This window comes from Amborella trichopoda, chromosome 12, assembly GCF_054954075.1.
Source record: "Amborella trichopoda isolate Santa Cruz 75 chromosome 12, AtrichopodaSantaCruz75HAP2 v2.0, whole genome shotgun sequence".
In the NCBI taxonomy this organism is placed as follows: domain Eukaryota; kingdom Viridiplantae; phylum Streptophyta; class Magnoliopsida; order Amborellales; family Amborellaceae; genus Amborella; species Amborella trichopoda.
In genome coordinates this window covers 45,083,226-45,227,404 of record NC_142347.1, presented here as the reverse complement: position 1 = coordinate 45,227,404, position 144,179 = coordinate 45,083,226, and the positions used below count along the sequence as shown (strand labels likewise).

At 36.1% G+C, this 144,179-nt stretch overlaps 8 protein-coding genes across 77 annotated transcripts; 6 read left to right on the top strand and 2 right to left on the bottom strand.

Moving 5' to 3' along the window:
* Nucleotides 1-21,791: 21,791 nt before the first annotated feature.
* Nucleotides 21,792-42,956, bottom strand: UTR7 (UDP-N-acetylglucosamine (UAA) transporter family). Of its 14 annotated transcripts, XM_088853959.1 has the most exons (12): nt 42,475-42,699; nt 41,440-41,538; nt 40,897-40,983; nt 40,597-40,705; nt 40,389-40,463; nt 38,269-38,374; nt 37,903-38,148; nt 33,343-33,453; nt 33,043-33,201; nt 26,962-27,105; nt 26,413-26,573; nt 21,792-21,968 (listed from the first exon to the last, which is right to left on the bottom strand). In XM_088853959.1, exons 5-12 carry the CDS (start codon nt 40,451-40,453, stop codon nt 21,962-21,964), a joined length of 999 nt encoding a protein of 332 aa, XP_088710085.1. In that variant the 5' UTR covers nt 40,454-40,463; nt 40,597-40,705; nt 40,897-40,983; nt 41,440-41,538; nt 42,475-42,699; the 3' UTR covers nt 21,792-21,961. The 14 variants fall into 14 exon arrangements, 12 of the variants coding, with proteins under 12 accessions (XP_088710085.1, XP_088710083.1, XP_088710084.1 ...); XR_016046007.1 differs by lacking the exon at nt 41,440-41,538 and having other exon boundaries at nt 26,962-27,320; nt 42,475-42,956; XM_088853957.1 differs by lacking the exon at nt 41,440-41,538 and having other exon boundaries at nt 42,475-42,956.
* Nucleotides 42,957-49,037: 6,081 nt separating this feature from the next.
* On the top strand, nt 49,038-65,548 carry LOC18435417 (Pre-mRNA-splicing factor 3). 8 transcript variants are annotated; one of them, XR_016046002.1, is made up of 9 exons: nt 49,610-50,420; nt 59,869-59,952; nt 60,030-60,150; nt 60,263-60,691; nt 60,810-61,004; nt 61,087-61,250; nt 61,919-63,063; nt 63,272-63,395; nt 65,324-65,548. XR_016046002.1 is itself a non-coding variant. In XM_020667934.2 (7 exons), the coding sequence occupies exons 2-7, from the start codon at nt 59,877-59,879 to the stop codon at nt 62,784-62,786; spliced, it is 1,848 nt and encodes a 615-aa protein (XP_020523593.1). In that variant the 5' UTR covers nt 49,610-50,420; nt 59,869-59,876; the 3' UTR covers nt 62,787-63,214. The 8 variants fall into 8 exon arrangements, 3 of the variants coding, with proteins under 3 accessions (XP_011623805.1, XP_020523593.1, XP_011623806.1); XR_966701.3 differs by having other exon boundaries at nt 49,038-50,420; nt 59,869-60,150; XR_016046004.1 differs by lacking the exon at nt 65,324-65,548 and having other exon boundaries at nt 60,035-60,150; nt 63,272-63,548.
* Nucleotides 65,549-74,540: 8,992 nt separating this feature from the next.
* LOC18435416 (Transmembrane amino acid transporter family protein) lies at nt 74,541-81,782 on the top strand. 3 transcript variants are annotated; one of them, XR_016045999.1, is made up of 13 exons: nt 74,541-74,894; nt 75,544-75,830; nt 76,090-76,304; nt 76,789-76,812; nt 76,938-77,118; nt 77,228-77,447; nt 77,565-77,700; nt 77,856-77,879; nt 78,067-78,208; nt 80,274-80,309; nt 80,422-80,465; nt 80,767-80,829; nt 81,153-81,782. XR_016045999.1 is itself a non-coding variant. In XM_088853956.1 (12 exons), exons 1-12 carry the CDS (start codon nt 74,731-74,733, stop codon nt 81,243-81,245), a joined length of 1,593 nt encoding a protein of 530 aa, XP_088710082.1. In that variant the 5' UTR covers nt 74,541-74,730; the 3' UTR covers nt 81,246-81,782. The 3 variants fall into 3 exon arrangements, 1 of the variants encoding a protein (XP_088710082.1); XR_016045998.1 differs by having other exon boundaries at nt 80,274-80,314; XM_088853956.1 differs by lacking the exon at nt 80,274-80,309.
* Nucleotides 81,783-83,532: 1,750 nt separating this feature from the next.
* LOC18435414 (pentatricopeptide repeat-containing protein At5g66520) lies at nt 83,533-100,919 on the top strand. Of its 44 annotated transcripts, XM_088853950.1 has the most exons (10): nt 83,901-83,976; nt 84,118-84,300; nt 85,828-86,000; nt 88,771-88,875; nt 89,229-89,279; nt 95,599-95,695; nt 97,556-99,740; nt 100,065-100,145; nt 100,270-100,438; nt 100,589-100,919. In XM_088853950.1, exon 7 carries the CDS (start codon nt 97,585-97,587, stop codon nt 99,706-99,708), a length of 2,124 nt encoding a protein of 707 aa, XP_088710076.1. In that variant the 5' UTR covers nt 83,901-83,976; nt 84,118-84,300; nt 85,828-86,000; nt 88,771-88,875; nt 89,229-89,279; nt 95,599-95,695; nt 97,556-97,584; the 3' UTR covers nt 99,709-99,740; nt 100,065-100,145; nt 100,270-100,438; nt 100,589-100,919. The 44 variants fall into 44 exon arrangements, with proteins under 44 accessions (XP_088710072.1, XP_088710069.1, XP_020523560.1 ...); XM_088853922.1 differs by having other exon boundaries at nt 97,556-100,145; nt 100,270-100,457; XM_088853935.1 differs by lacking the exons at nt 88,771-88,875; nt 89,229-89,279; nt 95,599-95,695 and adding an exon at nt 89,969-90,068 and having other exon boundaries at nt 100,270-100,457.
* On the top strand, nt 92,921-93,601 carry LOC110007368 (uncharacterized). Its single transcript, XM_020667963.1, has one exon. The coding sequence runs from the start codon at nt 92,921-92,923 to the stop codon at nt 93,599-93,601; it is 681 nt and encodes a 226-aa protein (XP_020523622.1).
* Nucleotides 100,920-108,446: 7,527 nt separating the features above from the next.
* On the top strand, nt 108,447-118,849 carry LOC18435413 (large ribosomal subunit protein uL1). Of its 5 annotated transcripts, none has more exons than XM_006845458.4 (5): nt 108,447-108,500; nt 108,756-108,795; nt 116,409-116,628; nt 117,762-118,133; nt 118,550-118,849. In XM_006845458.4, exons 2-5 carry the CDS (start codon nt 108,791-108,793, stop codon nt 118,601-118,603), a joined length of 651 nt encoding a protein of 216 aa, XP_006845521.2. In that variant the 5' UTR covers nt 108,447-108,500; nt 108,756-108,790; the 3' UTR covers nt 118,604-118,849. The 5 variants fall into 5 exon arrangements, with proteins under 5 accessions (XP_006845521.2, XP_088710045.1, XP_088710044.1 ...); XM_088853919.1 differs by having other exon boundaries at nt 116,332-116,628; XM_088853918.1 differs by having other exon boundaries at nt 108,447-108,507.
* Nucleotides 118,693-121,008, top strand: LOC18435412 (FAD/NAD(P)-binding oxidoreductase family protein). The gene has a single exon (XM_006845457.4). It carries the CDS (start codon nt 119,232-119,234, stop codon nt 120,741-120,743), a length of 1,512 nt encoding a protein of 503 aa, XP_006845520.1. The 5' UTR covers nt 118,693-119,231; the 3' UTR covers nt 120,744-121,008.
* A 3,479-nt stretch (nt 121,009-124,487) lies between these two features.
* Nucleotides 124,488-130,976, bottom strand: LOC18435411 (protein SUPPRESSOR OF MAX2 1). The gene is made up of 3 exons (XM_088853917.1): nt 128,384-130,976; nt 127,232-127,526; nt 124,488-126,497 (listed from the first exon to the last, which is right to left on the bottom strand). The coding sequence occupies exons 1-3, from the start codon at nt 129,676-129,678 to the stop codon at nt 124,935-124,937; spliced, it is 3,153 nt and encodes a 1,050-aa protein (XP_088710043.1). The 5' UTR covers nt 129,679-130,976; the 3' UTR covers nt 124,488-124,934.
* Between the last annotated feature and the right edge of the window lie 13,203 nt (nt 130,977-144,179).

Below are 144,179 nucleotides of genomic sequence, written 5' to 3'. Positions count from 1 at the left end.
CCATGACTTGTTCTTGTGTGTCCGGCTACCGAATAGGGTGTCTGGTGTCATAGCCATAATCGTTTGAATTAGTTGAACTAATTTTTAGAAATACAAAGAAAAGAAAAACGATTATATGTTATAAGATTGGTTTAATAAGAGTGAGTACATTAAAATTTCCCTTAATCCGTCTTATGCCCGGATAATGGGCCTAGGTAGACAGCCAATGTAAAATTTTATCAAAACTTATCATGAATCTTAAACCTACAGTTCAAGCCGACCCGAACTAATTGGGAAAAGGTTTTGACCAAAATGATGATGCTACAAGATCATTTACTTTTGGCACATAAATGAATCCGTTGAACTAAATTTTAGAAATATAAAAAAAAAAGATTATATAGTGATAGATCATTTACTTTTGGTATATAAAGGTCACAATTACCTATAGCCCTTAGATGTTAAATCTAGAAACTTGGGTTGTGTCGCAATGCTTAAAAAAAATTATTTGGCTTTGAGCCTACTCAATAGAACATCCCTAACAACCTAATTTAACATCCAATGACCATAGTTCATTGTGACCTCCTTGCATTAACGATAAATGGTCATATAGTTTATAAGTATGAAATATATTACAAAAAGAAGGTTCATCTCTATTTGAACAGTCTAACCAAAACTGGCTGGTCGGACTATCTTAAATCAATCACTTATTTTAACCGATTTTCCACCAAACATAGTTTTTCTGTTTGACCAAACCAGCCAAGTCATTGATCAACTGTCCATTGGATTAAGTGCACGGTCTGATCTAATCTTGATAAATATACACATATGTACGGATATGATTGGATTAAGTGCACGGTCTGATCTAGTCTTGATAAATATACACATATGTACGGATATGATGCTTGTGCCCAAAATTTTAGAAAAACAAAACCTTAAGCATATCTTATGCAAATCTTTTTTTCAAGAATCCTTACTAAAATATCGTTATATAAATATATGATGGCACCTAAAATCCAATTAGAGGAAATCTTTCGATTTAGAAAACTATTTCATAGCAAGGAAATTTATTCAAAATACTCATAAAAGATGAACTATTTAACATTTCATATGTATCTTTTGATTTAATTTCAAAGTGCCCATAGAAAGAGTCACATGATTATGAGTTGGATTAGTAGCTTATGATAGAAATAATGAATAGTTTATCTCTTATCAGTATTTTAGTAAATTTCCCTTCATAGGATTTCACCAAAGATTTTAATATCTACATTTCTACACTGCATCCTTTTTGTCGCTTCTCACCAGTCTAGTATCTTGCACCTCCAAACTTTGCTGGAAGATGCAGTTATGGTGCCAAAAACACTTATTAGCTTGAAAATTTATTTCTGCCCTTAATTATAAAATTTAAAGGTCCAAACATGTTGCAAATCTATGAACACTTGAAAATCTTGAAAAATGAGAAACCTAGATAACGTCTTACAAGATGTACTACTTTTAGGACTTCAAAACTTTTCTTTTCATGTCTATACATCTCGAGGTCGAAATAATCAATTGAAAGGCTTTTAAGCATCATAACAATCTTTTTTGGTGGGTTTCATAGGTTCATCTTAATTTTATAATAAAACATTGACGCCTGATATAAACTTTTCCCTTAATTGACTATGGGCACAGCGTGCCTAATGTGGAGATTGATCACTTAGAAAAGAAAAACGGTTATTGTAATGCTGCAACTTTTTAAAGCCATTGTTCAAAAATCCCTAAAATTGTAGTTCCAGTGTTAGAAAATCACTTATTGGTCATCTCAACCTCGAAGATGAATAGAAAAGAATTTCAAACCCTAAAAATAGTGCATTTTGTCTCATATTGGTCATCTCAACCTTGATGATGTTCATATAGAAAAAAAGTGAATTTCAAAACTCAAAAATAGTATATCATGTAAAAAAGCATTTTAAACACATACTTTAGATGCAACTTAAATCTATTTATCATGATACCGCAGCCTCACATTAACCTCACCCTAAAGAAAATTTATCCATTTTTTTTAGTGCGAAAAGACCTAATCATTGGATCCAATTCGAAGTGCATGATACCTCCATAATTTATATGGTTTTATTGGTTGGTGACCTTTCCCTATTTTTGGATAACTGTCGGCAATTTTTCTACAAGAAAATTTCCCAAATTTACAGTGCTACAAGAAATGAAACTAGCAAAAATTTTCAGAAAAGGACTTTGTCAAACAAAAAAAGACAAAAGATTTTTGGAAATGGTATATAGCCTTCTTTCCAAAAATTTTGTTTCATATATTAGGTCGACAAAAGATATGGAGCTCTTCAAAATTTGAAAAGAAAAAGACAAATGTCCCCTATATCGTCTTTTCTGTTCTAAACATTCCTATTTATTTTTTATTTAATCCCGCTATTCCAAAACCTAAAAGTGAGTGGGATTGAGACCATTTATCTTTGGATCCGGTTTCTATACGGCCAAGCCCGCATATGTAGAAATGTAGGGCTATTAATAAATTTATTTTTGAGATGGATTTTTTTATTTAATTTTTAAGGACATGTAATCTCTAACATGGAGATCATGAATATGAAAAAATAAATAAATTTTAAAAACAAGAAGAAAATAATTCTAGTAAGAAAACATTTAGACCGTTGGTTCCATTTGTTTTTAGATAGAACACCTACTTGCTTCCATCTTTAAGATGGATGTTTTACGCTTTTTGGACCGCATATGTAGTCATGCAGTCCAGCCCGCATGAAACAATTTTCGTTTATCTTTTGTATATGGTGGTCACAATATTTCTAACTATTTAGATGTCGAATTGGATGGCTTGGGGTAAGTCACAAAGTTCAAGATTTTTTTTTATTTTTTGAAGTGTAAATCTATTCAATGACACTCTTACAACCACTCATTTTAAAATTAAAGGACAAAAACGATTGTAATTTCATTATACAAAAAGTAAATAGTCTCTTTGTAGACATATGAGTTTTAGGACTCATAAAAACTATGACTAGAAAAAAAATTGCTTAGAGGGGGCATACCATGTCTTCTTTTAATATTTTTAGAAAAACATCAATAGAAGGGCGAGACCCTAAACAATCAAGTTAAGGTGCATCTCAAAATTCATTAGAAGAGATTGTTTCGATGCTCAAAAATCCTCAAATCAATCATCTGGACCCCAAAAATTGATTTGTAAGTCTTTAGAAATAATCCATCTTATAATGCATTTTCTAGACCATCAATTTTCAATATCTTAAGTGTTCATAGATTTGCAGGATCTACACTATTTTTGAAGTTTTAAATGTTATAATTAGATATAAAAATAAATTTTCATCCATCACAAAGATTTTCAGGAATCAAACATCTTTAAATACTATTTGAAGGTGCGCCTTAGTTTGATTGTTTAAGGCCTAAGCCTTAACAAAACCACACCCTTTTTCTTATCAAATCCCATAAATGCAGAACAGGAAACATAAATTGAAGCTTTAGCTTCATGCGAAGTCCATAGATTTTTTAAACTAACGAAATGTCAAATCAACCATGAAGAAAGTTGAAGATACTGCCACGTCAATAGATCTTTTAAACGAACGGTTCGGATCAAAAGCCCAGCACTTTCTCTTTGCAACACGCGTCGCACGAGGCCACTTACCTGCCGTGTTTTAACCGAGTCAACGAGTCACCGACAGCGCGATTCTCGACTTCTTCCACGATGAATCGTACATGGTATGCATCGCCATCTATGACTGCCATGCTGACATGGCGGCGGCTCACATCAAAACCATTAAACCATGCTGGTTAGATAAAACCGTTTTTCACTCGAACAACCAAATATTTTTTAGCCAGTATACTGTGCTACCGAGGGAGCATAGCGTATATCTACTACCTCGGTTGGAAGATATATTGAAGATGATTTTTAAATCTACAATCTTGGGAATCACTAGATGACTATTTAAAAAGAAAATATTGAATCTAAAATCTTGCAATCACTAGATGATTATTTTAAAAAATATATATTTAAAAACAAAATTTTTGAAATTTTTTCAAGTAAATAGAGGGTGCGAGTGCAAAAAATTAATTATTTAGGTTGATATGTGGGTCGTAGAGGTAGGGCTAGCACTGGCCAAGCCAGCCTTTGCCCTAGCTCCAATAAAGCAGGCCCAAGCATGGCTCAACCCTGACGGGCCAAAGAGGCCCTAGCCCTAACAGAGTAGAGCCAAATAGAAAATTGTGTAAAAAGAAAAAACAACTAAAAAGAGAGCCAAGCCTAGCTCAAACCCATCCCAATCCCTCAAGCCTTGGTTGCCTGCCTTTGGCCACCTTTTCTGGGCCAAGCCCTTGTCTTTTAGGGCTGGGAAGACCGGATTGCTGCTCGTAGGTAGAAGTTATACACCTAAAATTTGGGGTCATGAAACTAATCTCAAATAGAGTTTTATAATGAAGTAAATAAAAGAGGAAAACATGTTTAGGTTAACTTACTAGCTCATATCTATATATAAGTCCAAAGGATCAGATGGGCTGATCTGACGGTCACGATTTCTATAAATTTTAATTTTTTTCAAGTACTTAAAATTTTAGGCTTCCATTCTTCTCATCAAGGCACACCTAATAAAAGTATTTTAAAAATAATTTATAAAAGTTAAATTAACTAAAATACACCTCAAAAGTTTCGAAGATTGTAAATTATGTTTTTGATATTTTTATTAGATTTTTCTATTTTTAAAGAATGCACACCTAAAATTTCAAATGATTTACATTTCTAAAAATAAAAATAAAATTCAAATATGAAAGATGTCGCGACTATTAGATCAGCCCAAATTGAACCTAAACTGCTGGGCTCATATATAGATATAAACTAGTAGACTAACCTCAACATTTTTCAATAAAAAATAAATTCCTCCATGAACGTAATATCTTTTTTCTTTAAGGGTCACAGTAAAAGTGTGTGCCGTAGAGACACTAGGTTAACACCAAATTACTAGAGATTGAGAGCACGTGCGATAAGAAAGAAAGTATACACTAGCTTAAGGCCACGTTGCTAGAGATTGAGGGCACGTGCGATAAGAAAGAAAGGGAGGAGGGTTAGAAAAAGTGTAAAAGCGATCGCCTAAGAAATCTTAAGCAGGTTTATCTCCATTTTTTCAAATAAACAAACACGAAGTTATGTCTTTTGCGCGTAGGTAGGTAAGTAGAGAACAACTGGATATATTTTTTGGCGGAATTTATTTAGGAAAAAGCTTACTTAAGGTTGCCACGCACTTAAAAAGTCCTACAGAAGAGAGTGTTTCAGGCATAGGAACTCTCAAATTGATCATCTCGATCTCGAGATAAAATGACATGAAGAAAAAAAAAAAATCCAAATCCAAAAAATGATACATCTTGTAACAAGTTATTTGGACCATTCATTTTTTTACAATTTTTTAAATGCTTATTAATATATTTAATTTGTGCCATTATCAAATTTTATATTTTATAAATAAGGATGAAAACAAACTTCACGCCATCATAATGTTTCTAATGTCGGAATGACATCTCTAAGCAAAAGTTTTAAAGATGTGCCTTACATTTATAGTATAAGGGGACAACCTTATACAAACGTCACCCATTTATCAATTGTAAGTACCACAAATTATTTAACAATTTGTTAATATCTTTTAATTTAACTTTAAAAAGACCATCAAAATCACCATGAGTTTGAATAGTTGAAAATGATTGTTAAATAGTTGACAAATCAGATGTATTTTGATAATTTCTCCATTTTTATTGTTAAGCTTAGTCTGAGAACCACCATTTGAGAAATTACAGGACAGGAAGACGGGAAATAAAAAGGGAGGCGGTGGCAAAGCAAGTACCAAATGGGGAGAGAGAAGAAGATGCATCACAAAAATATTATATTAGTTGGAGAGAGAGGAAGAAGCAGCACAAAATTATTATATGAAAAATTGTTTCATGCAGGTTGGTCCGCATTTCTACATATGCGGTCTAGAAAGCATCTATCTTAATATGGATGCAAATAGGTGATCCATCTAAAAACAATAAAAACTAACGGTCCAAATGTTTTCTTACTAGAATCATCATTTCTAGTTTTTAAAATTTATTTAATTTTTCATTTTCATGATCTCCATGTTAGAGATTATATGTCTTTAAAAAGTAAGTCTTAAAATCCATCTCAAAAATAAATTTATTAAGAGGCCTGCATTTCTACATAAGCAAGCTTGGCTTGGCCGCATACAAGCCGGGTCCTTTTTATATTAGCAAGAAAGAGAGAAGAGGATGCATCACAAAACTACTAAATTAGCTAGAGAGAGAGGAGGAGGATGCATCACAAAAATATTAGTTTAGCTAGAGTATGGCCAATACCATTTTTTCAAGCATCCAATTTCACATCTAACGGTTTAAAGTAATTATATCCTTTTGGTGTGAAACGAAGACGTTCTTACTGCATGTTTTCACCTGTTGAAAGGACTGGAGGAAACAATGAGTTAAAGAAGCAAGGCAAGAAAGAAAATAGTCCTCTGGTTTCATGGATAAGACAAAACCTAAATTCAATATGACAATGAACAATTAGAATTCGGCTCTTTACAAATTAAAATACATCGATTAACGATGAATTGATTGTTCACAATATGTTTCATAACAGGTGCGGTTTGAATAGAGCCGAGGCCCTAAACAATCAAAGTAAAGCCTACATTCAAATAATGTCGAGAAATATGGTTTTAATACTGGAAATCTTTGTGATAGCTTTAAAATATATTTTCATCTTTAGTTATAAAATTAAAGCTTCAAAATTAGTGTAGATCCAGCAGATCTATGAAAACTTGAAAATCTTGAAAATTGAAGGTCCAAAAATATATTACAAGATGCACTATTTCCAAAACTTGAAATCGATTATTTTTCTCATGTCTATGCATCTTGATGTCGAGATGATCAATTTGAGAATATTTGAGCATCAAAACAACCTCTTCTAATGAACTTTTTTAGGTAGGCTCTAATTTGATTGTTTACACCCTCGGCTTTATATAAACGCTTTCCTTCATAAAATACAAAGAATAAAGATTTTTTATATTTTTGTTGGACCTCTTTGCATTGCGAAGGTTCTGGGATGCCTAGTTTTTCAAAACCTGGATCTTGCCTAGTATTTCAAAACCTAGATTAGTAGGTGGATCATTCAACTACAAATCCGTGTCGGATCAATGGACCAATGATATGGATTAGTCTGACGTCCGAACCAATGATCCAAAAAATATTAAAAAATAAATTAAAAGAAAAAAAATTAAAATAAGGGTGGGGCAGGGATTTAGAGGGAATCTAAAAAAACATTAGATAAGTTTAAAACCGAACAAAATATATATATAAGAGGGGTTTTAGAAGGAAATAGGCCCACCGGAACTCATACCATCTAGATTTGGTTCAGTCTCGACAGATTCCCATCTAAATCAACAATCCAATTTAGAAATCACCGGATTTTATAACTTTGGGTCCGCCTCAATGGAAAAAATATTTGAAAGAACGATAGAGTTCTTGAGATCGCAAACCCAAAACTCTTAAGTAGAATTTGATGGCTATCTTAGGCAAAATTGAGGCAAGAGCTAGAGGTTTCTTTGGTCCAACTTCCACCTGAATTTTACAACAATCTCTTGACCTAAATAAAGAAATAAAATACCGAGTACATGGTGTCTCTTAGGGATGCCAATGGGTCGGGTCGTCCTGGACAGGGTTCGAAAATATAATGTGAGACTCAGACCAAGACCCGACCAAAAAATTAAAATATATATTATTTAAATATATTTAACTATTTTTTATAAATTAGAATTTTAAAATATATGTGGGACCCAGACCCCACCAGACCCAAAATAATATTTAGATTCAAGATTTAGACAAGGACCCAACTCACCGGGTCCATTGCCAGGCCCAGTCTCATCCCCTCTTCAATGGCGGTGCAAGAGGCCATGCTGGACATGGAGTAGTAGCGCTGCTACTTCGGACCAATTACAGTATGTAGCTCAAGATGCCGATGCTCTACCTTTGCTCCAGATTACTGCAATACAATTAGCAAGTGGTAATCCTTAAAGGGCATAAGCTATTATAATCCAATGGCCAAGTGGCTAAGTACCATTCAATAGCCAAACTGGAAAAGTGCCTTAAGAAATTTCAGACAAACTTAAAGAGGGTGATAGCAGTGTTAAAGAACTAGACCGTCGGACTCGGACCGGGCCGATTGATGTTAGGTTTGGTGATAGCCAATTCAATGCACCTATATTTTTCTCAAAATATTAAGGTTATTGTAGTAAATGGAAAAAGCGGTTTATTAAGATAAAAAAAAAAAAAAAAAAAGCCCTAGTATTCTCCAGATAAGAGAGTAAAGACATAAGACTTACCTCTTTTTTTTTTTGGGTTTATAGAAAAGGATCTCCAAAAAGGAGATGGTTCCAGTAAAGAGAGAAACAAAGTCTCCTAAATAGGCAATATTCTCATGGCACTTTGGGTTGCTTAAAATCTCAATTCTAGAAAGAGAAAAATCTCTTGGTAGCTTTCAAGGTTCTTTTTCTGGTTGTAGTATATTAGTGGGGAAGATGAGATTGATTAATGATATTGCTCGATCAAGAGAGTGGATTTAGAAGGGAAAATCGGTGAGATTGCTGTCGAAGTTTAGAGAGAGGTATATCTCTTATAAACTAAAACTGTAATATTTGTTGTGATGGTAGATTTATACTTACCAAAGCCATAAACGTAACCTTACTGGGTAAACTATGTAAATCATATATCGTTGTGGGGTGTCTTTTCTGTTTGCTTTATTTCCCACACTTCTTATTATTGTTTTCACTTATTTCACATCTAACCAACTATGTACACAATTTTGAGTGGGACCTCGATGTTTAGAATTCCTAGATCCAAAAGCAAAGCTCTCAAGTACCATACAATTATCAGAGCACGAGGTGTGTATAGGGCTAAAGCTTGTATTTTCAGTGAAGAGAAAGATGAATAACAAAGTTAGCTACAAGGTCGAAATTGGTACGGTTGGTGATTGCCAAATCACCACATCTATGTTTTTTTCAAAAGATTAAGGATATTATGGTTAACAAGAAAAAGTGATTTCTTGGGGAGCAAAAACCAATTCTAGTGATATCTCTACAAGGGAGTCAAGAAAAACATAGTACACCCCTCTTTTGGGTCACTCCTTTGGGGTTCATGGAAAAAGTTTTCCAAGAAAGAGATAGGTTTCCAAGAGAGAGAAATGGCCTCTTAGATAGGCGGTATTCTCATGGGGTTTTTGGTTGGTTTAAACTTCTACTTCTAGAGAAAATTCTCTCGATCGCTCTCAAAGTTTTCTTTTTGGTAGCGGTGTAACAATGGGAAAGATGAGGTTGATTGACGAGCTTCATGGGAAGATCATTAAAAATTTTGTTGATGTTTAGAGAGATATATATCTCTTGTAACATAAAAATGTAACATTCATTGTAATTGTGGAGTTCTACTTGCCAAGGCATGGATGTAGTCATATAAGGTAAAACATGCAAATCATGTATTGTTGCGGCATGTCTTTTTTGTTTGCTTTATTTCCCACACTTTTTTATCACTATATTCATTAATTGTGCATCTAACCAACTATCTGCGCAATCTTGGGTAAGATCCTAGTATTTAGAATTCCTAATTCTTGAAGCGACATATTCCCGATAATCCTACAAGCAACTTTGTTAGCACCTTGCTGAGGCAAGTTCTATTGGTGAACTTGTAAAGAAGGAGCATCAAAGGAGTAACTTCAACATTTTTAGAAGTCTTCAGGGTCGTAAAGAAACTCATTTTTGTATAAACACACTCAATTTTGTACATCATCTTGACAAAATCAATCAAATAAATGTTAACAACATAAGAAATATGCATTTTAATCCATTATGGAAAATGGTTTGATAGGGCTGCAGCCCTATCAAAATCAATAAATCCTCACTTTATAACTTATCAAAAATTGCAAGTCAAGCATGGAAAAAGCTTTACATTGATCATCTCGACTTGAACATTATGGTTGTGGCAAAAAATAAGATTTCAAACTCTAAAAATAGTGTATATTATAAAAAACTATCTACACTATGTATTTTGCCTAAAAACCAAGTGTTCACATATCCACAATATCTGTATCTTTTTTGGGTATCAATTTTTATTGGCGGTATTGAAAATTGATTTTATCGCCATCATAAAGATTCATGTTGCTGAAAGTATTTTATCGCCATCATAAAGCCTAGGCCTAGTAGAAACGTCATCCATCAATTATTTGTTCGAAGATGTACAAATTTTAGGTCAATAATGGACTGTATCAACCACTTATCCCATTTGAAATTCAACTAAGTTGCGGTTTCAAAACGTTTTAGGTGCGTTTGAGTGAGATATCTTGGCTTCATGGAAACCCAATCGTACGGACAAATGCTTCCCAATTTAAAACTTCAAAATTAAAATTTTATTTTTACTTTCCATACCAATAAATAGAGATTTTCTACAATTAAACATATTTCCTCTAATTACTAGTTAGGGAAAATTATAGATACCCTCCTAAAACCACATCAAAACCGATGTTGTTTCGTATAGCACCCACCCCAACTAAAAAAATTATTTTTTTAGGGTGAAAATGTCCCTTTTTTTCAACCCAAGTTACTATTCCATCCTATCACATTCCCACTTGTGCCGGTCGGCTTCATTTTTTTCACTTGAAGCTGGTCCAATGAAGAAATATATCGGACCGGCTCCTAGGCCACAAAGTGTGTTGGCCGGGTACATTTTGTTCCGAACAAACTTCAAGGGCCCAAAGTGTGCAGTTCCAACACAAAATGCAGTTGATCAGCTTCTTGGCCCCGAAATTTGATGGTGCGCACATTTTGTATTAGGCTAACTTCTGAGCCTCAAAATGTGCCGGTCCAGCAGAGAGAGAGAATGATAAGAAAGTAGAGAAAAATGTTGTTGGAAAGGGGGTATTTTCATCTTTAAAAAATATGTTTTTTACTTAGGGGGGGGGTATGAGTGTAAAAATAAATAGTATTTTGGCTATTTAAAAAGTGCTTGGGATACCTAGAAAGTTGAATCAAGGGAGGCACCTATAATTTTCTTGATATTTATTGGTTTTATTTTCTTCAATTTTCTTTGATGGGAATTCATCAAGTTTCAACAATTTTTACCAAAATTATTCACTACGATCCAACCTCATCTACGGAGTAAACAAGAGATTTCTACAAAGAAAGTGTCACTGTATGTGAAAGTTTGCTCTAATCCAATAGACTATGAGAATTCGTAGTCCACAAGACCATCACAGTCCACCGAGGTGAATGGCATAGGTCTGCTTCTCTCTCTCATCATTAATAATTCAGTGGAAAATTATCAAAATATTTTCAGAGATTCTCATTTTAATTTAACTTTAAAAAGCCCGTCAAAATACGTGATCATGGATTAAAATAGTTGGAAAAGCAATATATTAAATAATTAAAATTGTAAGCATATTTTGATAAATTTCTCATAATTCGATGGATTATATTGCCCCTGTGGACTATACTACTTCCATACTTCATTTTGCAAAGTACATTTTCATTTGTCGTAATCATCAACATCTTCCTCATTATCACCATCATCATTATTATCCTAAACTTCCATCGCCTCCATCATCATCATCATCATCATAATAATAAAAATAACATAAATAAAATTTGAACATGGTACTAATCACACAAATCTTAGTTTATTTTTTTAAGCTATTGTTATTATTTAATTTAATTTGACTACCTTTGCATTTTATTAGTTTTAATTAGATCTCTCCCCTCGTGCAATAACAGAGGAATCCCAGTGACAACTGTGTCTTAACAAACGATTCTCTCACTAAATCTGTGGGGAATTAAGTTAGGGGAAGTATGCTTCCCCCACAATATAGAAGATCTATCTTTCTCTTTATCCAACTGTCCATTTTGAATGGAGGGTTAAGATTGTCTCAATCGCAATGTCACGTCTCTATAGTATTTTATTTTTAATTTTTTTTCTATAAAATAGTTTGACACCAAATTTTGGACGTCCATTCTTTTATTAAACTTGCACTAGTGAAAAATACAAAAAAATTATTTTCAATAAAATAAAATAACCAAAATACCCAAGAAAATTTCAAGAATTATTTTGGTCATTATATTTTATCAAAAATTTATTTTTAATATTTTTTTATAGGTGCACTCTAATGAGAAGATGGCACGTACCAAATTTCATATTCATGCAATTTGTATAAAAAAAAATTAAAAATAAAATAATTTGAAACGTCGGATCTAAGATCAAACGGTGAATAGTTCTCTTGATAAAAATTGGACGGCTGGATAGTAAAAGGAGGATAGGACTTCTATGCTGTAAAGGAAGCATAGAAACCTTTCTCTTAAACTATAAACAAACCTCCCCCAAATTTAGGGGCGTCTTGAAAACCACTACTAGAAAGGGAGGGATGATTTATTTGATGGCCACTTTCTTTCTCTAACTTAAGGGAAAGGTTTTTATGTTTCCCCTACAGCATAGAAGTTCTATCCTCCCCCTACCATTCAACCGTCCAATTTTGATCAAGAGAGCAACTCACCGTTTGTCTCAAAATACTTTATTTTTAATTTTTTTTATACAAATTCTATCGTCCCTTACCATCAAGAAACAAAGCTGACTGCCTTAACTGTGATTAATGATTGTGCTTTCTCTTTTAATTTTGAATTTATGGGGATGCTACGTCGCCGAGTGGGCCTTAAAAGAATAATTTAGAAGGAATTAAGATCGGATGCATAGCTTTGGGTTGTGTAGCCCTTGTCTCTCTCTTTCCCAGTGGGTGGGCCTTTAATTAGAATTTAAAGTGATTACGTATAGACTTTAAAATTTTAGATAAAATATGAAATATTTTACTTATATATAGGAATTATATTGAAAGTCGATCAACTCACTTTTTTTTTTTTTTTTTTTAAATTATTTTTGAGTCCATCCGAATTTTGATTATTATTATTTTTTGGTTTAATTTTTAAATTAGTAGGACAATGATTTAAAGCTTGGAGCACTATCATACTAACAAAAAAAACTAAAGAAAACAAATCAAAATTTGGATTGACATATAGGTAATTTTTAAAAATTAAAAAAAAAAATAAGTTGATCGATCTTCTTTATAATTTCAACCTATAACTTCTTATATTTTGCCTAAAATTTTAAGATCCGTATGTAAATCACTCTAGTATTTAGAAGGAATAAAAATTAGATACATAGCTGTAGGTTATGTTGCCTCCCTCTCTCTCTATCACAGCAAGAAAACTTGCTCTCTCTCTCTCTATCAAAACAAGAAAACTTGCTCTCTCTCTCTCTCTATTTGGAGACCATGTTTACTCTCTCATTTTCCCTATATTGAGGACCTATTGACTCTCTCTCTCTCTCTATCATCTATACTATTTGGGGACCGGTCTACTCTCTCTCATCTACACTATTTGGGGACCCCTCTACTCTCTCTCTCTCTCTACATTCTTTTGTACTGTTTATTGGGTAATGGTCACCGACAGCACAAGATGCATGAGGGAGAGAGTAATAAATTGAGAGGTGGATTTTTTGTGGGCATAGAAAGTTCCATCATTAAGAAGGAACGTGGGTTCACTTGCTTTTGTTTTGATTCTAACACTTAGTCCCTTACTCAACTACTGTGTAGTCCCCCTCACGTTTAAAATCATTACTCTATTTTTTGTATGATCCAAGGGGAACATGTTTCTAGGTGGAAACATGGCTGGTGGGATGCCCGACGTCTCTTTCTCTCTCTAAAATTCATTAATCTCTCTTATCTTTTTTTTTTTTTTTTGAACATATTCACTAATCTCTGTCTTTAAAAGTAAACTAAAATGCATTAATCTCCCTCTCTCACTTTGAAAGTAAACTAAAATGCATTAATCTCTCTTTCTCTATCTAAATGTCAACTAAAATTTGTTACTATCTCTCTCTCTTTATAAGGGCGAGCCCCTAAACTATTAAATTAAGGCACTTCTCAAAAATCTACTAGAACATGTTATTTCAATGCTCACTTTTGATGCTAAAAAATCGTCAAATCGAGCATCTCGACCTCAAGATATATGAATATGAGAAAAAATGGATTTCAAGTCTTGAAAATAGTCTATAAATATGAAAATAGAGTTTCAAGTCATCCCCGAGATTTCTAATACCAAAAAATATATTCTAACACTATTTAAAAGAGCACGTTACTTTGATTGTTTGGGGCCTCAGCCCTATACAAACTCCACCCTTAACTAAATAGAAAACTTACCACACATCCCCACCCATGTATATTTTTCTACACCCCCCATCTCCCAGCCCTCCAATGCGAATGAACAGCTGAAATGGTTACAATCCCAATGTCAAATCAAACATTGTCTTATTTTAAATTTTTTTTATAAAACATTTTGACGCCAAATTTAGTGCGTTCGCTCTTCTCTTAAACTCGAACTTACAAAAAGTATAAAAAAATATTCTTAATAAAATAAAATAACCAAAATACCCCCTAAAAGTTTCAGAAGTATTTTGGTCATTTTATTTTTAAATATATTTTTTAATATTTTTTTAGGGGTGTCCCATTGAGATGATGATACATAATAAATTTTATATTTATATGATTGGTAAAAAAATTAAAATAAAATACTATGAGACATCAGATCTAGATCAAACTATCAGTGGCTTATTTGTTACATTATGGTTGAAGGTATCTCAGCCATCCATTAAGAACGCATGGCTAGGAGATTGGAAATGTAGAAAAATATACATGGTGGATAAGTTTTCCAAATACCTACCATCACTCTTTTCTATTAAATTCATTAATGTATCAAAACCTTGATGTCTCCCTCTCTTTCAAAGTGTTAATTAAAACTCATTACACTCTCTCTCCTTAGTGTTAACCACAATTCATTAATCTCTTTGTCTCTGGCAACTAAAATTCATTCTCTCACTCTCCAACATTAATGAAATTATTTAATCTATCAGTTTTAATGTTAACTAATAGTAGACACTTATTTTAAAACTGCCAAATTCTATGGTATTATTGAACTCATAGGACCATACGATTCTATAAAACCCCTTAACTATAGACCACCATAGTCCATAAATCCTTACTCTGCGATCCGGAATCCTGCATGAGCCCCCTGTTTTAGTAAAAAAAATCAACTAAAAATAGTATTAAAAAAAAAAAAGTTCATTTTGACCTAAATTTTGACAGACAGCATCACAAAAACATTTAAAACACCTTCGAACAGGAATCTGCCGATTCTAGGCGGCGCTACCTGAGATGCCCCACCCATATTGACTCGAACCCTGGATTTTGAGTCCAAGTCATCTCCCAACAGATTCACTGCACCTGGACGGCCATTTTGGTTTGAGCGGTACCACTAGTGAATTTCTTACCTTCAAAACGCAATTCTGGTTGGTCATATCCTTTTGAAATTAGTAGTTATCCATTTCAACCAATTTTCAGCCATTAAAAAGATGATTTTGGGACCCATTTAGGGTTAGACTTTGATTGTCTGTATGCCAAGAAATTTGAGAGATAAAAACAGCCTAGAGAGAAAACCCTATGAGCAAACCCTAGACCTAGGCAAGCTTTAGCAAACCTATGCCATTAAACCTGAAACCTTCAAACTTTAGATCCAAGATAATTATTCAACCATGCCAAGGCTTGGTCAATATTGAAGAGAGACACGGATGACCTACAGTGTAAACCATAGTCGCGGTCCTCGTATGCGCGAGGCCTCGAAACATCAGGTTTGTTGGGCGAATTGGCTTGGTCAAATATTTTTCTTATCCTCTTTTCTTTTATTTTTCAGTTATTTTGTTAGATCTAGGATTTTATTTATTTTTCATGCAATATTTAGTGTTTTTTTAACAACGTTGGCTCTGCCACTTATCTGAGAGCAGATCTGCTCATTTATGAATAGATCTGACCTCAACTTAGAATTTGATTGACTCCCACTCTCTATCACTTTTGATAACAAGCTTGTGGTTCAGATCTAAGCAATCCTCATTCGGGGATTATCTCGATTTGCACTATGAACACTAATATTCATTATTGTATCAAAATCTCTCTCTCTCTCTCTCTCTCTCTCTCTCTCTCTTAATGTTAACAAAAATTTATTAATTATCTCCATAATTTTAACTAAAATTCATTAATCTCTCTTTTTGAATGTTAATAAAATTCAATAATCTCACTCTATCTCTCTCTCAAAATAGCATGGTTAAGTAGGGGTCCAAAATGCATGTATATGTGTTTGTGTGAGTCAATCACATGGTCAGCTCGAGCAGCATTTGTTGCTTTGCATAAGGACATCGGCATCACTCTCTCTCTTTACCCTTTTGTGTGAATTAACAATAGTACGAAAATGTTTATAACAGTGCGAGGCTCTATACAATTAAATTAGGGGCACACCTCCAAAATTTCATTAAAAGAGGTTCTTTTGATGCTCAAATATCTTCAAATTGATCATCTTCACCTCAATATGCATTGACATGAGAAAAAATATGGATTTCAAATTTTAAAAATAGTACATCTTGTAATGCATTTTTGGACCGTCAATTTTCAAAATTTTCAAGTTTTCATAGATATGCTCGATCTAAACTATTTTTAAAGCTTTAAATTTTATAATCAAAGATAAAAATATATTTTTAAAGCTGTAACAAAAATTTCTATCATTGAAACCACACTTCTCGACACCATTTGAAAGTGCGCTTTACTTTGATTGTTTAAAACATTGGCTCCATACAAACCGCAGCCATAATAGTTTGCTCAACTCCGACGACTATTTATTACTCGATAATTCCTTCCGCCTTGCTTTTCTTTTGCTTTGTTAATTATATACCTCTGCTTTAGTAGTCCCTCACACTATTTTGAAGATTCATTCCGACTAACTTTATTTCTATTTTGCTTAAACTACAATGGATTCTGGCCTTTAAATGCGGTCATGTTTTTAGTTTAAGCCGTGTAGTCTTTTTATTAATGAAAAAGGAATAAGGGTTCTACAAATACGTTGTTTCACCCCTAAAAGTGAAAAATAAAAAGGGGCCCAAAACAACAATTTCCCTTTAATGGAATGGCAATGTTATCTTCAACTTTTAATGTAATGTAAATTAATGTGAATTTGATCAGACACTTGAAAGTTGAAACAGAGTGTCGGTTAAGCAATCAAGACTTCTTATTTATTATAATACTTCAAAAAAAAAAAGGCTTCTTATTTATTATTAATTTACAGGTTTAATAGAACACATGTATTCCCACCATCGCCAATTGTTACCTCTTTAGGAAAAGGAAAATCGTTTGATAGGGCTGCAGCCGTCTCAAAATAATAAGTAAATCCTCACTTTATAACTCATCAAATATTGTAATTCAAGCATTAGAAAATCTTTACATCGAACACCTTGGCTTGAACATTATAATTGCAAAAAAAAAGAGTTCAAGCTTTAAAAATATGGCTATTGTGACAAATTATCTAGACCATCGATTTCGTCCTAAAAATAAGTGTTTATAGATCCGCAAGATCTGTACTATTTTTTTAGTTTTGAATTTCATTGTCGGTGTTGGAAAGTGATTTTAAAACCATCATGGAGATTTCCATGCCGAAATTACTATTTGGATGAGGATTTGAGGTGAAGCTTATCTTTCTTTTCATAAATCCTAGGCCATATAGAGACCTTATCCTTTGAAAAATAATGTGTTTTAACATTTAAGAAAAGGAAAAAGAAGCTCCATTTTCCTAAGTGGGCAATGGGACTGACAAGAGTCTGGTTTAACCAGGGCTCAGAAAATATTCGGGTTGGATCGGACAATGTCAATCTGACCCAGAATCAATGGATCGCTGGTTCTTGATGGCCCGGATCGGTGAACTAGATGGATTTGACCAAAAATGACATGTTTGTAGTAAATTTGGCGATTTTTCTCTTGAAATGGAGTGTTTTTCTGTGTAATTTTCCTTTATTTTCATCTTATCTGCCTTTTAATCCATTTCAACCTCATTTATCAACATTTCTTTGTAAAAGAAAAATGAAATAAAAACTAAAAATAACCTCATTCCGGTCACTTTTCATATATCTAAAAGATCTATACTTCATTTCTTTTAATCAAAGGTCCAATTGATGAAATCAAAAATTTAAAAAGAGAGGTTCGTTTTTTTTTCTTTTTTCTTTTTTTATCTCAGGTCCCTCAGATTTCAGGTTTTGAATCCAATTAATTATTGAGGCTTTCAATTTTAATACTTTAAGGCGCGATCAACAACAAACATTTGGTCATTTTTCATTCAATATATATTGATTTGATTTTCCTTTTTAGATTTTGATGAAATGAAACCTTAATTTAACTAGATCCAGCCTTTATCTACTGAACAATAGATCATGCATTTTTTTCTTCGATTTGTAATTTACTTTTTAGAAATATGTACTTGTCCTCTAAAAAATCCAAAAATATCTCATTTTATTAATTTATCCCTTTTTCTAGAGTTTAGTTCTGCAACCTTATCAGTCTTATCATGATTATTCTTGACTTTTCACAATTTTCATAATCTATACTGAATATTTGCTATTTTTTCATCTCTCTTTACATTGTATTCATTCTTTTAGTTTTTCTTTTTCTTTTTTTGGTGTCTTATTTTTTGTACCAGTATTAGTCTCCCTTGTTTTCTTCATTTTCATAATTACTTGCTGAAGTTTCAGATATATATGTATCCAATAATTTGGGTTGAAACCATTTTTTTGGCTTAAAATATAGATTTTCCCTAATATTTTTGGGCATTTTAATGCTTTTCTAATATTATTTTTCAGATATATATGTATCCAATAATTTGGGTTGAAACCATTTTTTTGGCTTAAAATATAGATTTTTCCTAATATTTTTGGGCATTTTAATGCTTTTCTAATATTATTTTCAAATGTGCTGTAGAATGTGAGGGAGCATATGTTGACTCTTACTAAAGACAACAAGGGCCAAAAGGTGAAAAAGGGGTTGATTGAGGAGATCGGCAGCCCATTAATGGAATCAGTAATTAGGGAAGGGAGCAATAGGATGACTTTGAGGCTCTTGTGTGGAGCACAAGTTTCAAATGTATATCCAGTATAATTAGAGCAATCATCATCATCATCTGAGTTTTTTTCCAATTATTTGAGATCGGCTATATGAATCCTGGTTTTTCATTATACTCTCTTAGTAACGATACCTACCCTCAGTGAGATCATAAGTCACTATATCTTTTATCACTCCTTTTAGGCCCACCTTCACTTTTTTTCAGCCTTCCACTTGAACTAGGTTGTACTTCCTAACAAGTATTGTATTGAATCTAAATCTACTTTCTCTCATCTTATCGTCTATTAGAACCACAACTAAATTCTCCCGAATGTACAAAAAGGTATATGTGGTATAGACAGGGTCTTTGGCAGCCAACACTAATGGGACTAGGGGATATCCTAGGGGTTAGGAGCTACATTGAGGCCCAACCCAAAGGATATTGGGTAAAGTAAGTTCCTAGTGTGCTAAGGAGCATGAGTTTCATGAAGAGAGGTGGGCGATGAGAACATGGTTTGGCAAGGAGTAGAACCTAACCTTGGGTGCGAGGATCACAAGATAGACTTCCTCAATCCACCAAACCTTCGTAGCTTTCTTATGGTCAAATTAACCATATTTTTTCTCAGCCATAGCATGAACAAATTAACATCAAGACTAGCATTAGCATGACCGTACAAAAGAACATGCTCACGGCCATTGCTAACATGTTTTATTATAATGTTAGGAATCAGGCTTGAGTCAAGACGGTAGAAGCTGGGTTTTCATAGCTAGTCTCAAATTTCATTCCTTCCTATGTAACCTTACCAAAAGAAAAAAACATGTCTTATAATGTTGGGATCTCCTTTAATGTAGCCAACAACAAGTATTACGCAGCAGCAGTATGGACCATTACGATTGTAGCACCTGGAGTCAACCTCTTTAGTGCGTATGAGCCCTGCTTAGATGTGAAAATGATAGAGGTGGGTAATTTAGTTATAAATGTGGAAGAGAATGGGGGTCTCGATCGTGTCATACGGCTGGAAAGACTCGAGGGGGAGGAATTTTACTGACTTCTTGATATATTGCCCATGTGGTACAATCTAACACAGTAATGTAGATGCTCCAGGAGTAAGAAAGAATGTCAAGCTATTGTCAGCTTTGTTGAATAGAGTGATGGGGCAAGTAGGAACTGAAAATGGAGTTCAAATTATCATTGTTAATGGAGGGAACTGCAATAGTGCACTGAGGAAGCTAACATGGACCAGAAAACATTTAGTATGAACCGTTACGCAGCCCACTACACTGACCTCATGTTAAAGGATATTGGCATACTCAGCAACTTGAAGTACCCCTATGGAGATGGGAATGACAAAAAATGTTCATATACAACTTATGCCATGCCCTTCATTTGATGTGGCAGAGCACCAACGGTAAGGACTAGGGAGTTGATACGGCCCAACATCACACATTTTGCAAGCTCGTCAACCACGGATTCCGTTTTTAGGCTGCTGTACATGCTCAAGAAAATGGTTGCCTTACACCAATAGGTGTTTCCCTATCTCAAAAACCCAACCCATCAGCATAGTTTAAGGCATCTTAGTAAAATGATATTCTTGGAGCCAGTAGATAGTGTGGCCAAAGCACCTTATAATTATGATGTTGAAGCTAGCATATATTTATGGAAAAATATATATAGAGACCATTTACTTTTTGTACGAGGAGGTCACAATCACTCTTGTCAGTTGGATTTCAAATTGGATGGTTGTAAAAGTGTCATTGAAAAGAACCATAGTTTGAAAAAAAAAAAATCTCGGATTTTATGACTAACTCAAACTATCCAATTTGACATCTAATGAGTAGGAGTGACTTTAACCTCCTTACAATAAAGATAAATGATCCCATTGTATACAATCCCTATATTTATAGAAAGTTGCTATCTGATTATGCTATAAAGGACTTCAAAGAGAAAATAACATTGTCTATGCAAATTGCCCATTTTTTACTCAAAGGTGGGGATCATCAATCACAGATAGAAGATGCATGTAAATGGTCCGTAGACATAAAGCTTTAACCCTTTAATATTTGACTATTGTTTTCTCTTTTATTTTTGACTGATGTTGATGCAGGAAAGTAACCATGGTTGATTCTCTTAACATTGTTTTGTCTAGACTTCTTCATGGAATATACCATTAGCAACAATCAATTAATCTTGAGGTCTTGACACAAAATACACCGATTGGAGATGCTCAATTAAACTTGTTCTATAACAAGGAATGAGCGAAATTGTCGTACATTTAATAAATCGTTATTGTGATATATGCAATAGCAGTTTAGATGCCAATTATATTATTTTGCAAATGGGTTGGTTCAAACATCCAATATCCGACACCACCTCCTAAAAACTCATATGTAAATTCAATCACAAACCCAATGTCCAGCCAGCTCATTTATATTTTCTCAAGCAGGAGATGAGGGGTCCAAAGTCCAAACGTTGGGTGTTCATATCTATTTCCTACTTAAAAACCATATTTGGGGTGTCCGGACACCGCGTATCTAAAACTTGAGATAAAAAAGATTTAAGAAGGGACTTATTTGTAAATTTACTTTCATATGTTAATCAAAAAAATAAGAGCCTATAATTTATTCCCACGAGGTAACACTACGAAGGCCCAACAGAAAAGGCCAAAAATAAGAAACAGATAAACATAGAAACGGAAAGGCATGAAATGGGACTATGGAGGCCCTACAGAAAAGGCCAAAAATAAGAAACAGATAAACATAGAAATGGGAAGACATGAAATGGGATTGTATACCACGACACCATTCATTTTTAATACAATGAGATCATTCACCTTTAACTAACTAATTTAAAATTTGACATCGCACAATTCAAGAAATCTTATTTTGAATTCTGTGCCTGATCAATGGCGCACCATAGCCACCTGATATCACATCTAATGATCAATATCTGCCAAAATATAAATAGTATGAGATAGAAGTGAGATAAATAGTTGGAATTAATGAAAAGTATTAAACATTTACATCTCTTTTTAGGTGTTTCCTCTCCATTAGTTATAACCTTACTACCAAAGCATAGCCCGGAAACTACAGACAACTAAGGTTCAGTGAACTTAGCTAGCTTAGCTATGAACTCGATACCCTAGTCAGCAAGTCTTCATTTAAAACTCAATTTTTTTCAAAAAACTCTTTGATTTTTTGAAATCTGTTAAGAACTCCAAGTTTTTTAAAAAATCTTAAAAGAAATGTATTTTTAATGGAACCGACATAAATCCAAATTTTATCTTTTTTCAAAAGAACTTAAACTACCTTATAACTTTATCTCTGCATTGATTTAATATCTTTGAATTTTGATTTAAAGATAAACACATTAAAAAAAGACTAAATTAAGAATCTTGATTTAACAAAAAAAATAAAAATTCACCAATATTTTCCCGTAAAAAAAAGTACAATGTTTTCTCCGAAGACAATCCATCAAAGTTCAAAACAACCATGTATCTTAAAATAATAGTTATAGTTAAAAGGAGTAACCCAGTGAAAAATCTTTTTTTATCTAAACACAGTGTCAGTATAAAGAACAAGTGAGAGATTAAGTGAACTAAAGATTTAGGCAGCTAGGAATTCAGGATGAGATTTGAATACTTAGATTTGCCTAAACATTTTGTTTCCTGCTTTCTACATAAGTTTGATTGATTTCACTTTTTCAATATTTTTTATTCAATTAATGTACACAACATAGCAATTTGAATTGACCACTATTTTACATTTTTGGGTTGTTGTGTTTTAGTTAATTGAAATCTTTTATTGAGGGTTCTTTTTTGCTTTTTTCTTCGAACCACAATCCTGTAACCTGGGTTATTGTTTTTGTTGTTTGCTAATGTCGTTCTGTGTTTAATATTGTTGCTATTGTTTTATTGTATGCTTTCAATAAATTATCATATGTCTTATGTCATGACAACAAAGTAAGCATTGTTGTTGTATTTATTGAAAGTTAAAGACAAAAATTTGTCAAGTATGACTCGAATGATATAAAAGTAAGGACATAAAATTATAGTTCAAGGGCAATCATTTCATGCAACCGTTGTATAGTAATATGATGCAACAACCTTAAAAAAATCATCTTCTAGTAATTTGTTTTATTCAAAATTTGAAATATATACTCTTTTCATTCTAATGAACAATCACAAAAAAAAGAAAAAATTACAATCATGTCATGCAATTGTTGTATAGTAATAAGATGCAACAACCTTAAAAAAACCATCTTATGGCAATTTGTTTTATTCAAAATTTGAAATATACTCTGTTCATTCTAATGAACAATCACAAAAGAAGAAAAAATTGAAAACCCAACCTAAAAAATATTTTTTTAGCCCAATTAACATAGGCCGTTCATTTTGGTGAGATGCTTAGATCTAGGCCTTAAAAGGATTTTTTTCATTTCCGATTTTTTTGGATGACTTTGTTAGATGAACAATGTTAAAAAAGAAAAAAAAGAGTTTGAGTTTATAAATGCTACGATCTTGAAACTCGCAAAATGAATGGTCTAGATTCGTTTTTGGAGGGCACTCATTTTGACCATATCTAAAGTTCAAATTGAACTTTTTTTTTTGGGATTGATTATTGAAATGAAGAAAGTGTGTGCAAAATTCGGGGTCATAAAAATACCACAAGGTTTTCTAGAAGTCTCGTTTCATTATAATATAATACAACCGTTACATTGGATCATTGTTCTATAGTTCAATAGTTTTGATATATCGATACAATAACCACAACTCATAATCTTATATTTTGATATCTTTATATATCCATTCTTTTCACTCCATTTTTTGAGTCGCATCCATAATTAGCAAGTCAGGGAATAATAATATATCGGTCAAGTAAAATATCGGCAATAAATCAATTTTATTTAAAAAAATCAGAGGAAAATATTGGGCAAAAAATACAAATATATTATAGAATAAAGTAAGTTATAGAATCATTAACAAAAAATAAAGTAAGTTATAGAATCATTAATATTTCGGGTTTGGCTCAAAAAATGGAGTGAAAAAATCAAATACGTAACGATCAGACAATATAAGATTATGATTTGCAGCTATTGTACATATACATTAAAACCATCGAACAACAATTTTATGACCATACCTAGTGTCATTAGAGTTCTACATGATAGTTTTTCATCTAAACTTTTAATAAATTCAATAACAATGCTTAATTTCTCGTCACAACACAAAATATATCATAGATTTATTTGGAACATAACAAATGAAACAACAATAATACTAAGCACAAGAACTACATTAGTAAACAACAAAAACTGTAAACCAAGGTATATGATTATTGTTTAAATGAAAAATGAAAAAACCCTTAGTATAAGATTATAATTAACTAAAATAAAACACAAAGACCCAAATATGTAAAATAATAGTCCACATAAAATGGTATGATTTATACTCCAATGAAAGGAACGTTGCTCAAGCAAATTCAAATCTTACATCAATTCCTAGCTGCCTAAATCTTTAGTATCATTAAATCTCTCTTTGCTTTTTATAAGGACGCTCAAGGTTTAAAGAGCGAAAAAAAAAAAGAATTTTCATTAGGCTATTCTTCTTCTAACACCTATTATTTTCAGATGTACGATTGTTTTGATATCTTACTTTTTTGAGGAATATATTGTTTTAATTTTTTGGTACACGTTTTTTTAAAGGAACGTATCGGTAAAATTATAGATGAAAGGTTTCGTTAAATCAAGTATTAATATGTCAATTTTTAAATCAAAATTCGATTATATTAAGTTAATGAAGAAAATAAGTAATAGAAAATAGGCTTTTTGAAACTTTTGCTTTTTAAAAGAAAGAATATAGATTTATATCGGTTCCATCAAAAACCCGTGAACTTTTTAAAATATTTTGAAAAACTCAAAGTTCTTAACAGATTTCAAAAATCGGAAATTTTTTGAAAAAATCATGTTTTGAACAAAGATTTGCTACTCACATCTGAAATATTCACAATTATCTAACTTAATCTAATTTTTGGTGATTTGCATTTTTGCCTCCATTTTTTTTGGAGCAAATCCGATTTATTACAAGTATTTTGGTAATGCTGATACATTGTTCTTTGCCAACTTGCTAATATCAAAGCTATCTCACCTGGAAGATGAACGCACTTTGACATGAAAATATGAAACTTTTACTTATTGGAACATGTTAGATGCTGAAGATGGCAGTTTATATGTTGGAATGGAGTAAAGCTGCTGAAAGGAAACCCAAATACTTAGGAGGGGAAGCAAATTCCCGTACGGAAAATTCACCCATGGAGACAGGTGATTGAGTACTTCCAATTTCTAGTTATTGCAAAATATATCCCAAGTTTTTTATTTATAACATCACATACCAATTGAAATCATGTCACCAACAAAATGGGAATGTTAAAGTGAAGCACGAAAAAAGAAAAACCGACATTCATGGATAATAGACTTTCACAATGACAAAAAGGAAAACCCATGAAAATACAACTCCCTCCCTCCCTCTCACACAAATGCATGGTCATGACCACCATAGGTGTTTCAAATGTCTCTTGATTTTTTCAAAACCAAAAGTCGAAATCTAAATAGCCGATGACCAAGGAACCATGTGCCATGGGGGTCCAATCAAACCAATGATGAACTAATTTCATGGAGATAAACTCAAGTCGATAGAAGTAACCATTATTAATTCACATAAAGGACGGGGGGAGGATGAAACACCCTTGTAGAGAAACTCAAGTCCAAAGAGGGGGCAGAGAAACTCAAGTCGATAGAGGGGTAAATATTGAGGGTGGCAACAGGCCGGGCCTGGGCCCTGGGCCAGGCCAGCATCAGCCCTGGCCCGGCCCTTACCCCCAAATGACAGACCTAAGCCCGGCCATGGCCCTATTAGCACCGGGCAAAAGAAAATAAGGAAAAATAAGAGAAAAAACAAGAAAAAGGGAGGGCAGGGCCAGGCCGCCTGGTCCATTGCCAACAGGCAGGAGGACACAACGAGAGAGAGACACACACACACCCATGTAGAGAACTAATTTCATGGAGAGAAACTCAATTCGATGAAGGTCATCATACTATTATTAATTCACATAATAAAGGATGGGTTTTTTTTTTTTTTTGGGGGGGGGGGGGGGGTTGGTTGACACACCCTTGTAGAGAAACTCAAGGTCGACATAGGTAGACACACTATTATTAATTCAGAGGGGAGACAGAGAGAGAGCCATGAACTAATTTGAACTATCACAACATAATCAATCAAGGAAAACACTACTTGAAATTGACTTCCAATTGGTTTCCCTTTGACATTGGATTTTATTAAAAACTATGATCAAACAAGAATAGTGTTTAATATTCAATACATATGTATGGGTGTTACCTATGATTGGACTCGGCATCTGTAATAACCTTTCTAGGCTTGTTTTTCTTCTGCTGATACTTGGCGTATGAATACCACACTCCACCAGAAGTGTTGATGACCAAACCAGTGACATTCAGAGCGTGGACTTCAACTCCTCCGAGCAAAACGAAACCAAGGGTCTAGAGAGAGAGGGGGGGGAGAGAGAGAGAGAGAGAGCATCAGCAGACATGTTTAGGTCTTATTGATGCAATTTGAATCGAGAGTTCAGCACGACAGTGAAAATTAATTAATGGTGAATGGGAAGTATATGGGCATAAAACAATGTGGCGGTTGGGATCACAACTTTCCCATCACTATGTTGGATGGTGATGGAGTGTGCGGGTCCCAAACATGCCTTCAATTTAATTCCACAACCCACTCTCCCTCAATCACCCTCCCCATGGATAGGACAGCAATAAACCTAATTACCATAGTGTCATTACTAGATAGATCAAGAGAAAAAAAATCTCATTATTATAGATCATAGCACACTTATTCATGGTTTTCAATGCTGAGATGAATGCTTACTGTTGACCCGACACCCTTGAGAACCCCAACAATAGTTGTTGTCAGAGCAGAGTTGACAATCGTACACCAAAACATAGTGAAGTTCAGAACGATTCCCATCACCATTGAAAGAATAAGAATCACAGTAAATGACAAAGAATTGGCCTGTAAAAGGAAGAGTATCTGGTTAGGATCCAAAGCCTAAGAAAACCCATTTGTAAATTATACACTAATGGTAGATCTAACCAATAAACCATAAACAGATCAATGCATGTTTTGTGTGTGTGTGTATGAGAGAGAGAGAGAGAAGGAAGGATAAGGCTTTGTTTGGATTTGTTGCAGCTTATTTGCATAATGCTCTCAATCGCCTTTTGAGTGACCTGCACAGTTGAGAGAAAAAGGGGTGTGATGTATGTAATGCAACTTATTCGCACCATTTTGCATGACAGGGGGCATAGAATTGTGTCACCCAAACCATCGTTGACTGCCAAAACAATCTTACACATTACATCCCATAAGCCATGCTAGTAATCGTTTCTAAACACAGCATCCCTTTAAAATTCTAAGTTTTTTTCTAAGCCCCCTTTAAAATTCCAAGTTCTTTTCTAAGCCCCCTTTACCACCTATATCCTAACACTACATGATCATTCTTACAGAATAATACTCCAACTCCATCTTAGAGAAAAATCTATATTAAAAAACAAAAATAATCAACACAATATGTATGGCTTCATAGTCAATATAACAATAGGTGTAAGTTCATAGTTAATTGAGCGCATAAACTATGCTCCCTAGTGAGGATACTGCACATCTCCTCTCTCGCTCACAATACCTATTTAGGAGAATTTTCTTAGTCTAAAAGTTTGGGAAACACATAAAATTACTCGATGATTATTTTTAAAAGAAGAATTTGAATTGTAAGTTTTGTGACACTTAGATCTAGCCCTTCAAAAATTGGACGGTCTTGAGGCATAAGTTTTTAATAATACATAAAGAATTTATTTCAGAAATTATTATTTTTTTGCCGAGATTATTCTATGGGTTGTAAAAATTATCCAAAAGTATCCATAGATGTGCTTTGCCTGTGGGAGGAAATGGATCCTCCCTTGGGAGAAGGAAATCTTTTCACTAGTCAATTTAGTAATAATATTCTAAGAGCACATATAAGCTTACTCCTGCGTGAGCAAACTGTGCACTTACTCCCTTGGGCAACAGAGCTACTTAAGAGAAAAATTTTAGACAGAAATTATTCACCTCAGAACCACCATATAAGCATTTGAAAAAGGGGAAAATTACATGAACCCCCTACCTTGAAGTTGCTACACACAGGAAACCCCACTATTTTTATCATTACACCTAATACCTTCTTGTTGTTTTGCTTCGCTTGATCAGGCCCGCCCACCCAACAAAAGAAAAAGGCCTTCCAGTTAAATATTCTAGACCATTTTGGAAAAAAATGCCCTCTCACATACAAACACTTATAAAATTTAACTCTAAAGCCCAAAGTAAATTCAGCACTCCAAGTGTCGAACCGACCTCAATTCATTTTACTCAACCGAAGTAGAGGCCAATTTGGCACTTGGGGTACAAAACCACTCTCGGAAAAAAATTTGGCAGTTCGGCACAAGGTTTTGGGTGCAATAACAAAAATAGTGAGAGTCCTATGTACAGAAACTCCAACATAGAACGTTTATGTAATTTTCCTTAAACAAAAGGCTTTTGAGTTTTTAAACACCCGAATCTATCTATCCAAAAATTAGATGGTCTTTGTTCAATCTTAGGACATTATTTTTCTCAAGCGCATATAGAGCACATATAATTCTTTTTCCTATATTGGTTGCCAAGAAGAAGAGGTCATATTCCCAAAAATTGGGGCCTAAATTTATTCCTCGATAGGATTTTACCTGAGGGAGTGAATACATATTATGTTCCCTCAGAAACATATAATCTTTTGGCATGTTCTAAAGGATCATTCAAAATTATACAAATAAAAGTCATCAACTAAGCAACATCACATGAATCGTCAACATTTCGCAAAAAAAAAAAAAAAACTAAGCAACATTACATGAAGATATATCTTAAAGTTCAAAAAGAAAAGTAAATAATTTCCAAAAGTTGGTAGCCTTTTATTGATCAGTAAAATTTTCATGCACCTGTCTTTTCACAACTTTTCCTTAGACTTTCATTACTTATCTGTCATCTGCTATACCCTTACTCATTTGACTCTATGAAGCGATATAATGGTAAAGCAATGAGTGGGCTCCTCCATCCCCAGGGCTATAAATGGATCAGGGTTCAGGTCAGATCATCTCTGACGGTCTTATCTGGAAGGGCCTACCTAGACCCGGAAAAGGTCTCTAATGGATCTGCCAGGCCAACCAAGACACCACTTAATCCACAACCCCTCTTTGTCCTTCCCAAAACTCTCTGTTCATCCTAATACCACTCTATCCTCCCCAAACGTACTTTGGCTACAATAATGGAGACAATGGTACCAGGAAGCCCTGTTCCACCCTTTACTCAGAGTTTTTCAAGGTATTTGCTATTTTTGGCTTTGAGTTTTTCATATATTTGGACTTCGTTAAGTAGAAAGAGATGACGCTACCTTGATGACCTTTTCTTTCCTCTCTCGAATCGAACCGTGATGGCTTTTTCCAAGCTCCTTCCTATTGAATTCTTTTTCTCTTAGTTGCTCTTGATTTGAAGGGTCTTTTAGAACTTTGATGACCTTCTCCACAAAGAACAGAATCATTCTACAACCATAGGCCCTTATTTCTCTGCTAAAATTGATGATGCCTAAGAACAACAGGATCACAACCTAAACCATATTTCCCATTTTCCAACCCAAAGCCAAAAGAAGTAAAACCTGTGTTGAGAAAAAAACAGAGAACCCATCACCCATTTGTTGTGGAGACAAGAAAAACACTTTTCCCAACCTCATCTGTCTCTCAATAAACCAAGAATCCTCTCACAATATACTAAAAATGATTCCACAGAAGCAATTTCATAGGGTAATATATAATAATATGGAGGAGATGGTGCCAGGGGATTACAAAATCTTCTAAAAATATGTATTTTTATATTGGGAGGTATGAAATTATGTGGTCACCTCATCTCAAAACAAAAAAAGGTATAAAATTATGTGAAATTTATATTACTAAACTAATGAAGAGCATTCTGACATGGCGTGTGACCCTGGACCCGTACCCAACCCGCCAGATCCATCTTCACAGTCCAGGCCCACACCAGGGTTGATTCAATCTGACCTGTTTGACAGCCCCATCTATCCCTGCACAACCTCCACAGAAGACGAAGATCACCCAATCTAATTTGCATGTAAGGGAAATAAAGCATGAATTTGAAATCACCATCTAACTCCATTCTGCACATAAACCTCTGTGCAGCTGCAGCAGCAGCAGCTACAACTATTAGTACTACTAATATGCTAGGCATTGGCAAAATGGTGTCAAATACTAGAAGAGTTGGTCGTATACATTTGAGAAACAAGCTTTGTAAATGGAAGATCGAGAAATGGTTGCTCATATCATTTATCCAAGAAGGCAACCATGAAATTCCCTCTGTGCAGCAGCAGCTGCTACTACTACTACAGCTGCTGCTGCTGGTACTACTAGCTGCTGTTGCTGCTGCTCCTCCTGCTCCTGCTCCTGCTCCTACTCCTGCTAGAATAATAATAATAAGAGTAATGATCCTATGAGACCCTCCCACACCCATGTGTGTAAGGACCCCAAAGGATCACCATTAAATTTGGCACAGATCTCTAAAAAAATCAAGTCCCACACCCATATGATAACTTTTCTAGAGATCTGCTGCTGCTACTACTACCGCTACTACTACTGCTACTACTATAGCTACTAGCCTACTACTATTGCTACTAGCCTACTACTATACTAGTACTATTACGGCTGCTGCTACTACTAGTACTACTACTACAAGATCCCTATTTCTGTAAACTTAGCTCCCTCTAAGATCCCCTACAAGAACCGCAGGATTGAGTTCCTAAGGTGGGACGGCGGTCCCGTAACTATGATCTTAGGTCCATCCCATGTTCCCTCCTTCAAAAAAAGAAAGAACGCCAAACCACCAAAAATAAAAATAAAAAAAAGAATGTTAATAGGTTCCCTAGTCCCAAACTATTCGGTATTTATCCCGACAGTGGAGCATCCTCCTACAAAGAACCCTAATTTCATATTAGTTGCAGTCTCGTAATAGGAATCTTTGGTGATTCACAAAAAAAAAAAACCCAAAGTTCACAATGTTTCTCATCAAAATATGTTAATTTTCCTCGTCAAAATTGGACCATGGTGCAAAATTATGGCTGCACTCCAACGCAGTTCTAAATTTAACAGATGTTATAGCAGGGTTAATAGGAATCCAGTACATGCTCTCAACTGGGAGGGAGCCTATATTTTGTGTAATTGGGGCTAGTTCTCCCTAGGACATATCATAGTTGTTGGAAACGCCTAGGAACCCGAATCATTTTAGGAACTGGAATTGTGGAATCGAGACCAGATCGAAGATTCTTGCCTTAGGAATCGTTATCCATACAAGCAATCGCTAGGAACGAGATTCTTAGTTTTTGATAATCGTGTTTCGACTGAATACATCCAAGTTTCATCCACGTATAGAATCAAGATTCCGTCCTCTTTGGAATCGAGATTCCCATCCCCTTGGAATCAACACTCTATGAGTCAAGATTCCTTAATATACAGGATCGAGTTTCCAACATCTATAGAATCGAGTTTCTGACATATGTGGAACAGAGATATGCTGATATTTCGAATCGTGATTCTAACATGTTTGGAATCAAGTTTCTGAAATATATGGATCAGAGATCCATGCCAGTTTGAGATCGAGATTTAAGATAATATGGATTATGGAATGCATTTGACGACCCCTACCAAGAATCGAGATTTCTTTTTTATGGAGAAGGAAGCGACAAGTACATCTTGAGCCTCATCAACTTTAGAACCTATATTGGATGTTTCTTATTAGAAGGTTTCCCAAATTTTAAAGTGATTGTGTTGACTATTGAACTTATGGTCATTATATACAAAAGACAAGTATTTCTAAATTGTGATTTTGACTTCATTATTATAAAGACAAAATAGGATTATGTCTATGCCATGGTTTTACTTTTAATTGTATGTGATGTATTTACCAGTTATATTTTAAATTTAAAGTGAAAGTGATCCAGTGACACCCCTGCAACCACTAGAAGCATTCAAAGGAAGATTTCTACTCCAATTGACGTGGAATCAAGATTTATCCTTGCTAGAATCCAAATTCGATATATTTGATAACGTCTACCCACAATTAATGGGTTCAAGTTTCTAAAGAAGTGTTCGATCGAGATTCTAAAATTAAGGAATTGAGTTTTCTTGGTTCCTATAAATGGTTTCTAAAGATGTGTTGAATCAAGATTTTGAAATTAAGGAATCGAGTGTACTTGGTTTCAAAAAATGGTATCTAAAGATGTGTCACATCGAGATTCCAAAATAAAGGAATCGAGTTTCCTTGGTTTCGAAAAACGGTTTTCGTAGAGATTCCTTAATGGAAACGCGGAATCAAGTTTCGGAACCGGAAGTGCGAGGTCGTAGAGAGATTCCGGTAACTATGGGACGAATAAAAAGTGCAAAAAACTCAAACCATTATTACTTAAAACAAAACTAGGTGAACCAGTTATCCAGTGGAATCCACTTTGGCACATTGAGATTGGTTCTCAATCCTACAGTTTTAGGCTCTTATCAGTGCAATTCCATGTATCTAAAATATATAAGATCATTCCCCATACGAATAATATCTCAGTATTACATTACTTGGAAAGGAAAGGTGAGAGACCTTGAAACACAACTGCAAACAAATCAAAGATGCAAAACATGATAGCCACTTAATTCACTCAAGGCGCTAGTTTGATAGCCTCATCAAATTGAAACCTATCAAATTTTAAAAAAAAGTAAGAAAAGGATATTTTTTATTTTACTCTCCCATGGTATACCATTTAAAAAATGAAAGCAACACTTTCCATACAATAACCAAAGTTTCATGTGCATAATCAAGGCAAACAAAGTTTGACCTACTGACCTTATCAAGTAATGAATACAAAGAATGAGGAAATTCCCCTGTAACTATTATTAGGAACAGCAGAAATGGAAGTGACAGGATTCCATTATAGAACATGAGCTCAACTGATGAAAGTCCATCTTCTGCACCAGATTTCTCGACCAAAACCAGATACATGGTCTACAGAAAATTAATCAAGATTAACATAGGAAAGAGACAGACAAATGACACTGACAAGGCCCAAAGACAGCATAAAAACTTATTTCTAACATCAAAAATAAATTATTCTAACCATTTGAAAGAATAAAGAACATGCCAAACCTGGAAGAAAACAGAAGTCAGAGCCATGCTGTATCCAAAAAGGTCAATAGAAAAATCTCCTATTGCTGCAACAATAACTCCAATACCTGTTAATATAACCGAAAGCGACACCTGTATGAAACAAGGGTAAAGTATCAACCATCACGTCCTTCTCAATAAGACTCAAAATAACCACAATAAACAATTAAGATTGAGGAGCAGATGGCATAATGCATCTATTTGTACCTATGGAGATAAACATACCTACAAAGATCCAAGAGATTATTTCCTCCAACAAAAAAAAAAGAAGTCCTAGAGATTCATAAGTTTATCATACCACACCATAGCATCATGAATACTTTACTCCCATGGGTGCAGAACAAGTCTACCTATTTAGTTTAATTGTGCATCATCATCATTTTAGCCTTTTCCCAATTAATTGGGATCGGCTAAATGAATCCCGGTTCTCCATTTTGCTCTATTAAAAGTCATATCCTCAATGAGGCCATAAGTCTCCATATCTTTTCAAACTACTTCCAACCACATCCTTTTGGGCTTACCCCTTGAAATTTTCAATCCTTCCACTTGAACTAACTCGTACCTCCTAACAGGTGTTGTACTTGGCAGGAATCACACATGGCCAACCCACCTAAGTCTACTCTCTTTCATTGTATCGCCTATTGGTGCCACCCCTAATTTCTCTCGAATAGACTCATTTCAAATACTATCCCTTCTTGTATTGCCACTCATCCATCTCAACATCCTCATCTCCGCTACACTCATTCTATGGGTATATTGTTTTTTGTTCGCCCAACATTCTACCCCATAGAGCAAAGCTGGTCGGACCACTGTCCTATAGAACTTGCCCTTCAGCCTCATTGGTATGCAGCGATCACATAAAATTCCAATTGCACATCTTCACTTCGCCCACCCAATTCCAATTCTGTATACAACATCTTCCACAATCTCATCATTTTCCTGAATTATCGACCCAATATATCGAAGGTGCGGTCTTTTTGTACTTCCTGGCCGTCAATTTTGACTTCTTCCTCGTTTCTACTCCTATTATTACTAAAATTGCACTCTATATACTCTGTCTTAGTCCGACTAATTTTAAAACCTTTGGATTCTAGAGCATCCGTCCAAAGTTCTAACTTAGTGTTGACGTCGTTTCGGGTCTCATCAATCAAAACTATGTCATCTACGAACGACATCTACCACGGTACCTCATCTTGTAGGTGCCTAGTTAAGTCGTCTATAACTAAGACAAAGAGGTACGGGCTCAATGTTGACCCTTGATGTAGACCTATTGTCACTGAAAAACTCACTCGTCTCGCCAATAGTTGTTCATACACTAGTTAGCGTTCCATCGTACATATCTCTCACCACGTCGATGTAGTGTTTAGATACATTTCTTTTCCAACACCCGCCAAATCAAATCTCGAGATACTCTATCATAAGCTTTCTCTAGATCAATAAAGACCATGTAGAGGTCTTTTTCCTTCGCCCTAAACTTCTCAATCAATTGCCTACATAGAAAAATAGCCTTGTTGACCTTCCTAGCATAAAACCAAATTGATTTTCAGATACACTCATTTCATACCTTAGTGGTTGCTCAATGACTCTCTTCCAAAGCTTCATAGTATGGCTCATAAGCTTGATCCCTCGATAGTTTGCACAATTCTATGTCTCTTTTGTTCTTGTAAACAGGTATCACATTACTTTTCTTTCATTCGTCTGGCATTTTCTTTATTCATTCATCTATTAATTTGCACATATTTCTACAAAAGTTGTTATAATTTATCATAGAAAACATTTCATATATCGTCACCATGACTATTAATACCATTCATACAAGCAAATGATGATAAAGGTTGAGAGGCTGACAATGTTAATGAAAGTTTTGGATAAGCACAAGAACCAATCACAGCATTTTCTTGAGAAAACAACACTCTACCAAATGACCGTACCAATGCACATGGATGCATGCACACCATCATCATGACACCCACAAATGCTCCACTACATAAATCGATAGAACTATAGAAAAATGAGACATAAATCCAAGGGAGACACTCACATCTCTCGACCATTTAGGGTAAATGCTTCAGGTGTTCTCAAAACTGTAAAGGGGGATAAATAAAATAAAAAAGAAAGATAAGAATTTGATAAAATGAGATATTCTTTTGTTAAAAATCGATATTGCTCATATACTTGCAAGTGTCCATATTCAATCACTAACCATTGGGGAAAATATCATGAAGACATGCATAGATGCCTTCTGACAAGCACAACACTATAGTACACACTAAAGTAGTGCCATACGTAACTAGCCCATGTTCAAAACTCTTCGCCAAAAAAAAAAAAAAAATCCAAAAATGAACTTATTATTTGAACATATGCTGACCATAGAATTGTAGATGTAGGAGAATCTAGGTTCTAAAGAAATATGAAACCTTCACTAAGAAAAATAAGACTTGGACCACTAATTGCTTGGTGGTGGAGAATTTTTTGCTTTCAACAGACATGGCTAAGTAACAAGGTCACCCTGAGTTGTCTTTACCCAAAGTAGATAGTTATTCACACCAATGTCATCAAATCCGAGATGTGGACTCGAAGGTTTAGGGGGATCTACACCACGAGACTTGATCAGATCCCTATGCAAGTGTATCTCCAGACAATAATTTTTAAAAATTATAAAAAATATAAGAGTATACATAATAACATAAATATGTAATTTATGTGGTAGCAGACATTTTAATTTAATATTTCTCTCTAGTACAACAGCTCTCAAGTCAATGACAGCCTAATAAAGACTAACATATTACGTTGTCTCTATTCTCTAATAGTCTAATGCAATTAACAGGTAAAATTAATTAATCCATCCATTCATTGAATTACATAAAACATATGCCAAGTGACCAACCAAGTACTAAGGAAATATAGTAGCAACTAGCAACCAACGTTTTGTTACATTGTAGGCTGTAGCATATAGCCAAAACCCAAGATGACAAATACCCATAACATAACATCCATTGACAAAAGTGCTCCACAAGTGCATAACCATCCAAAGACCAAAAGTTCATGACATATAAAATAAGATTTGATTGTCAACTCAAATCCAAAGAAAATTTGGTTTCTAGGTTTTAATCCCCTCACCCCTTGGAACCCTAGATTACTCGGTAAAGCTTCACCCAAAATGTCCTTCAAAACAATGCACACAACAAACTTGAATGGTTTCCCAAATAATCCCCAAATTGTATTGGATTCTTTGGATTCTATAAAAAAACTCTCAGGGAGTTCTAAGGGGGTATATAATCCCCTCAAAATCCTACCCCACACCCCCCCTTTTTTATTCATCCGAGGAAGCCAAACTGCTTTGCTTGTGGACATATTTCCACCCATGAGCAGCCAACAGGATATGTGGGAACTTAACACATATGCAATCAATGTGCCCATTATGTGCGCACATCAAGAAATCCTGCATATGAGGATGTATGAGGTGTGCCCATAGTGGATCCGATTTGATGTGCACACATAATGCATTATGTGGCCACGTTTAATAACAATGATCCAACTAACTAAATAAGCCAAAAAAAAATCGAACTTTAACCAAAAAAATTGGAAGCTTTATCCACTTCATCCTACTGAAGAACCTCTTTATATGCTATCATAACGTCATGTAAGGATCTATGGTCATTGATTCAGTTCAGTAAGGTTCAAATTTTTTCCAGTTACTACCATGAAAATATTGATTTGTTCAATCATGCAAAAAACACATTTCAAATTTTTGCCACTTGGAGAACGGGTTCTAGGCATAGGTGGCCAGGGCGTGGATGCCACAATGTGACATCTAGAGTCCACTCTCACCGGATCCCAACTTAACATTCAAAAAAGGGAAAAAAAAAATAGTCGCAGGTTGACATTGTCCCAGTCAACTCGACCAGCAAAATCTCCAAAGTGTTATTATGAAATCCTCATGCTTTTCAATTTTTAGTTAAATATACTGAAATTTTGTACCAAATCACATTGCAGGTTTGTGGTACTATGTGTTTCCTTGTGTCGATTTGGTCTCGAGTTCAAAAGAACAACATCATGGTTCTTTTTTCCTTTGCAAAATAGGTTTAGTTAATTCTGAAAATTAAGAGTAAATATGGCATAAGAATGGGCCAATTCATGATGACTTATACAAGATAAAATACTCAAAAGAGATTCAATGAAAGAAACAATTTCTCAATCCTTACTTTTCAGAGAGACACAGAGTAATATAAATTTACAAAAACAGAATATCAATTATTTCACTTAAAAAATTATGAGGGCCAGAGGCCTCCATGTTTTAGTTTTATATACTTGAGAAAGATTAGAAACAATAACCATTTATCAGGAGTGAGAAGCCAAACACTAGAAATGGCATATCAGGAAATCAATGGTAAAGTTCTAAGAGTAACATGCAACTCCAACTTATCGAATTAGAAAGATAAAAGGAAAAAGAAATTCAATAGATGTGTTTCATCAAATCTAATATAATCAGCCAAGATACTTCTTAGAAAATGAAAATAAGTAGCCATGACTCATATATACCTGGGTTGCTGGTCGCCCCTTTCCTGAAAAAAACCCAGCCACTAAGACCGCAAGTGGTGTGAGTCTTTTCAAGGCTATGTACATTGGAATATTGACCCCTTTCAAGCTTGCTAGAGCAAATGCCACATTTGCATTGTAGAACAGTGAAATAGGGAGAAGTTTCTTTGCAGTCCTTAAGTTTACATCTTTGGCTTGTATGAATCCAAATACTCGCCCAAAATGTATAAGTAAGGTTGTACCAAATTGCTGAAGAATTTTCCATGATGAAATTTAATGTTACAAATACAAACGTATACAAAGGAAAACATAAAAAAATAAATCATAAAAACATAGTCACATCTCAAAATATATTTTCTTTAAATGCACCTGCAGGGTAAGAAGCGTCATTGAGTAAGTATACTCCATAAGAACTGCCTTGTTGATAAACACCATAGCCATAGAAGCAACGCCATAGGAGAGTGCAGCAATCAAACTAAAATCCACAATGGCAAAATGTCATCAATAGGTCAAACTACACCATGAATTTGAAGCCAGTACATATCACTTTTTTTTTTTTTTTTTTTTTGTAGATAACATGTAAAGTTTGTGGGGGAGAGGATGCATGTGTTTTGAAAAGAAACTATTTCAATAAATACACCACAATTAGATTTTTGGAGGTAAAAAAATAAAAAATAAAAAAAGCTATCATATGTAATAATTTCCTCATCCAATGCTCTCATTATATTCTTCATGAAAAAACTTAAGAAGCTTAAAATGTTACATTATTTAACATTTTAGGCCCCTAAAATACCATGAAAGAGTAAAGGTATTATTGGGATCAAAATTGACATTATTCCTTTTTCTCATTAAATCTCTTTGGGCAAGGCTACAATAAAATTTAGGAATTGGCAATACAGTAATGAAGTCTTATACGAAATTAATAAATTGAATAGGATAACATTTCGTCTTCACAAGGGTAGATTGCAACAATGGTCCGCCCTGCCCCATTTTGGGGACCTTAGGGGCACATTTCAGCCCAAATTTGGCCCCAGCATTCTCTTTGACCCAGCAAGAAGCCCATGACAAAAGTCAAAACAAGTCCCCAAAAATCGTCTTTTTAAACTCAGTACGTCAAGTCATCCATCTCATCATGGTGCCAGGATCTAACCCTTTAAGAACTAAAATCTTTTTTTTTTTTATTCGTTCATGTGGCAATGATAAAGCAATTTACAAAATTAGGGTCAAAGAAATTCCCCTAGGGCTTCAATCTAGCACCATTTATTATTTCTCAAAATAGGCAACCCATGTTCACTACATTTTCTATAAATATTTACTCAAAATAATAGGTTCAAGATTCATGAGGGCATGGCTCTTGATAAAGCAGAATGGCGGAACAAGATTGTGTAGCCGACCCCAAATAGTTGGGATAAAACTCGGATGATGATCGTGATTTCCTCAAAAAAAAAAATATTGACTAAATTTTCTATCTCCTCAAAAGAAACCATTTTCTATGGTTCTTTCCAAAAAAAAATCGCAATCATGCCTATGGCTCCCAAGAGAGTGTGTGTGAGGGGGAAGACACTGTAACAGTCCGCCCTTAAGTGGATGAAATATTTTCCCTAAATTTAATAGGTACATTTTAGAATAAATCTGATGCACACCCTTCCGATTAATAATATAGAATAGATTAAAATAATATCAAAATAGAACAGTAAATTTGAATAGTAACTGTTCATTGTCATAATTTTCTTCTTAAAGGAGAATAGGTAATGTGAGGTAATGCAAGTAACATAAAAGTAAACAAAACAAGGTGTTAGGAAATCACATGACCCCAGCCGACCCCAGTTATACCTCTGAAGTTATTCATTACCAAGATTGCCTCTCCCTATAATGAAAATTATGAACTATAGGAACCGATGACAATCAATAATTTATTTCGATAGTTTCTTTATATAAACCCAAGATCTTTCCCATTAGAAAAGATTTATAATCCTCGTCGAGCATGACAAACATAGAAGCATCTTCATTGACTATCCAAAGAAAAAGGCATTCCAACTAATGTCTAGTGGCCTCTGGCCAGTATTGTAACACCTTATTTATATTAGGAAAATCAAGGTTTTGAACATTGATATCTGTAAAATCATGCAAACATGACTCACGTACCAAATAAAAACAAGGGAAGAATGTCCATTTTAGAAAAAACAGTGACATGGTTTGAACTCCAAGTGGAAGTCTACCCACAACATAACAAAGCAAAACTATGTATCATATTTTCACATTGCCCTTTTGTTTAAACAACCCTTCAAGTCCTACATACTTGGGATGCAACTGGAGCTTCTGCAAATTCCAATCCTGAAGTCTCCATATGTTGGCAAGGACCACCACACCTAGGCACTCATTTTGTGACAAAAAAATCCTTTTTCTATCATTATCATTTAGGAAAACGCCTAGTCGTGCAAACAAAACTTGAGCACCTAAACTACATTCCACCTAATTTTTTTTCTCACCTTCCTAACCACAACCCTCCTCCATCATTCCCTCTTAAACGAATCTGGATGGTGACGATAACCATTATGTCTTATCTGAATGTTACAAATGATAAGCACTATTTAGAATGGTGTATATATCAGGTCCATTTTATGAATAATGGAAATAGAACTTAAGGCTGGTCAGCTGAGTCATGAAACACAAAAATATATTAGGGCATTGAGAAACCTCAAAAAAGGATTCGCTTCAACTTCAGGTTTTTCCATGCTAAGCTTACAAAGTGTTGCAGGACTGGTTCAAGCCCTTGTATTCTTATGAGCTCTTGCAAGTGCCAAACCTGGTAAAATCATAAAAAAGAAAACCATCTTCAAAGGCAGCTCCCTCAACAAAATAGGATCAAACTCTTAAAAGAAAAGGAGCAAACAAACTCTTAGCTGAATGTAAGGAATGCTGGAAATGCTAAGCAATGAAACATCACTGACAAAATACGAACAGTCAGAAAAGGAAGAAGGTAAGATAAAAGGCTGCCTGATAACTATGGATGCATAGTTGAGCATGTAACAAAACCGGACATTGGTCACATCTCCATGCTAAACGGAAGTCATGTGAGAGCACCTGTACATTCGGCCAAAGGGGAAAAAATTAAACTAATCAAACCAAAATCCATCAAAATGATATTCAAGATTTCAAACTAATCAGGGCCTCAGCAATCAAAGGAAGTAATATATGGGCGATAGGAACGCAAATTCCAAATAGAACTTGAAGTGAGAGAGAACAAATGTAGTGAGGTCATTATGCACATAGAGTGAGAGAGAGACTTGTACTGAGGTCCTTTGGTAAATATTATGTCACACAAGGACTACATCCCCACACATTGCAAATTTTCATAAAAATTAATACAATGGGTAGGGTCCCTGCACAAACCCCTGCTAGTGTAGTGAAAATTTAAATTGTATCATTTGTATATGAAAATGATCCAACAGAAGGATAAAATAAAAGCTATGCTGACTTGTTGATGTAATTCTTCCAGAAATATAACAACGTGAGGCAACAAATTAATCCCATACGTACACCAGTTTAATAAGAAGCCCATTGCTAAGAAGCATCTGATAAAAACTGTATAGTGTCATGAACTTTTAATTTGGGTTTTTCATGATAATCAATATGTACCTATATATGTCACAGGAAGCATCTTCAGGGTGACAAGAGAATAAAATCAATGAAATTAAGACAATAGCATATATAATACCACTTTCATGCCATTTCAAAATCAGCAACTCGAATATTGAAACTACAAGTTTTCAGCAACTTAATAAGAGGTGCAATATATAATTATATACAATTAAAATCTTTAATTGTTGAGATCTCATGATCAGTCCAGGACAGTAAGGAGCTAAATCATAATATGCAGAAAAAAACGCAGTTATTTACGAATTCAATAGCATAATCACAGCAGCATGAGTATATCGCCCAAAAAAATGAGACAGCTTTTCTCACTTGATTCCTTATCATCCTTAACTAAACTCAATCAAAATTTCAATTAGAAATATAAATGAAGAAGGACATTCATGACTATAGCTTCGAATTTCCAATTACAGTTGTTTAAACATGAGAAAATACAGTATAGTAGCATCATTCTATCAATGAACAATTACTACGCCATAAGAGATGAATAACTGCAAATAATAAGCTCACATACTTGAGTGATCGAGATCTTAACAATCAACTAAACACAGTATCAGGTACTCATTCAGATCTCTCCATAAAACAAAACAAAAAAACGCATTTCTAAGTCAATATACATTTGCATCTTCTCTCACTAGATTCATTCTCTTATTTTGACGAATCTCTCACTAGATTCATTCTCTCTCTACAATAAAACAAGAAATGCAGAAACTCACTCAAAAACATAATTACGATTCCAGTAATCCTAAGAAACGTTCTTTGAATAGCCTACGGATCTAACCTATAAAAGCCAAAAACCCTGGTAGAGAAAGAAAGACACAACGAAAAACTCAAAAGCCGATGTAGAGAGAGAAAATAATCCAAAATAAATCAATAGCGAAAGTAGAGAGAGAAAGCAAGCAAAGAGGCGATGTGCTTTACCTTAGACTGCGGAAATTTTACAGTTAAAAATACGAGGCTCCAGTCTTTCACGGAGATTAAAATGCTAGGAGATTGCTGGTTTTCGAGAACGTATACTCGATTAAAAACCCTAGAAATAGTCTTCTACGAGAGATTAAAATATTCTTCATGCAACAAAGGTGGTGCCCTAAAAATTGAGAAGCCCGTCGTCTGGGTTCAGGGAACAGCTGGCTCGTGGCCTTTGACAAATGAAGCCAAAGGGCCATCCCAATCAGATAGAGAGAGAGAGACGCTGTGCGTCTGTTATGTGTGAAGCGGGAAAAATAGCGGGTTTCCTTTAACGGTGGAGATGGTCCTTTTGGGCTGTTTCGTTTAATCGCGTCCGTTCAAGATTATCCATCAAATTTTGTTTCGGCAGCTAAAGCACTAACTAGTGAGAGAAAATGCAAAATAATGTTTCATTTTATGGGATTGTATAGTATGAGGCGCTTTATCGTTCGTACAGGGAGATCGTAATTGGTACTACCGTTATATGTCAAATTGCTTTCGTACAAGGAGATCGTACTTGATACTAACGTTATATGTCAAATTGAATGGCACTGAGTTGTGATATATATAATTGGGTAATTCCAATGGGGATGATGAGCCTCAATCTATTTTTGAAATAGTAGTGGTTTTTTAATGTATTAGGTGGAAACGAAACGTTAGATTTTAGATGGGGTACAAGTGGTGCTACCACCACTATTTCAACCCGATTATAAATCACACACTCACAACTACAAGATTTAAAATATAATAGATAATAATAATTGTAACATCATTTCATTAAAACCTCCTTGTATTAGAGTAAACGGTCTCTTCATATACTTTTTCTCGTTTTATTATTAAAGGGATTATATATTTTAAGCCCATTTACTTTTGATACAAATAAGTCATAATCATTTTCAACTATTGGATATAAAATCCGATATATTAACGTGTATCACAATATTAGAAAAAAATTATTTTAGACTTTGTACCTAATCAATGATGCATCCTCAACTACTCATTTCACATCCAAAAGTCGATAATGATTATAACATTCTTATATTAAAACTAAATTGTCTCATTGTATACATTTTTAAATTAAAAATGGATTATATACTATGAAATCATTTATTTTATTACAAGGATGCCGCAACTACTCATATCCATTAGTTGTCAAATTAAATGGCTTGAGAATATATCACTTTTTTTTTAACTTTAGTCACTGACATACTTGTTGGTGGTATAAGACCAATGGGCTAGATACGTAATATTTAAAATAAAATCCATTACATTAAAACTCAAGGGTTTAAATGTATCACGACCCCACCCTCTGACTTCTACCCTGCCCGCTGGAGGGAAACATAATGCGGAGTCGCGACCAAATGTAACGAATGCCACTCAAGTGGGAGTGCACTCAACACTTTTAGAAAGATGAAATCAAAGCAAACTACGGAAGAATACAAAAGCTCCAAACACGACTATACAAAACTGGTCAAATAAAAACCCAAAACATTTATATATGTAATTTTCAGAGTATTACAAAATATCCAAGGCACCAAAGGCCCCAACAACAAAATACAGAGTTTCAAACAAAACAATTGTATGGCCAACTGCCATCTACACCTACAGTCAAAATAAAGTTATTCACCAAGCGCGAGTCCTCAAACGCCAGCCACGGTCACCCAACAGTCCTTGCTCGACCCACGAGATATCACTCTATAAAAATGAAAGTCAAGAAATGAGGTAAAAAGCCCAGTAAGTGAATCAAGAGACCATATCTCCTGCCTATTAGAATTATCTTATAATAATTAAGATGTCATGTAATCATGTGCCCAAGTCATATCTATCAGTGTATCATAGATGATTCATAATGAAACCATAGCCGATGAGATATCACGACATTTAAATAAGCAAATCTTAACAAATTAGTATAACTATCTACTAACTCACTTCTTAGTTCACCTACTGTCGAAGTAGATGTCTCAATCATTGGGCCAAGCTAATCATATTATTTAAGACTTCTACCATCACTCGAGAGGGAAGACAATGACACTGGATGACTAATTCAATAATGTCTTCATACGCACACGCACAGTCCCCAACGCACTTTGGGGTTTTTGATAAGCTCGTGGCCTTGTAAGACACGATCCTCCCCTCATGCTCCTCTAGCGATGGGGCGTTACACTACTAACTAAATACAAAGTGCTCATACAAATTTGGGGGGCACGACCCTCCCAAACTTTCACATTCACTTCCTGACTGTCGTCTTATAATGGGGAGTCAAGAAAAGATCGCAGATGCCGACACCATCATTCATACAGTAGATGCCTTACCCAACTGGCCGCTGCCAGTACCATTATTCAAACAGTAGGTGCTTATCCACATATCATACAGTTACAGTTGACCACACAAGTCTTACCACATAGCACATCTAAAAAATATGTATACATGTGTCAACATAACATGTATCATAGCATGTACACTTATCACAACAGAACATGCTTCATTACATGTTTTCATTTCATAACAGAGCATACTCCTATTTCATAATGGAATAAGCCTTATATTACACTCTTATCATATCACCCCACACTAGCAACGGATGACCCATAACATAGTGTTTCATATCACATATGTGGCATAACTAATTTCAATCATACCCATTCACACTTTCATCAACATTCACTAGTTCGTAAGCATGTTTTACTTTAATCATGCACATTTGCTTACCCTTAACCGAGCAGGAACTCAAGTGTAATAGTCTCACAAAAATATACTTAACTTCTGATCTGTAGGGAGTTTCGGCATGGTTTCAAAATCATTTTTGAAATAATCTCACTCATTTTCATTTAAAAGTAATTTGAGCATATTTAAATACGATTTGGTCAGTGAACAGTCTAACATAAGACAAGTAACAGTTCTGGAAATTCCTTGCATTCACACTAATGACATATTCATATAAAAATAGGCATAATTTCCAAATCACAATGAATTTTGGCTTGGTTCCGAAATTATTTTCAAAGTAGTCTCACCCATATTTCATTTAAAAGTAGTTTGAGTACATTTGGACATGCTTTGGTCAATGAACAGTCAAACACAAAACGGGTAATAGCTCTGAAAATTCACTACATTCACAACAGTGACCTATTCATATAAAAGGGGCGCATAATTTCCAAACCAATTGAATTTCGATATGGTTCCATAACTATTTTCAAATTAGATTTCCCATCTTTTCATTTAAAAGTGGTTTGAGCACATTTGGATTTTATTTGGTCAGTGAACAGCTAACACAAGACAAGTAACAGTTTTGGAAATTCCTTGCATTCACAACAACGACCCATTCGTAGAAAAATCAGCATAATTTCCAAACCACGGAGAATTTCAGCATGGTTCAAAATAATTTTCGAAGTAGACTCACTCATATTTCATTTTAAAAGTAGATTGAGTACATTTGGATATGATTTGGTCAGTGAACATTTTAACATAAAATAGGTAATAGTTCTGGAAATTTCCTGCACTCACAAATAGTGACCTATTCATAAAAGAAAGGGGCTTAATTTTCAAACCACATATAAGTTCGACACGATTCAAAACCATTTCCCAAATAGACTCATCTATATTTTATTTAGAAGTAGTTTGAGTATATTTGGACATGATTTGGTTAGTGAACATTCTAGTACAAAACTGGTAACAATTTTGAAAATTCATTGCATTTACAACAGTGATCTATTCATAGAAAAAATGGCATAATTTCCAAACCACTTAGAATTTCGGCATGGTTCTAAAACCATTTTCGAAGTAGACTCACCATATTTCATTTAAAAGTAGTTTGAGTATATTTGGATATTATTTGGTAAGTGAATAGACTGACATAATACAAGTAATAGTTATAAAAATTCCCTGCATTTACAATAGTGACCTATTCATAGAAAAATGAGCATAATTTCAAAATCACAAATAATTTCATCATGATTCCAAAACCATTTTTGAAATAGACTCACTCATATTTCATTTAAAAGTAGTTTGCGTACATTTGGATGTGATTTTGTTAGTAAACAGTCTAACATAAAATTGGTAATAGTTTTGAAAATTCCCTGCATTCACAATAGTGACCTATTCATAGAAAAAAGGGCATAGTTTCCACACCACGTAGAATTTCGGCATGGTTTCAAAATAATATTTGAAATAGACTCACCATATTCATTTAAAAGTGGTTTGAGCAGATTTGGATATAATTTGGTCAGTAAATAGCCTTATGCAAAAACATTTAAAGTTTATAGAATTTCATGTTCAAAGTTGACATATTCTAGCAAAAGTCTCATAACTTTCAAATCGCAATAAAGATCGATATGAGGTATTTCCCCCCCATAAATAAACTCAAAGGGGTATTTCCCCACAAAATTTCATGGTTAAATGAAGTATTCTCAATTCTTAAACAATTGCTTAAAAGATAGTCATAATTTCAAAAAAACAGAGTGCGTGCTTAGCAAAGTTCTTAGCAAAATTTAAGCAACAATTTATACATCCATTTCCATAATCATACTTAAATTACACAATTTGATAAACAAATAAAGCATGCATCAATCAAAACACAAGAATCATAAAATCTAAGTCCACTTACAACACTCAAGGGGACTCCAATTTCCCCACACAAGTCAAGCTTCCAAAGGTGGCTCAAGCTTGGAAGTTATAAGTGTTTGAGAAGGAAGGATATGGGAGAGAGAGAGAGGGCTAAGGCTTTTAGAGGTTTGTGAAGGGGCTTTATTTATAGGCAAATAAGGGAAAGGCAGCAGGCAGGTGGCAAACAAAAGGCTACAAATGGCAAACAAAAGGCATGTTAGTGTCAAGTAGCAAATCAAGAGGCATGCAACAACCATGAGATAGAGAGAGTTTTTATCCCGCGCGGCAGTGATGCTGTCGACGGTGTCGCACGCGGTAGTATAGTTTACGCGCACTGTGGCTAACTTTCTCTCTCCTGTTGCAGATTACAGCTCTCACTCTCTCTCTATTTGCTGTGCACGACGGCTCTCGCTCTCTCTTTTTACTACGCACGACGGCTTTCACTCTCTCTATACTGCACACAGCAGCTCTCTTATGCCAGTGACTTGTCGGAGTACTTAAACATGTCAGAAAGTCCTGGTCCTTCCGAAATGCATGAATATCTCAATAAACAACCATACTACATATATTTCAGCTTACAAACATGGTTTATACACATTTGAATAATAAAAATCCAACCCTAATCGGTCACTTACAAATCCCTTACTTAAAAATACAATTAAACTCAATACAATGTCCAAATACTCATAATGTACATCTCCACGATTTTACATGTTTTGCACTCAAAATTCTTCATTATATCAAAATTACATGATAATTTCATCTTCATTATTCATCATTATGATGTAGCACACACATGTATTTTCTCATATACTCATTATGCGAATATATTTTATTGAGTGCAAAAACATGTATATTCTTTTGAGTGTAAAACATGTAAAATGAGAAATTTTGATATAAGGAGGAATTTTGAGTGCAAAACTAGTCTATACATACTATATATATGAACTACAATAATGCAATCACTAAAATTAGTTATGTAGCCAATAGGTTTAATTATTGTGTATATATCAGGAATAGTAAAAGCAATTTTGTTATATTATCATTCTATGTAGATGATATTTTTATAGCTGCTAATGATATTGGCATGATTAACTATACCAAATCATGACTAAGTTCCTATTTTGATATGAAAGATATGAGAGAAACCTCACATGTATTGAGTAGTAAGATAACAAGAAATAAAAATTCAAGACTTATATGTTTATCTCAAGAAAATTATTTAAAAAGTATTTTAAAGATATTTAAGATGAAAAATTCCAAACCCATAAATATACCTATTTGTAAAGACTTGAAGTTATCAAATAAATTGTGTCCATTAAATGATAATGATAAAACTGACATAAAAAGAATTCCATATGCTCAAGCTGTAAGATGTATAAATTATATCATATTGTGTACAATATCTGATTTGAGTCATGCATATGGTTTTGTTAGTAGATTTCAGAATAATCATATGATGACTCATTGACAAGCTGTAAAAATGATACTCAGATATATTCAGAAAACTAAAAATTACAAGTTGTGTTTTCAAGCTGATAATTTAGATGTTACTAGGTACTCTGATATAAATTTTGCAGAAGACCCAGATAGTAGAAAATCAACATCATGATTTATATTCTTCTTTGAAGGTAGATATGTTTCTTGATATAACAAGAAACAAGGTTGTATAACTAGATATATTATGGAAAACGAGCATATTACTTGTAGTATTGCTACAATATATGTCGTCTCAATTAAACACTTCATAAATGATTTGAAGCTGGATATAGTTGACGGACTTGTTAATTTTTTTTTATAATTAATTTGCCATTTTATCAATCAGAAATGAAGCTTGTAGTTTTAATGTTCATATTGAAATTAATTATCATTACATTTAAGATATTATTAAAAATAATAAAATAATTATAAGTTATTTGCTATCTTGAATGATCGCCGACCATTTAACAAATGAACTAAGAGCATAAATATAATGAAAACACCCATACGACCGCGTCATTCTCGTTTTCTCTTTGCTATCTTTTCATATTACGTCCAAGAGGAGGTTAACCGCGTTTTCTGACATGGTTTACATTGTGTCGCGAGGGTTCTCTCTCTGTAAACCCGTTACTTTGAGCAGAACTCCCTCTCACGGATATTCTCTTTCGCTCTAAACCCAGTAAAATCAGGGCTCTCTGTAAATCATTTTCTCTCGAGTTGTCATCTCCTTCTCTTTCTAAAAACCCTATTTCCTGGAAGTTTTCATCTCCTCTCTCTCTCTAACCTAAACCTAAAGTTCAGTTTTCTATTCGCTTCCCCTGATTCAAATTCCAAACCCGAGCTTCTATTTCTCAGATTTCCATTGGAGCACTGAAACTAGGAAACCCTAAACCATGACGTATAGAGAGAGAGAGGGACACAGGGGAAGGGATTCTTTAGAGAGAGACCACCGGGAGAGGCATTCTTCAGAGAGAGAGCGCAGGGAAAGGTATTCCTTGGAGAGGGACCATCGGGAAGGCCACCAGGAGAGGGAGAGGGAGACAAAAAAGAGTAAGATCGAGAGCCATAGGGAGAAAGAGAGAGACAGACACCATGATCAAAAGTACCATGAGAGCAGAGACTCTAGGGCACGAGAAGGAGAGAGACACAGAGAGAAAGAAGATCGAAGAGAGAGAGAATCCAAGGAAACTCAAAGGTACTCGGAGAGTAAAGATGATCGAAGAGAGAGAGAATCAAAGGAACCTCAAAGGTACTCAGAGAATAAAGATGATCGAAGAGAGAGAGAATCAAAGGATACTCTAAGGTATTCTGAGGGTAAGGATGATCGAAGAGAGAGAGAATCAAAGGAAACCTCGAGGTACTCAGAGAGTAAGGGTGTTCTTGATAGAGATGGATCAGTAGAGAGAAGATCACACAAGAGGAAAGACAATGGAGGTGAAGAGAGATTAGAGAAGAATGACAAGCGGCGAAGGTTTGAAGATCGAGTTGTAGAAGAATCTAAGGGTTCGGAATCAAAACACATTGAATTGGAGAAAAAGGAAGATAGGAAGGTTAGGAAAGAAAAGCGAAGGTTTGAGGACCAAGTAGATGAAGAATCCGGGGTTTCAGCTATAAAGTCAGAGAAGAAGGATGAGAAAATGGAGAGGAAAGAGAGAGGGAAGAAAGAGAGCGTTAAAGATGAAGTGGAAGACGAAACTAGGGTAGTTGGGTCTTTAGATAGAGGAAATGGACAACACGAGCACGCTTCAAAAGTTCAGTCTGACGAGCCCATTTTGGGTGGAGACATGAACGATAAAGTTCAGAGCTTGGCGACTTCAAACGGAGTTGGTTCTCTTAACAATGTAAGTAGATTAATTTAACAATAAAACTTTATGTAGTTCTTATGGTATCTAATTTCATTTAACGGCTTTCTCAAAAAAAATTCATTTAAAGGTTTCCCACTTTCTCTTTTTATGTGATGTATAACAATGTCCCTTTCTTTGTGATGCATAACAAATTTGAACATTGTTTTTTTTTGAGAAAGTGGTTAACTTTGTATTAATAATATAGTGCATTACATCAGAAAAAATCCGAAAGATGGCATCCCACAAGTCGGGTGCTCAGACTACAATATAAAGAGTTCAAGGGGAAGGAAAAAAGAAAATACTGAAGTAGAGTGTAGTGAAAGACGTGAGAGCATAAGAAAGTAGAACAGTAGGCGGTGAATCGAGAAAGAAAAGGAAAGGAGTTACTAGAAAATAGTCACCCAGTAAGCTGCCGTCTCCAAGGTATGGCCGGTCTTCAGTTCCATTCTGTCCGAGATGTCATAGCAACAGAAGGAAGAGGGAGTCTGAGGGCCAATGAAAGGAAGGGGTGAGGGCAGAGGGGTGAGGGTGGATGATGAAGAAGAGGTTGAAGGGACAAAATATATTAGGAGAGAAGAGGAGAATGGGAGAGAAGAAGGATGGATCATACAGAAGAGGCGTGAGGAGAAGATAGGGGAGGGGAAGAGAGGAAAGGGCTGTTGGAAAGAGATTAGAGAGAGAAGGGAGTGAGATAGAGTGAATGATTTGGGGAGAAGAGCAGCAGCAGAGAGAATGATATTGTGATAATATTTTTTTTCCTCTTTCTTTTCCCCCTTTTTTTTTTTTTGGAGAGGAGGAGAGAGGAGGAGAAGAGGGAAGAGCTTGAGGGGTATGTGGTTTCAAGGAGTCGGGGGTGCACCTGTGTCCTGGTGCGATCCCTTCTTAGCCTACTGGTGTACCTTAGTGTAAACCTCTTTGTTTACCTTAGCGTAAACCTCTTTGTTTACCTATGGGATGGAGCTGTGGTTTGGCGGGCTTCTTACTTAGCCACCCTGTCTGCTTTAGAGTTGGCCTCTCAAGGAATATGCTCGAATGTGACTTGTGGAATGGAGCTGTAAAGGAAGTTGATATGCTCGAAAGTATAGAATAAATGCCATGACGGGCGGTGCTAGTGAGATGCCCAAATGATCGTGTTGTTGGAGTCTGATGGGACTATAAACCCTTGATAATTAGACCTAGGTTGAGGTACTCTCTTAAGACCTTCTAAAGGAGTCATGGCCTCTACAGTGGTGGAGTCCGAGATCCCAATATGTTCCAAATAGGAAAGGAAAATGCCATTGGAGTTAGGCAAAATACCACCTACGCTAGAGGGACCTGGGTTACTTAAGGATGAGCCATCTGTGTTAAATTTGAGGAAATTGGGCGGAAGGGGAGTCCATTGGGCTCTGATGTTGGTAGGTGGGGCAGAAAGGTTCAAAAGGGCTTCCTAGTTGGCTCTGAAGTGGGAGATGGGAAGCGAAGCGAAAACTAGGATGTACTTTGCCAAGAGGGAGATTAGGGCAATGCAGGAGTTAAATATGGGTCGTTGGCCCCTCAAAGTGATCCTAAAGATTTCGGAGGTCCTCTCAAGCCAAATGCTTTAAATGAGGGTAAAGACCAATATTTAAAAAGCGCTAGAATGAACTTTGCCAAGACGGAGATTAGGGCAATGCAAGAGTCAAATATGGATCGTTGGCCCCTCAAAGTGCTCCTAAAGGTTTCGGAGGTCCTCTCAAGTCAAATGCTTTAAATGAGGGCGCTGACCAGTATTTAAAAAAGCGCTAGGTGGCACCTAGGTGAGTAGATTTATTTTTTTTTGGGTTTTTCTATCTCTAAAATATGCTCTAATGGGTTTTAGGTTTCAATTTTCAAATGAACCTAAACCCACAATTTTGCACCTTTAGTATTAACAAAAATATCATCAACGAGGGGCATTTTTGCCCCTGGGTGGGGCACAGGCCCTACCTAGGCGGTTTCTCGGGCGCCTAGGCGGGCGCTCAGGGATATCCGCTTTTTTTGGGTGCCCAGGCCCCAGAATTGCCTAGGCGGCCGGCTAGGTGCTGGGCGGTCCGTTTTTTGAAACACTGGCGACGATGAACAATTGCCAAAGTTTCTACTATTTTTAGCAAAAGGAGGGGGATAAGAAAGCATTGAAGAGGTTGTCAAGTGAAAGGGGAGTGACCCGATGGAGGTGAAAGAGTTTAAGGAAAGATGACTAGAGGCTGTAAAAGATCTCACATTGGATAAAAAGGTGGGAGATTGTCTCCTCTTCTTGGAGCCGCATGATGCAACGATTTGGTAGGGAGAGCAGCTTATGCTAAAGTTGGTCTAATGTAAGGGTTAAGGGTTTTACCTTGTAGAAGCACCCATGTGAGGGCTTGTATTTTATGGGGCACCTGCTGGGACCAAGATTTGTTGAGAAGAGGTGCATGGGACAAATTAGGGAGTAGAGAGGAGTAGAAAGAGCAAAATTGTGAAAATCCCGTATGGGGTTTCGAGAGTAGATGATTGAGTATTGACTTTGGAGAGGGCTGAAAAGAGGAGCTCGCATAAGGAGAAGGGAATTTAGGAAAAGGGACTCCTGGCCTGTGAGGTTTCTCCTAAAATTGAGTGTCCAAACCATGGCCAAACCTCTAACCTCAACATATTCGGCAACCACTGCTGCCTGGTTTTGGACCAAGGGGAATAGAGAAGGGAAGACATGCCCATGGGGTTGGACTCCTATCCAGCTATACATCCAAAAGTTGATTCTCTGACCATTCCCTAATTGAAACCTAGTACAATTAAGGAAAGCTAATTTGCTTGAAGTGATGCACTTCAAGGCTCTAGAGGATCTATGGAAGGGGGATCTAGGCAGCCACCTGTCTTCTCCAAGTCCGTACTTGGCTTGGATAACCTGTTTCCATAGAAGGGGGTGGGGGGGGGGGGGGGGGGGGGTAAATTTCCACCACCATTTTCCTAGCAAGGCAAGATTCATAGTTCGAAGTTTTTTGATACCTAGTCCACCATATTTCTTGGGGGTACAGGCTTTGTCCCACGTTACCAGGTGAAATTTATGGCTTTCAGCAGACCCTGACCAAAAAAATGTCGCATAAGTTTTTAGAGATGCTGAATGACAAAAATAGGGATTTGGAAGAGGGACATGTGGTATATAGGGGTGTTTCCTAGCGTGGATTTGATAAGGGTAATTCTTCATTTGAGAGAAAGATACCTACCTTTCCAGCCAACAAGCTTCCGGTCGAACTTCTCAACCAGATTGTCCCAGTGGGGTGCTTTATGGGTTTGCCTAAGCAAAGGGGAAGACCAAGATAGGAGGGGAGGCTTTTTGGAGCACATCCCAAATGTTGGGCAACAAGCTGTAAATCTCCATTTTCCACAACATTTTGGTCTTGCACAGTTTAACTTTCATACTAGTTAGGAGTTCAATGCTCCTAGGGAAAACCACAGGCTGTCAATTTGAGAAGGGTGGGCCTCACAGAAAATGAGTGTCATCAACGTAGAGAAGGTGGGAGAGGACTGGCCCTTCAAGGGAAGTCCTAAAGCCCATGAGAACTCCTCTGTCGAAGAATCTAGCGAGGGTTCTAGAGAAGAGTTCACCAATAGTGGTGAAAAGGAAGGGCGATAGAGGGTCTCCTTGTCTTAAGCCTCTAGTTGCAGGGAAGAAGCCAACTGGGGAACCATTAAGGAGAATGGAAAAAGTGGGGTTGGAAGTGCATGCTTTAATCCATTTCCTCCGAACTATCCAAATTTGATCATGTTAAATAGCAAATTTTCTTAGTTTGTCTTTTGTTTCTTTTTGTTGGTCTAAAATACTATTGTTTTAATCTTTTTTATGGAAGGAGGAATCAGATTTTCCAATTTCCATGTGATTGTATTATATGTTTTAGTGATATGTATGTTAACGTTAATGCTCATGTTTTTTTTTTTTTGGCACTTAACGTTAATGCTCATGTTTTAATGTTATGTGTATAAAGTTAATGCTCATGTCCTTGTTATCTGAATGATTAAAAGTTTGATTGTGTTGAATTCTTGAAGTTATTGTGTTATTGTATCCATGGGTTAAGATAGTAATGATATTTCTACTCAAAGATGGGTCTCAATCTCCTGAAATTTACCAACTGAGGGATTAAGCCTGCATGCACCATATACCCATTTGAGGTGTAATGACGATGAACTATGGCTGGGACTTTTACTAGTTGACCTCTTTCAGAACCAATTTCATTTCTCATCCTCTTTATGCTTCTATAATCAAGTTCCATCAATGTTGTAATGATGCTGTTGTTTTTCAAAATTTCTATGTTGATCATTCCCTTGTATACATACCTTTGAAGAAAATCATTCCCTTGTAAACATGGAAGGACTGTATGGTTTCCATGGGGTTTTGGCATATTGATCGTTTGACAAGCAGGGAATTAATATTGTTTTCTTTGACAGCATTGATAGCTCTCTGGTCTTTTGCAATTTTCTCCCCTAAGGCTAATGGTCACTGGATTCTTACCTGAAATATGGAAAAATACAAAAATGAGTAAGTTGGGGAAAAAATGATTTCATTGTCAACTTGAGTCTTTTAACAAAAAAAGGAAACCTACTTAAAATCCAAGATGTAAGAATCACCACCAGAACCATTATCAATAAATGCTTATTTTGAGATATAAAGACAATAATAAGATTCTGTTGCCATGGTGAAGAGTCATTACTCACATCTTATTGTTATAGGCACCTGGATGATTACTTTTCTCGATACATAGTTTCAAAAAGCGCTAGGTGGGTCCTAGGTGGCCTAGGGGGTCCAGGCCGCCCAGCGCTTAGGCGGTTGCCCTGAATCTGGACGGCCCAGTTGATTCCAAAAAGGATTATAGAGTTATATATTATATAAAATATAAGAATTAGGTATTTAACGCACATTATAATTCAAAGTATAAGCATAACCATAAGTCGGTCCATATCCAATTAAAACTTAAAATTTACCAACCAAATTACCAAACCAAAGTTACCAAATACCATACCAGTGGAACTGCATATCCACTATCCACAATACACAACCATGAGGAAGAAAACAAAAATGAAAGTAATACTTGAAGACTCAAAAGAATCTTCAATAATTTAATCAATGTTCAAAGTTTAATCATTATTCAACATTCATCATCAGAAAAAATAAGGTCAGCTGCATTTGCATCATATTCATCGCCATTGGAGTAAGTAAGGAATCAAAATCTTCTAAAGCCCCCCCAATAGATTTATAAAACATCAAAAATTAAATCTAATATCAATGGTTGATATTTTTCTTAACTTTGAGAAACCCTTCGATTCTAAAGAAATCACCAAAAACTAGTTTTTTGGAGGCTTTCTCTCTCTAAAATGGTCTCTAATGAGTTTTAGGTTTCAAATTAACCTAAAACCCCCATTTTTGATCCCTTAGTATAAAAAAATGGACAAAAATAGCTCCCACCGAAAGCTTTTTGTCTGAACGCTGGGCAGCCTAGGCGGGTGCCTAGGAACATCCGCTTTTTATGGGCGCCTAGGCTTGGGCGATGCGCCTAGGCCCTCAGATCCGCCTAGGCGGCCGCCCAAGCGCTAGGCGGTCTGCTTTTTGAAACACTGCTCGATGTGATTTACTGTTGGCTAGGCTAATTGTGTGAGATACAGAAACCCCTTGAGACTACATAAAATGAACTCATGATCAAGTAGTTTTTCAGGATAGAGTTGTTTCATTATATTCAATGCCAAGTTATGGAGTGTCGTAATAATTCTGCATACGCACGCACAATTGAGTGTGTCTGTAGAATAATGTAATATAATTACTTCTGTTAGCCAACCTTTACTTTTGGACTTCCTCTCTGCATTGGTAAACCCAGCAAGCATGCATGGGTTCTATTGCTAAGGAATTTTGTGTGGGCATGGTAGAGGGATAGATTAGTGAGTGATCCTTAATTGTGGCATTGCATTAGTTTACTTGTTTATCATTCTTTATAATGGTTGTGGAGGATACGATGTATAAATTGGAGAAGTTGTGACTGCGTTGTTGTTGGTCATCTTTTTTTTGTGGGGTGGTGGGGGGATTTGAATATAATATCTCACCAGCTGGTAATGGTTCTCAACGTAAACCTGAATTCTGGCTGTTGAACTCTTTAACTTTGTGGTGTATAAAGTCCACTGCCTTGGTAATATCCTTTAAGAGCCTATCATCCTTTTGGTAATATCCTTGGTAATATCCTTTTGGTAATATCCTTGGTAATATCCTTTTGGTAATATCCTTGATAATATCCTTTTGGTAATATCCTTGGTAATATCCTTTAAGAGCCTATCATCCTTTTGGTACTAACCATCTTAGGAAAGAAATTTAGTATGTCCCATTCTCTCAACCAGAGGTGAATGCTTTCACATGAGCTAATCTTCTCATGAGGTGATAGGGTACTTTCAACAATATCCTGCATCTACGCTTCCCTTTTGAAGTGATCTCCTTTGAGCTCAAAGATCTTCAGGAACGAAACCCCTCTGTGCTGTAAAATTCTTTCAACCTCTTCCTAACCATCAAATCTGGCCTGGAGTGGGATGACACACTCATAGATCACTGCACTCATCTTTTGACATTATGCTCCCTTAATTTTATATCTTTAAGCTGCAGATGCTAAAATCAGTGGTTGTAGATGGGTTTTTGTAGTTAATACATTGTAGTTAATACATTTCAGAAATGTATATTCCCAGTCCTCTGATAAGAAAAAATCTTCCTTCTTGTTGGCTTGGTAAAGGAAGACCCATCACATTTTGGGTCTGCTAAAAGCATGCTAATAAGTGGCTTCCGAGAACCTTTTTTTTTCTGGAGGATGTGAAGTCTGAGAACCTCCACATTGTTATGTTTGATCCTCTACCCGCCTCGCCTTACATGGGATTACAAGATAGTGTTGAACTTCCTTATCAGACCAACGAGACAATGTCTATCTTGTGCCTCATTCATACTTGAAAGTTCTATCATGAAAGCTTTTCTGAACTCTTATTTGCCTGGACCATAAACCTGGTCACACAGCATCTATGTGTGCCTTAAAGATTCATAATCCTCTTTCTAGTAGATGCAAAAGATTGCTTGTGTTCCCTTCCATTTATTTATGTTGCTGTCACGCCTAAAATTATCCTTTCCTCTAAATCCCCAGTGACTGTGTTCGGAAAAACAATCTCTTCCATTATTCCACCAATACCTCAGAGGCAGTCGTCTGACATGTAGTGTAGTGACAGCCTTGTTTTGTTACCATACCTTACATTTGGGCCTTGGGACTATGATGTGGTCCCATAAACTCTTACTGATAGACTGATAGTGAGAATGCCTTTTTTCCTTAGCATAATGTAAGTACCCTTGATATAGCAAATTATTCTTCTTTGGCTTATTACACTTTGCTGGTCCTTTCTATCCCTCAAATTTCTCTTAAAAGTATTTGATGTTTTCCAATACTTTAGACCCATTTCATGATAGTTTTCAGCGACTTGCACATCCCTTCTGCACTATCACAGATATAGCTGCAACATAAACTTTTGGGGAAATGATCTATTGGTCACCATTCTTTATCTCTTAAAAATTTGACAATGTAAAAATTCTGAATCCTAAACTTTTCTAGATTTAGAAGTAATTGCACGCAATTCATCATGTATTTGTCATGTCTCTCTCTCTCTCTGGAGTTTCTTTCTTTGTGATCTTTTGGAATTTTTTCTATTTTTCCATCTTTCAAATTTTTATTTATTGTTGATTTGAAAAATAGTTGGACTCGATCTAACCACCAAAACAAGCCAAAGCAGACACTTTCCGGGTTCAATATGGGATCCAATATTTATGAGATTGGTTACACCTTGGATGGCCACTCCAACCATCCTTGGTGGACAAATGACCTCTTACAGTGCTTGTGTTGAACCTTTTTGGGAATACATATTTGATCTAACAGGAATTGGACCTTTAAAGAGTTGTTCTTGGAAAGATAACATGTTTGAGTAGAAAAACAATCACAGCTAGTCTCTAGTGTCCACCCTTTAGCGCACTCAAGGTGGAGTCTCTCTTTGCTCCCAATTCATGATGTCCTTTACGTAGGCTGTGGGCCATGTTTGTCTAGGGACTTCATAGATCCTTAGTATTCTCCAGGAAAGGGATCCACCTATGTGCGAAAGAGTGGTCTGTCCCGTCATTCAAGACCCATTTCTCAGGGCATGTTTTCTAGGCTACCAAGACACATCAGCTTCTATTTTGGCATCCTCAGTCCTAAAACCAAACCAACTCTACAAATGTTGATACTCCGCCTTCTCGTGCCCCTCCTGTGAATTCTGTTAAACTTTTATCACTTTCTTGTGCCTAATGCTCTCAATCTTACACCAGTAACTCGAGTTATTGTGTTGGTTCCGGATCACCATAACATAGTTGCAAGGGCTCATCCTCATCTAGTTTTCAGATTGCAGGCAGTGTTTGCTATTCTGAACCAAAAGCTGCTGTTTACGAGTCCCAGCAAACACATAGAGCAGGATGACTGATTTGGCTCAATGACTTTTGAAGCAAACTGGGATCCCTAATTCAAATGGTTGAAACAAATGCAAATCAGTCTTCCATGCATTTCCCGTTCCAATGACTGAAAGGTTCAGTTTGGGTCCAACCCAGTGAAAGTGACTTTCACAATCTGGCAATCTGGTCCTATTACATTTTCTATGATGTTGGTTCTATACTTCTGTTTTTTTGAGAAAATAGTTCTATACTTCTGTTTTAAGTTTTTGTTACCAAAAACCTAAAAAATATGCTTAGTTTATTATTATTATATTTTAATGAACGATTTGGCTTTCTTAGTTTAATAATTACTAAAGAGAAAGGATGGTCATCTATCATGAAAAGGGTGATTGGTCTCTATGAGCAATTCGGGGTTAGTCAAATGTCGGATTGTCTCTCAGTCTTATTACTCTAAAAACAACTATAATACCCTTGTGTGCTGTACTACTGTACTGTCTTTCATTTTCTATTCACTATACATATAATTGCATTTGTCTAAGAAGTGCGAGGAACTTAAAATTTCCCTTAACCCATCCCAAGCCCGGGTAAAGGAGGTGGGTTATGTTAGGTAAGCTGCCAACGTTAAAATTTGCCAAAACTTAACAAAATGGCAAACCGGGATTTGTATAGCCGACCCCAAATAGTTGGGAAAAGGCTTTGATGATGATGATTATGTGTACAATTGCATGTTGCAGATTACGGAGATTGTATAGAAATAAATTAAATAATACATAGACACAAATTCCTAAAGTTGTCTTACATATTTTGAATAGGTGACCTTGTATGTTTGCATGCTTATTATTATTTGTTTTCTCAAGTAAGAGACATGTTCAATGAGTGAATCTTTTTGGAGTTATATTGGCGTAATGATTTATGTTAGTTGCCCATTGGCCAATAGCTTTCTGCTCTCGTTGCAAGGGTTTGTAATTCTTTCACTTGCTTTTTCTCTGGCAGGGTCCTACATGGGAAGCGCCGTCTTCTGTGGCATCAAGGGCCGTTCATGCTTCTGCTTCCTCTGGTTCTCCACTTGCTACAAAGGTATCTTTGATTTCTACCCCTCCTGATGATAAGGGCCTTAGTGTTACCAGATCTCATGAGGCTCCTGGAAAATCCAGTACAGATGGGACTACAACAGCAGCTGGAAAAAGTTCTCTCTCTATTGATGCTTTAGCCAAAGCTAAGAAGGCTTTGCAAATCCAGAAAGAGTTGTCTGAGAAATTGAAGAAGTTGCCACAGGTAGGTCATTTGGTTAAGATTAATGTCATTGTTGTCTCTCTACATTCTTTCTGCTACTGGTTTGAGTTCTGCATCTTGTTTGAAAAGATATGTTTTCTTGATGGTCGTGCAGTTGAGTAAACCTACTGTTTCAAGTCCAACTGGAACCACACAGGCAACACAAGCTGCTCCTTCAATGACCAAAACACCAACATTGACAACCCCAAGTCCCTCGACAATGGGGACATCAGCTTTACCAGTAACCACCATACCTTCTGTGAACCCTGCATCCACGTCCATGGCAGGCATTTCGGGGCTTACAAACATTCCAAATTATGAAGCTGTAAAACGAGCACAAGAACTTGCAGCTAAGTTAGGGTTTCACCAAGACCCTGAATTTGCCCCTCTTATCAATATGTTTCCTGGACAGGCTGCTGATGTTTCTGCGCCTCAGAGGCCTGCAAAGGCTCCTGTACTGCGTCTTGATGCTCTTGGAAGAGAAATTGATGAACATGGAAATGTTATAAACATGCCTAAGCCAACCAATCTCAGCACTTTGAAGGTTCACACTCTCTCTTCTCACACACGCACACACACATAGATCCACACAAGCTAATGTATGCTCAGCCGTTAAACCTCTGTTTCTGCTGATGTCTAGCTAATGTGGTGCTTGTTTTCAGGTCAACATTAATAAACAGAAGAAGGAAGCATTCCAAATCCTCCGGCCCGATTTGGATGCAGATGGAGAAAATAATCCCTATTTTGATGAGACTATGGGGATCAACAAAACAAAGCTTTTAAGGCCTAAGAGGATGAGCTTTCAGTTTGTTGAGGAAGGCAAATGGTCAAAACAAGCAGAAATAATAAAATTTAAGGTACTTTGGTTTGCAAGGTGCTTCACACTCCATTTAGTATTCTTGTTGGCTCTTAGCTAATATTTTAGTCTTGCTATTCCAGAGTCAATTTGGAGAAGCACAGGCCAAGGAGCTAAGAACTAAGCAAGCCCAGCTGGCAAAGGCAAAGGCTGAACTTGATATCAACCCAAATTTGATCGAGGTTTCAGAGAGAATTCCCATTAAGGAAGAGAAACCGAAGGACCCCATCCCCGACATTGAGTGGTGGTGCGTTATAGCTTTCATTTGCTACCTTGAATGGGAAAATATATCTTATCCCAATGGATTATTGTATATGATACTTCATCGATGTATCCAACATTGTTTCCACTTGTAAATGGTTGAAGATTAAGTTGGCTAGGGTCGCATGGAGACACCTAGCTGATTATAGTTATCTTGGCCATCCTTGAGTGGGAAGTGCTTGGAGTACCTAGTACCATATTGGTTGTTGTCTGCTTTTCCTGTTTAATTGTGATATTACTTTTGCTTCTTATGTAATCTAGTAACATGTACTGTAAATATCAAATTCACCTTGGGAACCTCTTTGTTTTGGCTAGGGAAGAGAAGTTCTCTGCCCGATCCAAACAAGATTTCAATCTTTTCCTTTTAATATAAACTATAAAAATAATAAAATATATAACTTGGTGTTGTCATAAAATTTTCCTTTTTTTCCGAAGTATCCCTGATATTTTCAAGATATCAGCATATTTTCCAACATCTTGATCTTTTCAAGATATCAGGTATATTTTCCCAATATTTTGAAAATATTGGGTGAAGTTCACTTTACTTGGATTTGGAACTAAAGCTGAAGACGTTGGTGTCTACTGCCAAAGTGAAGCAAAGCTAACAACACGATGTGCTGATAATATAGTAAATTTTGCTTATGTATTTTCCAGGGATGCAGTTCTGTTGCCTTCTGGGAGCTACAGTGATGTCACAGGAGATAAATTCAACATCAGAATGGATAAAATCACTTGCTATGTTGAGCATCCCCTTCCTATAGAGCCTCCTGCTGAGCCTGCCCCACCCCCTCCACAACCCTTGAAGCTGACCAAGAAAGAGCAAAAGAAGCTTCGGACTCAGAGGCGCCTTGCTAGGGAAAAAGAGAGGCAAGAGATGATAAGGCAAGGTCTGATAGAGCCCCCAAAGCCCAAGATCAAGATGAGCAATTTAATGAAGGTTCTTGGCTCTGAAGCAACTCAAGATCCCACGAAGCTTGAAATGGAGATAAGGAGTGCTGCTGCAGAGCGTGAACAGGCCCATGTAGACAGAAACATTGCCCGTAAGCTTACGCCTGTGGAACGCAGAGAGAAGAAAGAGAGGAAGCTTTTCGATGATCCAAATACATTCGAGACCATAGTCTCTGTGTACAAGATGAACGACCTCTCTCATAAGCAAACTCGCTTCAAAGTGGATATCAATGCTCAAGAGAATAGGCTTACAGGTTGTGCTGTGATTTTCGATGGGTTTAGTGTGGTGGTTGTAGAAGGGGGGAGCAAGTCTATCAAAAGGTATGGTAAGCTAATGCTTAGAAGGATCAATTGGGCAGCTGCTGTTTCGAATGAAGAGGAGGGGGATGATAAAGAGGATGCTCCTGTCAACAAATGCTTGCTAGTTTGGCAGGGGAGCGTTGCCAAACCGAGTTTTAATAGATTTTTTTTCCATGAGTGCCGAACTGAAGCGGCTGCCCGTAAAGTTTTTGCTGATGCTGGGGTTGCCCACTATTGGGATCTGGCTGCAAATTTCACCGAAGAAGATATATAAGCCGGGTTCTCTTGATTAATGGATATTTTTACCTAGTCATTTGGGATTCAATTATGTTGGAGCTGGACCTCTGCATCTTCTACAATGGGCTTATCTGGTGTTAGCTGAAGGCGAAGTCCTTGGGGTTAGAGGCAAGGAGATCTATTTGAGGTTTAAATACCATTGCAATTCTGCAGGGGTTTGTTATTAGAGTGAAACCATTTGGTCTTTTGGCTTTATTCATGGCATGGTTATATGGGGCATTGTTTTGTAAGGCTGGTTCTCGCTGAATGGACATGTGAGTATGTTCTCTTAAATTCCTCCAAGAATTAGGAAGTGCATGCTGGTAAACCTGGTTATTGTTGTTCTGGTAAATCTGCTTAGTTGCTGCTCTTTGTTTTCAATATTGAACAGAAATTAGTTATTGGTACTTGGATTTTCATGTTTAAGCTGCTTCTGTTATCTGGTCTTGAATTATAGCTTTTTAGAGTTTTGGTCTTGTGTAGAATTTGAAAGATGGAGCACAAAGATGCTTTCGTTACCAAGGAGTCGATGAGATCAAATTGAACATATACTGATGCAAAACAAACAACAGTATGCATGCAGTACTATCCTCCCACTTGAGAGTTGGTATGGTGTTGATACAGTAATTTCTTTTAAGTTGGTATGGTGTTGATTGGAATTTTAATTTTAATCTTTTGTGTCTCTTTACGAGTAACTATTTATCGTTGAAGTTGTACAGGTGCCACACCATCACTTGTTAATGCAATATTTTATGAATTATACACTATCTATGATTGTCTCATCTTAGGATTGGGGCAGTCGGCGGGGGACTGGAGAATTCAAAATTATATTTTTGGGCAGTCCCCTTCTTCAGCCAAGGAATTGTTGGTCTCATATGCACCCTTGCCAATGAATGTATTGCTTCCAAAATATGTGGTAGTAGGTTTGCCAACCTCCATGGCACCATTGTCATCGATCAGTCTCCCTGTACTGTCATAGGCCTTATCCTATTGGGGTAAGAATTCCTTTAAGAAAGGCCTGCAAGTTTGTCCAACTCCATGCCGACCTTCATTCCTCAGATTTCTTTGGAAGCTAGGACACCCTAATCCGGTCGACCCTCAGTGAAACCAGTACTTTAACAGTGTAGCATCCAGATGAGACACATGCTTACCTCTGAGTTCGAGATCGCAACTCAAAACTCGCTGAACATTGGCTCAAAATGATTCTCCTCTTCGCATCTGAACCTAGTACTTTAGTTGAAAATTGACCAAATCCTATGGATGTCCTGCTAGACCTGTCATAACTTACTTGGTCTATTCATATCCCTCCCCCGCCATAACCCTCATGATACTCATACTTACCCGCATGGGTCATGATCCTTTCTGCACGCTCTTATATAGCTATAATGCCTTTCACAATGCTAGGGCCTCAAAAGAGCTTTATATGCATCTACACTCAAGCTTAAATTACCCAGCATTCATTGCCTCTTGGGCTTTGCATATTTTTAATTCTTTTGCCCCTTTAGATTGCCTCCATATGCAGTACCTCTGAGTACTTACTGAGCTTCTCTACCACGCCCTGGGAACTTCTTCAAAAATTTGGGGCCACAATCCTCATCTCTGAGTCTTGAGCAATTTTATCCCAATGTTCGAAAGGTTGAATCGGGCTGACTACTCGGCCCATGCCCCAGCCGAGTACTCATCGGAGTCTCGGCCCATGCCCCAGCTGAGTACTCGTTGGAGTTCGAGTAACTCGGCCCAAAGAAAGCTGAGTAATGTAGCAGCTGAAAACTATTAAAAAAATAAAAAAAAACAAAAAAACACAAAAAATAGAAAAAACATATTGAAAGTAAAATTTAACAAAACCTAACTAATTGTGGTTAAAAAAGTAGTGAAAAAAATACATTTTTAAAAAAGACTTTGCGACGAGGGTTATTTTTGAAATTTCACAAAAAAGAAGGGAAAAATGTAAAAATAAATATTCATGGTCAAAATACTTTTCAATTTTTGCCAAAATGATTGAAAACATAAATAAACATGTTAAAAATATATTTTTTATTCTTTTGAAAATTTTTTATATTTTTCGGGCTCTGCAATGGTCTGAGCCCGAGTAACTTAGTTGAGTCGGCCCACTTTTCAAACACTGGTTTATCCTTCGTAAATTCAAAGGTCTGGAGATGAACAGAGTATATGAGCTTATCCTCTAGAAATGGTACACGGGAACCAACTGGGCTACTTAAATGGATCTTAAAACTGTCTATAAGCCCCGCCCAAAATATTTATAGGGGCAATGTTCTTCTCTGTGCAAAATTTTTCGGCTGAACCTTTTTTTGTTTTGTTTTCAATACACTGGATCTGATAAAAACAGAGTACTTCTTAGCCTAAAATAGTCCATTTAAAGAAAAGTACATTTTTTATTCATAGAAAGACTGACATTTTAAATCATAAAATAGAATTACAATTTTCTAATTGGTGAGTTTTGGTCTTTGTATTATTTTATGACCTTTAATGGTGAAATTAATTTGAGCAGTTCAATATATTTTGATGTTGATTCAGGGCTTGGCAGGATTTGCAATTCAAATGACAATCAAACTAGGGTATTTGTTGCTATTGGCACATTGATATGCAATACAGCGTTTATAATTTTTATTTTATGAATGGTACATTTTTGTATTTTATGAATGGTACATTTTTGTATTTTTAGTTAGAAATTTGGTTTCTCTTAACTGGAGGCTTAGACCATTTTATTTCTTAAATGGTTTTATAATTACAATAACCAAATAACTGTCACAAATTTTATCATCATCATCATCATGGTCTGCTCAAATGCGGACTATGTGCTTTGAAAGTTAAGCCGTCTCTGTCCGTCTTTGATGAGTATTTCCTTTGTCTAATTAAGTTAACGGTGTGGTTTGTATAAGGCTAAGGAGTGAGGCGCACCTATAAATAGTGTCAAAATATGTTGTTTTAGTATAAGAAATCATTGTGATGGCCTGAAAATTTATTTTGTATTTAATTATAAAATTTTAAGTTAAAATATAGTGGGATTAGTTCTATGAACACTCGAAAGTCTTAAAAGTAGACAGTCTAGATAATGCATTAGAAGATGCACTATTTCCAAAACTTGAAATCAAATTTTGTCATGTCCATACATCTTGAAGTCGAAATGATCGATTTGAAGATTTTTCAGCATTGAAACAACTTTTTTTAGTGAATTTTTGATGTGCATGTTAATTTGATTGTTTAGGCATCATCCTTATATAAACTTTTTCTTTAAGTTAATGACTAAAACATGGTGCAGATTTGGTGGTGATTTATTCAAATTCATTTGTTCCTTTTTCCTTGGTTTGATATGTGTAAGCTGGATTTGGATATGCAACGCTGGTTCACGTCTAATTCTTTAGTGCTTCATTATGGCAATTAAGCAAGAAAAAAGAAAGAAGGGAAACGAAAGAAAGGGTGTGGTTTGTATAAGGTTGCAATATTAAATAACCCAAGTAACGTGCACTTTTAAACTTTGTCATAAGATGCACTTTTAAACTTTGTCGTAAGATGCAATTTTGGTGTTGAAAATTTTTAGGATGGTGCGACAATCTATTTTTATCTCTAGTTATAAACCTTCAACTCTAAAAATTATTCAATTCTAGCTTATTTATAAATGCATGAAAATCTTGAAAATGAATGCTTAAGACTTGAAATCTCTCTTTTATATATATATATATATATATATATATATATTTATTTATTTATATGTCTCGATACCGTGTAAAGGAGGTGGGTTGAGTTAGGTAGGTAGCTAACATAAAATTTTGTTAAAATTTTTCATTAGTCTTGAATCAATATTATCTGTTTATGCTAAGGTGTTCCCATAAGCAATGCATTATATCGAAACTTCGGTACAATGAGAAATGTGCCACATTGATGGTATGATCATTGATAGAGCAGAATGGCGAATTAGGATTCGTGTTGCCAACTTCAAATAGTTAGAAAAAGGTTATGATGATGATGATCTATACGTCTCGATGTTGAAATGATTAATTAGATGTTTTTTCAATGGGAAAGCTTTCCTTACTTCCCTTATTGTGAAGTTATATACTTCCCCTTCATCCATTTGTCTTGTTTAGGTCACGTGAGTTACTAACCGTCAAGTTTTGATGCCTCATAGTATTTTATTTTTAGTTTTTTTTACTACAAATCATATAAATTTGAAATTTGGTATGTGTGGCTATTTCTATGGGGCGCTTTTAAAAAAATATTTATGATAAAATAAAATGATCAAAATACCCTTGAAGTATTTCTTTGCAGGTGTGAGTTTAAGAGATGAGTGGATGTCCAAAATTTGGTGTCAAAATGTTTTGTTAAAAAAAAACAAAAACACAAAACCAATATAGAGGCATGACATTGTGATTGGGTCCATCTCAACCGTCCATTAGATGGGATGGCTGGATAGGGGAAAGTATATAACTTTTATGTAGTAGGGGAAGTATAGAAACCAAAAAGCTTTCCCTTTCCAACATCAAGATTTTAGAGGTGAAGCTTAATTTTACATTTTAAGGTGCCAACCTCATATAAACTTTTCCCAAGAAGGGAAGAAACCTTAGTTGTGTTATCGGATACCAATTATGTTTCATGGAGACAAGTACATGTGTTTATTAGGTGTTTGATAGTCCTTATGCCATGAAGAAGTGGGTTAGATGAGATCACTATGTAACGTTTTTACTGGTATTCCATTTCATGATAAAGAACAAGAGATAATCAATTATACCTTAACTGGCTGAGTTCATAGATATTTTCAAGTTTCAAAAACGTTATAAAAGCTTACATGTCTACTCAAACAGAAAAATTCTCTCTCTAAAATGATATAATCAGATGAGTGATAAACAAGAAGAATCCAAAGAATTTGCATCGTATGTGTGTTGATACGTGCTGACATGGGAATGGCACCTGAACAACAAATTTCATGATACATGTTGTCCACGTTTGTCAAGTTCTCGACTTGACCGCTCCCCGGAACCATATGGGGGAATCTTCACTTTTCGCATAATGATATCTACCACAACTATACTGGGTCCATATCCATGTGGTGTATCATTATGCAAAAAGTGAAGGTTCCCCCATATGGCTCCTGGGAGCGGTCCAGTATAGTTGTGGTGGATACCATTTTGCGAAAAGCGAAGATTCCCCCCACATGGCGTTGTGGTAGATATCAATAACACACTGAAGAATAGGGCTGGCAATGGGCCGGGTGGCCCTGCCCAGCCTGTTTTTTTTTTTTTTTCTTGTTTTTTCCATTGTTTCTTATTCAATTTCTTTTGTCCCAGCCCAGCCCTGGCACGACTCGTTGCCACCCTTACTGAATACTTGTGAGGTGTGCATTTCAACTTGCTTTATACTGTCCAAAGGTGGCGTGCTCAGAAGTCGAAACCCTAAATAGTCCTTGTTAGAATAATGCTCTTGTGACTTGTCCATCTTAAGGTCTGGTTCAGTGTTATATCCAAATTTGGAGAAACATATGTGGACGTACGGCCATTTGGCAGTTGATTTTGCTTGGTAATTTGGATCAATTTTTGCAGGTTTTGCATCTTTGACGGAGATTCTCTACCACATAAAATCCATGAAGGAATTGAAGAGAAAAGGAAAGAGAACTTGTGAAAAGAATGTTGAAATTTGGAAGGATAAAGCTGTGAAATAAAATTGGGACTGTTTTGGTAGAGCAAGCTATGATATGATTTGGAGCCACAAACTCGAGAGATCTCCGTTCGGACCGAGGAAACCTTTGCACGCCTCTGTTACCTTTGGGAGGCCTATGTCTCCATAGAAACTCTCTACCTGAGACTGTCCTTTGGCCCATAGGTCCTTATACTTAGAATTCTAGCTCTTCCAAAGTGGTATCTCATAGGTGACTTATTTTGGTGGACCTCATAGGTGACCTATTGTGGGGGACCATAGTAGATCTTTTCGTGGGCCATGGAAAGTTAAAATTGCGAGAGGTATAGTGTTATGGGAAATTTGGAAAGGGCGAAATAGAAGAGTTTTTGAGGGGATCAGTCAACCTCTCGATAGATGATCTTTTATACATTTGGATGAAGCAACAGATTCATCCATACTATTGGTAGGGTTTGTAAGACCACGACTGATCCTGAAAGGGAATGAATGGAAAAAAGAGCATGTCGCATCCATGGATACCTCTACAAATCTTCATTCTTATTTGTTCATACCGGATCTGTACAGTTGGGTCGAGTGAAGAAATGGATAGAGCTATATGGCTCCAATTAAAAATTAATTATATTCTTAATAGTTATAGGGAAACAAAAAGCAACGAACTTCCGTTCTTAATTTGAACGAGTACCCGATCTAATTAGACCTTAAAAATGGATTAGTACCTGGTGCGGGAAAGAGTTCTCCTATGAGTGGATCGTCAATTCTTTTCTTTTTTTTTCTGCATAACATTAAACATTCCTTATGGAGATCGGTAATGATAAATCTTCATAATGTGATGGCTATGGGACCGTTAGTTTCTAGACCCACTATCAGTTGGAGCCCTCCCACACAAAGTGTTCTCAAGCTGAATTTCGATAGTTCACTTGGGAATCATGTGTTCTCAAGCTGAATTTCGATGGGAGTTCACTCGGGAATCCTGGTTTGGCAAGTATTAAGGGCGTGGTCCGTAATTGTGGTGGTACTATTGTTTTTAATTATGCAGGTCTGATTGGGATAGCTACTGCCAATCAAGTAGAGATGTGTGCTCTTCTAGAGGGTCTCAAAATATTCAAGAGTGGAAACTTGGGGCAGTATGTATAATTGAAGGAGACTCATTGAATGGAATCAAATGGTGCAAAACAAATGGCAAAAGGGAACAAAGAATTCCTTGGAAACTTAGATCCAATTGGATTCAGGTGCTGGATGGTTTTCCTTTGTGCATATCTAAATTGGGGGCATCCTTATCTTCTCTTTCTATTTCGAATAATAATCCGTACGGGGGAGATCTTTTTATTTTAATAAAGAGCTATTAATATTCGTCAAAAAAAAAGAAGAAGAGAGCTTCAGCTCTATACAACCTTTTTCCTTATCAAAATACACCTAATATTTAACAGTTTAGTAGTGTAGCCTCTGTCAACAATTCCAATACACAGTCATGTTTTTTATGGGCCTGATGAAATTAAGTCAGAAGATATTGGTAAAATATTTTGTAGTTGATCTTTTTAGTATATTTCAATAAATTTCCCTAGAAGAAAGATAGGTGTTACAATTTTACCTGCAAATTTGAGAATATGATATTTAATGGACCTTATGTTAAATGAGTAAGGCGCAAATAAAAAAATCCACTATCAAAAGTTGCTCTGATGTTGGAAAACTTTTCAAATGATCATCCTGAACTTATGATGTAATGAAATGAGAAAAAAAAATAAATTTCATTCTCACTAAAAGGTAGGGGCCCTCTCCCCACTGAGTTACCGAATTTTTCAAGTATTTATAGATGTGCACCATTTTAAAAGCTTTTAGTTTCATAATTAAGGTCAGAATTAATTTTTCAGACAACTATAGGAGTTTCCAACACCAAAAATGCATCTTGGATTTTGATGTGCGCCTTGCTTTGTTTATCGATGATTGATGGCTTACATAAAACACACCATTATTTAAATCATAATCCCCCATTATTTAAATCATAATCCCGAAGTTGCATCTTACATAAACTTTTTGTATAATTTAATAACAAAAATTTCGCATAAAGATTATTAAGACAAAAAAAATACCAAAAAATATTTGGATAGTACGCAAAACTTTTCACGTGCTCTTGCAGCTTGTGTCCTTTTTCTTTTCAGCTTGATTTGCATGTTCTTGTGGTATTTCTTCGGCAAATCATGTAGAGTTAGCTGCCTTACTGCAAGGGGTTAAAATGATAAGGAAACACCAAATTGGTTGTTATTTTGTGTTTGAAGGGGATTCGTTTAATGTGATTAATTAGTCTTACACCAGTATAGCATTTGAGATTTTTATGGATGCAAGTTTTGGTGTTTGCATCTCATTGGTTGGTATCTTTTTATTCGTGTATACAGAGGCCAGATTAGCTAATCAGGATGGTTTGATGGATTATGTGGTTGTCTTCGACTTTTTGTTGCAATTTGGACTAGAATTGTAATCTATATTTTATTTAAAAAAATTGTGTTCTTGTCGCAAAAAAAACTCGGTTTGGTGAAGAAAAATATTAGGATCGGGCTTTCAACGGCCTAATAAAGAAAAATAAAAGCTTGGAAAATGACTCTTGCATTGAAAGGGCTCTCTTTGAGTTGAATTGGCGTTTTTTTAAATCACTGGCTGAGTTTATCTTGTATAAAATTATTTGGGCAAATTAAAAGAAAAACATATAAAGAGACCATTCACTTCTCATACAACCAGGTCACAATTATTGTTATCTATTAAATTTTAAATCGGATGGTTGTAAGAGTGTCGTTGGCTAAACTCGAAGTTCAAAAAAAGAACTATCAAACTTTGTGAAATATTTCAAGTCATCTAATTTGACATCTAATAATTAATTATGACCTCCTTGTAACAAAAATAAATGGTCCCATAATATACAATCCTTAAATTAAATCTGCACTGAACTTAGCATCAATGATAAAAGAGGCGATCCACATCTGACTTATTTGTTAAGTAACAATATGCAAAAATCCGTTAACTAAAAACAGTAATTACGATGGTACACAGTATTAGGAATCATGATGACTATTCTTATACTCATAGTTTACCTATAAATTAGTTTGGGAAACTTATCAAATGACACGATTGGAACTGTGTAAGATCTTGTTGCATTTTTTATCTAATTTTAAATAGCTCATCACTTTTATGACCAAAATTTTAATAGCTTGACACATCAATGTAGATTTTGGAATTTATCAAATAACACCCAAGGTAAAATATTAAATAGTTCAATTTTAAAAACATTTTGGTAAATTTCCTAACTAGATTTAGCATGATGTAAACACCGTTGGAAATATTAATACCCGCACAAACCCCAACCCTTTTCATAAAGGGTGCGGTTTGTATAGAGCCAAGGCTCTAAACAATCAAATTAGAGCCTACTTTCAAATAGTATCGAGAAATGTGGTTTCAATATTGGAAATTTTTGTGATAGCCTTAAAATATATTTTTATCTTTATTTATAAATTTTAAAGCTTAAAAAATAGTAGAGATCGATATATCTATGAGAACTTGAAAGTCTTGAAAATTAACGGTCTAAAAATGCATTACAAAATACATTATTTCCAAAACTTTGCAAACCATTTTTTTCTCATAGTCATGCATCTTGATGTCAAGATGATCAATTTGAAAATATTTGAGCATCAAAACAATCTCTTCTAGTGAAAGTTTTGAGTTAAGCTCAAATTTGATTATTTAGAGCCTCGGCTCTATATAAACTTTTCCCTTTCATAAATACTTACTATATTTTTCCAAAATTTATAAATATGCCTGATATTTAATATATTTTGTTCATATCCCCACTTTTTAAGAGTGCGTTAAGTATTTCAAGTAAAATCTTTTTCTCTGTATATTTATGCTTCTTGCCAGTGTTTAAAAAAACTGGCAATCCAGATTTGTCTGATTCTTGACGGTTCGCCTGGTTCCATCTATTATTATTAGTTATGAATTTATTTTTTAAATTTTTCGAAAAAGATATTTGCTCTAATTCTCACAATGGAAAAGTTAGTCTATGACGTTTTTTTAAAAATGTGATCCGAATCGGATTTCACACTAGCTGTTCCGAATCCCCTCACATATCGAGCTCCGGCCGTACCTCCCCGCCTCCCACATCTCTGAAGCGCCGATTCCATTGTAGCCATATGAACAGTAAACCGCCAGACATAGTGAATCCCCTCCCACCTTTCTGTTATTATTTTTTATCTTTTAGGAAAAAAAACCTTTGCTTTGAAGATATTTTTTTTACATGTCATAGCGGAAATTTATGAGGGGTTTTATTTTATATTTTGATAATGTTTTTAATAGTTTTTGACTTTTTGTTGATGTAGTATTATAATATTATATTATATTACACATTAATAATCAAAATTTGTATTTTATTTATTAATTTATTTATGGGTAATGATCCTATAGGACCCTCTCTCACCTATGTGTGTAGGATTCTAAAAGATCACTATTAAAGGTGGTACAGATCTTTAGAAAAATTATCATATGTGTGTAGGACTTGACTTTTCAATAGATTCGTGTCAAATTTAACAGTGATCCTTTGGGGTCTTACACACAAGGGTAGGGGGAGGGTTCTATAAGATCATTTCTTTTTATTTTATATTGTAAATTTCATTATGGTTTATTTTTTTTTATAATTGTAACTAAGATTTGTTTAAAGAATAATGATCCTATGAGACCCTCCCACACCCATGTATGTAGGACTTCAAATGATCACTATTAAATTTGGCACAGATCTGTAGAAAAGCTGTCACATGGGTGAGACACTTAACTTTTCTAAATATGTACCAAATTTAATGGTGATCCTTTAGGGTCTTACACACATAGGTGTGAGAGGGTCTCACAAGGTCATTTCTCTTGTTTAAATTAGATGATATTATAAGACAAAGTTTGAAGTTATTCATATTTGTATAGTAAAATAATTATAAAATATATACTAATAATTCCAATTTCATAGTATAATATTATAGTTAGTTAGATTGTAATAATTTTGAGTGAGAAAAAAATAATAATTATATTTGATAAATTGGATCAGAATTAGGTCAGGAGGACTACTAAATTGGGAAAGCACAATATTAGTGTGTATAACGGTTTGTTTGAGTGATATTTTGGTTTCAGCTATTAGTATGCTTGTGCAATAACTGTTAGATGGACACTTAAAATTCTCACACACACATGCACAAAGAAATACAATTTTTGCCAGTTTAGTTAAGTGAAATTAGGTATTTGTCATTTTAGTCGAGAAGGAAATTATTGCTTTCCTTGCCAATAAATTATGTCATCTTTGTCAAGAAAGTGAAACTTGAGAGAGAAAGAGAATGGGGTTTGTCATTTTTGTTGGAAATAAAACTATTGCGTAACACAAAATGCATCACCCCAAAGTTTTGTAAAAAAATAATAAAAATAAAGCATATAAACCATCATGTTTTTTTAAAAACTTAGAAACGTTATTTTTAAATTTTTTTTAAAATTTTTTGAAACCAAAACCGGCCAATCCACTAATTCGACACAGTTTTGGGATAACCGATCCGGACCACTGATCTGTTTTTTAAACGTTTAATGGTCCCAAAATGTCTACGGCGCTAGAAATCTCCACTGGGGTCGAGGGAACTCCACGTGGTGTGTTGGGATCTGCCGGGCCCACTTTATCTCCCATGTGTAAAACAGTAACAACCACATTACTGTACTCAAAAGGTGAGCATCTTCTCATATCCGCCGTTAGTTGACGATGACGTACGGTTGATGGAGAGCTTGTGTATGGAATATGATACACGTCACGCGTATAGACATTTATTGTGTGACGTGTACAACTTGTTTTCCGAAGCTCGAAAAGTACGTACGTATTCTCTCTGTTTCTGTCAGGTTCTCTTTCTCTCTCTAACGCGTACGTATATACTCTCTCTATTTCTCTCTCTGATTATGTCCTCTGATTATGGCCTCTTCCTGAGGGTTCGGGACACAGTTGTCTAAATGTTGCATGTTCGCTTCCAAGAAAATCTCTCAGACACGAAATTGCTATCAATAAAAATGGGCAACCTCTTCCTGAAATTGTTGGCTTCATTGTCATCAACCCTAATAGTGATCTCTCAACTGTCTCTTTGTCTGCAAAACCCCAAACTTTGTGGCTTGATTCATTATAGGATTAGGGTTCCGAGACCCATATCTGAAAATCTCGTTTGGAAGTATTCTGAGGTTAGTGTTTGTGGTTCAGGGTTACTGTGTTGGGGTTTTCTTGGGTTTGTTTTGTGATCAGAGAGAAGATGGAGGAGAAGGATCATGAGTATTTTCTGGAAAATGGGGATGAAGATAGGAGCTGCGATGGAGTTGCAGAAGAGAGGAGAGAGAGTGATGATGAGGAGAATGAGTGGAATGATGAGCGGCATTCGTCTAAGTTCTTGTCGACTCAGTGGCCTCAGAGTTACAGGTCTAGTTTTGAATTTTTGTTTGGTTTGATTTCCAGGGTTTTGGATTGGCCTCTATGGCAAAGGAAATCGATTTATTGCTCCAGTTTACTATTTTGTCTTCTTTTATGAAGTTAAGAAGGAAACACATAAGTATAGGACTTGGAAATTGAATTCTTTTTAGCGTGGGCTTTTCCATAGATTATCTTCTTCTTTTTTTTTTTCAATTTTAGGAGTTCAGATGACTAATTTTTGAGAGATGAAGAGTTTAATGGTTACATAATTGGTTAAGATAACAGAGTGAAGAGAACCATGTCAAATATCGAGGTTTGAGTAGTGGATTAGATTTATAGAGCTTGGTGTTTATTGTCAAATCACAATATTGATTAAGTGTAGGGATTTGGTTTAATCGTAGAATTCATTGTTCATCATGCACTTTTTCCTTATTGTTGGTATCTGAGAAGAAAATTGGCAATAAATGAATATAATTTAGTCTTGTGTAATCTGGTTGAAGTCATGTCACATTCTTTTTTTTTGTTCTGAAGAACTGTCTTCCCCCCCATTTATTATAGTTTTTCTTTGCTATACATAACTCTCTCCCTTTTTATTACAGTCGATTCTTTTGTCTTGATATAAGTCTCTATTCTCATTAGTGTTCTTTGTCGCTCACAGGGTAGCTACTGATTCTTATACTATCGCTGCGTCCCCAATTTTTGGGTCTCTCCAGCGAATACCTAGTGGAAGATATTCAAGTTCCTATAAGAGCGGTTTGAGCATTCCGGGCTGGGACTCAAATGTGCCATTTCTCTCTGGAAAACTTGGTGAGAAGCAAGAATCAGATAAAAATTTGTTGATTACATCAGAATATCAGCATGAAGGGGTGACTCCTCTATCGAGACATCACACTGGAGAAGTATATATAAGTCATGGATGCAGCTTCACTCAAACAGTTTTCAATGGTAACTAGTATATAAATGAGATTTAATTATGATATTCATAGTTATCTCGTATCCCATAATCTCTGCTTTATTTTTTATTTTTTCTGATATGCATTGCTTTTGGATCTGGATAGATGCATGTCTCTGGTAGTTTTGTGGCTGTCTTTGTCAGTTTTCTCACATTAACCACATGGTCTCTGGTCTTTGTTGTTCTTATAAGGACGAGAGTCTCTGTACAAGTTTTTCTTTTTCTTGTACCTACTGAGATATGTTCACACAGGAGTAAATATATTAGCTGGTGTTGGCCTTCTTTCTACTCCATATACCATCAAGGAGGCAGGTTGGGTGAGTTTGGGGTTACTGGTTCTCTTTGCGTCTATCTGCTGTTATACTGGCATTCTCATGCGATACTGTTTTGAAAGCAAAGATGGCATTTTGAGCTACCCAGACATTGGAGAAGCGGCATATGGGCGATACGGGCGCTTGTTTATCTCGGTGTGTAAGATTTTCCTTGGCATTAAGATCGCTTTACTTTTCTGCATATGTTGGATCTGTGTCCAGTTCAATAAAAAAGGATTGCTGTTTATGGGTCTGGTTGTCAATGATGTTTTATGAACTTCTCTTCATTTGATTTGCCTGTGGTATCACTTTTTGGCTTCATAAGTAAAGCATGACATCCTCCCCCATTGAAGCTTCCATGTTTCTGCTTAATGCCTGAAAAGTTCTTTGTTCTGATTTCATTGTAAACTATATCTTCAATTAAAAATCGTACACAAATAGGATACATTGCTCTCTTTGTTTTTTGGGTTTTTTTTTTTTTAAATTCTGGTTTCATTTGTAGCTGTCTACATTTTGAGGCTTTATTGTTAATTGAACTTCCCTTTTCAATGGATTTAGCAGCTAATACCTATGTATGCAAGTGAATCAGCTAAATCTCCTGTGGTTTCTAATGTTTGATGTTCGTTGGTTTATTTTGCAGATTATTTTGTACTTGGAGCTATATGTAAGTGGTGCAAACACTTCGGAGTCGAAATTTACCATTTAGTGGACTTTGGTTATTTGTTGTAAATGTGCCATTGATATGTGGAGTATAATATCATGTCATTAATTCCTAATCCATTCATGCAGTCATATAGTGTGGAATTTATTATATTGGAAGGTGATAATCTGTCTAGGATATTCCCTGGAGCTTCTATCGACTGTCTTGGATTTCATATTGACACCATGCACTTCTTTGGAATTTTAACTGGCCTAATAGTTCTACCTACTGTTTGGCTAAGAGATCTCCGACTTATATCCTATCTTTCTGGTGAGGGAAACAATCATTTTCTATTTGTTTCTGTTGCTTTAGTTTCTTACATATTGCATTGTGTTGTGACTGATTATAAAAACATGTGTTTTGTTGAACTTATACACAGCTGGTGGCGTTCTTGCAACATTCATGATTTTTATCTCAGTGCTTGTTGAGGGTACTGTGGGCGGGGTAGGGTTCCATCATTCTGGTCCTCTTCTAAACTGGACTAAACTCCCATTAGCAATTGGGGTTTATGGATTTTGCTATTCGGGTCATGCAGTCTTTCCAAACATATACCAGTCAATGGCTGATAAAACCAAATTCAAGAAAGCATTACTTGTTTGGTATGTTTGACACTGTTACTTTAGGGAATTCGGCACTAGGATTATGTGGATGATCATGATGGCAAGTTATGTTGCTTTTCTTTTTTCTAAAACTTTGCAATGTCTACTGCTTTGTAGCTTTGCTTTGTGTACTGCAATATATGGGGGAGTTGCGACCATGGGGTTCCTTATGTATGGTCAGGGTACAGAATCTCAAATAACCCTGAACTTACCGAAGAATGACATTGCTTCACAAGTAGCATTATGGACAACTGTAGGTTTCTTCTCTTTTGCATCTTTTCTCTTGTTTTGTCCTCTCATTGTTTGATATTACTTATTTTGATCTAGCTTCCTGAAATGGTTACTATCTCTTGGATTAGTTTATGAATATGTTCCATTGCTTGACTTTCTTATGTTATTGTCTTTCAGGTGATCAATCCTCTCACCAAATATCCTCGAAGCATTTTAGCATTTTGGTCTTTTCTGAATATTGAACAACTAACCATTTCTATGATGATGTTTGGAGACTAATTCAGCTCTATCAAGTTAATACTATTGTTTTGATTGACAACAAAATTACTTCATTGTGCCCAGTTTAGTTTTATCAAAGTGTTATGTTTCCTTGACATTAAACAAATATGCGCTGCTAATCAATCCCTTAGCAAGAGGTTTGGAGGAGTTGTTGCCAGTAGGGACTTCCAATGAGTTCTTGTACTCCATTCTTATACGGACAGGACTTGTTGTTTCGACTGTATGCGTCGCTTTTCTTCTACCCTTTTATAGTAAGTAAGCTGCACACGGTTTGGAAATGGATCTTTTTGCTTTTGATAATTAATCATGGGAAGCCCAGAAATTATGCTTCTTATACTTTGTTGATTTTACCATAGTGTTTCTTTATTATTATTACTTTCTTGTTTGTGTTTTGTTTTGGGCATGTTGCATTTAATTTCTTGGCCTGATTTTGTACGTCTTTTTCTCAAAATTTGATGATGAAAGTGCAAATTATAGCTTCCTTCTGCTGCATCTATACAAGTTAGTTCATCGTACTCTGTTTATGATTTTGAAACTCTAACTCCCTTGCATTTACAGATTTTCCTGGAGCAAGTATGACCACTATTTTAAAATTTGTGCTGGTTCTCTAATGATTGTAGTATCTCTATGAAAAATGGAACCACTGATCTTTGTGATCTATTGGTAGCTCATCTTGATGGCTTCCAACATGTCTGAGGAACGAGTTGGTGCAGGAGATAGAAGAGAGATATAAGAGGTGTTATAAAATACCTCACTTTAAGAAAACCTTATGAAAAAACTGTCGAAAATGGAGTGTTTTTGAAATTATAAAAATAAATGGGGTATTTTTTGAATTGAGTATTTAGAGGTTTCCTCCTTGCATATGTACTTGAATAAGAAGGCTTTTTTATTATTAAAAACTTCTAGCGTTAGCTGCTCCGATTTGGAGCATCGAATCTCGACTTGAGAAGCAATATGGCTTACTACAAGCTTTACCTCTTTCTAGGGAAGAGGCCTTTGATATTAGTACTTATATATGACTTAAGTATATATGCATGATGAAACTTACCATGCATACTCGTTGACACTTCCCTATCTCATGTATGTTGTTTCCATGGGGTATGTTGAAAACCTTACTAACCCACTTTTCTGCGTTCAAGAAATCCTTTCTCAGCGAATTAAGGATTCACTACAATGTCTTTTAATGTCTGAGCAACTGAAACCTCTCCTTAGAACCTGTAGAGCATGATAAAAGGATTTAACTAATAAGAAACCTGATGGTATCTGAGAGGAACTTATGCTCGGACAATGCAAATGGTGGGAAGGAGTATCCTCTGAAAATCATTAGATGGGTTTGAAAAGAGTTCCCCGAGTTGTGGGAATGGGCACTTATTCTTGAGTAGTTTGGCCCATTGGGCTTGTTTGGTTGATGTCAGTCATGATGGGTCATTTGGAGTTGTCTATTGGCCCAGGAGATCATTAATCTGGGACTGTTGGCATTTTGTTTCTGTTCCAAGGGAAAGGTATGCAAGTTTGTTAGGGCGTGTTTGAATTTTGGAAGATGTGGTTGTTGGAAACTGCATCTTCCAGGAAAGTGGATACCGTAGGTTCTATTATCCACCATGGAACCTGCGGTATTCACTTTTCAATATTAAGAATACCATAAGTGGATATTGTGGTATTTACTTTTGGCACAGCACTTCCCGTTCAAACAGGGAAGTGCTGCTGTGCTTGGAAGATGATATTTACAAAACCACATCTTCCAAAATTCAAACATTGCATTACTGATGGAAATTTGCTAAAAAATGGAAATGGGCTTAGGGAAAGTGCAAGGAGAACCTTGTTCTGGAGTTTGGATGCTCTCTCTCCCTCCCTCCGTGTCTCTCTCTCTCTATCTCTCACCTGCCCCTCCCTATTTGGGTGCCAGTGAGATGCATTTCTGTACTATAGCACTGTTTGATATCTTGGTTTGATGTGAACAGCTTCCTCAACCATCCGCTGTTAATATTTGACTCCTGGGAGCATTATATCCAACCAAAGATATAAATAGGTGCTATAGAATATTAATCGGTGTGCGCACGTGCATGCATGTGTATGTGCATACCCTGACGGGGCACATGTGAGTGATACTGGGGGAAGTTTTGTAATTTTGCTGCCTTTAGTTTTTCTTCAGAGTGTTGTAACGGATTAAAGTGTTCCAATTCATTTGGATCAACTTATATGTTTAGATGTACTCGGACTTGATCATTATGATAGGCAAATGTTTTCATATTAGCATGGAAGTCTCAGAATACCTTACACGTAATCAGAACAATTAAATCTGATCATTTCTGGCAGAAATTCTGTGGATGTTAAGGACATCATAGACCCATTGTAAGGTGAACTGATTTATTTTTTTAGAAAAGCCTTTGAAAACTTTAAGATTCTCTTGATTACCAACATCAAACTGTCTGCCTAAGCTTTGGTTATTCGTTCTGCGTGACAGGTCTTGTGATGGCATTGATTGGCTCTCTCCTTAGTATACTTGTGGTAAGATTTTGTTTAAATTCTTTTGGAGGCCACTATTCAAACAGCATGAGAGAGTTGGAGGCCACTATTCAAACAGCATGAGAGAGAGAGAGAGAGAGAGAGAGAGAGAGGGAGAGAGAGAGAGAGAGATTTTTCCTTCAGGAACTTGCACATCAATATCATAGGAAAAAAAACTGTTAATTTATACATATCACAAGAACCGGTTGTTAAATCCTTTGAAACATACATTTCTGGTTGACTACTAATTTCTTTTTCTCCGAACTCACCCTGACCGCAATAATGAATGGAATTTTGTTTGTAGGCTGTGATAATGCCAACTCTATGTTTCCTAAGGATAGTGGAGAAGAAAGCTACATTTTTGCAGGTGAGATCACACACACATGCTGCTCATGCAATAACCTATAAGCTAGGTAGACAAGGCCAAGCAAAAAATCTCAGAGAGCACTGGGAGAAAAAGGGGGGAAATTGATTTGGTGGAAGGGAAATTACATTTTCTGGAAAGGAACTTATTTTCATTCTTGAGTACTGTTTCAAAATTCCATTACCTTATTCTGATTTACATTTGCCAAAAGAAAATTTGGAAAAAAAATCATAGAAAATCTTGTAAAAACATAGCAAAGTAAGGAAATTTATAGCCTTAACAAATTTTTTTTTGGAAATTCTAATTTATTTTTGGTGAATATGCAGGTTGTGTTGTGCTTCACAATAATAGGAGTGGGTGTGGCTAGTGCAGCCCTTGGCACTTACTCCTCTGTATCAGAGATTGCCAGAAACTATTGATAAGCTATCCGCCGAGCCAAAGATCCCCCAAACATGTCTATGGATTGAACGATAAGACAGATGATGCTAACAAATTTTTCAATGGTAATTACCTCCCATTGTGTTAAAAAGGAGGCAGACATCCCGGTGCCCAATTTGAATTTGTTAATGAATTCTCATCACAAATCCTGTACTCTAGCTCAGTGCGATCAAAAAATCATAATGCGTAGTCATCTGTTCATAACAAATGTTTTGATGGAGGGCACATGGGTGGTATTTACCCTCATAGAGGCTAATTTAGGTAGGTTTAGGCAAGTGTTAGAGAACATGGTGCAGTTGTGACTGATGACTGCTAATTTTCTTTGGACTGCGATGCATAGCCGTGCTTATAGTAAAATGTAGAAAGAAAGACGTGAATATGTGTGTTGGAAGAGAGGGATCACTTGTCGTACGAGATGGTAAAGCCATCTTCCCTCTCCAAAATTTCTCTCTTCTATTGTTATCAGAATTGAGAATCCCAGATGGTGAATTTATGATGAAATTTTACTTTAAGATGTATACCTGTTTGCATCTGTTGTGTACATTCACTTCTTGTCGTCTGTCTCTCTCTCAAAAGAACTACTGGAGAGAAAATCACATTATTTTTTCATAAAAATTTTGGGTTATTCCACATTAAAAAATTGGATGGTATCCAATTATTTTTGGAACATTTTTTCTCAGATACGTAAGTGTGGGATTTAGTATTATTATTATTATTATATTTTCGACGATAGTCACTAGTCTTCAAAATATTCCACCTTTACCTGTGGGAGCGAACACATAGTATATAATATTTTAGAAGTATAAAAATCATTGCACTTCTAAAAAATAAAATATTCACCTTCTTCCATTAAAAAACTTTCCTTTCATTGTGATACTTGATTTTATGTTTTGCGTTTTGTTCGTTTTGGGGTAAGTTAGCTTTGGGATCTGATTCTCAGTTCCTGCAATTACCAAATCGAGCTTGGGTTTAAATGGTTGGTAGTTCACATCAAATAACCTTACCTTGCATCTCAAGTTTGATTCTTACCACCGGGCTATCTTTGTCATCGTCAAAGTTTTTTTTAACTAATCAGAGTTGGCTACACAATTTTTTTTAACTAATCGGAATTGGCAACACAATTTTGGTCGGTCATTATGTACTAAGGGCTATACCCGGCTATAGGTTCCCATATATTTTTTCAGTTTTAACGCACTACCAAAAAAAATTAGGTGGAATCTAAACAGAAACTTCAAGACCTTTGGATACCCAGCTCCATTATACCTGTGGCAGAACTGTCGGAGAGAGAGAGAGAAAGTTCCAATCTGGACCTCAAATTGCTGTACTTTTTAGCATTCTTCTAACCATCTATGAGTGAAACCTACATTTATGGAAAATAAAATCGAGGCAAGTTGGATTTGTGATATGTTAAAAGACTGCAATGACATTGGGTATACATGTTTTCAAGTAAAATCCTATCTCGGAATATTCTTAGACCCCAATCATGAGCGTGTAATCTTCGAGTTGGTCACTAACCTCAAAAATACAATAAAAATATATATGAAAAAATACAATAAAAATATATATGTATTTACATGTGCCAGAAAAAAATAAGATTTTGACAGAGGTGCTAATTTTTATTTTTTTATTTGGCTGTTACACCATTCAAAGTTTTAAAATCTTTTTAAATAAAACGATACAACTTTAAACAATCAAAATAAGACACCACCTCCAAATTTTATCATTTGAGATTAGGCTGGGCACTTAGTGGTAGTAGCGCTGATGCCTTCAATGAGATCTCAGATTTAACTCCCATTGGCTTATAAAAAAAAAACTCAAAATTTTATAATTTTGGTGTAAAATTTTTTTAAGATAGCATGAAAATCTATTTTTATATCTAATTATCAAATTTTGAACTCTAAAAATAGTTCAAATATATATAAACACATGAAAATCCTGAAAATAGACGGTTCAGATAATATGTTGCAAGATGCACTATATTCCGGACTCGAAATCTTATTCTTTTTCCTATCCATATTCTTTTTCAATGGGTTTTAGAAGTGCACCTTAATTCTATAGTTTAAGGTTGCAACCTTATATAAATTTTTCTAGTTTTAGATAAAAAAGGAGAGAAAAAAAATAAACATAAAAATAAAATGCTCCGGTCATCTCAACCTTGAGAATATGTATGGATGAAAAAAGGATCTTTAAGTATAAACAGTAGTTTAGGTACCATCCATTTTTCAAGGAGTTGCAGATATACTCAATCCACACTACGTTTAAAGTTCTATATTTTGTGATTGAGAGTATAAACATATCACCACCATTTTCAAGTTTTAAATTTCATAATTGAAAATAGAAAAACATTTTCAGAATATTGTAATGCATCTTCAAAATGTACACCTTGATTATTGGAAAAAGTTTATATGTAGTTGAACTTATAGAAGTATTTAATCACATAATTTATGCCGAATTCTATGAATTTAATACTGTTTTAAGGCGTGTTTAATAAGAGGACTTACTTTTCAGAACTTGCTAAAAACAAGCACCTTTATTCAAAAAAAAAAAATGTTACCTCTTTTGTGTTTAATAAAAAAAAAAGCATTTTTATTTATTAAAAAAAAAAATTCCGTGAAAAACCACGGAACTTGAAAAAGGAAAGATTTGCCTCCGTGAAAACCCGTTGAAAAGGCCTCATTTTCCCGCTCGCTGCTCTCCTCTGCTCGTGCACAGGTACCCTCTCATGCCTCTCTCTCCTACGTTCTCTCTCATCCCCGACCTTCTCTATCTCTTCAAACTCCGACAAAATCCCAACTCAAAGGGCTTCTTCCATTTTTCTGTGCCCTAATTTTGAAGCCATGGATGATTTTGCAGAAGAGCCTAATCAGGGCTCGAGCTCCTTCATCCAAAGCGAAGTATTTGCTCAACTCAACTCAAGCCACTGTGCACTGAAACCCTAGGATTTCTTCAGAAACCTCACACTAATGGAGCTCCGCTTTTTTCGCTGATTGATTATGTCCGGAATGCTCCTCCTGATGATTTGCAGTCATGCTTTGAGTATGTTTACTGAATCTTAGCACTTCTGTCGTCGATGGATAGATCAGTTCTGCAAGAATATGTGAGAAATGAAGGCAAATTGTTAGGATTTATGCTTAACTGAATGTTTCTGTAACTGTGTTTGGCCAGTATAATATTTCGATATGACCCTGAGAGAATTTTGAGGCTGTTTGGTAGGTTTTGTGACTGAATTGAATATTTTGTCTTTGTGCCCCGATAAGTGGGATAATCCATTTGATCATGTAAAAACTTGAGGCAAATCATTAGTGTTTGCATCCAGATTCCATTTTTTTTTCCCATTTTGTAAGCAGGAACTTGGCACAAATAATTAGAAATTTTGTCTGAATTATGAAATACCCACTGCTCATAACAAGTCTGTGATACTGGTTATTTGTTTGTGGCATTTGTAGTGGAAATGCTTATTTTATCGGAAGGTCACCTAGTTCTCGTCTGCATTTCATTTGTGTCTCGAAGATTTCTGGAGCAAATTGTTTGGGTTTTGGCCTGGATTACATGCTCATTAGTTTTACATAATTTGTATCTGCTTCTATTGCTTGTTTTTCACTATTTAAGTATTGTCATTTGGATCTCTATTTTTTTAAAAAAAAAATTGTTAGTGTTTTCTGTCCGATGGTGAAACAATTTGTACTCCAGGGTGGAATATGAAAATTTTGCCTGAATCAAACTTTGGTCTGGAATGATACGACATTCATATCATGTTTCTGGCATCATGTGGGAATTGAAAATTGATAAATTTACCTTAGCATTTCCAATTTTGAAAAGACTGCTGATGCTTAAACCATCCTGCACCCCATCAGTTTTTTTAAAAAAAAGAGGAAAAGGGATCCAATTCTTCTGCTGCAAAAATATTTTGTTTAAAAATTTACCGAATGTGGTTTTTTTTTTGGGATTTTCTGCACAACTAGAGAAAATATGGAATTGGTACGTGGTAATTATCTGACTAGTTTTGATAAAAAAAGTGATTCTCTGATTTTAGGGCTGTCTTGGTCATTGTATGCTTTTCCAATTTTGGTTGGGGTGTGAAAGTTGGAATTTGTTGAAATACAATACTAAGATTCACAATACTGGTGTATTTCATTGCTTCTGGGGATTCACATGGAGAAGACTAGTTTACGCCTTGTGCTAAAACCCTTAAACATATCATATATTTCTAAAGTTAAATTTTTAAAGAAAAGCAGGTCTTGCCCATAAATGTATGACTATCATTCATGAGGGTACTGGAATGTGTGTTGATTAATTGACATATTGTATCTCGAATGCTAGTTTATGTATTTTGCTTACGCTATGAGAATCCTTGTAGCTTATATTGTTCACTGGCTTTCTTGGATCATGTATCTTGCGGTGGGACCTGTTTCGCTCTATATATATTGTAAATGCAAAAAAGTTTGTCTATTAAGTAGACGGATATTTCTGGTTACATTTTTATTGACTATTCTTTATCCAACTTTTTTTTTGTTGTAATGCTTATTTTTGAGCTTTAATGATGTGCTAGTTTTCCATTTTCAGCTATGTCCTATTTCCCTTACTGCTTCTCCTCGATGCCGCCATTTGTTGCAGTCATCTTCTAAAGGTGACCCAAATAGAAACATAGGAGTGCAATCAGTGATAGGGTGGCAGAAGGTGTGTTTTAGTGTTTGGAACAAGTTTTAAAGAAGTGCCTTTTGGTTTCTGTGAATCAGGTATCTCCCTTCGTAGTTCTATGACACTTGCGAATTTCGAATGTAGATACATGTCATTTTAACCCATAGGTGATGGTTATATCCCATAAGTTGTGGTCAATCTAACCAATCTATAGTAACATACCAAATGTGTGACAAGTAAAAGGCCTGGACCTCGCTTATGTTTGTTCTGTAAAGATTGTGATAAAGCTATGTTTTCTGGTATATTATACTCATCAAATGCGTCATCTATGACTAGTCCCAGTTGCAATGTTTGTGCTCCTAATGGATTAGGAAACTAGTGATTTGGAACACAATATTGAATTGAGGTCGTGCTTGACATTGTCTAGAGCCTGCTTCAATTTTGAGGTGCAATGAAGTTTATCATGCAATATTACTTTACTTTCAATTTATATTTTATCCCAAAAAATAAAATTCAAAAAATTAATAAAAAAAATAATTAATATCTAGGTCTCAATTTTAACATTTTACATCTTGCCTATTACTTCTGCAGCTAATCCAACACAGATACCCATAACTTCTTAGTCTTTCAGCATGTTATCGAACACAGGTACTTAGAACTTACTTAACATTCCAGGGGGTTATCAAACACAGAAACCCAGAACTTCTTTAACATTCCAGCAGATTATCAAACACAAAGACCCAGAGCTTCTTACAACAACTTCTTTCTTCTCAGCAAAGAGGAACTTCCAATTTACAGTTCATGAACTTGCTTCCAATTATCAAACAGGCCCTAAAATATAGAATTGAGATGCACTTTATAAATCCATCATAAAAGATTGTTTTCATATTGAAAAACCCTCTAATTGATCATCTTGATATCAAAATGTATAAATATAAATAAATAAAATATTTCAAGTCCAAAAAATAGTACACCTTGCAATATGTTATTTGGATCGTATATTTTCAAGATTTTCATGTGTTTTATAGATCTACTTAATTTGAATTATTTTTGAAGTTCAAAATTTTATAATTAAAGGTAAAATTAGATTCTCAAACTATCAAATTTACACACAAAAAATACATTTTATGATAAAATTTAGAGGTGAATCTTACTTTAATTGTCATAACCTTTTAATAATTTTTTTTTAGTATTAATAAGATCTATACCATGCTCCTACCAAAATGAGTGTTACTAACGTTATATCCGGATTGAGGATTTTGTAATGCCCCTTGATTTGGACGCCTTATTTAAACTACCCTTGCTACTTATTTCCAAATCTACCCTAAAACACAAGGTGGAGAGCAAGAAAAATCATTAAACTCTCTGAGAAAACCCAATTTCCAGTTCACTCTGAGCTTCCATCTGATTTCCAGTTCTCTCACTCAGTGACTGATCAAATGGCGAAATCCATCAGTTTTAGAGAGCCAAGTTCTTCTCCTCTTGGTTTATGGAGGCTTGAAAACAAGTGGACTGGTTATTGAAGTTTGAAATTTCTCCTTTATGAATTTTAGATTCATGTGATTTGGTAAGTTTGAAGAGTCTTCTCTCTCTAACTTGTTTACCCTGTGATCTCTATTTTTAAGAGAGAGAGAGAGAGTAACTCAATCTTGGGCATTAACTACTGTAGAAGAACTGAGGAGATGAACTCTACAATGTTCTAAGCATTTTTTGATTCCATTTCTAAGCATATTTCTCACGGCTTGGGTTCCTGACCTTGAAAGGCAGCTAAACTACCTCAAACCACAAAACAATTAAGTTTGTGAAAAGTGAATGCGGAAACAATTCCATTTGCCTCAATAAAAAGGTATAATCTTTCTCTTGACGACAACAGGCCTAGCAAAAAATGGGGGCAAATGGCAAGTCTCTGCATTTAGTTATATTACTCTGTTCATTTCATGGACTTTTCCCTTGTTTTTTCAAGTTTGCAAGAGAACAATATCAATAAGAAACTTCCGGTTCCAAAAAATTATTATTTTTTATATTTATTTTTAGCTCACTGATGATGGTAAATTGGTGGTAATGTGCAATGGGTATTTGACTCAATCTGTTGTTCTTAGACCTGTTTGGGCACACCAAATTTTGGCAACATGGCTAATTTTTCATACACCTGTCGAAGAGTATAGGTGTTCACCAAAATTTGGCAATATCGCTATTTCTTCATATGCTTCTCGAAGAATATGGTTGTTCCTGCTGTTTGGAAGCAATGCTTATTGCTTTCGAAGGTTCACAGATGAATTATAACCACAAAATAGAGAAAAAAAACAGAGCAAACATAAACGTCCCACAATGGAAGAAAATAAACAAAGAAATGGCGTCCTTTTTTTACATGAATAAACTATCTTAGAAGGGAAAAATGATAAGCCGAATCCAATGATCCACAGTGCAGAATATGGGGTTTTCTTGGACACTCAGTTTTATGTGAATTAGTGTGTATCAATGACATTTGGTCTATTGAAGTTTTTGGAGTTGATTCTATAAACATCATCTAACTTAGCTGTGGTTTACATTTTACTATGCCTTTATTGATTATAGTTGATGAATATGTAATGAATTTATTCATTTTTTCCTGATCATTTTTTGTGATTTAGTGTTTCTTGACCGAAAATTGCAGTCAAAGATTCATCAGAAATGTGGAATTAATTTACTGTAATGTCATTCTCTATAAATTGTCTACCCTCTCTGCTTTTTCTATCCACGTTAATATGAATTTTAAGGGGACCAATGCTCTGAATTAATCATCATTGTTTATTTCTGAAATGTAAACTACATCATACTTTCTCTGTAATTAGTGAAGCTTCTTTAAATGTGCCTCCATTCATGTGTTAGAAACCAGAAAAGCCATGGCCATTACATTCTCTTGCAAGTTCAAAGATACATGTATGATGTTGTACCCTGGCAGGAAATCCATAAATCTCGTGGATTGTTTATATGGTAAGGTAGAATTTTTCATTTCTTCTCTCATGGATGCTTCAGTTCCCTTTTGTTTTTACTGTAATTTGGTTCCTACCAATGATAAAAAGGGAAAAGGAAGATATTGGATTCTTACTTTTATGTGCCCATAAATTTTCTCGGTTTGTTTTTCTATTTGACCAACATTTTCTTTTAAATGAGAGCATGGGGTGATTAGTTTAGGTACTTGGTTAATTTTTAAGCTGGGGCTTGAGGTGAATGAGGAGGTATTTTAAATGTTTCGTCCCTTTTGACATTTCTTTTATTGCTATTATGATCATGGAAGTACGCTGGTTATATTCCTTTTTTCATTTATGTGTTGATTGATTTGCTAGTTGATGACTTGTCATATGGAGAAAGCATACTGTGCAGGTGTTTGATAAAAGGTACATTGCTAGGATGTGTAAATTATGTTCTTATTTATAGTCTGGAGATTAACTTTACATTGGGTGAATGTTCATCATTGAGAACTTAAGTTGATCTATACCTTTTGTCATCATGAACAAACAATGGATGTCTTGGTGCTGTGCCTTGAACAACACACTAATAGTGTATGATGTACTTTTCCTCTCATGTATGCTTTTCAGATCATAGTGAATTTGTTTGGATTTCTGTATATTTTCTATGCTATTCTTTGTCATATATTGATTTTCTTGATGATTTTTTAATTTCTTTCATGCTCAGGATGTCAATGCCAATTTTCCTTAGATGTAACGATCCAATTTTTTTTATAAAAACTGGAAAATAATAATAATAGTAATAATTTTAAAAGATACCAGTAATATATTGATAATTTTATGTTATTAATATAAATATTGATTAACAATAAATAATGTGATATTGTTGTTAAATAAGTTAATCCTAAAAAATTGTCGCACCTTTGTTAATATATCATTGCATAATAATTGAGGGTTTATCTTTATAAAATGGACATTCGGTCCACCTTCTTTTTCTCTTAGTTTTACCTCTCATTAAGTGGCCTGGCATCTAAGCAAGCTCATTTCATTTAAATTTGACACCTCCTTTATGAGGTGTTAGGTGTACTCTCTCTCTAAAACGCTCTTTCTCTCTCTAGGGCAAACTCTTAAGTTCTTTACTCAGTACTCCTTTAGAGCTCACTGTGGAAGCTTGAGGAGATTGTGTAAGGAGGAGTTGGGAGCACTATTTCTCATCAAGTAGGTGGATTTAGAAGCTATGTATTACTAATTTTATTCAAGCATGAGGTGTAGAAGAGTAGAATGTAGGAACATGTGTATGGATGTGCAAGAGTAAGCTTGAAATCTTGGAAATTAAGTGTTAGAATCCATGCTTGGTTAGCCTTTGTTAATTGTGAAAATGTTTGTCAAATCTTCCTGTGAATTTAGTTAAGTTGAAGAAGGTTTTGACTGAATATTAGACTTTGGCTTGAAAGACATTATTTATGCTTTAGTAGGTAGTAAAATTGGGGAATGAATTGGGAAGTCAAATTTCCAAGAATTGTGGGTGTTTTTGTATCGAATTGTTCAGTGGCCATGGACTCAAATCGGTCTTGAATGAAAGATATGCTTGTCTAATATAATTTTTTTTCTTGTACTATCTTGAAATTCTTCATATTTTAGGATTTACAGTCCATAGTGTGTGAATACGTCACTGTTGACAAACAACAAAAATTCCAGCCACTGTCACCTACTTTTTACCGAACTTTTTGCCAACCAATAAGTGTCCAAATACCTACAAATCACCGCCATTTGAACTGTATATGCGTTTACTATAATAGTCATGTTAAAACCATGCTTAAATTCTTCATGAATGAGAAGCTATACTCTCAATTATGTAAATAGGTCACTGTAGAGAGTTTTAATAAATTGCAGAATTGATGTTCCTATGTTCATGGATTTTAAACGACCAAATGATGCCCATTTTCTTCCAAACCACAGTCATTTTAAAGAGTTATGAGTAAGCTTGAAATTACATGTTGAGCACTTTTCGAAATTCTTCCTAATTTGAGAGTTGCACGATTAAATGCGAAGATATGTAACTGTGGGTAGCTATTATGGAAACTCAGAACTGATGTCATTGTTGCCACCAATTTTGACTGACCAAAAGAGATCCTTTTTCTTCTAAATCACCACCACTTGAAAGGTTTATGGGAACACTCAAAATTGCATGTAAAGACTTTTGTGAAAACCCCCTTATATTGAAAGCTACGCCCATTTTATGGGGATTAGGTCACTATTGACAGAACTTTCCAGAAATTGTGCATACTCAAGTATGAATGCTATTTAGTGAATGTTATATGATATTCAATTAGTGAATGTGAATGCTATGCAGTGAATGAAATGCTATTTAGTAAGTGTTATGTGATATTCAATTGGTGAATGTGAATGCTATGCAGCAAATACCATGAAAGGGATGTGAATGCTATTTAGTGAATGTTATGTGATATCTAAATAGTGAATGTGCATACTTATGTAACGAGTATCATGACATGAGTGTGAGTGTTAATTAGTGAGTGCCATGTAATATTCATGTGTTGAATTCCATATAATGCATGCTATGCAATGAAATTCTATGTGCTGACAATGTGAAAGGCTTGAGTGCTAAAGTGTGAATGCTAAGTGAAGAGTGATCTGAAGGCATGCTCCAAGCATGACCCTTTTTGTGATTGATAATATTGAAGTGATTCAGTGACGCCACGCACGGGTTACCCGTGGTGGTATGATGTGACTTGATAATAGAGTAAGGCCGGCAATGTTTGTTAAGTCCCTGTAGGATAGGAGGGGAATTAGGTGGAAAGTGTAATGGATGGGTCGCGCCCCCCGAAATTTAGTGTATTATAAGAAGTAAATAGTAAACCGTGCCTTGCAAGGCAAATTTCTGTCAAAGCCCCAAAGCATGCTGGGGACTGTGTGTGTAAGTGTGAGGGCATTATCGAATAGGACACTCATTGTCATTGTACTCTCGTCTGAGTGATGATAGAAGTCCTAAACAATGGGATTTGACTTGGCCGGATGAATAGGGCTTCTATTTCAGGAATAGGTGAATCTAAGGAGTGAGTGGTTAATGATTGGATGTGTGAATGTGAATGATGATAGTTATATTGATTATATGATAGTCATGATGTTCGATATGCCATTCGTGATGATTATATTGATAAGATTGTTAAATTGAATACGTTTTCCACTATGATTGCTTATTGTCAAAAGAATTATTCATGATGCCTGGATGGATATATCACTGATGCATAGCAACTAGATCCTCTTACTGGGCTTTATAGTTCATTCCTCTTTTTCCATCCCGGTAGAGTAGAAGCTGCAGATCAAGAATAGCCGGTAGGGTGATCGATACGGTTGACGAAGGCTCGTACTTGCCAAGGAGATTGTTTTTGCTTGTATGTGTTTAGTGGTTGTGGGCCATGTTTTTGTCTATATTGAAGTTAAATGTGGTGTACCTAGGCCTTCGATGCCTTGAACAATTATATTACTCCAAGTTGTTTATGTAATAATCTAAGTTTCAATTTTATTTTACTTAGATCTTGTGCATTTTTTTATAAAGTTTCTTTACTTTCTTTGTTTGCTTGGTTTACTGATTTATTAAAGCAACGCGCCACTCCGACTTGAGTAGCGTTCGCTACCTCTGAATCACGAACCCGTACTCTGCCACCCTCCGATGAGAAAGGTAGGGGCAGGGAGTGGGGTCGTGGCAGTTATGGTATCATAGCAGCCAGGATAGGAGCCTTGGCTTAGAGAGTTGTAGAAGTGTCTCTAGAATTGCTTTGGCTAGGTTGGTGACTGGGTGTTCCTGTTTTAGGTCGGAGATGCCGAGGACTCGGACCAATAATGCGAGCTCCAACAATGAGAATGCCGAGGCCCTCGGTGAAGTTTTCAAGATTTTGGGAGCCATGACCCAGACGATGAAGGAGAATATGTCGGCTTTGACTGCCTCTGAGCCAAGACTTTATGATAGTAGTTTTGTTGAGAAGTTTAAGAAGTTAGGGCCACCCACCTTTGCAGGACTTGATGGAGTAGAGAAAGTCGAGAGATGACTGATGCAGGTTGAGAAGATCTTTGAAGTCCTGCAATGCACTGAGGAACAGAAGGTTAGGCTGGGAACCTTCATGTTAGAAGGAGATGTTGAGCATTGGTGGGGCTCAGTGAAGCAATCATGGGAACGGTCAGGGACAAAAGTAAACTGGGACACTTTTCTGGAGGCCTTTAATGAGAAGTACTTCCCTGATTCTGTAAAGGAGAGGAAAGAAGTAGAGTTTATAGAATTGCAACAAGGGAAGTTAACAGTGGAGCAGTATGCGGCTAAGTTTTTAGAATTGTCTCGATATGCGCCGCATGTTATCAATATGGAGGCTCAAAAAGTAAATAAGTTTGAGAGGGGCCTTATGCTGGATATTCGAGGAAGAATAATGGCGGCCAATCTTAAGACTTTTTCCCCACTGGTGGATCTGGCCAGGAAAATAGAGAGAGATTGTGATGAATACCGACTGAGGAAGGAGCAGCACAAGACAAGGCCCACGCCTTCGAGAGATTTCCAAGAGAGAGGAGATCAGAGACATGACAACGCCCAGAGGACTTTTCAGGGCGATATTAGACAGAAGCAGCCAGTGCCATGTGGTTCTTGTGGGAAGCTCGGTCACGCGGCTCCCGAGTGCTGGCTAAGGACGAAGCCATGTTTTAAGTGTGGCAAACTGGGCCACTTGATCAGAATTGCCTCGTGATGGGAGCCGAGCCTAAGCCAAGGACTCAAGGCCGAGTGTTTGCACTTGTAAATCACGAGGCAAGGGGTTCCACCCCAGAGAACCAAAGTAAGCCCTTTGATTGTTATATGAGATGCTAGGATTCTGTTTGATCATGATTGCTTTTCTGTTATGTTATGGCATCATTTTGATAGTGTGATGTGATGTGGTATGATATGTGATATGAGGAGATATGCGATGATAAGTGATATGTGTTTGATTGCATTGCCATACTATGATATGAGATTTGATTAGTCTGCTTTGAGCGTATTACATGACCATAATTGATAACAGTTAGGTGCTTGCTTTGAGCATATTACAAGGCCTGATTTTGTGATTCTGTCGGCATGCTTTGAGAGTATTGCATTGCCCAACTTGTGATTGGCCTGCTTTGAGCGTATTGCATGGCCAATGATGTGTGATAGTTGGCATGCTTTGAGCATATTGCATGACCAATGATGTGTGACAGTCAGCATGCTTTGAGCGTATTGCATTGCTTGACTTGTGATATGAAATTTGATTGGCCTGCTTTGAGTGTATGGCATGGTCAATGATGTGTGACAGTCGGCATGCTTTGAGCGTATTGCATTGCCTGACATGTGATATGAAATTTGATTGGCCTGCTTTGAGTGTATTGCATGGCCAATGATGTGTGATAGTTGGCATGCTTTGAGCGTATTGCATGGCCAATGATGTGTGACAGTCGACATGCTTTGAGCGTATTGCATTGCCTGACTTGTGATATGAAATTTGATTAACCTGCTTTGAGTGTATTGCATGGTCAATGATGTGTGACAGTTGACATGCTTTGAGGGTATTGCATTGCCCGACTTGTGATATGAAATTTGATTGGCCGGCTTTGAGTGTATTGCATGGCCAATTATGTGTGATAGTTGGCATGCTTTGACCGTATTTGCATGGCCAATGATGTGTGACAGTGGGCATGCTTTAAGCGTATTGCATTGCCCGACTTGTGCTATGAAATTTGATTGGCCTGCTTTGAGTGTATTGCATGGTCAATGATGTGTGACAGTTGGCATGCTTTGAGCGAATTACATTGCCCTACTTGTGATATGAAATTTGATTGGCCTGCTTTGAGTGTATTGCATGATCAATGATGTGTGACAGTCGGCGTGCTTTGAGTGTATTGCATTGCCCGACTTGTGATATGAAATTTGATTGGCCTGCTTTGAGTGTATTGTGTGGTCAATGATGCGTGGCAGTCGGCATGCTTTGAGCATATTGCATTGCTCGACCTATAATATGAGATTTGATTGGCATACTTTGAGTGTATTGTATTGCTTAACTTGTGATTCATAGCTTAGTGTGTTAACCTATGATTGAATTCTGGGGGCGGGAACTCTTGGGTATCTGACTCAGATCTATGTCTTGTGTGTTTGTGTGTTAGAGTCGAATTTGATTCTTTTGGATGCTTAGGATTTTGGACACCCTTCTAGGCATAAGATGGTTGTGGGTGTGTGCTTGCCTCAGTAGGTTGTTTGGAGAGAAGTGCCATTGTTAAACCCCCATTTGTGTGATGATCAACTATACGATTTTGAGGACAAAATCCCTTTTTAGGGGGGGATGATGTAATAATCCAAACTTTTTTTTATAAAAACTGGAAAATAAAAATAAAAAATAAAAATAATAATAGTAATAATTCTAAAAGATACCAGTAATATATTGATAATTTTATATTATTAATATAAATATTGATTAACAATAAATAATGTGATATTATTGTTAAATAAGTTTGTCCTAAAAAATGGTCGCACCCTTGTTAATATATCATTGCATAATAATTGAGGGTTTATCTTTATAAAATGGACATTCTGTCCACCATCTTTTTCTCTTACTTTTACCTCTCATTAAGTGGCGTGGCATCTAAAGCAAGCCCATTTCATTTAAATTTGACACCTCCTTTATGAGGTGTTAGGTGTACTCTCTCCCTAAAACTCTCTCTCTCTCTCTCTCTCTAGGGCAAACTCTTAAGTTCTCTACCCACTACTCCGTTAGAGCTCGCTGTGGAAGCTTGAGGAGACTGTGTAAGGAGTTGGGAGAACTGTTTCTCATCAGGTAGGTGGATTTAGAAGCTATGTATTACTGATTTTATTCAAGCATGAGGTGTAGAAGAGTAGAATGTAGGAACATGTGTATGGATGTGCAAGAGTAGGCCTGAAGTCTTGGAAATTAAGTGTTAGAATCCATGCTTGGTTAGCCTATGTTAATTGTGAAAATGTTTGTCAAATCTTCCTGTGAATTTAGTTAAGTTGAAGAAGGTTTTGACTGAATATTAGACTTTGACTTGAAAGACATTATTTATGCTTTAGTAGGTAGTAAAATTGGGGAATGAATTGGGAAGTCAAATTTCCAAGATTTGTGGGTGTTTTTGTATCGAATTGTTTAGTGACCAAATGGTGGCAAAATGGACCCAAATCGGTCTTGAATGAAAGATATGTTTGTCTAATATAATTTTACTTCTTGTACTATCTTGAAATTCTTCATATTTTAGGATTTGCAGTCCATAATGTGTGAATGTCACTGTTGACAGACAACAGAAATTCCAGCCACGGTCACCTACTTTTTACTGAACTTTTTGCCAACCAATAAGTGTCCAAATACCTCCAAATCACCGCCATTTGAACCGTATATGCGTCTACTATAATGTTCATGAGAGATTTGTTCATATGATTCTTGAATGAAATGGAATTCCAAATTTTATTTGCGCCTTTGGGACTGCAATAATCTAACCTCCTTGAAGTTAAAGTGTATGCCAGAAGCCTTTTCATTGGAGGGTCAGCTAGTGTTATTTCCTCCAATCTTTGTTATGTAAATGTGACATTCCGATCCCAGTAAAATATTTGGAAAATGATAGATTTTATGAATTAATCACTTAATCATAGGAGCTACCGCTAATCTAGCGGCTAAGCGTAATCCAGAGCTCCTGAAGAAAGGTGATTACTTCTAATGTTAAAGTATGTGATTACACCACATTGTACTATGTGGCCAGGTGTTGAACTTGGGGTGTTTAATGAATTATTTAATTATTTTTGTTCACATCGAAACAAATCATTGGCCTAGCAAAGCAAGCATGGACCAGCTGAGTTTCTCTTTAAAATGGGCTTCTAAAATTCCTTTTGATGTGCAAGCCATTTAGTTTAACCCATTCTTAGTTGGTCAAAACTGTTGATCTGCATATTCTTTGCTTCTCAAAATATACCCGGATTGCCTCACTTTCTTGTTTGGGATCTTTTGGTTATATTGGCTCAGAAGTGCTTCTTGTCAGCCCATAAGTACTTTCACGTTTAATACATGGGCGTGTACATATAATACATGTCCATGCACATATATTTTTATAAGACGTGTATGATATGTGTGGGCCAACTCATGTAAGCGAATCTTTTCACTCTAGGGTAAATGTTCTAACTTATCAATTTTCATCCCCTGGGGAACTGCTTGCAAGTCCATGGACCTTTTTCTATTAATTTTATCCTTTTGGGATTATGTAATTTCAGTTAGGAATGATTACATTTCGATGTTTATTTGACTAAGTTGTTTGATTGCTGCGAATTTTAGTTGTGGTATGGTTTCCTGATGGAAGTGGGGTTTGATTAGATGTGTCTGTGCCATTGCTGACATTCAATTGCTTTTTTCTCTCTTTTATTTGCTTGGTTTTGATGTTTCTTTCCATAGCAAGAAAAATGTGTTTCAATCAGCAACTTCATGATTCAGCATCATGCACCCTCAATTTGTCTTGTGGACTAGAACTTCAAATCATGTTTTTCATAGAGAGTTCTGCAGCAGTATATTTAGACTGTGGTGTTATATTTTCTTCTTGTTGAATCATTAGTTTATGTTTTGGTATTTGTTCTAGTCTTTTGGTCATTAGGAGTTTAGTTGCATGGGCGTTAATTCTGTCTTCTAATCCGTTTGTAGTTTGAAGAGGCAGATAGTGCGGTGGGGGAATGCGCAGGTGGAGCAGGTTGGAAGAGGACCGACTCGTTGAATTAATACGCCTATGTGGAGGTGGACATTGCCAAAGACAATTGAAGCAAATCCATGCTTATTTACTTGTAAATGGACAATCCCAGAACAACTTCCTCCTCACTAAGCTCATACGCACCCTTGTATCAGCCAGGTGCTTAGGCTACGCGCACTCCATCCTCGACAGTGTTTCCAACCCAAATGCTTTCTTGTGGACTGCAATGATAAGAGCATACTCCCAAACACATGATCATGCACAGGCGGAACAAGCTCTTCTCCTATATACTCAAATGCAAAAACAAGCAACTCCACCCTTAACCTTCACATTGTCCTCCACCTTGAAGGCTTGTGCTAGATTGGCTTCCCTGCACACAGGCAAACATCTCCACACTCATGTCATAGTGCATGGTCTCCACTCAGACACATTTGTCCAGACCACTCTTGTTGACATGTACGCTGCATGCGGGAACACGGCTGATGCGCAACTCTTGTTTGATAGGATGTCTATCAAAGATATCCAAGCTTGGAATACAATGATCGCGGGGTATGTGAGGTCGGGTGACTTGACAAGTGCCCTTTCGTTGTTTCACCAAATGCCTGAGCAAAACGCCCATTCAAGGGTTGAGATTGTAATGGGGTATGCTAAGGTTGGGAACATGGAACCTGCTCGTCGCTTGTTTGAATCTTTGGCTCATAGAGATAGAAGTATCCTTCTTTACACTGCCATGATTGTGGGGAACGCCAAGTGTGGGGACATTAAAATTGCACGTTCCATGTTTGATGACATGGTGGAGAGAGATGTGCCCTCTTGGAATGCCATGATTGCTGTTTACGCTCAGAACGGGCGTAGTCATGAAGCCCTAGATCTCTTCCGCCTGATGTTACAAGAGGGAGGAGGGTACCAAAACCAATTAAGACCTAATCAGGCTACAATGGCAAGTGTAATCTCGGCTTGTGCACAGTCTGGAGCTCCTGGCCTCGCTAAATGGGTCGGCGATTTTTTAAGTAAGACTGGGATGCAGCTCGATGCCCGTGCAATGACTGCTCTCATAGACATGCATGCCAAATGTGGGAACCTAGATGAGGCTCAAAAGGTGTTTCGAGAATTAAAAGAGAGAGATGTGGTTTCATATAGTGCCATGATCTCGGGGTTTGCCATCCATGGGCGTGCCCTCGAAGCAATCCAGCTCTTCTCAGAGATGTTGTCACAAAGCTCTCTAGGGTTGAAGCCCGATGGTGTCAGCTTCATTGGTGTATTGACTGCATGCAGCCACGCGGGTTTGGTGGAGGATGGATATCGATATTTTGAGCTCATGTGCCAAGAGTATTCCATCCCACCAACCCCTGATCACTATACATGCATGGTCGACCTTCTTGGTCGAGCTGGACGCATAGAAGATGCATACAAGTTCATACAGAAAGGCATCACAGTGATGGGTGGAAAAATTGGGGACCATGCTGGTGTTTGGGGGGCCTTGCTTAGTGCATGTAGGTTGATGCATGATGTTAATAACAGTCATAATGATTATTTGGTACAAATTGCAGAGACTGCAGCATATCATCTTTTCGAATTGGAGTCAGAAAATGCGGCAAATTTTGTGATGCTCTCTGATATCTATGCAAAGGCGAAGAGGTGGGAGGAGGTGGGCAAGGTTCGGGAGATGATGAGGCGCAAAGGAATAAGAAAGGCACCAGGTTGTAGTTGGACAGAGTCAGAGGATGGTGTGGTTCACAAATTTACCACAGGGGATACTTCACACCCCCTTTCAAATGTTATACATGAATCGTTGGGGGAGCTCATGCAAGAGCTCAAGGACAAGGAGGGGTTTGTGCCCAAAATTGAGTTGGTTTTGCATGATGTGAGTGATCTAGAGAAGGAGCAGCTCCTCATGTGCCATAGTGAGAAGCTGGCCATTGTTTTTGGGCTCATTACAAGTGATCATAATACCCCAATCCAAGTTATGAAGAATTTGCGGGTTTGCGAAGATTGCCATAGTGCCATTAAGAAAATATCCAAGATCAAGAGGCGTGAAATCCTTCTTCGGGACAATATTCGTTACCATCATTTCAAGGATGGTACTTGTTCATGTGGGGACTACTGGTGACTCCACAAAAGTGCTTGATATTTGCACCGGTGGTATTTTCTTGTCTGCTAGAGAGAGATCAAAAGTGACCCAGTCCTAGATGGAATGATTTGGACCCATCTCCAGTGTCATCCTACGATGGTTGGTGGAGATAATCTATGTCTTAATCAAAACTCAAATGTAATGATTCGGACCCCATCTCCGCTGTCAGACAAACTCAGATGGAATTTATGCATCATCTCTACCAGCCATCATAGGAATGGTTCCCAGTGAAATATTCTTACTTTTCAAATGTTTTTGAGCTCATGGGGTGAACCCAAAGCCTAGTGGTTTATTTTCTTATAGTTGGTGTCTCTTTAGAATTTTCATTTGTGCAGGAGACTCAGAGTGTCTGTTAGGGCTATGTAGTGGGCTTCCTCAACTACTCATCCGTCAGGAATCCTGAAGGATCAAGTAATGTATGCACAATCTTTAACTATTTCCTTTTCTAGAGTTTGTTATTTATCATTATTTCCTTCATTCGAGTTGTTATTCCACAAGTTTTTGTTGAGCACAGGATCTAGTTATGTATTTCTTTTGCAGTCTCTAATATGGGGACAACAAATCGTGCAAGTATTGGCCTATATACACTGCCAAAATTTGGGAATGTGCGGGTCAACTCCATTGGTTTTCTGCCTGGACAATTTACCTCGCTTCAACAAACTCAACCATCTCAAGATTATCCTTCTTTCTCTTGACTCATCAGTTTCTTGTGAGTGATAATGCCCTTGGTGAGTTCTAGTTTGTTGTTACATGTATCAAATTTACCAGTTTATTACTTTTTGGATGCCTCCCTATTTAGGACGTTGTGTTTTAGATCCCCAGTTTTTTGAGATTTGCTTTTTTTTTGTTGCATTCACAGGGTGTATTTTTGGAAACAGTTACCTTTGGATGAGCATGTGGACATCTACGAAATGCTTTTTTGCGAACTCAGGGCAGCTGGTGAAATAGTCAAAGATTCTGAATTAGTTTGACAGGTCACTCGAAAATACGGCAGCTCATTTTTCTTGCAAAGTTGTTTACAAAATGATTGCCCCTTCTTTGATGTTTAATACATGCCATTGTTATTTTGTTCTATGTAAACTCCACATCTTTGTCTTGACATCTTTGTTTTAGTAGGCTGGTTCTGAGACCGATGCTTTATTTATATGTTTCAAGCTATGCAAGTGCATTTCTTGGGCTTTTAACAGTAATATCATGTTTCCTTGTATATTTAAAATGGCTTAAGTGCCCTCAGATTGGTTGCTCAGTCATGCATTATGCCTGCTCTGCAACATTTTTTGTTTAATTCGGGCTTTGAGCATCTTCTTCTTTTTTAGAGTTTGAATCTAAAGGATGCTTTATTTGAGAGCCCAACTGTTGAAAGGCTTGGCCGATTCTACTATTGGCAATGCCAGTTTGACATGGACCACTATTCGTAGGCACCCCTTCTAGAATCAAACCCCACTTTCTTGCAAAATGCCACTAATGTCAGTGATATATGCCTAATTGATTCAGGTCCATAACTATGGGTTCCAATCACTGTTGGAAAAACCGGGCGATCTTACCGCTAACCTCCTTGGTGGTTTTGGTGATCAACCGGCATTTAAAAGAAAAAAAATTCATATATACATATATATATATATAAATTCTAAAAAACAAGGAATTTGATTTGTAATGTAATTTTTAATATTCTTTACATTACAAATTATTTTGGTCATTAATACTCACTTGTATATTTTCTCATCTTTTTCAGAAAATTTTAAAAATACCCTTAGACACAAATAGATTTGTTGAAATTTATTTTTTTCATTAATTTTCAACTTCATTTGTATGTGTTTTATTTTAATCATTCTTTATATGTTTTTTATATTTTAGTAGATTCTTTTTTGTATTTTTTTTATTTTTTAAACACTTTTTTGGCCACCAGGAACTTGCCTTGTTAGAGTGGTTGAATCGGCCGATTTACCGGTTAGGCCGGTTAAACCGCTTTCGGGCTCATGTTCGATTAACTGTTCCAGTTCGATTTTGCGAACACTGGTTTCAATGCATGAGAGCACTTGCCAATAAGGCCATGTTAATAAGTATTACACAAAAGAAATCAATTATAGGCACTAATACAATTAGATCAGCTATTCATAGACAAACTTGGGATGTGTGATCCCAAGTCAGATTCGTTCAGGATTATGGGATCCTTTTCTATGAGATCAATTACAGTCACTAATACAATTAGATCAGCTATTCATAGACAAACTTGGGATGTGTGATCCCAGGTCAGATCCGTTCAGGATTATGGGATCCTTTTCTATGAGATAGGAAAGAAACAAAAAACCTCTATATTGGTGTAGAATTAATATGGAATGATGAATGTCTATTTTCAATATTTTAAAAATCAATGATCTGGATTAAAACCAGTCGATTTAGAATCATAATCAATTGAGTCGATCCAGATCCAATAAAATATCAAGAATTGGCAAGTTCCTAATTGTTAGTAAATTCAATTTTCAATGTTTTATATAATAATCACCTATTGATTTTTAGATGATTCCTAAAATTTTAGAATGAAAAAATCATCCCAAATAGGTAGTCTAAGGGACTATATACTCTCAGGGGGGCATACCATCATGCCCAATTCTAAAATGTCACAAGAAGTTGCAAGCTTCATAAATTTTGAATTGATTTAGATGACATTAAATAATTTGAGCGTCAAATTGGGTTTTTATCGTCATATATTTATTCATCTATTTAGACGAATGAGATAAGGAAAATGAATTATTGACTGTGAAGTGAAATTAATGGACAACAAACACTCAGACAAGACCAGAGATAGGTCATCAAGATTTACATATTTTTTGTAAAATAATGAAAAACTATAATTCAATACCATTATTTTTTTGAAAAGCCTAAAAATTAGTTTTTTTAAAAAAATTGTAGTGATTTTTTGATAAATTTTAAAGGAGAATCCATCCAATCCAGCCAATTATCCAATCTAGAGTGTTGATCCATCAATCCAAACCGGTTTCCAAATGAACGATGCAGGTCACTTATGTGTTTTTTAAAACCTTGCCTATTTTCATCCAACGAGATCTATCAAAATGCACGTCAAAATAGTGTTTGCATCTAACATTTTACTCTTTTCTACACTATTCCAAGTCAAAAATCTTGTATGTTTTGAAATTAAATCAAACATATGGATAAAATGTAAAAATAGTGAAATGTAGGCGTATCTCGATAAATTTCAATTTCATATATATTGTTAGTGGCGGGTAAAGATGAAGTTCAGACATTCTATTAGGTAGGGGTGGCCATGGGTTAGATCGGTTCCCGGTCCGGTACCCAAACCCCAAGTCATTATATCCAGATCCGGACAACTAGACCCAATTGGACCTGACCCAAAAATGTATCTCAAATTGGAGCCCAAAAATATAATGTGGAACCTGGACCCAAACACGGACCATATCCAAATACTAGCTAGGTCCAAGATTTGGACTGGACCCGGATCCAACCTGCCGGGTCTAATTTTTGACCTATTTCCAGACTTGGGTTGAGTCCACTTGTCAAGTCCCGGATTAGGTCTACCCGTCGAGACCCGGGTTGGGTCTGGATCCATTGCCACCCCTACTATCAGGGCTTCCAAACGGGGCCACGGCATCGGTTCTTTCAACTACTATTGGATTTATATCTTCTACACCACCATATTAATTCCCTAAATCCACTTATTCTTGCACTTTAAATATTCACTAAAAAAATCACGGACGTGGGGAAAGCTGCAAAGCAATTTCCTAAGCACTACGCATGCTTCAAAGTCAAACCAATGAAACTCTCTTTCGACACTGTTTTCTAATTTTCTATTTTCTATATGAGGATTCCTACATACACAAAGCAACATAAATTCCAGCAGTGATGTACAAATATGTCATAAATTCGCAAATTGTTTACAATTTATCAAAATACAACTAACATTTGAACTATTACCCAACAAAAAAAAACTAACATTTGAACTAAGGATATATATAACGTTTTACTCTATGTGTATTTTGATAAATTTCAAAACTCATTTTAATGTGTCATTTGATTGGGTATCCAAAAGCACAATGGCAATGTGAAATTAGATAAAAAAGCATGGATAAGATGTTAAATAGCTCAAGTCCTAGATATAGTCCAATAAATTTTCCATACTTATATAATATAGTGATCTAATGATAGTACGTGCATCATCAATCGATTTAATTTTTATATGAAATATTTTAAAGACAAGGTGGCATTGAGTGGAGTTGATTTGTTTTATTAAAATGTTGCATCAAGCTTGATCTTTTATTTTTTTACTTTGAATTTTTTACTTTTTATTTTGTTGAAAGGACATCTTGTTGTACCTTGCTTTTCTCATATGGGCTATCACCTTACAATAGAGTCTCGCCAAAAAAAATTTTGAAAAAAAAATTGATCAAATATCCCATGAAATATGCACTATTTGCTATTTTACACGTTTGCAGTTTTTCCAAGTGCCGAGCTCATACTCTTGTGTCTTCTGATGTGGATTTTGAAACTAAATAAAACTATACAAATGTTTTTTTTGATAGATCAGTGGGGATTACATACCCCTATCCATTTTGGAGAGAATCAATTTTTTTGAAGTTGTTAGTGAGAACAGATGCCATAACGTTTGTTGGACAACACATAATATAAATATTGAAATTTATATAAATACGAATAAAGCCATTGGACGTTTTGCATAGTTCTGAATTGTATATTTTATGCATGTTTAGCGGTAATTATATTATTCTAATGTATCCCCTTGGGTTCTCGTCTCTCTCTCTCTAAATATCCTCCTCTTTCCCTCTTCTCAATAAACCTACGATGCTGCCTCTTTTCTTCCCTGTTAGGCCCATGTTCTCTTGTTTCTCTCCCAGAGTATAGCTTTCCGTGCTTCATTAAACAGAGAGAGATGGTAAGGATGGGAGGGGTTTCATGGGGGTGAGTGTGCTCAAAGTAGAAGCCAAATAAAACGACCAAAGAAAATCAAGTCATTTAAAAAATCTTGTGAATCGATCCCAAGTTGAAAGAAGAACAAATCATTCATTCCAGAGTCGATCAATTATTTAAAAAAATAATTGATCGTACCATAATACAATAAAGATAGAGTCCTATTCTATGTGTCAATCCCAGCAACAATACAATTTGCAGTAAGAGGAAAATCGATTGACTTTATAAATTGTGAGGGTTCAAGTCCCTCTATCCCCAATTAAAGAAAGGACTGGTTTACACTCTAATCATTCATTATCATTTTTTCATTAGCCTTGTTAAACTAAATTAGGTATGTTTTTTTTACTTAAACTTAATTGAATTTATATGTATTTTTTAATATAAATATTTCAAATCTCATTTACACCTATATCTTAATACTATTAGTATATTACTCTCCAGTTAGAATTAGATTTCTTACTTTATAAGTAATAAGTAATTTACTTTATAATAAATAATAATATAAAATAAATACAAATAACTTTATAATAATAACTTTGTTTTATTTTAACTTTGTTTTATATTAAAATGACTTGAATTTTGCGGGATCACGATAATTGACTCTTATTAAGATTTTAAAGGGTATGATTTTGTACAATCAAACAAGTCTCAAACCATTTCAATATCTTTAAAAATCAAGATTATTATAGATTCTATGATATGCCTAAATATCAGCCATCAAACATACCCTTAACTTAGGCTCCGGTGGTATTACCACCATGTTGTGTTTGTCAAAGTGGTACTACTTCCACGATGCCAGCCCCATTCTCAATCAAACTATACTGAATAATTAATCTCTCATGGGCATTTTGAAAAATAACGCCTCCTCGTGGTTTTCCTTTAAAATATAAAATAGCAGGGCCACTACGACATACACCAAGCCATGTATGCTCAAAGGTACACCAGAGGCTACTCAAAGACCAAGCGAACACATAGGGCTTCTTTGTTTTCTGTAAGTATTAGCTTTAGCAGTCGAACTTCCAAACTCACAGTTTTTAGAGGCCGTGAGTCCCACTCTTTTCATCCATTTTGGAACTTGTAGGTCCCAAAAATGGGTGAAAAATCGAAAGTCATGGACTCTATAACCCCATGGAGCCACAAGTTTGAAAGATCAGCTTCTAGACCCGAATCGAAAGCCATGGACTCCATAATGCCATGGAGCCTCAAGTTTGAAAGGTCTGCTTCTGGACCCAAAACTTACAACAAACAAACCAGCCCATTCTTCATGGTCCCCGTCCTTTTTATTTTTATTTTTTACGAGCTTTTATTGAATGAAGGCTTAACGGCATCAAATTATAAGGAGGAAAATCCCTTTTCTTTTTTTTTACAATGTTAAAGAGCTTTTATTGAATGAAAGCTTAAAGGCATCAAATTACAAAGAGGGAATTAAAGAATTGGAAATAAGCAAAGAAGGTAAGGAAACACCAAATTTTGCAAGATTATCAGTAACACCATTGGCTTTCCGGTAAATGTGAGAAAACGATATCCCAAGCCCCGGTGAAACACAAAGATCGTGAATTTTCAACCATAAGACATGAAGGGATCACATGATTCTTTGTTTTTTATTATACCATTTAATAACATTAAGGGTATCTCCTTCAATAATTATATCTCCCATAATCCTCTAATGGCAATGAGCTCTAGACCATGCAGGAGTGAGCAAATTTTAGCTTATTAGCCAAAGTGTTGTCACGAGGTCCCGCATAGAAAAAGAGAGGTCCTGCATAGGAAAGAGAACAGTCCTTTCACAGTTTTGAAGGAAGCTGCCCACGCCACACCAGAAAATCCATGATTGCTTAAAGAGCTCCCATCAATAACTCTAAATGGGGACGGTAGATGGGAGTGAAAGAAGCATTTAAAGTTCTTCACGATCCTAGTCTATGCAGGGGAATGCCCAACCCGTTGATGTACCACGTATCATTCACCACAGGTGCATGGAGTTCACTACTATAATAGTAAGGATCACGAAAGGGTATATTACTACAGTAGTGAGGATCATGAGAAGACCACCGATCCTTTATTCATCAAGCGTTCATGGTTATACCACTTTCTACTGCCATACTGGACGGTGATGCAGTGACATGTGCTTCTTTAACGAGAGGCTGACGGTGAAATTCCACTAAATAAAGAGGGTCTTGTGTATGGTGTACCTCCACACGAGCAATAGACTTACCTGAGGAGTTTTGAAGCACACGGTGAGATCATTGGGCATTGGGTCATTATTTTTTTGGTTCTTAGATGTGAAATCGGGTGGTTAATGATGACTGAGCTCAATGTTCATGAAAATATTTTTGAATTTTATGACATATCCTAAGCTGTTGATATAACTTGGGATGATTATAAACATCTTTATACAAAAAGTAAATGGTCTTGCAACGTGTTTTTCCTACCAGCTGTGAAACAAGTTTTGCTTTATGAGGTGGAATGTTGGGCGGTCAAAAAACAATATACCCATAAAATGAGTAGTGGATATGAGGATGTTGACATGAATAAGTGCCAAGACATAGAATTTGAAATAAATGAATTTGAAAAAATTCAGGTGTAGTAACAATAGACGATGCTACGAGAGAGAGTAGACTTAGGTAGGCTAGCTATGTGTAGTGTAGACTTTGTACAACATATGTTAGGAGGTGCGAGTTGGTTTTAGTGGAAGGTTAAAAAATAGCAAGGGGAAGGCTAAAAAAGAAATGGTTGGAAGTAATGAGAAAAAATATGGAGATTTATTGCCTCACCGAGGGTATGACCCCTTAAATAGAGCAGAATGGCAGACCATGATTCATGTAACGAGTTCAAATTAACTGGAAAAAGGCTTTGAAGATGATGATATACATATGGAACAATGTGATTCTATTTTTATATCATATTATATATATATTTTATGCCATTATATGCTATAAGGCCATTCACTTTTAGTACAAAGATGTAGGAATCACTCTTAGATATTGGATGAATATATGATAGATTAAAGTGTGTCACAACATTCGATAAATTTTAATTGGATTTTGTGTCTAGCCAATGATACATTTTCAACTGTCCAATTTCACATGCAATAGTTAAAATAATTGTTTTCTCTTTATACCAAAAGTAAATGAATTTATTATATATATTTTATTTTTTATTTATTTATTAATAGATCCTTTAATTTGACATCAAAATAGTCCTAGATTAGATATTAACAAAGAGAATATATATAAGATATGCTCCCATGGGAGCACGTAAGACGGAGGCATAAATATAATGCATGCGATGTATTTAAAAGTGTTTAGGGTGTAGGTGACCTTCTGGTAATTTTTTCAATCTAAAATTTCAAGGAACATAGAAAATTTAAATTTTGACTCTAGCTTTTAGATCCAACCCCTCATAAGAATTGAATGATCTTTGTTCAATATTGAGACATTGTTTTTTTTCAAGAAACATAGAAAATTTAAAATTTGACTTTTAGCTTTTAGATCTTACCCCTCAAAAGAATTGGATGATCTTTGTTCAATACGGAGACATTATTTTTTTTCAAGATGCATAGTATAATTTAGAAATTTAGTGATTTTTTTTATGGATGTTAAGTTAGTACATGGGTAAAAGACATTACATCCCGGTCTTGCAAGTCTAGGTTTTATTTTGGAGTAATGAGACAATATAATCCTTGGGGAGTACGAAGTCTTTTGGTCATAAATATAATGCACGCTACGCGTTTATGAGGGGGACTTAGGGTTTTGCATAACATCTGTACTCTCAGTTGAAGAGGCGCCGGTCCTGAGAGAGAGAGACAGGGAGAGGTGAGATGTGAGATGATATCTCCATTTTCTTATTTCTTAATCGCTAATTGTTGATATAGTTTGAGAAACCCTAATGTCTCCAATGTCTAAGCTTTATGATTTCTAAGTTGTAGATTACCTCTTTCATGGTTACGGCTCATGTTCTGGTTATTTGAGCTTTCTTTGCTGTTTTTTCTTTCTCTATCTTATTCTTGTTACTCATGCGGATTCTCTGGTGAATTTGATCTTGAAATCTCCATTTTTTTGTGTGGTCAGCCTAGCTTGAGAGAGAAATTTAGAGAGGCGCCACAATGAGGTACTTTGATTTAGAGTTTCTTTGTGTTATCGTTTGTTCTATTCAAAGCATCATTTTTCTGAGTATTTTCTGTATGTCTATTTGGAACATTGTTCCTTTTCACTCTTTTTCATTTTCCAGTTTTAGCATATACATGGATGTTGCATATAGATTATTACCTTTTTGGTATGCAAAATCTTTTTTTTTTTTTTTAATTTGCACTTGTCAATTTATTTGATCCTGCTTGCAGTATCAGTGGATTTTATGTAATATCTTGTGATGGATCACTTGTCTTGAGGTGCATATGTTGCCTTGGTTTTTCATTTGTCTTGCTAGCTGTTAGGGATTAGACTGGCTATTGTACACCCTGAGTTGTTCAGGGTGTTCATGAAGTAGTCCTCAGGGTTCAAGGTTTGGGGCTTAGGACTTAGTTTCCACCTCACCCGCCTTCCAGAGAGCTATAGCCACTGTGTATGTACCTTGACTGTTATAGATGTGTAGCAACCTGTTCGCTAGAGGAACTCAAAGCCAGTGGTAGGTGTTGGTTTCCCTTAGTTGTACACAAGGGTACTAGATGCCTTGATCAGATTCGTTGGATCTCTATGTTTTGTGATCGGATAGATGCATTGTCCGAATGTGTTGCACTTCGGTCGGAGTGTAAATGAAGAAGTGGATGATGGTGATCTGTGTTTGAATAAGTTTTGGTTTCTCATTACCTTCTTTTAGTAATCTCATAAGGTAGTTAAGAGGGATGACCATGGAAGCTTTTGAGGAAATATAACAGGAAGATTAATATTAGTCCATCATTTATTTAGAGGAAGCAGCATTTGAAAAAGTGGATCGGTGGTCTGGATCGGCCATCTCGAAAATTGGTTTGGATTGGAGGATCCATAGTACAAATATATTGGTCGGTTTTGGTTGATCCGGGCTCTTACAAATTTCAAAAAATTGTTACAATTTCTTAAAAATCTAGGTTCTTAGGTTCCCATAAAAATAGGGTATTGCATTATGGATTTTTATTATTTTACCAAAAGTATTAAACAAATGGTGTTAGCACACCAAAATATTATAAAGAAATCCCAAAAAGGGAGTAAAGAACTATAATATTTTATGGGAGAGAGTGTGTATATTTTAGGAGAGAATGTGTGTGTGAGAGAGAGCTGGAGTCGATCTCGTATTATGGAACTCACATAGTATGTAGAAATGAAAAATTCATATATATATATATATATATATATATATATATATATATAGAGAGAGAGAGAGAGAGAGAGAGAGAGAGAGAGAGAGAGAGAGAGAGAGAGAGAGAGACGTACTTTTCTTGACAAAGTTGGTGTAGTTTAGAGAGGAGAGGGTACTTATGCTTGATGAAGTTTAAAGTAAGAGAGAAATATTGTTTTGTTATATGCTTTGGTTATGTTCTTGATGAGGTAGAGAGAGAGAGAGAGAAGTATATATGCTTGTTGAAGTTTAAAGTGAGGAATATTGCTTCATTATGTGTTGTAATGAGGAGGAAATCATACAAGATTGGACCTATGAATCACCCTCAAAAGAAAAAAATACTAAAAGTCATTGTTGCTTCACGTGTCCTTTTTGCATACAAAAAGTCTACGATACAAGAGGAATATCCCGCATTGGGGATTTTGAGTTGGTATTGGGATGCAAGTCTTTAACAAAAGGAAGTTTAAAATGTCAATTTATCATGGCAAGCGGCTTTACCCTCTACATGAGGTGTTGGTGGGTCTAAGTCCCACTAAGGGAGTGGCAAGGTTAAAAAAAACGGATTTAGGTGGCTAGGCGGTTTGGGTCCTTGGCCTCCTAGGCGGTTAGGTGACAGGTAGCCTTGACCAAAATCAAACCCCTTCCTGCCCCCCCACCCCAAACATAAAAGATGTGGAAGTTCTTAGTGCTGGTTTATAGCCTTAGGCAGTAAGACTTAAGTGAATAACTAAATATATAAGACATTTTAAGAGTAATTAAGACTTTAGTTTCACTTTCACATTAGACTTAACCCCTTAAAATATCACATAATCAATTATTTATCAAATAAACTAAAACAAAAAAATAGGATATCAAAATAAGATACATTTTACAAAAAAGAATCAATTATTTATAAAAGAATACGATATATGCTCAATGTTTGAAAAAACGGTCCGCCTGACTCCTAGGCGCCTGCTTAGGTGGCCTGGACAAAAAATCCGCCCGCCTAGATCCAGGCTATAGGGCGGATGTACCTGGGAGGGGCGCCCGAGGTTTTAGGCGCCCGCCTAGGCGCAGGACGCTAGGCAGGCTGCCTAGGGGCTGCTTAGTGTTTTTTGAAACCTTGTATATGCTCAATTTCATTGTCCAAGTGAGAATAAAAATATACCAAAAATCAATCTGCTAACTACAAACATCTAAATATATTGTAAAAGGAAAAAAAAAGTAAAAGAAAAAATAAATGATTCATAACATAATGGGTTGTAGCAAAATAAAATCAAAACCCTCTTTTAGATGTGATAATACTTAAACAATATCAAAATCAAGTCGGTGTCGATGCAAACCTCGTCTATTAGGTTGCCAAAAGTTCTCAAAATCAACTATTAGAAGCTCTAAATCCACTCACGAACTATTGTCTTCGTTTTGGGAAGAAATTGAAAAAATATAAAAGTTATCGATCTTTTGATAAATTCCAAAATGGTGGTTTTCCTCATCGTAAATGCCATGGAATGTAAATTGGGGGTTTAGAATACCCCCTAAAACCCATTTCCCCCCTTTTAGGGGGGGAAAATTTTGTTTTTTATCCTCCCGCAAGGGTTTTTTTTTCATCGTTTGAAAATTGTCACGGGTTGGCGCCTAGGCGGCTGCCTAGAGAATAGCGCTTAGGCTGCGCCCAGACCGCCTAGGTGAGGCGCGCATAAGCAAAGCGCCTTATGCACCTGCCCAGATTATGCCTAGGTGTTTTGAATTTTTTTTCGCTTAGGCGGCCACCTAGGCGGTTGGGTGGCTGAATTTTTGAACATTGGGGAGTGGAAAATACCAAAAAAAAAGATCGAAAAAAATAAAAAAAATAAAAATATAAGTCGTCCCTTTGCGTAGGATGGAGGTGGGACCAACAATTATTGAAAGCGTAGATAGCAATAAATAAAAAATTGAAAAAATGAACAATATAAAAACCAAGAACTGGATGGTATAGAACATGCTAGACTGCCCGGTTCCTGACAGAACTGGCTGGTTCTGTCAAAGAACCAGCAAGTTCCTAGTAGGCTCCTCTCAGTTCCTAATATAGTTAGGAAATTGGGATAACCTCATTGATTCTTGGGTCGGTTCGGTTGATTTTGATGCGACCTAGCATTTTTTAAAACAAGGAGAGGAAGAGGTTGAAGATCATTGAACTTATTAGTCAATTGGTTAGCTTGTTAAAAGTTGTTGATAAAGTGCTATCCATGGGGCTTAATAAGTTGTGAGCCATTCTTTCCTTTTTTTGTTGGGAGCCAGTGTCTTAAAAAATGCAGGGTCGGATTGGAATCGCCCGATCCGACCTAGGAATCAGTGGGGCCATCCTAGTTCCCTAAATATATTGGGAACCATGCAGTTCCCGCTAGGAACTGGCCGGTTCTCTGACAGAACTAGCTAGTTCTGTCAGGGAATTGGGCGGTCTAGCCAGTTCTAGATAGCCCAGGTTTTAGTTTTTATATTTATTATTTTTTCAAATTTTTGATTTTATTGCTTGTCACTCTTTTAATGAGAGTTTGTCCCACCTCAACCCCATGAAAAGGGGACCATTGTTTTTATTTTATATTTTTTCAAATTTTTTATTTTGGTACTTGCCACTTTGGGAGTTGGCCCACCACTGCCCCATGTAGAGGGCAAAGCCGCCTATTATGGTAAAGTGTTCTTCTATATTTTCTTTTTATAGGGACTTGCATCCCAAATATCAATCCTAAGTCCATGATGTGGTTTATATCTCTTGTTTCGTTAGAGAAACTTTTTGCGTGCAAGAAAAGATAAGCAACAACAACATTGTGCATTATTGTAATTATTTTTTGATTTGTAGGTCCTTGTATGATTTCATCCATGTTACAATAAGTCGTCATCATCGCCATCATCATCATTCGAGCCTTGTCCCAACTTTTTTGGGGTCAGTTTCCATGAAAAGATGTGGCAAGCCTTGTTCCAACTTTTTGGGGTCAGCTTCCATGAAAAGATGTGGCAAAGTTTTACGTTAGCTGCCCACTTAATGTAACCTTCCTTTCTCTTCGGGCTTGGATTGGCATGACTGACTTGCTACTTGCCATGACCGTGTTATACTACATTATGGAGCAATATTTCTCTCTCACAATGTTAAACAACTTCAAAAAAAAAATCTCACTCTCAAAACTTCATCAGCATAATTTCTCTCTTTCTCAAGCATAAATACCCTTTACTCTCCGAAGTTCATCAAGACAAGTGCCAATATCTCTCTTAGCATTCTTTATTTCTACATAATATGCTAAACTATTATGGTCCTTTTTACTTCCTATTTTGGGATTACTTTACAATACTTTGGTGTGCTAACATTGTTATGGTTAGCATCGGTTATGAGGTGGGATATGGTTTAAGTGGAAGGCTCTAAAATGGAATAGGGAAGGCTCAAAAGGACATGGATAGAAGTAGTGAGATAAAATATGGTGATTTTTGGCCTTATTAGGGGTATGGTCCTTAATAGAGAAGAAGAGAGGGCCATGATTGATGTAGCTGACCCCAAATAATTAGGATATGCTTGGATGATGATGCCGATGATGAATGTGGTGTGCTAACATTGTTTGTTGACATATTCGATAATATAATAGAAAACCATAATGCATTACCTTTTTTTTATGGAAACCTAAAATAATAGATTATTTTTAAGAAATATTAGCAATTATTTGAAATTCTTTTAAGGCTGGATCGAACTGGCCAGCTGATCCACCTATTTGGATCGCCAATCCTCTGAATCAGACCAGTTTTCGGAATGGCCAATCTGGGTCATTGATCTATTTTTTTAACACTGTTGGGACCTATTATTTCCCTTTGAAAGTCACTTTGTTTGCCCATGCCCATGAATACATGCACTCTAGGCACAAGGAAGGCTAACTTATATGCTTGATTTGCTAGTTGGTAGGCCTTTTGGATGTGTCTCTTCTTTTTGCTTCGTTCTTTGCCTTAGTTGTTGAGTGTCTGAGTGTTTTTTAATCATTCCTAGTGTCCTAGGGCAGGGAGATCCTCGCTTCCCCTTTTGTTTTGTTACTTGTAGGATTTGGTCTACTTGTAAGGTGGGTTGAGGCTTGGGATGATACCAGCATTGGATGTGGTACCTGTATTACTTTCTCATGTTTAGTTTTCATACGTCTTGATCATTTCTTATCTTTTTTCTGTGGAGAATGTTTGAGCATTATGAGACGTTATTGAGGCAGAGAGGTTGTGTAAAAACCTTTATTGATAGGGCTGGGATTGTGATGCACTTCAATCTTATAGCTGTCCTAAGGCATGTTGTGTTATCAACTCAGTTTCGACATTGTATAGATTTATTACTTCCTGGGGATAAGTTTCAGTGGGTGCTCTGGGGTCAGATACTAGAAAGGTTGGTCTGAAACCTCAAACCTCTCCTTCGTAATGTTTAAACTTTCCATGTATAATCTATGGCGTTTTTTGTTGGCCATTTGTGCTTCTTTTTTATCACCTTACTTCATGTTTGGATTTTGGTACATACTGAATATGACAAAGGAAAAAGAGGAGAATTGTACGATTCCATGGTGGATATGGTTATTGCAAGTAATCACTCACACATTAAGAATTCAAGTTTTCCAAACAGCAAGTTGAACATCAACACTTCTATTTGATGTTCACTAGATGCGTTTAGAACTCCTACAGCTTCATGGCATTCTATTTTTCAATGGATGCCTCGAGTTAGTGGTAGATCATTGGTTATCTTTTGGGGATTTTAGAAGGATGCAATAAGATGTGTTTTAGTTGAATCTGGACTATGCATGTGGTGGAGGTGGATTTGATCAACTTGATCTTCATCCAATAAGTGTTTACTCGGTGGACATGAAATGTAAGGTTGGTTAATGGCAGTGTAGGGAAGCTAACCTTGTTTGAGCTAGAGGGGTATGTGAATCTCTTCTTCAGATTATCTTTAAGCTTATATCTCAAGAGTATGCGGAAGCTTATTTCACCTGGTATGTTGGTTGAGAACCTGGAGTGAATTGGTTACATTAAGGTTAAATGAATAATGGACTCCAACAAGGTGCCATAATTCTTGTTAATTGTATTAGTCTCTTAAGATACATAGTTGAGCCCCCCACTTGTTAACGGGGATTCCTTGATATCTTGGTTTGCTGGAGAAAGGACCAGCCTCCATGAGAAAATCTAATGGGCTCAAGAAAGTGGAGAGAGCATGTACTTGTATGGTGGTCTTATCTTGTGGCCATAGAGTATTGAATTAGACCTTGTAGCTTCCTGTCCCATAGACGATTTGAGTGTTTGCAACTTCATGTTCCTACTATTTTTGCTGATCCTGACTGTATTGAGGGATTTGCATATTTGTATTTGAGGTAATTTCCCAGATTTTTTTTGTCATCAGTAAGTGAAGACTTTCATGAGCAAGTAATAAAGAGCTAGGCATGGGCATGAAGAGATGCTGTGTTTTCATCTTATCGCCCAAAGAACCATTTGTACTCAGAAAGTTACTTTACTCTTCAGGAATTTTACTTTCATTTGCTTTTTGATAATTATTGCCCACTTGTTTCTGATAGTGGAAACTAGGTTGCATCAAGGATATGATGCTAAAAGAGTCTTCATGTTTCTTGCTTTTTGATAATTAATGCCCACTTGTTTCTGATAGTGGAAACCAGGTTGCATCAATTATATGATGCTAAAAATGTCTTCATGTTTCTATCCATCCATATGATGAAATTTTTATTCACACTGTTGTATTGCATGTTCTTCCCAGGAGGGAATGCAAGGCCTAACAGTTAGTGTATATGTAGCGGATCAGGAATAAAATGACAGTGTAGGCTTCTGTAGACACTTAGGTGTATACACTTCACTCAGTGGATGTTGAACCAAAGGTTAAGTTTAATGTATAACAGACATTGGAACTAAATTGCCTTTGTGTCGTTCATCAAAATTGTGTGCTCTTCATGAGAACTGTATTTTTTGTATAATGTTGGTTGATACTTGTGTGGGCCCAAATACAATAGGGTTTTCTTCCAGTAGGTTAAAAATCATGCTCGAGTTCCTGAACTTCAAGCCAACACTCCACATGTCCCTTTTCTAAATCATAAGCCCTATGGCCTTGCTTTCTCGTGGGAATCTTTGGGTCTTAATTCAGCTGCTGATTTTCAAGCTGAATAAAATACAGAGCATGTTCTTTGGGAAGATCTCTGATGGTGTTTGATGATGGGCTATAAGTTCTCTTTCATGGACTTTGGCAGTAAATAACATCTGAGGTGCTTCATAGGATCAGATTTTTTTTCCTCTTGAGAGAATTATTTGCATGCATTTCTAATGACTCTTAAAAAAAAGGTTCCATACATTTCTAGCATTCTGTTGGAGATACTTTGAGGCTTTTTCCTCGTTTGAGACTTTTAAAAAAAAGTTCCATTCATTCCTAAGCAAAAGAAACTTTCCAGTAAGTTGCAGAGTGATACTTTGAGGGAAGTCATCGGCAAGGTGATGGGTGATGCAAAGAAGAAGAACCGTAAATTCACAGAAACAATTGAGCTTCAAATCGGGTTGAAGAACTATGATCCACAGAAAGATAAGCGTTTCAGTGGCTCAGTTAAATTACCCCATGTTCCTAGGCCGAAGATGAAAGTCTGCATGCTTGGAGATGCTCAGCATGTTGAAGAGGTAATGTCCTTTGGCCACTTTAATGAGAGTATTTCTCAATATGAATGATATTCTAGAATTAAAAAAAAAAAACTTTTTTGACTTTGGTAATATTTTCTTTGCTTGGGTTCAATTGCACTAAACAAGTAATGTTTTCTTTGTTCTCTGAAAGAATAGGTTTTTTAGTTAAAAATTCAAGTTTCAGCTATGCCACAGTTTTTGAGGAATTTTAAAATTTTCATTGCTGAGTATTAATCATTAGAGGATTGGGAAATTTCAGCTTTGGTCTAACATTGACCTTCATTCTTTTTTGAAAGAAATTTCCACTTTCATGCTTGGCTGAAACTAAATTGGGCATATTAGGGGTGCGGTTTGCATAGAGCCGAGGCTGTAAACAATCAAAGTAAAGTGCACCTTCAAATAGTGTCGAGAAATGTGCTTTCAATTCTGGAAATCTTTGTGATGGCCATAGAATATTTTTTCATCTTTAATTATAAAACTTAAAGCTTAAAAAATAGTGTAGATCGAGCAGATCTATGAAAAGCTGAAAATCTTGAAATTGACGGTCCAAAAATGCTTTACAAGATGCACTATTTCCAAAATTCAGAATTCATTTTTTTCTTATGTCCATGCGTCTTGATGTCGAGATGATGTTATTTGGGCATTAAAACAACCTCTCTAGTGAAAATTTTGAGGTGGGCTCTAATTTTATTGTTTAGAGTCTCGGCTCTATATAAACTTTTTGCATTAGTTTAAGCCTAAAGTGGCTTAAATATGACTTGGAATTTTTTAGCCTTTTTTGGGAATTGATAATATAATCATAGCATTCGGGGAAGTGGTGTTTTCTTCTCAATTTGATAGTGTCAATTTTCACGAGTCTTTGCTAAAGTTTAACTCGACTTCAGCTATTTTCTTTATGTTTTGAAAATCTAAAAAGGACTGCTTTCTTTTTTAATGGTTTCTTTCCAAAATTTTGTGAGAAACTTTGACAATACACTCAAGCCACAGTAAGAACTCCAGTGGTTTCTCTTATTTGTACTCACAAAACATGGAGAATTATAAGAAAAGCACCTGACCAATAAAAGAACGTTGACATTGTGGTGGTTATTTTGTGAAATGGGTTACCTGATGTTTCATGCTCCTTGTTTTTGCAGGCAGAGAAGATGGGATTAGACTATATGGATGTTGAGGGGCTAAAGAAGCTTAATAAAAACAAGAAGCTGGTGAAGAAACTCGCGAAGAAATATCATGCTTTTCTCGCATCTGAAGCAGTCATCAAGCAAATTCCAAGGCTTCTTGGACCTGGTCTCAACAAGGCGGGGAAGTTCCCAACTCTGGTTTCTCACCAAGAGTCATTGGAATCCAAGGTGAATGAAACAAAGGCCATTGTCAAATTTCAACTAAAGAAGGTCCTCTGCATGGGAGTTGCTGTAGGAAATTGCGCCATGGAGGAGAAGCAAGTGTTCCAAAATGTTCAAATGAGTGTTAACTTTTTGGTGTCTCTCTTGAAGAAGAACTGGCAAAATGTAAGTTCATGGTGTGTTGTTTGTGTGAGTGTGTTTGTGTGTGAGAGAGAGAGAGAGAGAGAGAGAGAGAGAGAGAGAGAGAGCACTTAGTTTCTGAGTGGTAAAACCTCTTTTGAGAGAGAGAGAGAGAGCACTTAGTTTCTGAGTGGTAAAACCTCTTTTGAGAGAGAGAGAGAGAGAGAGCACTTAGTTTCTGAGTGGTAAAACCTCTTTTGAGAGAGAGAGAGAGAGAGAGAGAGCACTTAGTTTCTGAGTGGTAAAACCTCTTTTGAGAGAGAGAGAGAGAGAGAGAGAGAGAGCAGTTAGTTTCTGACTTCCAAAACTTCTTCAGAGAGAGAGAGAGAGAGAGAGAGAGAGCAGTTTGTGTCTAGAGTGCTAAATCTTTTTGTTCTTTCATTGGTTTTTATGTGAAACAGGTCAGGTCTTTGTATCTCAAGAGTACTATGGGGAAGGCTCATCCGCTATTTTAAGTGGGTTTTTTTTTTGGAGCTTCGTTTTTTGGATTCATTCAGAGTCAAAAGGAAAGGAAACATTACATGTTTGTTGAAGTCGTTACCATGTTCTCTCTTTTCATCTTCTTAGTAACAATGAGATTGGACTTGCTTGCTCCGAAGCTTTAACATTTTTGATTCTAGGGTTTATTGCCATGTTGGACAATGAGGACTCCCTATTTTGTTTTGTTTTTCTTGTTTTATATGATAGTTTCAAATCTCTCATTCTCTCTCTCACTCTCAATTTTTTTGATTTCAGTGATTTAAAAAATATCGGTTTGGCATGAAATTACCCGGTCAGACCCACAATAAAACGGTGATTCTCTATCCAAACTGCCTATTTTCATTATCAGCCCCTCTTTCACACAATTTCCAATGTAATTTGAACATCAGTAATATCCATTGCTTTTGGGGGATACTATTGTCCACCTTGAAATTTCATTCTATTGGATAAGCCGAAAGCGCATGGATTACCCAATGGATAAGGTAACCTTATGGACTCTGTACCCCGGCTTGATACCCCCTCCTACTCTGCCTTCTCTCTCTAAATCAAAATCTCTATGAATTCCACTCTTTCCCCATTCCCCGTCTCGAAATCAAAATCCATATGAATTTCACTCGCCCAACATTGTACCCCCCGGCAATCAAGACCCCATTTCCCAAAAACCCGCGCATCTTCCACCATCCATCTTCTCTCTTAACTGCCCAACTCGCTTCTCTCTCTAGAAAACTCCATCCTTCCTCTCTTGTCACCCCACTGAAATCTCTCTCTAAAAGCCCCAGTTCACGACTGAGTTTGCGAACAAAATGCACCATAGCAGACCAACAGTTGGCCCAGCCAAAAGAGACTGGAGTGGTCATAGTGGGTGCAGGCCTTGCAGGCTTAGCAGCCGCATTGAGGCTCAATTCTTCCCAAATTCCCTTCCTACTTTTTGAAGCCTCCGATTCGGTTGGTGGTCGAGTTCGAACAGATTCAGTTGACGGTTTTCTTCTTGATCGGGGTTTTCAAATCTTCATTACTGCTTATCCAGAAGCCCAAAAATTGTTAGATTATGAGTCTTTGAACCTACAAAAGTTCTATTCAGGTGCCCTTGTCTACTACAATGGAGGTTTCCATAGGGTTTCAGACCCTTTAAGACATTTTTGGGACTCTTTGGGTACGATAACCAACCCAATAGGCTCGATCACGGATAAGGTTTTGATAGGATTGTCAAGGCTTAAGGCTGCGGCTTCCTCTTTCGAAGATTTGCTCGTAGCTCCTGAGTCTTCCACTAGAGAGAGGCTCTTGAGAGATGGGTTCTCTTCCTCGATCATCGGTCGTTTTTTTGTGCCATTTTTGGGTGGGATTTTCTTTGATGCAAAGCTTGATACAACCTCCAGGCTCTATGACTTTGTGTTTAAATCTCTCGCTCTGGGGTCCAACACCCTTCCTTCAAAAGGGATTGGGGCAATTCCTGATCAATTAGCAAGTCGGCTACCTGACTTCTGTTTAAAACTGAATTCGAAGGTCACCAAACTCAATTCTGATCTGTCGACTGTGGAATTAGAGAATGGAGAAGTTTTCCGAGGCAAATTCGGGTTAATTTTGGGCGTTGAGGAGCCTGAAGCCAAGAGACTCCTAGAGACAGAGGAGGCAGCACTGGCAAATGCGAAGGTGAAGCCTTGCCGGAGTACAGTTTGCTTATACTTTGGTGCAGATGATGCACCTATCAAGGAGCCCATATTGATACTAAATGGGTCAGGGAAGGGAATAGTTAATAACATGTTCTTTGCCACTAATGTCGCTTCCTCCTATGGGCCAAAGGGGAAGACCTTAGTGTCAGTTTCTTTAGTTGGGTCTTATGAAAGTTGGTCTGATGAGGAGTTACAGAACGCAGTGAGAGAGGAGATGGGGACATGGTTTGCGGGCTCTGTGGTGAAGGCGTGGAACCATTTGAGGACATATAGAATTGGGTTTGCTCAACCAAACCAGATTCCACCAACAAACCTTAGAAAGGACCCGAGAGTGGGTCCGGGGGTCTATGCATGTGGGGATTATCGGGACTCAGCAACCTTCGATGGGGCTCTGGTATCTGGGAGGAGAGCAGCTGAGGCTTTAATAGAGGACAATGGCTGGTAGGTTCATGAGAGCTTTTGTGGTTCTTGGATGTGTTGATGGATCATGGTGGTTTTCCTTTCAGAGTTTCTCTCTCTTCCCATGAAGGAGTGCACAATTCTTCCAATGAATCATGCAATCCTCTTTGCTTTGGGATAAAATAGAAGGCCATGTTGAGTTAAATTTATTTAGTATCAATATATTTTATGGATCCTGTTTCCATGTGGCCAAGCCTGCATAATGCGGGCCTATTAATAAATCAATTTTTGAGATGGATTTTAGGATTTAATTTTTAAGGACATGTAATGTCTAATATGGAGACTATGAATATGAAAAAATAAATAAATTTTAAAAACTAAAATGACAATTCTAGTAAAAAGACATTCGGACCGTTAGTTTCCATTGTTTTTAGATGGAACACCTACTTGCATGGATGCTTTACACTTTCTGGACCGCATATATAGAAATGTGGTCCAGCCCGCATGAAACAATTTTTTATATTTTATTGTACATCAACCCCAAATAGTTGAGAAAAGACTATGATGATGATACTTTGTTGTACGCAATTTGGTGATTAATGAAGGAAAGTGATTCTGTGGCCGAAATTCTGCACATCCAATGGGAGTTTTATCAGTGAACTCCAAGCATATTCGTGTTTTAATTTGAGTTCTCAAAAGGATGTAGAAGTTGCAGAGTGCATCAGCAGAATCCATTTGGCCCTCGTTGTGAAGTGGGCATCACCAATTTGTGAACCCTTTGAAGGTTGCTGTTATATCTCACACCAATAATGGGCACGAACCCTTAATTCATTCTTCAACTATTAACCGATGTGAGAGAGAGAGAGACTAGATTTGGCCAAGAGCAATTTATGAGTCCCTAATTGATTGTTATAAGTCAGACCTTCAACTATCAACCGATGCTTATTCAGACATAACTGGGCAACACCAATTTATGAACCCTTAACCAATTTATGAACCCTTAGTTGATTGTTAGAAGTCGGACATTCAACTATCAGCCGAGACTCATTGAGTGGGTGAGTGAGTGTGAGAGAGAGAGATGGGGGAGGGGGTTGGGGATGGGAGAAATATTGATTTGGACATACCGCTCTATTTACTTTTTTTTTTTTTGTCTTTTTTTAATTGCTTCTTTCTTTTTTTTGTCTTTTTTTTTTTTCTTTTTTTTTTTTTTTTTTTGTAAATTACTCAAGTCCGACGGCTTCAACATGGAACCAAATTTGAAAAATAAAATAAAAAAATTGAGGCTATTTTTCTAACATTGAACCGCCGCATATTCCTTTAAATTGACATTGGAGATGCATAATACCCACAGCTCGTGGGTTTTTATTATTGGGTGGCACATACCAATTAATTATTGCAAGTGTCACTCTACATAGCAAAAATAAATAAATCGGTAGGCTATGTCAGAGATGTTAGACTAGTCCAATTTTATAAATATACTTTTAATTTCAAATGAAGCCAGAAAACAGACAAGCATATTTCAAAAAATGCCAAGTATGGGCAGTCCGATGTTTTGATATCTGACCAAACCATAAATTGGTTGGTACTATATATGGGGTATCAAAATGTTTTAGAAACCATAAAAAAATAAATAAAAAATAGATTGATAATTGCAATTCCAAATTGGGGTAAAACTAAAATAAAAAAAAAGAGAATAATCTCATTTCATTATGTCATTGTAATATAATGAAACCACACTTCTAGAAAACCATGTTTGCGGCATTTATATGACCCCAAGTTTTGCACACACACTCTTCATCCTGATAATCAATTCCAAAAAAATGAAATTCAATTTGCACTCTATATATGGTCAAAACAAGTTCCCTTAAGAAAGGGGTGGTTGGGTTGGGTCGTGGTGGTATCATCCCCAAACCCAGTTATCGGTATCCATTCCTCCCGTTGACACCTCCAATTAACACTTTCAAAATGTGACTCCCCAATCTATTGAAAAAACGGGTTACAAAAAAATAAAATTCAATTTACACTCCATATATGGTCAAAATGAATTCCTTCCAACATATTGATTAATGTTGATTTTGAATAATGGTCATGTTGCTCTTTTGACTGGATTAAGTCTCTTACTGGGTTGGTGCTTAGTACGAGTCTTTTAATATTAATAAAGAGCATAAATATTTAAAGAAAAAATGTATATACAATGCTCCTACGAGAGCGCACTATACATTTACTCCCTCTTGTCAAAAACCTACATAGGTCATATTTTTGTTCTTAAATTTAAAAAACTGAGAACTCACTTGAATGTTATTAAAAGTAAAAATAGATTTTGAGTTCTTCAGTTCTCGAATATCACCCTCTCTCTTTTGAGACGCTATTTTCAAGATATTATTTTTGCCTCAAAATTTTTAGACCAATCCTGATTTACTATAGATATTTTGGTTTGCTCATATATTTTAATTTTTAATTCTTAGTCTTGTTAGCTATGATCTAAACTTTAATTTTCACCTAGTTAAGATTAATAGGAAGAAAGAGAGGAGAAAGGAAAAGCAAGAGAGAAGCAATGAAAGAAACTCGAGAGAAAATTTTAAACAACCTTTCCCTCCTCTTCCTTCATAACATTTTCGCCAAGAGGAACTTTAAAAAAGAAAAAGGAGAGAGGGAATCATTATCATTATCATCATCATCATTATAATTTTGAGAGAAAATTTTAAACAACCTATCCTTCCTCTTTCGTAACATTCTCGTCAAGAGGAACTTTCAAAAAAAAAAAAACAAAAAAAGAATCATTATCATTATCATCATCAGAATTTTTATCCAACTAATTAAAATCGACTGTACAAAACTTGATCTACCTTACTAACTAATTAAAATCGTCTACCCAAAACTTGATCCACCTTTCCACTCTATTAATGATTAAGGCAAAGAAATACAATAAAGTAAACGTAAAAGTAGAGAGAGGAATGTAACATATACTGAAGGTGGAGAGAGAGTAAAGTAGAGAGAAAAAAAAGAAAAAGAAAAAGAAAAAAAAACAAGAGAGAAAATCCATTCCTTCTCGTGCTTCGTGATATCCCCCCTCGTGGTGCCTGTCCCCCATCACCCCACACTCACTTTCTCTCTCTTCCTCAATTGTCATCTCTCATACAGACTCTCTCTAGATGTGGCCCCAAACGCCCTTTCTACACGCGCAATGCACCATGTCTGTGAAAACGTACAATCCGCATGCCATCACCAATGATTGAAACAAACGGACGACCCAAAACCAACAAAAATTCCGCCCAACAAATCCTAACCGTCCATCCCATAGAATAGAACCCACCTCTACCTCCTCCCCTTTTCTCAGTATAATGAAGTGTCATGACAAAGATAGTGGCAACCGTAAACAATCACATATCAGATTCGTCCAAAAGGGTCCCATTTCTTTTTACTTTCAAACATGACACATAATATGAAAATAATTGATTAAAAAAATCCAAATCCAAATCCAAATCCGAATCCGAATCCGAATCCTACTCAACTCGCCAACTGCCTCCCTGAACAATATTATCCGGTATCCATCATTTTTAAAGCTTGGAAATTCAATTCTTCTGATTTCATTGTCAAGGTCAAAATGATGGATTTAAGGTTTCTGACGCCATATTTGCAGTTTTCATTGATAAAATAAGTAAAACCACAATGAATTTTAAGTGGACACCTGATTTTTTTCAACTCGAGCTATTCCAAATCCGTTAGATTGTATTGTACAGAAATATATTTTGTCGAGTTTGATAGCAAAAATCAGACTTGGAAATACAAATAAGTAATGATAAAGAATTTATAAAGAAGAAATCCTCGGGAGTAACAGATACACGGCATGTAAAATAAACTTCTCAAAAACCTATGTGTAGTAAACTATGAATTCATATTCATCACGGCACTTCTTTGCTTCGTATAAGAACCCCATCATCTAGAAGCAGCAGGCCTTTTTGACTCTCTCTCTCATAGCTAAGCTAACGGTCTCTGTATTTCTAGAGAGAGAGAGGGTGCACCAATGGTTTGCCATAACTGCTCCCCATTTTTCTAGAGAGAGAGAGAGAGTAGGGGCCCACGGTAAAACTCTCATTTCCAAAGACCTGTGGGCGAAAGCCCATTTCTCCATTTTTTAGAGGGAGAGCAGGCCAAAGTAAGTTTCTTTTTACCCAAGAAATGAGACCAAAATCTCTCATCTCCCCATCTTCTAGAGAGAGAATTGGGCATAAGAATTTCATTTCCTAACGATGGGGACCTTACTAGGGAGCCAATTCCCAGAGTTTCTCTCTCTAAAATCACCCTCATCCACCAAAACGAGCTTGACCGCACCTAGCTCAGCCATTTCTTTTAGCTCACCAAATGCGGGCTCGAGCACACGGTCCACCCACTCGATGAACTTCTCGAACCCACCTTCTCCACTATACCAAACCCCACCAACGACTTGCCCCAAGGCCTCTTCATTAGCCTCTAACCAACCTCCATTAACGCTCTTAATCCTCACTATCTCCCCCTTGACCCTCTCAACAACCCCTTCAAAGTCCACTTCTTTGAAAACCACTGTCTCGTCCACTAATTCAGGGAACTCCTTGATGAAACCCTGCCCCAAAAACTCGCTGGAAAGCCCAGATCGGGCATAAAAGTTGTTGGAAAATACAGGACCACCATGCTCGACAGTGAGATCACTGGAGTCTCCTTCTCCGTGCTCCTCGGCGGACTGGTTCAAATCAATGGCCAGAGTTGGCTCTCTCTTTTGCTTTCTGATCCCTTCTCTCTCAACGTCTTCATTTTCAGGCCTGCGTTTTAACCCGCCCGCAGGCCCGACGACCAGGCCCATCGGCCTGGAGCGTGAGACCAGGCTAGCGAGCCTCTCCTCGGAGAACCTTTTGGAAGCCGCCAGAAACCTTCCAGATTCTATCAAAGAACCTGAAGTTAATATGAATATCACATTCCCCAGTCGAATTTCACGACCATGAGAATCAGGTAATCTTCCGGTCTCAAGAGCACGAAGAAGGCTGTTCCTGACCATAGAATCAGCTAGGTCCACATCTTCAAGCATAACCACTGAGAATGGGTTTCTATGCACTGCCTCAGCAACTCTATCCAGAGCTGTTTTTCTTCGAAATTCTTCAATTGAATCTTGTCTAATTGGCCATGAACCAAACCGAACTATAGTGGGTTGGCTACTGAACACGAGCTCAGATAAGGCAATGGCCATTTTTGATTTGCCAACTCGATCGGGACCAAGGAGCAGGAGCCATGTATCTGAGCGTGGACCAAGCCCACGACGCTTGCCAAACCCAGCCCGACATCGAGCCACAGTTTGAGCAAGGGCTGATGCCGCCTCAGGTTGCCAAGCCACCTTTTGGGTCAGGCCCTTGAGCAATTGCTTGAACGAGTCATGCTCGGTCATGGGCTCATCAGGCTTTTGCGATTGGGTGCACCCACTTGAGTCCTTGAGCCTTTCTAGATGTGGATTCGAGAATGGGCTCGACAATGGGTTCAATAGTGGGTTAAGTAGTGGGTTCAAGGGTTTGAGTCGACCAAGGGCAAGGTCAGTTCGAACTGGGCTCATTGGCGCTGAGATGTTGGGTTCAGGGTTGGGTTTCGACTGGCGCCAAAGGGTGGGGTAAGGGGTGGAAAGGGTTGGCTTTTGGTTGGGGTCCAGAAGAGAGAGATGATCTTTGGGCTTTTCGGCATTTGTGAGATGGAAGTTGGGGTGAAGTTGGCGGCAAGTTTCTTTCCATTTCTTTTGCAGTTCCTCTGTTTTTTGTTTCCAGTCGGATTCTGTGTCTTTGCTCTGCAACAAAGGAAATGGCAGAATTAAAGATCTGCAACAAAGGAAATGGCAGATCTAAAGATCTACGGAAGTATCAAACCCCCACTTTGGCAGCTGTAGTTGAAATTTGTATAAGAAATGGAAGATGCCATATCAGAAATCGAATCCTGATTTGTGCATCTCTCTATTTGAAGTTTATGGCAAAGTTACAGAGTGAAAATCAGAATTGTGGTAGCCTTAATACTAAGTATATACGGAAAATAGCATGATTCAAATTAATCATCAAAAGCAAATTGTGCAGCTCTCTTTCCAGTTGATAACAAATTAGGCAGTGTTCAAATCAATGATAAGCCCTAATTTTTGTGCTCTATCCGAAGTTTCTAGAAAACTGGCAGAATTCTAATAATTGGTGAAACCCACATTTGAACTTTACAGCCAAGAGCGAATCTTAAACCAGAAACTTTGGAACCTCATTGCAAAATGGAATTTCTAAACTACAACCACATGCAGGAACATTTAGAAAACATTCTCACTGACTGAAGCTCATACAAAAATTTAGCAGCTCAATTTGAAGGTAGAGTTGAATCTTAAACTGGAGAGTAGAAAGCTTTCTGCAAGTGAAATTTTTTTAGTACAAACCCCTGAACATCCCCAACAGCTCTAACTTATGGAAACCCAACAAAAACTAAAAAGCAGTAAATGAATGTCAGAAAGGAAAATTAAGAAAACGGCAACAGGTAAGAAGGCCTGGCTACCTGCAAGTGATCGTTCTGTTTGGTGTCAGACTGGGGTTTGGCCATCTGCAACCACTGAGGCAGTTGTTGCCGTGGTGCTTCAGGTTTGGAATTTGGAGAGGGTTTCTCGAATTCTTTGGCCACAAGCTTGGCAAGCTCTTGCTCATAGCCCTCCATACATGAAGGACAACAATTCATTTTTCGAGCATTATCTGTGCTCTCAGCTGGTTTCCTTGAAAGCGTAGTGGTTGACAGTCCCGTCAATGGTTTGAGATGCTCTGATGAGTGCGTGCTTAAAATTGGATTGTTCCCGAGCCTGTATGTAAATTTCCAGCAAAGATTTTGGTTTATTCTTTCAGGAGGGTAACAAACAGTTCAGGTTCCAACTATATATAGTCTGCACTAAAAGCAAGGAAGAGTGAAGAGATAGTAGAGAAACATTCGGAAAAAAAAAAAAACAAAGATTTTGGTTTATTCTTTCAGAAGGGTAACAAACAGTTCAGGTTCCAACTATATAGTCTGCACTAAAAGCACAGAAGAGTGAAGAGATAGTAGAGAAACATTTGAAAAAAAAAAAAAAGACAATGTAACATCGAACAACAAAATGAGCAATACTAGCTTAAGGATAATGGTGACTTGGTTTGATCCTTCTAGCAATTCTCTGGTACTGTGGTATAGAAGGTTGTGAGACCATTAACAAAAACTGCTTCTCCATAAGGAAAAACATATCTGGGTGACATTTTAATTCCTAATAAAGGAAAATGAATAGAATGGGGAGTTGGCTTAATTTGATTACATAAAAGAACGTGCTTTGGAACTGCCAGGAAAGAACCTTTGTAAAACAAAATAATATCCTTGCCAGAAAAACAGCCACATATCAAGTAAAAAGAAAATAAGAAAACAACACAGAATTTGAATTTACAGGATATAAAAGACATCGATATATCTATGCAATCATAAAATTCAACACAAGAGAGAAGGGATCAAAGTATAAAGCTATATATTAGAGAATTACCCCAATCCATAAATTAGTACATACAAAATATAGGAAAATTACCCAAATCAACAAACATGAAACTAGAGAAACAGGAGTAGCGCAGCATGCACACACACACACACGTGTGTGTGTGTGAGAGAGAGAGAGAGAGAGAGAGAGAGAAAGAGAGAGATAACCTTGGAAAAAGTCCGGGGGCCGGAGTCCTTGCAGCTATGGGCACTGCCTGCAAATCCCAGTCATTTTCCATTGGAGGATGATAAACCTGGCAACGAACGTAAGTCTCACAAGTCGCAGTGCCTATAAGCCACAACCTACCTCCACTTCCATGGCGAGCCAGTAATTGACCCATTTGAGCAACCACTTCTTGAACTGAACCAGAGACCGAGACCCCCACAGGCAACCTTCCTGTTTTCCCCCCTTGTTGCTCAACAAGCCATCTCAAATCACCAAGATTGAGAATAACCCCACCTCCCCCTAATCTTCTCTCTACCAATCCCTCCAATTCTCTAAACTTCACTGTAATTCGACCCTTATCCCAATCTTCTCTACAAACTAAACCCAACTCTTTCTCTACTGAAACAACCTGAACTGATCTTAAAGCCTCTGCCACCTCTCTCCTCTCAATTCTTTGCAAAAGATCTCTCATCACATTTTCTGGTTCATTTTCACTAACAAGAACTGGGTTCCTCTTCTTAACTCTACACATAATCTCCATGAGTTTCTTCACTTCATCTCCCCTTTGCCCACTCTCTTGTTGTTGTTGGTTTTGCTGTTGCTGTAACCTAGGGTTCAAATAAAGGTTACTCCTTTGAGGCCTAGGTTCTCCATCCCCACCTCCATAATGGGGCTGCTGGGTTCTTCCCAGATTTCCTAGAATTGATTGTGAACCCCCAAGTCTGAAACCCAGCCCACCAGATGAGAGAGAAACTGGAGAGAGAGAAACCGAAGTGTTTTGAGATGGGTTTGAGTTGCTCAATGATTGCTCGATCGCTGCTTTCACAGCTGGGCTTGAGAAACGAGCCTCTCTCATCACCCTGCTCACACTTGGGTCATCGAGTATAGATACAATCAACTGCTCGAGCTCCACTTTGACTGCTAACAGTGGTTGTTGTTGTTGTTCAGGACAACCCCTTCTCTGATGAGCTTGGGCTCTTTTTAGGGCAGCCATTAGAGCATTGGAAATCGGGGGTTCAGAACCAGGAGCCAGACCTTGAGCAGCTGGTAATCTCTCCAGTGCAACACTGAAGCAGAGCTCCAGCGCTCGACACTGAAGGGGGTGAGAAGAGCTGGGGTGAGATCGAATACAAGCTTGACGAAGATAACCAGAGGGAGAGGCAAGGAGAGTTGCGGCGACATGAAGAGGGGTGGTTTGGCCATGGCCTCTACGAGAGGCCTCGGTTATGGAGAGGTTGAGTACGCTTGCTGCTTCGGGTGTCAGGGTTTGCTGGATTGTGCTTAAGCCTGCTCTCATGGCTGATGTCCAAAAACCAGAACTGAATCAAGCTCTGTGCAATGAAACAAATCCCTAGAAAGCGTATTTGAAGTCCTTAAGCACGAGAAGAAGCATCAGAGACGTCCAATTGGCCCTCTGGTTTTCTCTTCTTCAATGTTTCTTTCTCATTCATTGAGTTCCTGATTCAATTCAATAGTACTTATCTTTCTTTCTGATAACTGTGTAGATGGCGAAGTTTCAATTCTGCCCTTTGGTGCTTGTTTCTTTCAGAGAATTTCCATGGAAAGCGAAGATCAGGAGACGTGATTTACAGATATTCTGCCTTTTTGCACTTCACAATTGACTGGATTTCTGCTTAGAAATGAATAAGAACAGAGAGAGAGGGAAAGATATTACTTTTCCTGCTCTCTATCAACACTGGCCATCTCCAAATAAAGTTAAACCAGTTCAAATTAGGAAAACTTAAACTCAACGATCTAGGTTCTCCCTTAGTCCGAGCATTCCTTCAAAGAGGAAACAGACATTTTATCCTTCAGAGAGAGAGAAACAAAATTCTTCTTGAATCTCTGTTCCTCGCCAATAAAACCAATTCGAATCGGTAACAAGTAAAGATTGAAGCATGAATATACTTTAATTATCTGGTTCGTATACAGATGAGCACCTCCAAGAGATGAAATCCTCCAGAGAAAGAATGAATCAGAAAGAGTACCACGTTTTCCTCCTTAATTCCTGACTTAGCTCATAGAACCAGTCAATAATGGCGATAACGCAAAAGATCTCCAAGCCTTCTAGTTCAATTCATCTTCCTCTCAAATCAAACGGCTTCTAGTGAGAGAAACTCATACAAAATCTAAAAAATCGAGGAAGTCCAAGCGTCCTGCCACACGAGATAGAGCAGTTTCTCTCTCTAGAACTGCTCTTCTCAAACAACTGACTTCTTCTGAGAAAAAAAAATACAGTACACCGAAGCAGTACACATGAACAACAAATCTCACCTTTTTCTTCAAAAAAAGGAAAAAAGAAAAAAGAAGGGAGCGAAAAATGGTAACTGTCTCTCTCTCTAAGGAGGCGAAATCAAGAGCTTCGAGTTCGAGCGCAAGCCAATTTATGATCGATTTTAAGCTAAAACGAAAAGGAAGGGATCACAGCTCGTCCATCACAAGACGCATTTATTCATCACAACCAGATCACCATGCGTGAAAAGGATCAAAAAATTAATAGAAACCACTCGTTCACATATACTATCAATCCTCTATTTCTCTCTGTAAATTGCCTTTTCTTTCTCCATCTCCACCTCTTTCTCTCTCTAAAAGCTTAAATAGAGTGAGTTTTTATACTATGAACGTTTCCCCCTTACATGAAGGAGCAGTTACAGTGCTTACCTCGTCTGGATGCTCTCTCGAAGTTGCGAGGATTTCTGCACATTGCTTTCATGAAAGCGCCGTCTGCACCTCTCTGACCTCTCTCTCTCTCTCTAAAAAAAGCTTCGCTCTCCCCTAAAAAAGTCACTTTCTCTCTCAAAACAAATCATCTTTTTTCTCACTCTTCCCCATTCTTCCGCTCCAATTTCATCTTAAAAAAAGGAGGTCACTCTCTGTCTCGCCAACAGATCCTTGTTTTCTCGCTCCTCCACCCCCTCTTTCCGTAAATGACGATTTTCTCTCTCTAAAAGCTCCAAGTCATAAAAGAAGCCCCCATTTTCTCAATCTAAAACCCTACTCGTACCCGCAAAGGAAGCTCCCATTTTCTCACTCTATAAACTCCCCAGAAATTGCAATATTTCTCACTCTAAAAAGCTTTTTCAGCTGACCGACTATTGACTCTGCCTTCCCCTTTCATACCAAATTCTTGCTTTTCACACGCAAACGCAAACGCATGGATTTCACCTTTCTTCCCACTCTCTCTCTCTAAAACTTTCCGCTTCTCTCTCTAAAATTCTATTTATTTACACCGCAAAACTTTATCGAACCACCTTTCTTCTCGAAGTCTACGGGTATGTCCGCGCGCATACGGTATAAACATACCACGTAGGAAAAATGACAAAAAAGCCCCGCGCAAATCGGGCGTACTTTTTTCGGCACCGCCTAATAAATAAACCCGACTCCAACGAGCGAGGATTTACTCTCTGACGGCAATTTAGTCATTTTCTTTTTTGACAAATTCCTTTAGGGGTATTCTTGTCATTTTAGAGGTAATAATTGAGATTAAGAATTATTCATTGAGTATATATATTATGTTCTTTTGGGATGATAATTTACTTCTATTCCCTCGGTCAGAAGATTTTATTTGGGATCTAAAATTTTGATGAACTACTTAATAACTATTAGATGATTATTCTCATTAAAAAAATTTATTTTTGAGCTTTTTAACTTTTAGATATCACCGTTTAAAAATTAGATGATCTTTATTCAATCTCGAGATATATTTTTTCAAGTACACATATGCTACAATTTATTAAAAAAAATTAAATTGAGGTCAATTTATGAGTTGAATAAGTTACATTGCAAGAAATTTGAGGTCCTAAATTTTATTCATTGTGAGGCTTATCCGAGGGAGTAAATGGACATTCTACTCCCACGGGAGTAGAATATCTTTAGGTTTAAGAGGCCTTCGAGGGCAATTTAGTCATTTCGTTCTGTTAAATTCGTTTAGGGGTATTTTTTTGTCACTTTAGTGGGGCAGGTGCTAATTCGTCATGTTTTGCTCAAGGGGGTATATTAGAAATTATTTTATATCACTTCGGTCGATTATTTAGAGATTTATTTTAATTTTTTAAAGGGCAAAAGGCGGCGCTCTAGCCGCCACATTAGCGCCAGCAGCCAGTTCGTGGATTAATCGGCGACACTCAATTCCTCGGGAATGAAAATCGGGCGACCGAATTTCGGAGATATTTTTTTTGCGGGCAGATGTAAGCATGATCTACGTGGTTCTTTAGTAACGAACGACTGAGCGGCTACTCAATGGCCAAGTCTCAAAATTTCGGAAACGCCGAAATATTACTGGTATCCACGGAAACTCTCAACGAAAATAAGCAAAAAGTGCAAACCAATGTCATTAGGACGCGGTTTTTATGCGGCCAGCCCGCGTATTGTAAAAATGTAGCAATAAATATATTCTTTCCATATAATTTGAGCCTAATTTTTAGAGGATATATAATATGTAACAATCAAGATCACGGTTATGAAAAAAAAAAAGAAAATGAAAACTAAAAACAATAATTATATTAAAAAAACATTTAGATGGTTAGTTACACTTGTTTTTACAAGGATTATCTATTTGCTTCCATCTTTAAGATGGATGCTTTATACAGACCGTATAACGTATAACGTAGAAATGCAGTCCAGCCCGTATGAAATAATTTTTTATGTTATTATAAAGGGATTATATACTATGAGACCATTAATTTTTATAAATTTCATACGGGCTAGACTGCATTTCTACATATACGATGTAAAACATCCATCTTAAAAATGGATGCAAATAGGTGGTCCATCTAAAATCAATGAAAACAAATAGTCCAAATGTTTTCTTAATAGAATTATTATTTTTGGTTTTTAAGATTTATTTATTTTGTCATATTCATGATCTCTATGCTAGAGATTACATGTCATTAAAAATTAAGTCCAAAAATCTATCTCAAAAATAGATTTTTAAGAGGCACCGCATTTCTACGTGTGTGGCTTGACCTGCATGCTTACCGTATCCTTTATTTTTTGTACAAAGGCGTCACAACTACTTTCAGCCATTGGATGTGAAATCTAATAGCTCAAAGTGCATTACAACATTCAAGAAATTTTATTTTTGACTATGTGCTTAAACAATAATGACACATCCTTAACCACCCTATTTTAAATCTAATAGTCAAGGATGATTGTAATCTTCTTGTATAAAAAATAAATGGTATCATTGTATACATTTCCTATTATATAAGGGAGAAGTTTATACAAGGCGTAAACCTTATAGTATTGAAGTAATGTGCACCTCAAAATCATCTAGAAGGTAGTGTTTCAATATTGAAAAACCTTTTAATTGATCATCTATATGAAAAAAAACAAAATTCCAATCTTCAAAAATTTCAAGTGTTTATAGATTCGCTCTTTCGACAGTATTTTTGAAACTTTAAATTTCATAATAATGGGTGAACATGGATTTTCAAAGCTATCATAGGGTTTCTAACGCTAGAACTAAATCTTTTGGCAAAATTTATAGGTGCACCTTACTTGTAAAGTATATGGCGGGGCACCTTATACAAACCTCACCCACGATCAAATTATACCTAGCTTTTTCAATAATTTAACAATATATACCGCTTTCAAACCAATTCCAACTCATTGTGTGTCACGCCCCAAGAATTTACAATATTAATATTCGTGAGATGTGACGGTCAAAACATATATACATCTCTTGATAGGACAAATTTATAGTGGCGAATTCTTACAAAGTAACAAAAGAAAGTTTAAGCACAACTACAATATCTTCTAGAGTTGATCCTAACGATCACTCAAAATGAAACCGCAGTTATCCTGAAAAAAAATGTTTACCATAATTTGATGAGTTTGGCTACTTAGTAAGTGATCATCATAATCCTAAAAATAATCATGGTTGAAATATATCAATATTTTCAAAAAGGAGATCTATTAATAGAAATGCATTAACAGTTTCACTTTCAAAAATACATAATTAAGTATAATCCGAATAGTTGGAATGCATATAACATTTTAACGGCAGTGCATAATTCAAAGGATTTCATAAATTACCCTACTGGTGTCCCAGGTAGGTCACCTATATACCCCATCAATGTCCTGATGGGTCCACTTAATCCCTATCGGCCTCCCAGATAGGTCCACTTAATCCCTGTAGGTCGATTTATACTTCACTGGCGTACCGAATGAGTCCACTTAATCCCTACCGGCGTATCAGATAGGTCCACTTATACCTCATCGGCGAACTGGATGAGTTCACTTGCATACTTAAAGTATTTCTAAATTTCTTTAAACATTCTAAAGCAGCAATATCATGTACCCAACATATGACTGAAATTATTAATATGAATTTCACTGAAACCATTAATAACAATCACTTTCAATAACAGTTCAAAAATAACCAGTCAAATATTGTTAGATTTAGAAAGGTAGCAGTTCGTAAAGACATTCTAGCATAATTGCCAATCTAATATGTATAGAAATACTCTTATAGAAATTCAAGAATACGGAATTATCACAATTTATGGGATGTCAATTCGCAAATAAACATTTCACAGACAATGCTATAATCAATTGTAAAAATATCAGTTTTCAAATAATAAGGCAGTCATTTGCACATAAAATTTACAATGTCTAAATCTTCAAAAACAGTAGAAAGAAATCTCACAATTTTACTAAAAGCAGAAATATCACATTTATTTCTAATAATTTTTCAGTATCTAAACTTTTTTAACAATAGACAAGAAAAATAAATAAATTTATTTCTAAGAATTTACAGCATTTAAAATTTCTAACATAGGTAAAATATCTCAATTTTATTAAAAAGATTATTTTTCAAAATAATGAGGTCGTTTGCGCATAAATTTTATCGCTCCTAAAATTCATGATAATAAGCGGAAGTAATTTTTTCATTTCATTTTTAAAAAAAACGGATTATTTTTTCAAGATAATGAAGTCACTTACTTAAAATATTTGAGAGGGAGCTTCCGATAAATATTCGGCTAAAGAAAGAAAGAGCTCACTGCGGTTCAACTTGAAAGAGAAAGATCTCAAAAATTTTCTAGGGTGGGATTCCTCGCCTCTCCTATTTAAATTCTTAAGATACTTTATTATATTATTTTATTAAGTTACACCTCATACATGAGGTGTAACAATTATATTACACATAAAACGTTTAAAGCCCACGTCCACTAAAAGACGTGGTAATGAAAGGAAAAAAGTTAACAAAGTGGTGATGGTCCCTAAGGGCTATAATACTTATATGGACCATCACACTATAGAATATATATATATATATATATATATATATATATATATATATATTTGAAAGTTTAGGATTGTACATTGTGTCCACAAATCAAGTGATACGGGGAAATGTGATATCGTTAATTCATGTGTATTTTGATAAATTTTTCTTTCAAAGATGAAAGATTAGTATTGAACAAGTATTTAAAAAGATCATTTACTTTTAATACAAGTAGTTTATAATTGATTTTGTCAGTTAAAATTTGAATTGAGTGGTTGTAATAGTTTCAAAATTCCAAACAAAATTTTTTGAATTTCATGACACACCTCAAGACATCTTATTTGACCTTTAATGATAAATAGTGATTGTGATCTCCGTGTAATAACGGTAAATGGTATGCTAGAAGTATCCTTGCCTTTTCATAACATTTTACTTTTTTTTATACCTTCTCGTATTTTCGAACTTTGTTGACCTTTTGTTTTTGTGGGCTTAAATGTCTAAAGTAAAACTAAAATAAATGTTTTTGGTTTTGAGTGACTCTGTCGAAATTGGATACGTTTGATTGAGACTTATCATCTCTCATTTTAACCTTTTTTTTTTTAAGGTAGCCAGGGTTCTACTTTTACAACCTAATAGCACAAGTCTCATGCGACACGCTCGGTCTATAACGCCACTCAACAAGATGCACGTGGATGGTCTAAGATCTATTCCAATGAAGGGCCCAAATTTCCCACCAGTTGAATGCAATGCCTCAAATATCTGAATCTGGGGTGTCTAAGGGTGGCATCGGGTCGGGTCGAATTCGAAAAAATATTATAAGACGAGTACCCAACCAGACCTGATGTCATTGGGCTCAAACCCAAACTTGAAACTATAATATGAGATCCAGACCCAAATCTGACCAAAAAATCAAAATATCTATATCTTTAAATATATTTATAAATTGAGATTAAAAAAAAAATATAACATGGGGCCTAGACCCGAACTCGACCCACCTGATCCAATTTTTGGACTTATATACCGGACCCAGGTCGGATCTACCCATTAGGTTCAAAATCAGGTCTGAATCCATTGCCATCCCTAGTGTCATTTCAACCCGATAGAGGCAATTCCACAATCTTCAATCTAGAAGGACTTGCTCTTAACCCGAGTCGAATTAAGCGATTCAGAATGTGCATGCTCAGGAGCATTGTGCATGCTTACATAAATGCATGAATCGCATGAAGTTTACGAACTTTGATACGTACTAACGTAACGTATTAATGTAATAATATGGACTACTATGCTAAGGCCCCTTATAGATATAAATATAGATACACAGAGGCTCCACATAAATTAAAATAATCTATCGACCAATCAAATTAGAGTATTGCGGAATTTACTTTGTATCTTCTGTCAAATAAATTACATAATAAATTTAATTTTATTTATATAGTCTTTTTTTATTAGAAATATTATAATGATTTGTATTTCCATTGTTTTTTACAATTTGTATAATATAAGTTTGTTAGGGTGTTTGCACTATAGAGCATTTTATAATTTTATTCAATAAATTTTAGAAATTTATATACTATTTATTTGGAATACAATATTTTTTTAGTAATGGTATTTTTGGTTATTAGGAGAGATATAATATATATTTTTATAAAAAGATAGTGGCATTTAATGATCTATATAGGTAATGTCATATTCCACATGGATGACATCACATTAATCTTGACCATGTAAAATTGTGTGGATGCAATTATTCCATTGACAAACTTGAACTTCAAAAGAATTTTTTTCGAATTTTGTGACACATCCAAGCTATCAAATTTCACACAGTGGATGGTTATAAATTATTGTGACCACTTTGTATTAAAAGTAAATGATCTCATTGTATACAATCACAATTAATAAATATTATTCTTTCTACCGTAAATTTCTACTTTACCTTTGAATAATTATTTAAAATACACCTATTAAAAAAAGATTACTACATGATGGGGTAATGGTATCGAGTGTTAAGCGGTAAATGAAATACTCGTATGTATGAGTACCCTAATGTAACTCATTTAAAAAAAGAAAAAACTTATTGAAAAAAAAACTTAAAGAGTATTATCAAGAATGGAATAGTATTAGTTCTTGCTACTTTTGATATAATATTTAAAGTTATTAAAGAGTAGAACATAAATTATGAAGAGCCATATCGTATGTAAGATTTTTATGGTTACACGCATGTAAGTGATTCTTTATCCTTTTTTTATTGGGAAAAGTTTATATAGAGCCGAGGCTCTAAACAATCAAATAAGACCCTACCTCCAAAATTTCACTAGAAGAGGTTGTCTTGATGTGCAAATATCCTCGAATTAATCATCTCGACATCAAGACGCATGGATATAAGAAAAACAATGGATTTCAAATTTTGAAAATAGTGTATTTTCTAATGCATTTTTGGACCGTCAATTTTCAAGATTTTCAAGTTTTCAAATATCTGTTGATCGATACTATTTTTTAAGCTTTCAACTTTATAAATAAAGATGAAAATATATTGTAAGGCGATCACAAATATTTCCAATATTGAAACCACATTTCTCTTCAGTATTTGAAGATAGGGTCTAAATTAATTGTTTAGAGCGTAGGCTCTATACAAACCGCACCCTTTTTAATTTTGTTTTTACGTAGGGTGAAGATAGAGGTTTATAAAAAGGTGGTTTGATGTAAAAACCAAATAAGTTGGAGATGTCTCCAAAAAGTTGGTGTTGGTTGTGCAAAGGTGGGGTGGGATACTGAGTGAGCGACATTTGAAAGGAGAGAGAAAGGAGGGGAGAGAGCCCATTTATTTGAGAATGGATCGAAAAGGGAGAGAGCCCATTTATTTGAGAATGGATGGGTTAAAGGAGGGATGAGAGAGCCCATTTATTTGAGAATGGATGGGTTAAAGGAGGGATGTGAAGGCACAATGGTTGAGGGAGGCATCCCCCCATCCAAACCCTCTTCCCTTTTGTCTTGTACCAAATCCACCTCCCTAAGCATCATACTTAAATAATTCTTGTGTCATTCCTAGAATGCACAACTGACCTCAACATCCCATCACTTTACGCCCATCTTAGATCTTATGACATCACTCTCAAATAACCTCCTTCTCTCTCTCTCTCAAACACACACACATACAAAGAAAACCTCTTTCTCTCTCCCTCTCTCTATCTCAAACATATACAAAGAGAACCTCTCTCTCTCTCTCTATCTCAAATACACACAAAGAGAGCCTCTCTCTCTCAAACACACACGAAGAGAATCTCTCTCTCACTCAAAAAGAGCCTCTTTCTATCTCTCAAACCCCACCAACCCCCGAGGGTTCTCTTACAGGCGCACACAAACACACACACACATAGAGAACCTCGCTTTCCCTCACTCTATCTCTCTTTCTCAAACACACACACAAAGAAAACCTCTCTCTCTCTCTCTCTCTCTCTCTCTCGAAAAGAACCTCTTCCTATCTCTCAAACCCCCTCCCCCTCTCTCTCAAAAGCACACACACATACACATACATAACGTCTCTCTCTCTCTCTCAAACACACACAGAGAACCTCTCTCTCTCACACACAAACACACACACGCACGCACAAAGAGAACCTCTATCTCAAAAAGAATCTCTCTCTCTCTCTCTCTCTTGCAGATAACCTCTCTCCTTCTCTCTCTCTCACATGGATATTTTGATCATGAGCACTCATGATAAGATATCAATCGATATCACACTTGCCCTTAACTTTATGTCGACCGATCAACGATCATGATTCGACAAATCATCTCTCTTCCTTAGCAAGGAATTCACATATGGATGGCCCAGATCAACTCATCTCCCCCTTGACAATTGAGATCCAAAAGTGGAGCAACCTTAGGCAATCTCTCTTAGGACGCAAAGGTTCCATGAGAGCCCTCTTTAGTGCCCAATTGAACCTAAATCATGAGACACCAAGGCCCACATTGCCTTTTGGCCCATTGCTCTTTGCTCATATTAATTTGGTGGTCTTGAGGGTCAAACTTAAAGCAACCTATGTGGAGAATCTAGAACTCCAAAAAGGCTTTGGTAGCTTCTCATTTTCTCCCAAAGGAAGTTCACTTTAAGTGGTCTCTTTTTAGTGTTCAATAATGAGATGAGATTTTACTTCCTAGTGCGTATTAGCATGCTCCCGCCGGAGCATATGATATACAAACTCTCTCAGGCAAAAGTGTTGCCTCACATAAATTTTCTAAGCTGAAATTTTGGGATCCATCACAAGGATCACTAGATAATTTTCTAAAGATAAAATTTGAATTTTGAGCTCTTAACACACTTAGATCTAACTATAAAAAATTTTATGATTTACGTTCAATCTCATGACATTACATTTCTACGGCACATACACAATCCATTTGAATTTCTTCTTTCTTTCTTTCTTATTAGATCCATCACTAGGTCGAGAGGTTACATCTCTCGGTATTTAATCATCATCATCGTTAAAGCTTTTTTTCAACTAATTGGGGCCGACTACATTAATCATAGTCTGTCATTCAGCTCTATCATGGGTCATACCTTCAGTGAGGCCATAAGCCTCTATATTCTCGCTACTTTCCCATATCCCCAAGTATTTGGATCCTAAAAATACTCCGCGCTCAATTATTACCAATGAAAGCAATCAGACAATATGCTCCTTCGGAAGCACAAAACCATTTGGGTTTACTTATCACAAAGGGATTTAGATCATTGTAGGCCACTTGGGGGAAGAAGACCTCCAATCGTTCTAGAGACTCCAATTCATTAAACCTTTCAAGGCAAAAGAAGATGAATTATTTTTGTCTAAGTTCTTGGAAAAGGAGGGGTTACACCTTTATTCAACAAAGACAAGCATTATGTGGGGTACCCCTAAAAAGCTTCTTTTGAGAGCACAAGGCATCCCTCTTTTTTCTTCTCAAAGCTTTTTGAACCTGGGATTCCTTAAAACATACTAACACTGGAAAGGACTTTTGAGTTGGGGAAATGGTGAACATACAAAGAAAAGATGATTAGAAAGTTGGATGAGTAAAACCAAAGAAAGCTAAAAGAAAGTGGTACCCATCTGCCTTTTCACACTCTTGAAGCTTCAAGCCACATTTGTCAAAGCAAGGGAGACTAACCCTAACACATGACCCTTAAAAATCTTATCATCTATTTGGAATCTACACAGACATGGTCCTCACACAGTGAACCATAAAAAGGTAAGCATCAAAACCCTTTTTAAATTCTTCACATATATATATATATACTCACATATATATTGATATGAAAAAAACTTAAATCGTATAGGTCGATGACAACGTGAAAATCGAGAAAAGTTCAACCAAGAATACAATAAAATATAGAGCAAAAAAAATCAAAAAATAAAATAAATAAAAAACACCAAAATTTGCGTAGTTCATCGCAGAGTTGACTACATCAACCAGTAAAAAATGATTTATTGTTTCACTATGTAACTCCAAAAAGTACAAGATGAATTTGTCTCGAGAAACCTCTCATACATCAGAATGTATAAAAATTCCATGTATACTATCTCAAAACCTGGCTTAACCCGGATGCATATATTTATGTACCCAAAATACCCTTATAAGTCCCACAAATTTCCGGTCACACCATAACCCCCTAGCAGCTATCAGCCATAGGTGCGGCCCATACACCCTGCAGTTAGGGAGCTAGAGGAGGCATAAAAACCTACAATTATAATACTTGGTTACCAATAAAATTCAGGACATAACTGTTCAATATATTCACCGAGGGACAATGGGTAGTTATCACCTTTATTTATAGTGGAGGGTGGAAATATACTTTATTTTTTGTGAAGTTTATCTAAATACATATGAGATTGAATAATTTAACTTTTTATCCATATCTTGTTATTTAATTTCATAATACTCTTAAAAACAAATGACCATGACTTGTAGCAATTGCAAATGGATAAAATATTGAACTAAGGTGCACCTCTAAAATCCTTAAAAAAACCAAGTTGTTTTATGTTGGAAAAGCATAATAATTTATTGATAAGCTCAACACGAGCTATATAATTATGGAGAAAAAAAAGTGATTTAAACTCCTAGAAAAATTACATCTTGCAATACATTAGCTAAACCGTCTATTTTCAAGATTTTTATATGTTTATAGATTTGCTTGATTTGAACCATTTTAGGAGTTTAAAATTTTATAATAAGAGATCAAAATAGATTCGGGCATCATCTCAAGAATTTTTTACACCAAAATTACATGTCATGATAAAGTTTAGAAGTGCACCTTATTTTGATTGTTTAAAGCTACAACCTTAGGCAAACCGCACCCTTTTTTAATAGAACCTCTCAGGTAAATGCTTTATTCTCTACATCAATGAAATATATGTTAACAACGAAAATGAACATACACATAGCCGTACATAAAACCAGTGATTTAAAAAACGAATATGTGATATGGATTGAGCACCCCAAAAATTGGTACCAATCGATGAATTGATGGTCCGAATCTCTATTTTATTGTGTGGAAAAAGCAGTGAATTGGTGAAATAACATATGAAAAAACAGTGAATTGCCAAAAAACAAGTCCAAATAGGTGAATCGACAATCCGGATCACCATTTTACTTTAAAGAATCGTCGTTTTTTAGTGCAGAACCAGTGCTTAAAAGATCGGTCGATTTTAAAAAAATCAACTGACTAACTCAAGATCGATCATTGGCCGATTCTGATCTGGGCCAATTCCAAAGGTCACGTATGCAAGAATTTTTTTTCAGTGTACTAATTGGCCAACTATTGGTACTTATCGGCACTAATTGGTGATTTGTTCTAAAAATCGGCCGAGAAGTGCATTGTCATGGTGTAGAATCTACAAAGCTGTCCTTATAACAGCATTTATATATTTCTCTTTTTTTCTTTTTTTTTTTGACATTCTTCTATTTCTCTACTTAAAACTTTATATATTATTACAAATTTATAATTTGCTAATTGCGGGGTTTGGCGCCTTGGGTGAATAGACTTAGAGCACTAGAGTTGGTCGGGCGCGACAGGGTGCCAAGCCCGTAAGTCCCTCCACTCGAGGGATACAAAATTTATTCGTTGCTTATTTGATTCGATCTATATTCTAATACCTACACCACCAACCCCTCTAGGGGAACATACACATACACATAGATACATATATGAGAGAGATGGAAATCTATCAAAATTGTCACAAAGAGATGAACAATTTTATATTGGAATAAGTTTATATAGAGCCGAGGCTCTAAACAATCAAATTTGAGCCTCCCTCAAAAACTTCATTAGAAAACGTTGTTTTGATGCCCAAATATCTTCAAATCGATCATCTCGACATCAAGATGCATGGACAAGAGAAAAAAATGGATTTCAAGTTTTGAAAATAATGTATTTTGTAGCACATTTTTGGACTGTCAATTTTTAAGATTTTCAAGTTTTTATAGATCAGTCGATCTACACCATTTTTAAAGCTTTAAATTTTATAAACAAATATAAAAATATATTTTAGGGCTATTACAAAGATTTTCAATATTGAAACCACATTTCTCGACACTATTTGAAGGTAGGATCTAATTTGATTGTTTAGAGCCTAGACTCTATACAAACCGCATCCTTTTATATTTTATCTATATTTTAATTGAATTCCAAAATACCCAAAAAACCAAACATGGTCTTGGGTTGAAATAGTATATTATTTTATAATATAATATAATATTATGTATTATATATGGAAAAAGATGGTGTAGGCCTGCCTATAACTATATATGAGCCAAACGGTCCAGATTGAATCTATGCCGATTCAATTATCACGATCGTATTTCGTATTTGAATTTTAAATTTTTTTATATAAATCCAAGTATCTTGAAATTTTGAGCGTGCCTTTTTTTATAACTAGGATAATCTAATAAAAATATCAAAAAAATATTAGTAAAAATAAATTGATCAAAATACCCTTGAAATATTTCAAGGGTATTTCAGGGGTATTTTGATCAATTTAAATTTTTAAAATTATTATTTTTAATTCTCCTTGATGAGAAGAAGAAACGCCTAAAATTTCATGAGATTTGGATTTGTAGAAATAAAATTAACATTAAACTATGAAATGAAGTTGTGACCGTCAAATTGGCCCAACTCATATGTAGTTGTAGGCTAGTGGGCCTACACAAACTTTTTTCCATTATGTATATTATATATTTATGTTTATTTTATTAATGTAATTTATATTATATATTATATTGATTACATATTATATACAATATATAATATTAATTTATATTTATTATATATTGATCACTAAAAAAGTATTATTTCATATGCCTAATCATTTTCTCCGAAACCCAATTATGCTTATAATATTTACTTTTTTGTTTTTTTTAATGTGACAATATAAAAAAACAATACTTGTTAATTTTTAACATTTTTTTTACAATTGTTTTGGGATTTTTTTACGAAAATTACATTTTTTAGAAAAAGTCAGGGCACTAATCGGCCTATCTAGTCGGAATCGGTCGGACAAATCGGATAAGACCAAGCTCTGACTAATCGGCCCAATCCGTTATTT

Bases quoted from the DNA above. Each gene is read 5' to 3' on its own strand.
- UTR7 (XM_088853957.1), bottom strand. From the start codon at position 40,453: ATGGTTATCGTCACCATCCAGATTCGTTTAAGAGGGAATGATGGAGGA. The intron at 38,375-40,388 runs GTGAGAAAAAAA...TGTGGATTTTAG, and splicing joins GGAGGGTTGTGGTTAGGAAG to TTTGATTGCTGCACTCTCCT. The intron at 33,202-33,342 runs GTTTGGCATGTT...AATTTTCTGTAG, and splicing joins TGACTTCTGTTTTCTTCCAG to ACCATGTATCTGGTTTTGGT.
- LOC18435417 (XM_011625503.3), top strand. From the start codon at position 49,473: ATGACGTATAGAGAGAGAGAGGGACACAGGGGAAGGGATTCTTTAGAG. The intron at 61,005-61,086 runs GTACTTTGGTTT...TTGCTATTCCAG, and splicing joins CAGAAATAATAAAATTTAAG to AGTCAATTTGGAGAAGCACA. The intron at 61,251-61,918 runs GTGCGTTATAGC...TGTATTTTCCAG, and splicing joins ATCCCCGACATTGAGTGGTG to GGATGCAGTTCTGTTGCCTT.
- LOC18435416 (XM_088853956.1), top strand. From the start codon at position 74,731: ATGGAGGAGAAGGATCATGAGTATTTTCTGGAAAATGGGGATGAAGAT. The intron at 77,701-77,855 runs GTAGGTTTCTTC...ATTGTCTTTCAG, and splicing joins AAGTAGCATTATGGACAACT to GTGATCAATCCTCTCACCAA. The intron at 77,880-78,066 runs CCTCGAAGCATT...TTAAACAAATAT, and splicing joins TCAATCCTCTCACCAAATAT to GCGCTGCTAATCAATCCCTT.
- LOC110007368 (XM_020667963.1), top strand. From the start codon at position 92,921: ATGCAGGTTGAGAAGATCTTTGAAGTCCTGCAATGCACTGAGGAACAG.
- LOC18435414 (XM_088853946.1), top strand. From the start codon at position 97,585: ATGCGCAGGTGGAGCAGGTTGGAAGAGGACCGACTCGTTGAATTAATA.
- LOC18435413 (XM_006845458.4), top strand. The intron at 116,629-117,761 runs GTAATGTCCTTT...TTGTTTTTGCAG, and splicing joins ATGCTCAGCATGTTGAAGAG to GCAGAGAAGATGGGATTAGA. The intron at 118,134-118,549 runs GTAAGTTCATGG...TATGTGAAACAG, and splicing joins TGAAGAAGAACTGGCAAAAT to GTCAGGTCTTTGTATCTCAA.
- LOC18435412 (XM_006845457.4), top strand. From the start codon at position 119,232: ATGAATTTCACTCGCCCAACATTGTACCCCCCGGCAATCAAGACCCCA.
- LOC18435411 (XM_088853917.1), bottom strand. From the start codon at position 129,678: ATGAGAGCAGGCTTAAGCACAATCCAGCAAACCCTGACACCCGAAGCA. The intron at 127,527-128,383 runs GTTATCTCTCTC...ATTTACATACAG, and splicing joins GCCCCCGGACTTTTTCCAAG to GCTCGGGAACAATCCAATTT. The intron at 126,498-127,231 runs GTAGCCAGGCCT...CCTTTGTTGCAG, and splicing joins AACAGAACGATCACTTGCAG to AGCAAAGACACAGAATCCGA.